At 40.8% G+C, this 119,256-nt stretch overlaps 6 protein-coding genes and 2 long non-coding RNA genes across 14 annotated transcripts; 2 read left to right on the top strand and 6 right to left on the bottom strand.

Moving 5' to 3' along the window:
• Positions 1–1,000: 1,000 nt before the first annotated feature.
• Positions 1,001–16,750, bottom strand: LOC122779745 (von Willebrand factor A domain-containing protein 7-like). 2 transcript variants are annotated; one of them, XM_044042338.1, is made up of 16 exons: positions 16,571–16,750; positions 15,118–15,311; positions 14,392–14,664; positions 14,147–14,240; positions 13,839–13,970; positions 13,261–13,447; positions 12,975–13,144; positions 12,749–12,861; positions 11,908–12,024; positions 6,438–6,656; positions 6,215–6,347; positions 5,974–6,123; positions 4,651–4,743; positions 4,291–4,562; positions 2,780–3,070; positions 1,001–2,505 (listed from the first exon to the last, which is right to left on the bottom strand). In XM_044042338.1, the coding sequence occupies exons 2-16, from the start codon at positions 15,295–15,297 to the stop codon at positions 2,020–2,022; spliced, it is 2,910 nt and encodes a 969-aa protein (XP_043898273.1). In that variant the 5' UTR covers positions 15,298–15,311; positions 16,571–16,750; the 3' UTR covers positions 1,001–2,019. The 2 variants fall into 2 exon arrangements, with proteins under 2 accessions (XP_043898273.1, XP_043898274.1); XM_044042339.1 differs by lacking the exon at positions 14,392–14,664 and having other exon boundaries at positions 16,571–16,749.
• LOC122779746 lies at positions 9,134–9,358 on the bottom strand. Its single transcript, XR_006361601.1, has 2 exons — positions 9,283–9,358; positions 9,134–9,232 (listed from the first exon to the last, which is right to left on the bottom strand). It is a non-coding gene; the product is annotated as an uncharacterized LOC122779746 (long non-coding RNA).
• A 3,621-nt stretch (positions 16,751–20,371) lies between the features above and the next one.
• On the bottom strand, positions 20,372–36,450 carry LOC122779742 (von Willebrand factor A domain-containing protein 7-like). Of its 2 annotated transcripts, none has more exons than XM_044042331.1 (19): positions 36,387–36,450; positions 34,977–35,858; positions 31,602–31,703; positions 29,708–29,901; positions 28,362–28,634; positions 28,118–28,211; positions 27,810–27,941; positions 27,232–27,418; positions 26,946–27,115; positions 26,720–26,832; positions 26,091–26,207; positions 24,663–24,845; positions 24,440–24,572; positions 24,188–24,337; positions 23,459–23,551; positions 23,093–23,370; positions 21,860–22,150; positions 20,841–21,260; positions 20,372–20,740 (listed from the first exon to the last, which is right to left on the bottom strand). In XM_044042331.1, the coding sequence occupies exons 2-19, from the start codon at positions 35,020–35,022 to the stop codon at positions 20,504–20,506; spliced, it is 3,213 nt and encodes a 1,070-aa protein (XP_043898266.1). In that variant the 5' UTR covers positions 35,023–35,858; positions 36,387–36,450; the 3' UTR covers positions 20,372–20,503. The 2 variants fall into 2 exon arrangements, with proteins under 2 accessions (XP_043898266.1, XP_043898267.1); XM_044042332.1 differs by having other exon boundaries at positions 20,372–20,741; positions 20,875–21,260; positions 33,438–35,858.
• On the top strand, positions 35,119–35,862 carry LOC122779724 (protein ABHD15-like; the record flags this gene model as incomplete). The annotated part of the gene is made up of 1 exon (XM_044042311.1): positions 35,119–35,862. A coding segment is annotated over one exon (744 nt), but the record flags the coding sequence as incomplete, so codon positions are not given.
• Positions 36,451–36,452: 2 nt separating the features above from the next.
• Positions 36,453–57,045, bottom strand: LOC122779744 (serine/threonine-protein kinase TAO1-like). 4 transcript variants are annotated; one of them, XM_044042335.1, is made up of 22 exons: positions 55,920–56,206; positions 55,693–55,806; positions 49,680–49,938; positions 48,856–48,927; positions 48,436–48,537; positions 48,290–48,335; positions 48,031–48,127; positions 47,761–47,874; positions 47,269–47,360; positions 46,601–46,694; positions 45,891–45,972; positions 44,397–44,564; positions 43,967–44,173; positions 43,559–43,693; positions 43,084–43,320; positions 42,875–43,003; positions 42,564–42,647; positions 42,347–42,466; positions 42,022–42,261; positions 41,695–41,907; positions 41,254–41,436; positions 36,453–41,010 (listed from the first exon to the last, which is right to left on the bottom strand). In XM_044042335.1, the coding sequence occupies exons 3-22, from the start codon at positions 49,809–49,811 to the stop codon at positions 40,519–40,521; spliced, it is 3,039 nt and encodes a 1,012-aa protein (XP_043898270.1). In that variant the 5' UTR covers positions 49,812–49,938; positions 55,693–55,806; positions 55,920–56,206; the 3' UTR covers positions 36,453–40,518. The 4 variants fall into 4 exon arrangements, with proteins under 4 accessions (XP_043898270.1, XP_043898268.1, XP_043898272.1 ...); XM_044042333.1 differs by lacking the exons at positions 55,693–55,806; positions 55,920–56,206 and adding an exon at positions 56,446–57,045; XM_044042337.1 differs by lacking the exon at positions 55,693–55,806.
• Positions 57,046–58,973: 1,928 nt separating this feature from the next.
• Positions 58,974–73,043, bottom strand: smg6 (SMG6 nonsense mediated mRNA decay factor). 2 transcript variants are annotated; one of them, XM_044042206.1, is made up of 19 exons: positions 72,967–73,043; positions 69,531–71,919; positions 69,211–69,403; positions 67,857–67,967; positions 67,592–67,698; positions 67,260–67,338; positions 66,932–67,042; positions 66,070–66,285; positions 63,971–64,032; positions 63,702–63,847; positions 63,506–63,619; positions 63,195–63,369; positions 62,696–62,915; positions 62,198–62,377; positions 61,833–61,997; positions 61,497–61,641; positions 61,063–61,325; positions 60,862–60,943; positions 58,974–60,761 (listed from the first exon to the last, which is right to left on the bottom strand). In XM_044042206.1, the coding sequence occupies exons 1-19, from the start codon at positions 73,040–73,042 to the stop codon at positions 60,631–60,633; spliced, it is 4,965 nt and encodes a 1,654-aa protein (XP_043898141.1). In that variant the 5' UTR covers position 73,043; the 3' UTR covers positions 58,974–60,630. The 2 variants fall into 2 exon arrangements, with proteins under 2 accessions (XP_043898141.1, XP_043898140.1); XM_044042205.1 differs by having other exon boundaries at positions 72,949–73,043.
• Positions 73,044–80,200: 7,157 nt separating this feature from the next.
• Positions 80,201–84,486, top strand: LOC122779276. Its single transcript, XR_006361548.1, has 2 exons — positions 80,201–80,386; positions 83,118–84,486. It is a non-coding gene; the product is annotated as an uncharacterized LOC122779276 (long non-coding RNA).
• A 4,768-nt stretch (positions 84,487–89,254) lies between these two features.
• ovca2 (OVCA2 serine hydrolase domain containing) lies at positions 89,255–91,011 on the bottom strand. The gene is made up of 2 exons (XM_044042639.1): positions 90,584–91,011; positions 89,255–89,935 (listed from the first exon to the last, which is right to left on the bottom strand). The coding sequence occupies exons 1-2, from the start codon at positions 90,735–90,737 to the stop codon at positions 89,409–89,411; spliced, it is 681 nt and encodes a 226-aa protein (XP_043898574.1). The 5' UTR covers positions 90,738–91,011; the 3' UTR covers positions 89,255–89,408.
• Positions 91,012–119,256: the final 28,245 nt, after the last annotated feature.

A 119,256-nucleotide genomic window follows, 5' to 3' on the forward strand; every position in this document is an offset into this window, starting at 1 on the left:
ATGTGGTCCAAAATCACTCAAAAAAGGTCCTAGTATAGTATGTCTTCCAAAATCACCCAAAAAAGTCATAGTATAGTATGTCGTCCAAAATCACTCAAAAAAGTCATGTGGTCCAAAATCACTCAAAAAAGTCATGTCGTCCGGAATCAGTCAAAAAAGTCATACTATAATATGTCGTCCAAAAACACCCAAAAAAGTCATGTCGTCCGAAAGCACTCAAAAAAGTCCTCGTATAGTATGCCGTTCAAAATCACTCAAAACAGTCATAGTATAGTATGTCGTCCAAAATCACTCAAAAAAAGCCCTAGTTTCGTATGCTGTCCAAAATCACTCAAAAAAGTCATGTCGTCCAAAATCACTCAACAAAGTCGTAGTATAGTATGTTGTCCAAAATTACCAAAAAAAGTCATAGTATAGTATGTCGTCCAAAATCACCCAAAAAACTCATAGTATTGTTATGACCAGGCCTCGGGGAAAACCTGATTACAACATGAATAATGAGACTCCCCCTTCTCAACTCCCAAGAAACCTTCAGCAACGAGTCAAACAAACCATTTTACAGGTTTATCAAAATCACTCACAACACGTCTACTGGCAGTGTGGCTGTGAGTGGTTTGAGGGAGTCCACTGCAGCTGGGATGTTCAGGCCTCTTATCATTTATTATTTTATTCTTTTTTATTTATTTATATTATCTTATTATTCCTTCCAGGCAGGACCAATCAGCTCCCAGGATCCACCCAGACTCACTCACACAGGTCAATCACTCAAAACATGCACACCTGCAACCCATCTCACACTCACATGAAGACACATACACACAGGGAAAAAGCAGTCACGACCCTGGGGTCTTAACAATATAGTATGTCGTCCAAAATCACCCAAAAAAGTCATAGTATAGTATGTCGTCCAAAATCACCCAAAAAAGTCATAGTATAGTATTGTTGCAGAGATTTGATTATCAGGTGAGCTGACCAAGGATGGAATTTCTGGAGTCAGAGATGAGTTGAGTTAAAAAGCTTTATTGGAAGCTCAGATCCGAGGAGAACTGAGACGATACCGAACAGACATCAGAAATCATAACATCACCCCTTTTTAGCCATCTCTTCTCTACCATATTACTCGTGAAATCCGCCTTCCAGGCCAACAAGGACATGTTGTAGACACAGTTTCTGAATGAAGAACACCTATGACACCAGAGCATCACAAGAGCTCACAGCGGAGGTCACAAATCACATGACACAGGAGCCAAAAGCAAACTTCCCTATCTGTCAGATGTTGCACACAGTGGTGGGTGATGTACAATAAAACACAATGATCATCATACATTTTATATTTCAGATAAATGAAGAAGTAATATAAAAATGGAATCCACCAATGTTGTATTTTTCCTAACCTGCACAATTAATTGAATAACCCAGAATACAACCAAACTTAAAATGTTAAAAGCAACAAACAAAACAAAAACAGTAAACAATAACACTTAAATCACATTCTCTTAATTTACATACATACAAAAAATATTTAGCATAAAGGCTCTTCTGTTAAACATAATAGAGAGCTACATAATTTGAACTATTCTCTGAGCTCATGCCATAGTTTGACTCTCAACACAGAAACACATCGATATTTGGCATTTGTTCTCACTTTACAATTTGTACAATCATCATTCACCTGTCGTCATCATTGATTCACCTGTCCTTATCCTTCATTCACATGTCCTCCTGTTTTTGGCGCGTGAATTTATTTTTATTTTTTAAATTCAAGCCAACTTTTTTTTTTACTCAGTAACAGATGTGATTTAAAATTTAGTGAAGTACAGTACTTCCAAAAAAAACATACTTAAGTCAAAGTCAAATGAGTTTAAAGTACACAAAAAACCTATTCAATTACAGTAACGCAAGTAAATGTAATTCATTATTTTCCACCTCTGTGCACAGGTTATAAATGGGCAACTGCAATGATGTTGATTTTCAAAAATGCAATTCTTTATCCACAGTAACATGTTTAGACTGACTGAGTTAACAGAGGCTTAGAATTGTGACACTAAGGAAAAGTACAAAGAGACGAGCTGCACTGGTAGACAATGGCACAGCAGCTGATGTTGTCTTGGACGGAGTAGTAACAATGGTGGTGGTGGTGGTGTTAGAGTTGGTGGTGGTGTTGTTAGCGGCTGTGGTGGTTGTGATGAGTGTAGTGCTCATCGCGGTGGTCGCTCTCCGGACAGAGAAGAAACAAGACTTTACATTACCCACATTATCCACAGCTACTATTTCCACATCAGGTGAGCAACAGGATGCATTGTACAGCAGCGAAGTTATGTTGCCCGGGAGCAGGGTGGTGTTCAAGTTCCCGTCACCTTGTCTGAAGGTGATACTATCAATGCCCGTCCCATTGACCTCATCGCGCACCTGCAGAGAGACCCCCCACGTAGATTCAGTGCAGTTGTCTGAGCAGTCGTCCGTCACGTTGGACAGCTGACACACTGGCGCAGTGACATCAGTCACCTTAGAGAGAGAAGAAGATAATGTCAGTCAGGTTTAATCTCAGAATTCTGACTTTAATCTCAGAATTCTGACTTTTTCTTTAATCTTGGAATTATGACTTTAAACTCAGAATTCTGATTTTTTCTTTAATCTCAGAATTGTGACTTTAATCTCAGAATTGTGACTTTTTCTTTAATCTCAGAATTGTGACTGCCTTTAATAGAGACGAAAGAGGTCGACCAGTAACACACAACCATGAAGGGGATTTAATAAACTAGAATGATTAAAGAGTTACCGGGACAAGGACAGTTAAACGCAGCACGACATAGTTGGTGTCCCCGCCTGGAGAAGTAGCCTCAATGGTCAGGGTGACGTCAGTACCAGATGGTGTGTCAGACGGTGCTGTGATTGTTCCCGTGCTGTTAGCACTGCCTCCAGACGGCAGGGATAAACTGGGCGGGAAAGATGAGCTGTAACCTTGGTCATTAGTATCTGTGATGGTGAAGGTTCCTCCCGTCCCAGTGGTCGACACAGAGAAAGGAACAGAAAAGGATACTCCTGGTTCTGCAACCCTGTTTGGAAGAGTCTAAAAAAGGGAAAGAGAAAATCATCAGGGTTCAAAGTGAAAACACCACCTCTGTTTTAGTCTACCCTAACGCTCCAAATACCAGGAATGATGTACCTACAAGAAAGATTCATAGATTAATGCATGTAATTTCAATAAATAATGTACAGTCTGAAAATAAATAGATATGTAATGTGAATATAAGAGATGAAACAAATGGTGAATTTTAACAAGTGAGAAAATGCATTATTAATTGACCAACAGCAAAAATTGGAGCAGCTGTTGAAATTGCAGAGACAACTTTTTGTCATTTCTATCTCAAAAGAAATTCACTGTTTCTTAAACCTTAAAACATACGTGTTCATTAATTAAGTCAAATATGTATATCAAAGCCTTTAATAAACACTTATGAAGGTTATCTGTACCAGAAGGGTCACGACACATGTAACTTCCACCTTCCACAATGATGCAACATCACTACACACGTGTCTTTTGTTTTATTTTGATATTATTCAATGTTACATCATCAACTAAACATGCTATGATTCAAATAGGCTTTGATTTTGGTGATTACGATAGTTTACTCAAGCTTGTTGTGGGGATTTTCACAGATTTTGAGAGTTAAACCATGAGAGTCCAGTCTGCATGTTTTGACTCATCCTTTGAAATCACTGTACGGGCTGATTATAGATGATCCCACAGACCAGTTACCACTGTACCTGAAGCTGTTACTCCATCAGACTCTAGCTAACATAAATAAAACAACTATCAATTATCCTCAAGGGTTGTGGTCAGTATCAAAAAATAAACACGTTACACCCTCTATGGTAATTAAAGGTAGAACCTTTTTTTGCATTTTGTCATTTTTATAATATAACATTGTTAACCCTTCGAACACAGAGCATTGAGGCTGTTTTTCCCCCCATGTTATGTTAAAACGTATATATAGAGGCGATAAGAATGTGTGTCTATCCTTTTTTTCAGCATAACCTATAGGCAATCTGATAACTTTGATTGTTGTTTCCTTTTTCACCAACAAGTACCTTAACACACCTGAGCAAAACTCCCATTTTGAATTCAAAGTTTGCTTGGCTTGTGTTTATCAACAAAAATAGAAGAAAAATTGTCCATTTTGTGACTTGAAAAAAAAGTGATATAAAATGAATCCTAATTTTGAGGAGCTGTGTATTATTCCCACTGCATATGCATATAGTGTATGCTTTTAGATCGATTTTACTTACAGCGCTAACCGACACAGCAGAAGCCTTGATAGTGGAGGATGACTGCCTTTGGAAGGATTTGGCAGCACTTCTGCGGGAGCTGGTCTGGCCCTTCACCAACACCACAAACTCCCCCGATGGTATCGTGTCAAAGCGAACGTAGAAGACCCCTTTACCTCGATCCTCCACGCTGCCGTTAACCATCACTGATGTGAATAATTCAACCAGAGTTACTTCTGTCACCGTGGCAGAGTCACTCCCGGTTACTGTCACCCTCAAGGTAGTGTTTTCACCTTAAGAAAAAAGAAAAGAAAAATTCAAGTATCAGGTATGAGTTTATTTTTGGAATATCAAATTTTTAAAAAAAAAAAAGTACTTTACCAGATGTGGGGCGATTGGATAAGACCTGTAAACCTCCATATGGGCTCTCTGAATCCTTCATAAAGGTAAACAGGAAGTCAAGGGAACTTTCACCTGTAAAAAGAAGGCACAGGAGACAACATGTAAACATTCATTTCCCACTAATTTATTTGCACTTTTATAGTCTAAGATACATGAATGCACAGGGTGGAGAGTAATTAATTACATTTACTCACATTACTGTAATTGAGTAGGGTTTTTTGTGGACTTAAAATAATGTACTTGAATTTGAAATTTTACTTTTACTTCAGTATGTTTTTTTTGGAAGAACAGTACTTCACTACGTTACTACGGCCTGAATTTAAATAAATAATAAAAAGATTCACACACTGGACACTTGAATGACGAGGACAGACCAATTAGCGCCAATTCGAGAAGGTTAAAGCGTTTGTGACCTTTGGCCCAGTTTGACAGACACATTATGTGTTTTCATATTTTGTTTTGTCACCAATTTCATTTGTAAAGGTTTTCATTAAAACAATTCATTACAATCAATTAATTGTCCTTTTTTTTTTTTTGCACTATACACAAGAACCCTGATCGACAAGTACATTTTAAAACAAGCTACGTTTTCTACTTAGACTTTTACTTGTACTTAGGGATATAACGGTTACTGGTGTCACATAAGTAACACGAGCTCAGTTAACCTTAAGACTGCACTCATGACGTACGTCAAGTTTTCTCTGTCGTAAACTTTCTCTTGTTTTTATTCAAACATTTGTTTATTTTAACCTGTATTTAATGTGTATTTTGCCCAGTTTTTGCACATATTCATTTTAATAGATAATAAATCTATTTAAATGTGAATTGTGGTGAAAGTATTTGAATTTATTAGCGTATCAGTGTTTTACAAACATATTTTTACATATTTTTCTCATACCGCTACATCCTTACTTGTACTTTTATTAAAAAATGTGGTACTTTTATTTGAGTAGAATATTTCAGTACTCTTTCCACCTCTGCATGAATGTCATTGCAATCCAGTAGATGAAGCCTGGACTAAGCAGGTGGACACACAATAGTTAGTGCACGTCTCCAATCTTGATTGGACTGTCAAAACCTGGACAGTCAACTCAAGTGAAACCTGCGCGGAATTTAGTTTTACAGAAACAATAGCAGTACTAAGCTGCTCTTTAAAAGTATTAAAAGTGCATTTAAACAGCACTGAATGTCTCTGGAAACAACACAGACAAGGGCTGCATTCCACTCTCAAGGTGTTTGTGTAAAGTCGTCAGGAATAGGATTAATGTGAGGAATGCATAGTGTGATTCACCGGGGACTCACCCACGACCTTCAGATTGTAGGCACTTGTTGACACCATTTCAACTTTCCACACACCCACTTGTGTGTTTAGCTTCACAGTCTGGAAGTTTCCGACTGTGCTGGATGAAACGACCAGTGGTCCGGTCGTGTCAGTGCTGCTCTGAGTTACACCTGAAAACGAAGCACACGTGTTACGGTACAAGTCGGGGGCAAACTTACAGTGACTGATATTTTGTTTTTACCATAAACAGTGGAACAGCACCTGAAGGACTGGTGATAGTAAAGGCGAGAGAGCGCCCTGTGATGTATATCGTCAGGTTCTTCACTGAATCGTCCACCGAAAATGTGAAATTATCGGGGTTTCCAGCATTCCGGGAAACTTGAAGAAGCTTGACCTGGGTATTAAATGAAACTGGTGACATAACTGAATCGTTGTGAACTCATCAATGTTACTGTTAATGCCAATATGAGGATTTTATTCATACCACAGAGGAACTGGAGGTATCTGTTATAATGCTGGTGACCTCAGCCAGCTCACTTTTGGTGACCTGAATAGCCTGACCTCCTGAAGCCTCCGACAGCTGTGTGTACACGGAGGCTGATTTTGGAAGAATCCGTTGAAACTGCTCTTGCTGTTGTTGATCGTCGTCATCAGTCTCTCTTCGACGACGTAACCCCAGGGAGCCAGTAATCAGGAAACTCACCTGATGAGGAAGAATTTAAAATGAGCTGCCATCAGTACACATATTCATTTACAGAGTTTGAAAGAGTACTGAAATTACATTACATTACATGTCATTTAGCAGACGCTTTTATCCAAAGCAAAGTAAAAGTACCACTATTTTGACCTCGAAACAAGGCAATATTTTATTAATATTGTTATTAAAAAATATACTGTACTACACTGTGAGTGGCTTAAAACAAGTTAATCAAGAAAGTAAAGAAAGAGGGAAAGTTTTTTTCCCATCCAGCAGATGGCAGCATTTCCTACGGTGGTGGGTTTCCCTTTATACCCCCCTTTTTTAACTGACGACAAGTTCGACTGCCATTTTTTATTTGGTCAATATGGACATGCACATGGAATAATTACAGGTGGAGCTGCTCCTGCACAAAGCTACACCGATTTGAAGGCCACGGTATACTATCCATGACTTGGTACATTCCGCTCCTCCCCCTCCCCCTACCTTACAAATAGGTGTCGACCTATTTGTAAGGTTCCCCTTTGTGTTTACCAGTCGGAGCCATGGATGGTAGGAGCATTCAGTCAGAAGCAGGAAGAGGACGAGGAACAGCGAGGACAAACATATGGTAACTGCAGCCTTAATGATCCACACATTTCTTAGATTTTCTGTTGAAACTCTGTTCACACCTGCTGTTAACATCCGACCCGAGTGATCCGATCACAGGTGCTCAGATTACATCTACTGCTGCTGCTAATGTGACGAGACGAGTCCACATCAACGATCATCGTCTAAACATGCATGTGTGTGTTGTCAATGAAACTGTCACAATTCACTGTTTTCAAAAACGAATTTAGTATTTGTAAAAAATGTCTTCATACTGTCATAAATGTCCTAGTGTATTATGTCAACAACTGTCAAAAATGTCTTAGTATAGTATGTCAACAAAAATGTCAAAACATAACTGTCAAAATTGTTCTTAGTTTTGTATATCATCCAAAAATGTCCGAATAGGAACTGTTAAAAATGTATCAGTATATAGTATAAAATCACATTATAAAAGTCATAGTATATTATGTTGTCCAAAATCACCCAAAAAAAGTCATACTATATAGTATTTCTTCCAAAATCACTTTAAAACCCTCCTGCTGCCTTGTGTGGGTCAGTTTGACCCGTTCGGTTCAGAATGACACTGTTCCCCCTGGCTGTGGTATATGGAGGAAGCAGGTGGGGTATAAAGTCATAGTATAGTATGTCGTCTAAAATCACCAAAGAAAAGTTATACTATATAGTATGTTATACAAAATCATCCAAAAAAGTCATCGTATGTGGGACTTCAGGTACGATATAAAAGTGTCTGTGTTGATATGGACTAAAATGAAAAAGGGTTTTACATATTTTTCTCACGTTTCTTCACTCATTTACTGCAATGACCACATTTTAAACTGGCTACTACTTTGTCTCATACATAATAAAAATGTCTTCATACTGCCATAAATGTCCTAGTATATTATGTCAACAACTGTCAAAATGTCTTAGTATAGTATGTCAACAAAAATGTCAAAATATAAACTGTAAAAATGTTTCTTAGTTTTGTATGTCATCCAAAAATGTCCAAATACAAACTGTTAAAAACGTTATAGTATAGTATTTGGTCCAAAATCACTCAAAAAAGTCATAGTATAGTATGTCGTCCAAAATCACTTAAAAAGTCAAGGTTTGTAGGACTTCAGGTACGATATAAAAGTGTCTCTGTTGATATGGACTAATCAAAATAAAAAGGTTTTTACATATTTTTCTCACGTTTCTTCACTCATTTACTGCAATGACCACATTTTAAAGTGGCTACTACTTTGTCTCATCATGTGCCATGACCTACAAATGGCTGCAGTTAAAGGGACAGTCCAGGTGTTTTAGAAGCATGATTGAATGAGGTATTGACACTGTTGTGGAAACAAGATTTTTCAAACAAAATTCAGTATTAAGCTAGGTTATATAATAAATGTAATTATTCAAACTAGGATCAAGTGAAAAAGAATGAAAAACCTTACTGTGAAGAGTAAACATTGGACAGCAAACTATCTGCAACTGAAATAGGAGTAGGAGGTCTTACAACCTGTGCACTTCATGCAGGAGGAGGAGCTAAAAAAATGTTTTATTGCAGAAACAGTGTTACTTTGAACTATACCTTTAACTGAGATGAGTCAAAGCATGAGAACTAGTTTTCATGTGTTAACAATGTAAAAGTGACACTCACACATTCATGTGCTGGTCATTTTTTAAGCAGTAGTTACTCAGAACCTGGACCCAAATCCTCATTTTAGTGAACAGGAATTTTTTCACTGTGTGGCCAAAATTTCAGCCACTTCTAGGGAACCAGGGACTGCCACGCTGTGGACTGAAACAATGCCGTGGTTGTGGAACCAAACATGCTGGACCCGAACGACCCTGCGGTTGTGGAACTGAACCCACCAGATTTGTGGTGCAGGTTTGTGCCAGTCCGGCAAGTTCGGTTCTACAACCGCTGGGTTGTTCTGGTCCAGCATGTTCTATGACCTTGGCGAAAAGAAACCCCCAACCTTGTCATTGTGGAACCCAACCTGGCAACCCTGGCACTGCGCGCAACCCAGCAGCCGCTGTGGGACCCAACCTGGCAACCCTGGCACTGCGCGCAACCCAGCAGCCGCTGTGGGACCCAACCTGGCAACCCTTGCACTGCACGCACCCAGCAGCCGCTGTGGGACCCAACCTGGCAACCCTGGCACTGCACGCAACCCAGCAGCCGCCAGGACCCAACCTGGCAACCCTTGCACTGCACGCAACCCAGCAGCCGCTGTGGGACCCAACCTGGCAACCCCGCACTGCACGCAACCCAGCAGCCGCTGTGGGACCCAACCTGGCAACCCTCGCACTGCACGCAACCCAGCAGCCGCTGTGGGACCCAACCTGGCAACCCTCGCAGTGCTCGCCAAAAAAAAAAAACTTTTTTTTTTTCCCCCCATAACCCAAATTCCCCATGTGAATCTGACCACCACCACAGTGCCAAGTTCCCACATCCCTGCCTGCAACCGACCAACCTCTCGCACAACCCAGCCGTTGTGTAACCAATCAACCTCTCGCACAACCCAGCCGTTGTGTAACCAATCAACCTTTCGCACAACCCAGCCGTTGTGTAACCCAAGCCAGTCACCATTCCCACAACCCAACCGCTGTGGTACTGAACCTACAACCTCATGAACCGAACAACAACCACAATCTTGGTTGAGAGCAAAGCCACTACGCCACAAGTTCCTGACAGATGTGGGTCTTTTGGTCTCCTTTCAATGTTAACTGTGCATGTTGAACTTTAAAATGTGTTGTTCTTCATAAGATTTGAACCCACACAATCAGTATTTGACAGCAGCGTTCTTACCAACTGAGCTACCAGGTCTTACACTTGATCAGGTTTTCGACGAGCTTTGACTGTTTCGATTGAATCTTGACCTTAAAAAAAAAAGAATCTTGTGAGATTTGAACTAACAACCTCAGACATTCAAGTCTGATTCTTACTACATGAGCTATCTGTCATGCGATAGGTTGTCTACACTTCTTGGTATTCTTAACTTATTCATGTAGGTCATATTTTTTAGGATTCTGAACTTTTTTCAAAAATCTCCCCACGATCTCTGGACTTCATAGAATACTGGACTTCTGAAGTTAAAAAAAAACATCCAAGTGTTCTTTCCAGGAATTGAACCCCAGTCTTCAGACTATGAGTCACTGGCAAACACACTGAGCTAAACAGCTTTTGAGATTTTTTGCAGTTTTCTTTTATATATTGTCATGTGTAATGGAAAAATGTGGCTTCAACTGTTGTGTGATGAAGTTTAGAATCCTATTTTCAATGCAAACAGTCCAAACCACTTGTCAATAATAAGATTGAGAGCAATGGCATGGTCGTGGAAGAGAACCTGACAACTGCCCCATAGGGGACAACCCCACACTTGGCGGACTTTAACAACCAAGAGCTTGTCCCCTATGTGGCACTTGGCAGGTTCTGTTCCACGACCGTGCCATTGCTCTCAACCTTATTACTCACATGCTTCACGACAGCCAGGTTGTTCTGGTCCGCCAGGTTGAGCTTCACAACCATGTCCAACATTTAAAACGGAAAGACCTCAGTCCTCTCGTGCATTCATGTGGAACTGAACCGGCAACCCTGTGGACTATACAACCTCATGCCTTATGCTCGTGAAGGAAGGCATCACACCACATATTCCGGAAACAGGTGGGACTTTTGGTCTCCTTTGAATCTTCAATTTTGATGTTGAACTTTAAAATGTGTTGTTCTTTATCAGAATTGAACCTGTGACATATGAACTAGACAGCAGCGTTCCTACCAACCAAGCTACTGACTCCTTACACTTGCTGAGGTTTTCTTTGAGCTTTTAACTGTTTACATTCAATCTGAAACTAAAGAAAGCCATCATGATGATTTGAACTCACAACCTGAACAACACATGTCTTATTTTTTCCAGCATGAGCTATTCATACTAGAGTACTCTATAACACTTTCTTGGTGTTTTTAATTTCTGTTTTTGGTGTGAAGTTTTGCAATAAAGTCAATTCATTGTGAGATTTGAACCCATTATCTCAGACATACAAGTCATCTCCTGACAGACTGAGCTATTTGTCCTGATGTTCTCATGCTGTGTTTCTTGTCGTGCTTAACTTTCTCATCCTGGTCAGCGTTTTAAAAATTCTCTCTTCATTACACCTACATTTTAAGATCAACAACTCAACATACAACAGTGTATTTAATAGGTGTTTTTATCAAATTCTTTGCAATAAAAAAAAAGGACTTGAGGATTTGTTGAAGTTAAGTTTCTCATCCAAGAACTGAAATCACTATCACAGGCCTTTGTAGAATCACTTTAACCAATTGAGCTATCCACTCCAGCGCAGTGTATAAAATACAGAGGAATTCGTCCACACACATCTGTTATAATAATAATTCATTTTAACACACTTGTGTACACTTTAAGTTCTTTAACATTACTTAAAGAGTTTTTATTTTAATTCTAAACACTGTGATGACAAACAAAAAAAGATGACTGATATTTTGACGTCATACTATACCTTTATTATTCCAAGGCATTGAAAATGTCACATACATCACATAGTATAGGTGTATTTCAATTACAAAATATTATTTTGTATTTTGTTGAAGTGATGAAAATATCTTCATATTTTGTAAAATAAAATCAAAAAATACCATGGACACAGGACTACTCACCACTGATTTGGTTCGCTCTATGAGTGCGAGCACTGCGCTTAACAGGTACCCATCTTTAGCAGATGCATCTGTGAAGACGTAAATCTCAGAACCTGGAGGAGAACCAGTTAAAGCCAACTGCATGAAGGAGAAAGACAGAAAGCATATTTAAAATCAAGGTTTGCAGGAGGCATAATTTGTGCTAGCCTCTAATGGCGCTTTTCCACTACATAGTACCACCGTGGCACGGCTCGAATCTACAGTTTGGTTGGTTTTCCATTACAATATAGTACCTCCTCAACGTGGGCGGAGTCATCCCAGCATGGCTGCATGAAACTGCAGTGACTTTGCCACACACACACACAAACGAGTGACTAGTGACTTGTAAAGCAGTTGTTTTCGATGTACTGATTCTACTGATGTACTGATATTCATTAGAATCAGTTTAGTTCAGTACTTCCTGCATGACAGGAACACAGACTCCGTCTGACACGGTCACTGAACTGAAATATAGCGGCAGGGGCTGTAATATGGCTCACCACTCGCAATCGCTGGCTTTTAGACATTTCCTTTGCTAAATATTGGTGATTAACCCACATTTTCAGGATTGTTAAGTCATTTTAAGTCATCTACAGCTCGACATTGTTCGCTTTGATTCTTGTGATTCTTGTGACGGCACTCTGACCAATCAGTGGCCGACAGTCTGACAACTTCATGCTCAGTATCAGCTCAGCTTGCCAGAGCAGGAACTAAAAAAGTACTAGGTACTATTGCTAATGCAAAAGCAAAATAACCGTGCTTTGGCAAGGCGAGTCGAGCTGGGACCATGTAGTAGAAAAGCGTCATAAGATATCAATTGTACCCGAAGTCCTGAAAGACACATCTCTGGGAAATCTCCTCCACCTCTTGCAGTCAATGAATTGATAGCGCGCTTAAAGTCATCTGCATCTGTGGTCCTTGTCAGTGGACCAAAGTCTGAGAATCAAACACCAGTTTATTACTTAACAAGCTCAGTTGTGGTCAACTTCCATTGTGACGAGACGAAAATAATGGAATGTGAAGTTTTGTCTGTGGCATTCACAACTTACCTGGATCATTGAATGGTACAAGAACGTAATCTGAAGGCTCGTCATCTGTTCCCGCTTTACTGTCAATTATAGAAGCGGTGATAGTTCTCACTGTTGAAATGTCATTTCTCATGCTTCCTGTGGTGTCAATCACAAAGCAAAGAGGTTTTCCTTTTTTGATTCCCATCATCCTGAGCAATGAGATTAAAAAAAAAAGGTAGAGGGGAAACATATTTAAATGTTGTAATTCAGATCCTCATTGCATCTACAGTAACAGTGACTCAAACATGCAGAGAGAGTTTCGTACTGTAGGAATTCTTTGTCACCAGCAGCTGCTCGAACGTCCTGCAGTACTTCACTGGTTGCAGCTATGGCCATGTTTGCTGCTTGATTGTGAAGATGTCCATGTTCAGAATCAAGTGTGTCTTTGTTGATCCCACCTTTAGGGTCCATTTTTCTTGTTCTATCAAATTTACCTCCATGGCTGCATTTACCTGTGTAGAAACAGAAAGAGTAAGAACAAAGTGCTCCCACAAGTTAAAATCTGTTTCTAAGATTACATCCCAACAGTGGAGTGTCTGCTCTGTGACATGTGGGTCTCTCGGCCCTGGGGCTCAGACATTAAATGTAGGAGAAACTTCCCACAAAGCCATTGGCAAGTGGTGATGAACTGATTCACAGTACCTTTGCAGAAGAGAACAGTCACGTCCATCAACATTTTACAAAAACATGGTGTAATGGAGAAAATAAACACACTAATCAATAATGAAAATAATCATTAGTTGGACTTCTTGTAATCATTCCACCATAAGATTCTAATCATAATAAAAGGACCAGCCTCCGAGTACAAAGATAACTGTGACAAAATGATATGAAGACATTTACCTGCAGGTTTGCTGGATGGAGGAACAGCATCAAAATATCCTGTGGTAAGAATTTTTTCCTTTAAGATATCCTCCAAAATGTTGTTCTTGCAGTCGTCTCCAACACAGCTCCGACAGGTCGCTCTGTCTTTATCTGTGAATTAGATCAAATTCGACTTAACTGCTGTGTTACAAACTACTGTTGGCACAGCAGCATGCAAAGACAAGTTAAGGTCCATGTGACACCGATACATTATATACGTGTGTATTACATAATATGAATGTGTCTTGTGTTAAAACAGCTAAAGATGCATTGGTTTCTTAGCCGACCTGCTGTTTTTCCAATGTCCTTGTTAACTTTGATCAGATTGGTATTTGGATTCTTGTTTCCCATTTCCACCCAGTTACTGTGACTGTAGAAATCCTTCAGATTAAAAAAGACAAGAAAATAAAGCACGATAAATTCTGAAATCAAATGTACATAAAACATTCATTATGAGACCTAAACACACTTACCAGTTTCTACATAGCTGTAATCAGTGGTGATTGAGATAAAAGCTATTCATAAGAAGTACCTGTAAAGTGTGGAATAACTGTCCCAGTCTCTCTCTTGCTGCTTCATATTTTTGGCGTTTGTTGTTGGCCTTCACAGCGGCGATGCCATCCGTGACCAGTTTTTTTCCCTTTGTAAATTGTTCAGCGTCAAAATGGTGACGGGCGCTCCAGAAAAAACGGTGGTCGACTCCCACGTTCTCTTCTTGGATCACTTCGATAACACTGCTGAAGGATTTGGAAGATTTTTCTGCTTCACATGCGACAGCAACAGATGTAGCAGTCAGAGACCCTGACTACACACACACACACAAACAGATAGAGAGAGAGATTTATTACAGTGTAAAATATTAAGATCTTTTAAAAAAAAATATTTTATGTAGTTTATACCTGAGAAAACCTGCCTGGCATAGGTGCATGGATCTAAAGATGGACAGGACTCCAAAGGTGTACTTCTTAATCTACACATTCATTTAATAGCTTTCGGGGAGGTTTTTCAATATCGCATTTGACGTAGACATTGGATGTGATGCACAAAATATCAAAACACTTTTCTTTACGCTTTTATCTCATGATGCTCTAGAGCCGCAGGCCTCGGTTGTGCTGAAAAAAAGGATATAAGACACTCTATATTGCTCATATTTCTTATAGCCTCTGTTTATACTGTACATTTTAACAAAGTAATGGTAAAAAGCAGCCGTAAAGCTCTGTGTTAGAGTAGATTGAACGTAGCTTGGTGCAATTCTTACAGGCTCTTTGATGTCTTTGCCTGCAGCCTTGGCCACGGCACGGCAAACCTCCAATGTGACCTTTAAGAGTGCAGCTTCAGTGATCTCCTGATGACTCAGAGAGGCGTCTTCTTCATCGATGTCAAATCCATGAGCTCCAGTCTGCAGGAGCAGGAGACACAATGCAGAAAACCACCTCATTTCTGCACAACGACCTGAAAGAGATGAAGGAAAGATTACAAAAGAAAAGAAAAGGGCTTATAATTATTCTAAGGTGGCTTTAAATTAGGCAAACACAGTTGGTTACACGTGCAGCAACTTTATACTATTGAGTCTATAACATTATGAGTGTGTAGAGCAGGAGTCTCCAACCTTTTTTATTCTGAGAATTACTTTGACTAAATGAAAATGGTCCAGAGCTACTCGAGTTTTTTAACATTATTCTCATATTCTCATCAACCCAAAAAAACTGAATGAGGTTGAAGGGGTGATTGGATAAAAATGTAAGTAGGTTTATGTTTGTTTATCGAAACCTTTGGCAAGCTACTTGGAAAGGAACTGGTAGCTACTGGTAGCCCGCGCAAGCTGCTACTGGTATCACACAACCCATCAAAGCATTAAGTTTCAGGAAGTTAATAATAATTATAATTATTATTGAGAGCACTGGTTTGTTTTGTTAAAGCATTCCTGTCCATTGTAGTGGTGGCATTGTTGTATTAGCACCTTCTGTGATCTAATAGCACTCATCATTTCTTTAATTCAATTTCAACAAGTAGCTTATTTAAAAGGGTGAAAGTAATTATGAATTAAATTCAAAAAGTTGTACTGGTACATAATTGTATCTCTGGTCACCTATTTGTGCATCTAATTCAAATTCAATATTTAGTGTAGATTAGATTTGTTGTTTTTCCATCACTTTATTGGAACACATCCAGAAAATACGGGAAAGGTGTGCAGTTTTAAAATAACATCAACAACAACTTCTACATGTTCTACAGGTCTAAAGCATGAAGGGATCAGCGTGACCTTCCCTTACCCTTGAGCAACAACACAACCCTGGTTCAATTAAAACTGCAGTCGAACCCTAGTCAATGTTATTGGTGAAACCTGGGTTGACACCAGAGTTATTCAAGACATAAAATGTGACTGTGCTGTGACAAGACATATGAGTTCAGCTCATTGTCACTTTGTGATCTAAATGCCAGTGATGACAGAATGTGACTGACATAAAGACAACACAGCTGCTGGTGCCCTAAGACTTGTCATATATAAAAAATAATAATGCCACTATATATATATATATATATATATATAAAAGAAAATGAAATGTATCAAATGTACTGAATCACAAATCTGTTAGTACATTTACAAATCCTAAATTCATTCATAAATGAATGCCAGGTGCTGATTTACATAAGACACAATACAAAATACAATAAGAAGATTATGTCAGATTTGTATGTCTTTACGTTACCAGTCAGGTGTGATGTCTGCACCTCAGCTGCGGTTGTAGAAACTCAAGACTTCAGTGGGAGCGCTTCACTTTTTAATGGCCCGTGTCCAGGGAGGAGCCATTTCTCTGCTGGCTGGTTTGACATCATTTATCAGCAAATGAGCAACATTCTATAGTTTACAGTAAGTCAACGTGATGGTGCTTGAGCAGAAATGACTCAGAGTCCTATCAAAAGATATTTTACTTTAATCCAACTCTACCTATACCTCTACCTCTACCTACCTATTTTAAATTTTAAAATTAATTTCCCTTCACCTGGGTCTAGTTGTCCCTCCCTAGTGTGTCCATACACTCACCCTCTTGCCCATGTTCTATGCCAAGTCATCATTCTTTTCCTCAGTGTGTTTTTCTGACGTTTTGACCCAGAGATTTAGTCTCAAGCACTTTGGATCCCTCGTTTATTTCGGGTCCTCGTCACTGTGCCATAGCTGCGATACTGGTATCTGATCTGCACATTTGGAATCATCTCCATGCGAGATTGCCTGTTCTGATTACTTGACCTGACTCTGACAGCACACGGCTAAGCATAAACAATTGGTTTTATTATTTATCACATTTCCTTAGCACTCACACACCCAGGCAGGCAATCTTGATATCAATGTGTAGTTCTTCCTTAAATAAATACAACAAAGCAGTGAATGACGGAGCCTTTGTAACAAAACAGCAGGGCAATTGCAAACATCATATTCCCTGATGTCTGTCACTTAACACTGAGCTTCTTTGTACAACTTTCTTTATGGCTTTAAAAAAAAAAACAGAATCAAATTCTCAAGTGGGACAAAAATGTATGTTCAAATGAGTATTTCTCTTCCTTGTTACTTAATAATAATGATGATTGCGATTGTGACTAAGTATGAACTCATGTATGAAAGGGTTTAAGTATGAAAGGGTTTTTCCACCCTTCAGTTACGGGAAAGGGAGAGGTTTGTTTTAATGGGTGAGAACTTGGCTTGAATGTGACATGAGTGTGTGTATGTATGTATGTGCTCTGAATTAATCTGCTATCATTGCAGTTCAAATAAACCTGTATTTCCAGCTGAACCGTCTCATGGAACGTGACATATAAGTTTGATTAGATGGCAGAGACGGAATGTACTGTGCTGCAAGAGAACACAACTATTACTTCATTTTCGTTTTGGTTGTTCATTAATTGCAGGGTGTGGGAGGAACTGTTTGACTTAGATTAATAATAATAATAATAATAATAATACTTATTATTATTATTATAATAATTGAGTGAGGAAATGTAAACATTTGTAGAATTCATTTCCCAGCAAATGAAACCATTTCCTTGTTTGACTAGGCACAAGATTCTTTACCTTAAAGCTCCAGTGCATGACCTCCGGGGATTGTTGTTGCTGTTGATGTGTCATCATTCCGCCTGTTTGGACTCAATGAACAGGTGAACAAGTGTCATGATTTGTTTGCTGCACGCTTCATCTGATAAGAAACTTTCTTCCCATGAAACTGCTTATGCTTTTTTTCCAAGCAGTAGAATTCTCTCAGTCCTGTTTGCTTCCGTGTCAGACAGACATTTTATGAAACAGGAATGAGACGAGTTCAACATATTACTGCAAAATATAGATCTTGTGTATTTAAAAGTATGCAGGACTCCTGGACTTTAAGGGCTCATCTTCACGCTACATTAAAAGCTGGATAATGGTCAGTAAAATCAGTAAAATAAAGAAATATCACAGGGCAGTTTGTCACACGTGACGTCGTTAAATGTATACTGTATCGTTTATTTTGATGTTGAATCATCGCAACACAAACACACAAATGAAGAGTAGTGACGAGCAAAGCAGTTGTTTTGGGTGTAACTGAATCATTAGAATCAGTTCATTAACAACATTTGTTCAGTACTTCCTGCACCTCCGTATGACACAGTCACTGAACTGAAATACAGCCGAATGGGTTGCGATTCGGTTCACGATCAGTAGTGCTGTCACTAAATATACCAGATTCCTCTGTTAAATATTGAGATTTTAGACATTTCCTTGAAATGCTGTTTCTCCGGATATTGCGGCTCAGTAGGTGAGATGAACAAGAGTGGGGGTAATAACAGAAAGAGTAATAGGAAGGTAATCATAAAACTCCTTCAGAACAGTTGAGGATGTGGATCAGGCCCTCAGCTCTTCCTCCCTCAGAGACTTGGAAGAAACTCTTCAGCCCAGGATCAGCAGCAAACTCCTAAATCTTTAACAAATAATTTAAACTCGAGACTGACTCTTGGGATGTGGCGCCCTCGGCAGCGTGGATGCTGGGCAAAAGGGCTTTACCGGCTAAGGACTGGGACGGCTACTGGGAGAGGAATGAACCACTAAGAGATGCAGATGAGGTGGCCGTGCCGGTGCTCTGTATCTGCAGCAGTGACGACCCTCTCCTTCCGCATGTCAACACTTTACCCATCCCTCTTTTCCAGAGCAACCCTTACTTCTTTCATGCGTTGACGGACAACGGACAACGGAGTGGTGGCTGATTTCCTAGAAGGTGAGGAGAGGATTCGGGTGAGCTGGGGGGATGCACAAGGAGAAGATTCTAGTCAGGCTGGGCAGAGGACAGGACCAGTAGCATGGCCCCTCCTTGCAGAACGAGAGCCTCGATTATGAGGCCAAGACCACAGGAGACTGGATCCAGTAATGCAGAACCTGGAAAAGGTCCTATACATGCTGAGGGGAAGGAGATACTGGAGGATGAGAACAGCAGATACAGCTTTCATCCTTGTGGACAATTCTCCTGTGACTGTGATTTGAACATCAGGAGGAAAGCTTCAAAAATAAGTATTTTACTTCACATAGTTTCTGAAAATTGATCAAGAGAATATATGTTGTCCAAAATCACTTAAAAATGTTGCAGTATGGTATGTCATCAAAAAATGTCCAAATATAAACTGCCAAAAATGCTCTAGTATAGTATGTTGTCAAAAAAATGTTAACATATGACATCCCATCAAAACTGTCAAAATGAGTATCTAGTCTGGCCAGTAGGGGGCAGGTCAAGTGGGAAAAAAACATACATTGGGAAATAGCGACTGTTCAAAAAGTGGTGGTTTAGTGGAATTTTGAAATTAAAGTGTCTGTGTTGATATGGACTGATAAAAATAAAATAAAGGTTTTCGCATAGAAATTAAAACCAAACGACGACTTGCTGTGAAGAGGGAAAAGACACACATTGGACAGCAAACTTTGTCTGCAACTGAAATGTTTGCAGACAAAGGGACAAAGACGAAAGATTAATGGAATATTCTACTCAAGTAAAAGTATCACTATTTTGATAACATTTTACTTCAGTTCAAGTAAAAGTACTGGTCTAAAAATTTACTCAAGTAAAAAAAGTAGCTTGTTTAAAATGTACTCAGAGTAGAAGGACAAGGGGACACAAATCTCACATTAGCTCACAGTAGTTTTTAATTAAAGGCAAACCTTTACAAATGATAAATTCTGAAGAAAATAAAATATGCAAACAAAATCCAGATTGTCCAAATCAGTCCAAATTGGTCAAAGGTGAACAATGTCACTCACTCAGGGACCTTAATTAGTGCCAATTCACCTGTCCTCATCATCCTTCACCTGTCCTCGTCATTCACTGGTCCTCATCAAGTTTCTGGTGAGCGTATTTTTTTTATTCTTATTACATGCCAACGTTTTCTTTTACTCAGTAACGTATGTCATTTAAAATGTAGCAAAGCACAGTAAAAAAAAAACATACTATGCTACTTAAGTAAAAGTAAAATTACAAATTTTAAGAAATGACTTTAAAAAGTACACAAAAAACCTACTCAATTACAGTAACAGGAGTAAATGTAATTAATTACTTTCCAACCCATAGGTTTTAAATGGGCAACTGCAGTGAAGTTAATTCTTTATCCACAGTAACATGTTTAGACTGACTGAGTTAACAGAGGCTTAGAATTATGGCACTGAGGAAAAGTACAAAGAGCTGAGCTGCACCGGTAGACAACGGCACAGCAGCTGATGATGTCTTGGACGGAGTGGTAACAATGGTGGTGGTGGTGGTGTCAGAGTTGGTGCTGTTGTTGTTAGCGTCTGTGGTAGATTTGGTGCTGTTGTTGTTAGCGTCTGTGGTAGATTTGGTGCTGTAGTTGTTAGCGTCTGTGGTAGAGTTGGTGCTGCTGTGGTAGAGTTAAGCGTCTGTAGTAGATTGGTGCTGTAGTTGTTAGGTTTGGTGCTGTAGTTGTTAGCATCTGTGGTAGCTGCTAGCTGTAGCTGTAGCAGTTGTTAGCAGCTGTGGTAGAGTTGGTGCTGTAGTTGTTAGTGGCTGTGGTAGATTTGGTGTAGATGTTGTGAATGGCTGTGGTGGTTGTGATGAGTGTAGTGCTCATCGCGGTGGTCGCTCTCCGGACAGAGAAGAAACAAGACTTTACATTACCCACATTATCCACAGCTATTATTTCCACATCAGGTGAGCAACAGGACGCATTGTAGGTCAGCAGCATTATGCTGTCGGTGCCTGAGAGCAGGGTGGTGTTCAAGTTCCCGTCACCTTGTCTGAAGGTGATACTATGAATGCCTGTCCCATTGACCTCATCGCGCACCTGCATAGAGACCCCCCACGTAGATTCAGTGCAGATGTCTGAGCAGCTGTCAGTCACATTGGACAGCTGACACACTGGTGCAGTGACATCAGTCACCTTAGAGAGAGAAGAAGATAACATCAGTCAGGTTTATATGAAGAGGTCAACCAGCACATTAGATCTATGTAATGTCTCTCAAAAGATAGAAGCCTCATGAAAATTCTGTTGGTGGCATGTTAAAAAAGCAATTATTCAAAAATGGCTGAGGCTGTAATATCAGAATTCTTATTTTGATCTCGAATTCATGCCATGGTTTTTTTGTTGTTGTTGTTGTTTTACATGTGGCCCTAAAACTCTTCCATAGGATGGCCTTGATGTATAATTAATCCTTGAATTATTTGTATTCATTTACAGATTCATTATTTACCATCTATTCTCTTATTTGGATTTTTACTATTTTACTATTAGTATTATTAGTATTGATACTATTATTGCTGTCATTATTATTGATATGGTTGCTATTTTTTTATTATTATAATAATCCTATGAATATGATAACTGGATTTCTGTTTTGAATGATGTTCACCTGGACTAATGAAGAGGATTACTGTTGGTTTTCTTGTACATCTCTGTGCTCCCAATAGAGACGAAAGAGGTCGACCAGTAACACACAACCATGAAGGCGATTTAATAAACTAGAATGATTAAAGAGTTACCGGGACAAGGACGGTTAAACGCAGCACGACATAGTTGGTGTCCCCGCCTGGAGAAGTAGCCTCAATGGTCAGGGTGACGTCAGTACCAGACGGTGTGTCAGGCGGTGCTGTGATTGTTCCCGTGCTGTTAGCACTGCCTCCAGTCGGCAGGGATAAACTGGGCGGGAAAGATGAGCTATAACCTTGGTCATTAGTAGCTGCGATGGTGAAGGTTCCTCCCGTCCCACTGGTCGACACAGAGAAAGGAACAGAAAAGGATACTCCTGGTTCTGCAACCCTGTTTGGAAGAGTCTAAAAAAGGGAAAGAGAAAATCATCAGGGTTCAAAGTGAAAACACCACCTCTGTTTTAGACTACCGTAACACTCCAACTACCGGAAATGATGTACCTACAAGAAAGATTCATCGATTAATGCATGTAATTTCAATAAATAATGTACAATCTGAAAATAAATAGATATGTAATGTGAATGTAGGTGATCGTAAAGTGAGAAAATATATTATTAATTGACCAACAAAAATGGGAGCAGCTTTTGAAATTGCAGATACAACTTCTAAATAAAAAACTTTTGTCATCTATAACTCAAAAGAAATTAATTGTTTCTTAACCCTTAAAACATACTAGTTCATTAATAAATTAAAATATGTATATCAAAGCCTTTTATAAACACTTATGAAGGTTGTCTAACCCTCATAAGGTAAAGTGGTAACTTCCACCTTATCTAATTATGCAATGTCCACACAATACTACTACTATTTTTTGCATGTGTCCTTTGTTTTAGTTTGATGTCATTCAACGTTATATCATCAAATAAACATGTTTAATAGCATTGCTAATGCTTTTCGCACATATTTTGAGAGTTAAAAGCAGAACTATGAGCACCCTGTGTGCGTTTTTTGACTCATCCTTTGAAATCACTGTAGGGGCCGATTAAAGATGATTCCACAGACCAGTTACTACTGTGCCTGAAGCTGCTTCTCCATCAGCTCAGTCTCATGAAGGCAGTCTTTGAAGCACAGCTGAGCATAAATAAATCAACTACCAATTGCCTTCAAGGGTTGGGGTCAGTATCAAAAAATAGACATGTTACACACTCTATAATGCATACAGTCAAATTGACTGCTGTGGTAATTAAAGGTAGACATGAGCAGAACTTTTTTTAAAATATAACATTGTTAATATGATAAATAGCGTTAAAGGTCATATTGTAGGCTTTTAGATCAATTTTACTTACAATGCTAACTGACACAGCAGAAGCCTTGATAGAGGAGGATGACTGCCTTTGGAAGGATGTGGCACTATTTCTGGTGGAGCTGGTGTTGGTCTGTCCCATCACCAACACCACAAAATCATCTGATGGTATTGTGTCAAATCGAACGTGGAAGACCCCTTTACCTTGATCCTCCACGCTGCCGTTCACCATCACTGACTTGAAAAATTCAACCAGAGTTACTTCTGTCACTGTGGCGGAGTCACTCCCGGTTACTGTCACCCTCAAGGTAATATTTTCACCTTAGGAAAAAAGCAAAAAGAAAAAGCCATTCAAGTATGTCTGAATTTGATTAGATTATTTTTGGCATATCACAAAATTGTACTTTACCAGATCTTGGACGATTAGATAAGACCTCTAAACCTCCATATGGGCTCTCTGAATCCTTCAAAAAGGTAAACAGGAAGTCAATGTGATTCTCACCTGCAAAAAGAATCAAAAAAGTTAACCAAAGAGACAACATGTAAATGTAACATGGTTTATGTGCTGTGTTACTAGGAGACTTCTTTTATATTTGAATATATATATATATATTTTATATTTATTTTATATTGGAATCCGTATTCAAACTTTTTTGCACTATTTGTCCATTCCCACAGCTTGTAGAATTGACGCGTGTTACGCCGGAGAAGCCGTGTTGTGTTCAATGTGCGCTCTCTATTCTAAAGGTCGGTCACGGTGAATTTTGCTCCTATAAATCATAATGCAAACATTATGTGGAAAATGCTGCTGAAACTCTCTACTGGAGTCACTGAATGTTGTGTGCCTGCATTAAAATGAGTCAGCGGATTTGGCAACAATGCGCCAACAAACACAGGTATGCAGTGGCTATTCAAAATCATGTAAAACATGATGTGCAATAAACTGACACATCGATTAATTTTATTTTAAAAAAGTGGTAGTTTTACTTGAGTAGAATATATCAGTACTCTTTCCACCTCTGCATGAATGTCATTGCAATACAATAACAGTACTAAAGCTGTTGTTAAACGAATGTCTCTGAAAACAACATGGACAAAGGTGTTTGTGTAAGTACGTGTTCACTGGACGGGGACTCACCCACGACCTTCAGATTGTAGGCACTTGTTGACACCATTTCAACTTTCCACACACCCACTTGTGTGTTTAGCTTCACAGTCTGGAAGTTTCCGACTGTGCTGGATGAAACGACCAGTGGTCCGGTCGTGTCAGTGCTGCTCTGAGTTACACCTGAAAACAAACATGAAACGAAGCACACGTGTTACGGTACAAGTCGGGGGCAAACTTACAGTGACTGATATTTTGTTTTTACCATAAACAGTGGAACAGCACCTGAAGGACTGGTGATAGTAAAGGCGAGAGAGCGCCCTGTGATGTACATCGTCAGGTTCTTCACTGAATCGTCCACCGAAAATGTGAAATTATCGGGGTTTCCAGCATTCCGGGAAGCTTGAAGAAGCTTGACCTGGGTATTAAATGAAACTGGTGACATAACTGAATCTTTGTGAACTCATCAATGTTACTGTTAATGCCAATATGAGGATTTTATTCATACCACAGAGGAACTGGAGGTATCTGTTATAATGCTGGTGACCTCAGCCAGCTCACTTTTGGAGACCTGAATAGCCTGACCTCCTGAAGCTTCGGCCAGCTGTTTGTACACGGAGCCTAGGGGATTGTCCTCAAGAGTTTCTCTTCGACGACGTAAACCCAGGGAGCCAGTAATCAGGACCGTCACCTAATGAGGAAGAATTTAAAATAATGGGGAAATAGAAATAAATTTACAGATTTGGAAATAGAAATGAAATATTCTACTCAAGTAAAAGTACCACTATTTTCATAACATTGACTGATTTGCTCAAAACAAGCAGCTTTTAAAAGATGAAGGGGGAAGTATGTCCAGCAGATGGCAGCATTTCCTACATTGGTGGGTTCTCCTCTGTTTTTAATGTTTTAAACAAATTCAGCTGCCATTTTTTATTTGTTCAATTAGAACATGAAAATGGATCAGTAACAGGTAGAGCTGCTCGTGCACAAAGCAACACCAATTTAAAAGCCATGGTATACTTTCCGTGACTTGGTACATTCCGCTCCTCCCCCTCTTGTGTCGACCTATTCGTAAGGTTCCACTTTGTGTTTACCAGAAGCAGGAAGAGGACAAGGACAGCTGGGACAAACATGTCTTAACTACAGCATAAATGATCCACACATTTCTTGGATTTTCTGTTGACACTCTGTTCCCACCTGCTGTTAACATCCGACCTGAGTGATCTGATCACAGGTGTTCAGATTACACCTGCTGCTGCTAATGTGACAGTGTGTCCACATGTAACAATCACTGTCTAACCATGCATGTGTGTGTCAATGAAAGTGTCACTTTTCACTGTTTTCAAAAACTCACTGAGTATTTGTCAAAATAACAACTGTGGGGTAGACCCGGTCCGACGGGTTCGGTTCCACAACTGTGGCCAAAAAACAAACAAAAAAACAAACCTGTGGAACCCAACCTGGAAAGAACACAGCCACCCCACCACAAACTCCAGGTACTTTTGGTCTCCTTTCAATGTTAACTTTGCATGTTGAATTTTAAGATGTCTTGTCATTTATAAGAATTGAACCTTTGACATCAGAACTCCACAGCAGCGTTCTAACACTTTCTTGGTGTTCAGTTCTGTTTTTAGTCTGAAGTTTTAAAATTGCATGAAATTCAATTTATTGTAAGATTCAAACTTATAACCTCAGAGATACAAATCATCTTCTGACAGACTGAGCTATTTGTCCTGATGCTATTTCTCTGCATTTCTTGGTATTCTTAAATTTCTCATCCTGGTCAGAGTTTTTAAAATTCTCCCTTCATTAAACCTACATTTGAAGATCGACAACTCGAGTATTTCTTAGGTGTATTCTGTAAATTCTGTTTTAAATATGTTTGCTCTTTTGATTTCAGCACCATGTGCTTTTCCATGGACACAGAGCTACTCACCACTGATTTGGTTCGCTCTATGAGTGCGAGCACTCTGCCTAACAGGTACCCATCTTTAGCAGATGCATCTGTGAAGACGTAAATCTCAGAACCTGGAGGAGAACCAGTTAAAGCCAACTGCATGAAGGAGAAAGACAGAAACAGCATTTTTTTCTTACTTCAAACTTGATTTAAGATCATGTTTTGCAGCAGGAGGCATAGTTTGTGCTCGTCTCTAATGGCACTTTTCCACTACATAGTACCGCCTCGGCACAGCATGGCCCAAGCTACACAGTTTGGTTGGTTCTCCATTACAATCCGGCTGCATGAAACTGCAATGACTTTGCGACACACACAAACCAGTGACTAGTGACTTGTAAAGCAGTTATTTTCGATGTACTGAATCATTAGAATCAGTTTAGTTCAGTACTTCCTGCATGACCGGAGCACAGACTCCATCAGAAACGGTCACTGAACTGAAATACAGTTTGACATTGTTCGCTTTGATTCTTGTGCCTCTTCCTGTGACGGCACTCTGACCAATCAGGTGCTATCGCTAATGCAAAAGCAAAATAACCGTGCTGTGCCGAGGTGAGTCGAGTAGTGCTGGGACCATCGAGTGGAAAAGTGCCATAAGATATCAATAGTACCTGAATTCCTGAAAGACTCATCTCTGCGAAATCTCCTCCACCATCTGCTGACAATGAATAGATGGCATTCTTGAAGTCATCTGCATTTGTGGTCCTTGTCAGTGGACCATAGTCTGGGAATGAAACACCAGTTTATTGCTTGACGAGCTCAGTTGTGGTCAACTTCCATTGTGACGAGACGAAAATAATGGAATGTGAAGTTTTGTCTGAGGCATTCACAACTTACCTGGATCATTGAATGGTACAAGAACATAATCTGAAGGCTCGTCATCTGTTCCCGCTTTACTGTCAATTATAGCAGCGGTGATAGTTCTCACTGTGGAAATGTCATTGCCCATGCTTCCTGTGGTGTCAATCACAAAGCAAAGAGGTTTTCCTTTTTTGATTCCCATCATCCTGAGCAATGAGATTAAAAAAAAAAGGTAGAGGGGAATCATATTTAAATGTTGTAATTCAGATCCTCATTGCATCTACAGTAACAGTGACTCAAACATGCAGAGAGGGTTTCGTACTGTAGGAATTCTTTGTCACCAGCAGCTGCTCGAACGTCCTGCAGTACTTCACTGGTTGCAGCTATGGCCATGTTTGCTGCTTGATTGTGAAGATGTCCATGTTCAGAATCAAGTGTGTCTTTGTTGATCCCACCTTTAGGGTCCATTTTTCTTGTTCTATCAAATTTACCTCCATGGCTGCATTTACCTTTGTAGAAACAGAAAGAGTAAGAACAAAGTGCTCCCACAAGTTAAAATCTGTTTCTAAGATTACATCCCAACAGTGGAGTGTCTGCTCTGTGACATGTGGGTCTCTCGGCCCTGGGGCTCAGACATTAAATGTAGGAGAAACTTCCCACAAAGCCATTGGCAAGTGGTGATGAACTGATTCACAGTACCTTTGCAGAAGAGAACAGTCACGTCCATCAACATTTTACAAAAACATGGTGTAATGGAGAAAATAAACACACTAATCAATAATGAAAATAATCATTAGTTGGACTTCTTGTAATCATTCCACCATAAGATTCTAATCATAATAAAAGGACCAGCCTCCGAGTACAAAGATAACTGTGACAAAATGATATGAAGACATTTACCTGCAGGTTTGCTGGATGGAGGAACAGCATCAAAATATCCTGTGGTCAGAATTTTTTCCTTTAAGATATCCTCCAAAATGTTGTTCTTGCAGTCGTCTCCAACACAGCTCCGACAGGTCGCTCTGTCTTTATCTGTGAATTAGATCAAATTCGACTTAACTGCTGTGTTACAAACTACTGTTGGCACAGCAGCATGCAAAGACAAGTTAAGGTCCATGTGACACCGATACATTATATACGTGTGTATTACATAATATGAATGTGTCTTGTGTTAAAACAGCTACAGATGCATTGGTTTCTTAGCCGACCTGCTGTTTTTCCAATGTCCGCGTTAACTTTGATCAGATTGGTATTTGGATTCTTGTTTCCAATTTCCACCCAGTTACTGTGACTGTAGAAATCCTTCAGATTAAAAAAGACAAGAAAATAAAGCACGATAAATTCTGAAATCAAATGTACATAAACATTCATTATGAGACCTAAACAAACTTACCAGTTTCTACATAGCTGTAATCAGTGGTGATTGAGATAAAATCTATTCATAAGAAGTACCTGTAAAGTGTGGAATAACTGTCCCAGTCTCTCTCTTGCTGCTTCATATTTTTGGAGTTTGTTGTTGGCCTTCACAGCGGCGATGCCATCCGTGACCAGTTTCTTTCCCTTTGTAAATTGTTCAGCATCAAAGTGGTGATGGGAGCTCCAGAAAAAAAGCTGGTCGACTCCCACATTCTCGTCTTTGATCACTTCGATAGCATTGCTGAAAGATTTGGAAGATTGTTCTGCTTCACATGCAACGGCAACCTTTGTAGCAGTCAGAGACCCTGACTACAGAGAGAGAGAGAGAGAGAGAGAGAGTAAAATAATGAGATCTTTAGCCCTTAGTGTTCACACGGCACAGATCTGTGCCGCAGGTGCACCCATGGTAAATTGCAGTGTGAATAAGAGGGAAGAAAAAAACTCCTTATGGACATCCTGGGGTGTGTTTATAGGTCACATATTCAGGCTTTAAAAATTTGTTCTTTTGGTCTTCTTATGTGTTATTGAGTCAAAGTTATGATTCATTTTATATCGCATTTTTAGTGGTAATATAAAGTAGCAATAGTGCAGGAAATTAGACCGTTTTTCTTTTCTTTTTGTTCATAAAAACGAGCCAAGTGAACTTTGAACTGTGACGTATGTCCACATTTCACAAATTCAATCCGATTATAAACATTTCCAGTACTTTTTGTTCATTTGTGTTTATATAGTTGGTGAAAATGAAAAAAAGAAGCTCTGGTTGTCCTTGTATCACTACACTGTAGGGCCATGAAGCTAATAAGCTAATAAGTATAACAAATATACCATCAGAAAATATGAATTGCACACACACACAACAGTTATGTTTAGACTACTTGATGCTATTGTATTTGTTATTTTCCCAGTTAGACAGTAAAGGATGTCACCTGATTTAGGTTGTGTGCAGCCTCATTGTTGTGATATGTGACATTAAGTGGTTTTATAGTATAGAAATGTGTAGTGTGTAACAAAACGGCGACCCTCTGCAAAAGTTATGGATTTAAACATGACAGGTTTTAATATATTGTATGAAGGCGCTGAGTCGCTCCACTCTTTGCCAGGATTCAGGGCAGAGCCACCGCAGCAGACTCACTGTGTGTGAACGGCGCACTGCACGTTTGATGCAGGGCCGTAGCTCAGTGGGTGAGGGGCCTAAGATTATATTTACAATCATTCACTTTGGTCAATTTATTGTTTGTTTCAATGCTTTGAAAAGCTTGTGGACATAGTGGCGGATGTTTTTACAAGTAAAGTTTTAAGAACACAAAAGTTAGGCCGAAAAGCTCTGGGTTCTAAGGTGTAAAATAAGGAGTAGATTGAACGTAGCTTGGTGCAATTCTTACAGGCTCTTTGATGTATCTGCCTACGGCCTTGGCCACCGCATGGCAAACCTCCAATGTGACCTTTAAGAGTGCAGCTTCAGTGATCTCCTGATGACTCAGCGATGTGTCTTGTTCATTTAGGTCAAATCCATGAGCCCCAGTCTGCAGGAGCAGGAGACACAGCGCAGAAAACCACCTCATTTCTGCACAACGACCTGAAAGATAAAGAAAAGATTACTAAAGAAAAGAAAAGGGCTTATAATTCTTATAAGGTGGCTTTAAATTAGGCAAACACAGTTGGTTACACGTGCAGCAACATTATACTATTGAGTCTATAAGACTATGAGTGTGTAGAGCAGGAGTCTCCAACCTTTTTTCTTCTGAGAGCTACTTTGACAAAATGAAAATGGTCGAGAGCTACTTGTGTTTTTTAACACTATTCTCATATTCTCATCCACCTAAACAAACTGAATGAGCCAGAAGGGGGGGATTGGTTAAAATGTAAGCAGGTTTATGTTCGTTTATTGAAACCTTTGGCAAGCTACTTGGAAAGAAACTGGTAGCTAGTGGTAGCTCTCAAAAGCGCTACAGGTAGCTCGCAAAAGCGCTACAGGTAGCTCGCAAAAGCGTTACAGGTAGCTCGCAAAAACGTTACAGGTAGCTCGCAAAAGCTACTGCTCGCAAGCTACTTGTTGACCCCTGGTGTAGAGGCTGCCTTAAGACAAAAGAAATCTGTACTGACCCTAATCCGAAGCAAATAATAATAATGATAAATCAAAATAATAATACTCGACAACAAAGGCACTGTTTATCATATATCTTTACAACTCACCCACTATTATTATACAGCTAAATAATACTGAAATTCAAAGATTTGATACAAGTTTTGAACAAAGCACAACTTGTTCCGAGTCTTATATACATGAGCGTATGACTTGCAGTTGGGCAAAATTAATCAAGATCCCCTTACAAGTATATCTGGGTCATCTTTTGTTTTGTTTTTTGTTGTTGAACTAAACTCTGTTGTAGTGTACTGTTCTCTGTGAGCTGTAATCTGACCACTGGGAAAGGGTTCACTGGCATAACTGTACTGTGACACAGACTGGGGGTTTTGTACCCACCTTTCCAAAATCATCCCTGAGGTCCAACACAAAATCCTTAGGACAAAAATCACAGTGTCTATACAATATTTTACTACAGGGACTGCAACCTGTTCCTCTGTAGTTTTTACAGTAATATCACGCTAAACCCAGTGTACATACAGTAGACTCACCCTTTTGTCTTTGTGTTATGCCTGATCGTCTTTCGCACATTATATCTAGTCTTTTGAGATTTGCCAAGCATTTCAGATCCCATACATAACTGTATCTCTGTTACCTAATAATCACCTTTAAAGTTAAAACATATACCTCTTTGTATCCACATGAGGCAAACCAAGACTTGTTTTACCATCACTTTATTGGAACACATCCAGAAAATATGGGAAACGTGCAGTTTTAAAATAACAACAACAACAAAAACAGTTTCTACAGTTTAAAGCATCGAGGGATCAGTGTTACCGTCACTTACCCTTGAGCAACAACATAACCCTGGTTCAATTAAAACTGCAGTGGAACCCTAATCAAAGTTATTGGGGAAACCTGTGTTGTTGTTTTCCATGTCGAAAAAAAAATATCTTCTGTGAAAATAGGACACCAGATTGTATATAACGTACATGTTGCACAAGTTAAGCTCATTGACAAAAATAATAATACAATACAAACAAAAACAAATAATATACAATAAAAATTATCAAATGTATTAAATTAAAAATCTGTTAATACATTTACAAATCTTAAATGAATTCATAAATTAATGCCAGTTGCTGATTAATATAAGAAGATTATCTCAGATTTGTGTGTGTTGTTTACGTTACCATTCAGGTGTACCTCAGCTCTCAATGCGCTTGTGGAAATGAAAAACTTCATTGGGGATGCTTCACTTTTTAACATCCCATGTCCGGGGAGGAGCCATTTCTCTGCTGGCCAATTTGACAACATTTATTATTATCTCTTCTTCTGTTGAGTCCTGTCAAAAGGCAGTGTTATAAAACACATTTTAGTTTAATGCAACTCTTTTCGTATGCAAGACACAAATAGTAAAATACTAATTTGAAATTATATGTTTAAATTCACCTTGCAATAATGAGCTTTACCTGGGTCTAATTGTCCCTCCCTAGTGTGTCCTTACGCTCACCCTTTTGTCCATGTTCTATGCCAAGTCATCTTTGTTTTTCTCAGTGTGTTTTTCTGGCTTTTTGACCCCGAGATTTGGTCTAAGGAATTTTGGATCCTTCATTTATTTCCTCAGAACAAAGCAACACTCACACCCAGGCAGGCAATCTTAATATCGATGTGTAGTTTTTCCTTCAATAAATACAACAAAGCAGAGAGTGACTGAGCCTTTGTAACAAAACAGTAGGACAATTGCAAACATCATATTCCCTGATGGCTGTCATTTAACACCGAGTGTCTTTGTAAAACCTTTTTTTTTTTTAAAAAAAGGAAGAAGCATTTTCTTACGTGGGACAAACGTGTATCTCCTTCTCCTGATACTGAGAGACTTTAACAACGCTGGAGTATTTCACTTCCTTGTTACTTAAGAATAATGGGACTGTGATTATTCTGGGAAGAGCTAGGGTTTTTCCACCCTTCAATAACTGGAAATGGAGAGATTTGGTTTTAATGAGTGAGACCTTGGGTTGAATATGACATGAGTTTTTGTTTGCCACACTCTTCATCTGATAAGAAACTTTCTTCCTATGGAAATGCTTATGCTTTTTCTTTTTTTTTCCTCCCCCCGAGCAGTAGAATTCTCTCAGTCCTGTTTGATGCTGTGTCAGAAAGACATTTTATTAAACAGGAATGAGATGAGTTCAACATAGTTCTGCGAAATATATATCTTGTGTATTTAAAAATATGCGTGACTTTCTTGGACTTTAAGGGCTCATCTTCACGCTACATTAAAAGCAGGATAATGGTCAGTAACAGTGAGTAAAAAAAAAAGAAATATCACAGGGCAGTTTGTCACACGTGACATCCTTAAATATATACTGTATAGTTTATTGTGATGATTCCAAATCTAACAAATCATTAACAATGAAAGGGTTGTAAGTAAGACTCACTTGTTCTTGTTATTTTACTGACATGACAACATTCTTGTTTTTCTGGATTGTTTCACATAGAATCAGAGTGAATGGGCATTTCTTCAAACTTCAGATTAAATGTGGAATTCATTTAATGTGCCTGATTCGTTCTACTAATGTTTTTTATTCTATAATTTGTCCAAGTTCTTTTATAAATGCTTTCTGAATCTATAACTTGAATGGGGGGATAACCAGCAAGAGCCACGATCAGAGGAAAATGTCACCAAAAACAATAAATATGTGACAGTGCTGTTGTGAATGGGACATGTTTATGTGGCCTGCGGTAATTCAGTTTGTATTCGGCCTTGGTAAATGATTTATGGAGGGAGGGGAAACGCGGGGGGGACCATTCAGAACATCACTCAACTCATGAGGCTAAATCTTTGTACTGGTGCATGAAGCAACAAGGTAGGAGTTTATCAAACATGGGGGTCGAATATTAGTGAGGAAATCCCAGCAAAAGATCAAACCCCGCAAAAAACACTGGATTTCATGTTCAACTGAGATCCTTTCTGTTTACCAATGGCACTATTTGTGTGGGATTGTTTGCTCTGTTTGCTCCCATACCTCTTTCTTTTCCTGCTGTGCCTGGTTGTCCACTGGGCCGCCACATGTCACTGGACAGGGTGACCTGTGAGGACTGAAGAAGAACCCAGGCTCATCTGCAAATCCACCGCATTGGCCAAATATTTGACTCAGCACTGTGGCTCTCTGGCCAGGCCGAGACTGGCTCCCTGGCCCAAAGGGGATCCCCAAGTCCAGACTCTGTGCAGCCTGCTGTGTGGTCAACTTGAGGACACGATACAGTTCACAAGAGAGAACCTGCTACTGCGAGATGGGGGGATTGTAGCCTTGGATTGGGCTGTGGGCACAAGATGGGGTGAGAAGGTTTGCGAGGAAAAGGTGGGACGGCAGGAAGGAACATCAGCTGGGGGGAAAGACCCTCGGCTGCTTCACATCGACACCTCCTGTCCTCCTCATCCGTCAGTCATGGGTGGGGATGACCCCCCACTTAAAGGCACTGGCCCATCAGGCAATGCATCAGGGCTTTTATGGTGCAGTGTTTCACCACCTGCGGCACGGCGGGATGCCCGCTGACCACAGCACGACTGACTGAGTTTGGAGACCCAAATGATCTTGAGCAGGTACCAAGAGAAAACTGTGCATAAGTCACGTCGTTTTCCATTACTGTAATACCTCCCTCAACATGGGCGGGGTCATCACAGCACGCACAAATGAAGGATAATAACACCCTTTCTGTTTTGGGATAGACACTGTAGTTCTCCGACGTGCTTTGGAAAGGGAGATAATATCCCTAGACCTGCAATTGATAACCATTGTTCAAACTACTACAATGGTTTCGGTCCTGTGGGCTATCAGGATATCAGATGTCACCGGCGGCTAGACCGGGATGGGGTAGGACGACATAAATGTGATGATACAGTCACTTGGCTCCCAGAAGGTGTAAATCTTTGAGGCTAAAATTCTAAACCTAAACCAGTTTGAGGAGTGCCGACATTCAAATGGCCCCCCCTTCTTCAAGTAATTTCAGATTTTCATGTATTAGACATTGTTGGAAAGCTTAACGTATCAGGAAGTGTGCTGAAACTCTTGGTACATCATAGTTGGGCTGAGATTAGATGCTTTTGTCATGACTCAGTTGGATTGTGATACTTGGGTAAGTATTGTAATTCAATAGAAAAGAGATGATTGATGATGACGACAAAAGAGATGATCGTGACAAAGTCTGTGTGACTCATCATGCATCATGTGGTGCTGATGTGACAGAAGATTCGATTTTTGTGAAGCACACCACAAAATATATCTTTAATAAAATGCTCGGCTGTCCTCATCTTTTGCTTGAATAATAATTATGACTTTATGCTCATAATATTATACTCACTCATAGCACAACTTAATTTTTTAGAAAACTTTGAATATACACATTGATTTCCTACATTTTAAAGGTGGTGAATTATGTCCACAGGTGCCACCCGTCCTCTGTGCTGGTGGCAGTGAGTGAGGGTTCAGGTTAAGGCGTTCTCCTCTCTTACTTGGGTGAATGTGGATCAAGCACATACCTGACAGCAGCTGCAGCCATCTCACCTGTGCTTCTGGGCCAAATGTGGTTTGAGACACCCATGCCTGCCATGTATCGCTGGGGGGCGCTGTTTCTCCGTAAATTGCAGCTCAGTAGGTGAGATGAACAAGAGTAGGGGGAAAAAAATGGAAAGAGTGTTAATGTATAAAAAAATGTTTCAGATACACAAATTCCTTCAGAGCAGTCGTGGACGTGGACCAGGCTCTCCGCTCTTCCTCCCTCAGAGACTTTGAAGAAACTCTGTTCTGCTCTTCAGCCCAGGATCAGCACCAATTAACAAATAATTTAAACTCGAGACTGAACCCACGTCCTCATCACACTTGGGATGTGGCGCCCTCGGCAGCGTGGATGCTGGGCGAAAGGGCTTTCCCGGCTAAGGACTGGGACGGCTACTGGGAGAGGAATGAACCACTAAGGGATGCAGATGAGGTGGACGTGCCGGTGCTCTGTATCTGCAGCAGTGACGACCCTCTTCTCCCGCATGTCAACACTTTACCCATCCCTCATTTCCAGAGCAACCCTTACTTCTTTCTGGCGTTGATGGATAGAGGAGGGCACTGTGGATTCACCATTGAAGACCAAGAAAAGATGAAGGGAGAGAGCAATAATGAGGAGGTGGGTGGAGGTTTCTGGAGTCACACTGCTGTTCTGGAGTATTTCAGAGTAGTGGCTGATTTCCTAAAAGGTGAGGAGAGGATTTGGGTGAGCTGGGGTGATGCACAGGGAGAATATGCTGGTCAGGCTGGGCAGAGGAACAGGACCAGTGGCCCGGCCCCTCCTCGCAGAAGGAGAGCCTCGGTTATGAGGAGACCAAGACCACAGGAGACTGGATCCAGCAACCAAGATGCTGTGGAATGGACCTTCACCTGGAAGAGGTCCTATACATGCTGAGGAGAAAGAGATACTTGAGGATGACAACAGCAGAGAAAGCTTTCATCCTTGTGGACAATTCTCCCGTGACTGTGATTTGAACATCAGGGCTAAAACTTCAAAATAAAAGTGTTTTGCTTCACACAGTTTCTGTAAATTGAGCAAGAGCATAGAGGATGACGTTGATGACCATACTTTGTAGATCAACTTTGGGTATTTATCTAAACATGTTACTCATTAATCAGGGTTCATGCACCTTTTACACTTTTCAAATATTTTCAAAGTAAGTTTTCAAGCTTAATCAGCACCTCACATATTTCAGAAACTTCTTAAAGCAAATTATTTATTCATATAGTTATTTTTGCCAGAAAGACATATTTTCCACTTTGAGCTCTTCATACACAATTCAAACCTTTTAAAATACTTACTACTAAATAATTATGATTCAAAAACTAAGTATTTCACCTATACGAACCCTGACTAATGCAACAGGTACGTTTAATTAGAACTAATTAAATAAACAAAAATAAGTTGTAGTCACTTACGTTATGGTTTCTGTACGCTTCAAATACCTTTTCCTTCCTGGCTCACAAAACACTAGGATACAAAGAAAATATTAAAATTACTTTATTACAGATGATTTTTTTTTTAATCCAGTAGCCCTCTTCCAACAAAAAATAGTAATTACAAACAAAATATTACATTAACCCTCTAAACTTTGTTTTTGAATTTCCTTTATACATTTTTAAATCACTTTGTCATTTTTAAGGAATAGCCTTGCTATGTGACATTCAGCGTTTTGCACAATCTATACAATTTAATACAGGTCTGAGGGACCAGGGATGATAATAAAACAACAAGATTCACCAAATGACAGGAGAGATAAAAGTAATAATCTTAAACAAACTGTACAGAGACATGACCCTGCCCACTCTAAGCCAACGGCAGGCGTCCCTCAGCACACCGGGGGATCACAGTAGACTCTTTAATCTGGTCAATCACTTGTGCAATCAGTGCAACTGATCCAGTTCAGAGTGACCGAAGTCTAAAGCTAGACTCTGCCCAAACTGCCACAAACGAAACAAACAAAAAATCTGCGGTTCGAGTAAACACAAGAGAGACTTAAAAAAAACTGTGCCACTCATTTTTGGCCCTCTGCAGACATCGTTGGGGGAAACAAAATGACACTCTGTGGTAATAGAAGAGATAAAAATGACTACAGAACAAGGTAAAAACATTTTTGGGTGTACGACGACCTGGTTGAAGAGACAATTTAAGCCACAACCACCTGTCACATTCAGAGCCGAGCCCTGAAAAAACAACAGGATCCGGTTGTATATTCTGGGAGTAAAGAAAAAGGCAAATACTTGCAGTGTGAAAATGCTTTGTGTAGACGCAGACCAAAAGACAGTGTGCATATTACATTATTTTAACATAAAACGTCCAAATGATCAGTGGACTGTACGACACCTAGGAGTAACTCTGTGTAAATATCAAAACGGATATATTTTCAGTTCTTCTGCAAGAACTTGAAAACAATTTTCTGGTGTGCACTAAATATTCTTTATGTAGACTTTTATAGATTTCAAAGAACAACTCCATCTTTCCCCCCGATGAGTTGACGACAGGTTGATTCTTCTATATTGGGTATTAGAATATCAATAAAATATGGCCCATGCCAAATCAAAGGCTACACTGACCCAGATTTCATGTCATGTGCAAAATCATCCTAATTCAACGATAGCTGATCGAGAGTTGTGTTGTCATCGTGCAAAACAGAACGTATGTGTAACAAGTCTCTCAGACAGTGAAAACATCACGTCACTGTATCCGCATCACAACAAAATGAGTCCGGCTTTTGTTTCGTCGATTAGATTTCCATATTTTCAAATTCAAAATATACAATATGAACATGTTTCCTGTACATTCCACCTCTGGAAAAAAAAAAATCATACAATGCATAAATCTCTGCATTTCACAATAAGACTTCAGACTTTTATCTCCATTCCTCTATAATTGTTTCATTTTCTCTAGAATTCTTTTTTCTATATAGATTTAATACATATATATATACACTTTATTCCCCCCCACCTCATATGACTTGAAGGGCTTTTCTCAAATAGATCAGGGAGGGGTGGGGTGAAGACCACTCCAGGCTCAGGAGGAGCAGAGGGAGAGGTGGTAAGACACCAGGGGTGAGACAGAGTGGGGTGTCAGTCAGTCCAGGGAAGGTTGCAGGGACATGGCAGCGGAGATCACAGCATCACCAACCCACTGAGTCAATCAGCAGTCACCAAACCAGGCTGTTCATTCATTCAAAGTGCTTCCTTCCTTACAACACATTTTTAGACAGCTGTGATTGACCTTAGTCAAAGAGTTGCCCTAAAAAGCGTTAATCTGAATTTTGAGTGCGTTTACCTAATTTAGCCAAGTCTGCTATTATTTTTTTAACACACCTTAATGACCCAGTGCCACTTTCTTACAAATTGTAACACTGTACATTCATCAGCATCCATAAGTAAAGGCCTGTGCTCAAGAGCAAGTCATTGTCAAGTCACGACTAGGGCTGTCAATTTCTTTGTATAATCTCTTTGAAATTCAATCTATATATCTATATCTAGTAGGGACGCACCAAAATGAAAAATGTTTGCCAACACTTGGCCGAAAACACTGGAATAAATTATTATGCCAATTCTGTACCGTTGTTTCTTTTAATCTAATTTTGTTGTTGCGGCTGGGACTGCGTGTATACTTACCTCACTACAGCCAAGGCATTGCAATTGTATAGATTCACATTCATGCTTAAAAGAATAAATCTAACGCAGCCTGAATCATTTCCCTACGGGCTGCTTTATCCTTACATCAATGATCGGGGAGTTCATAATCTGTTGCACTTAAAGATTTCCGGTGGCCAATTTTCGGTGCATCTCTAATATCTAGTCGTGACACCCTGTGGTTTTGCTGCATATTGTCCCATAAAACACTGCCATAAATGAGTGAAGCGTGAACACTCAGTTCAAAAGCATTCAAGTAGAGGTTAGGTGCTGCTGAAAAACAAGTTTTTCAGTAATCCCCAGAGCAACTGTCCACTGGGCAGGTATGAGTGAAGGGCAGAGGCCGGTGGAAACCCAACAGCTCAACATTCTGCTTCCCTCCTTCCAGTCCAGCTATGGATGCATCTGCTTGACCACACAGTATGAGCTGAACTCGCACAATCTCATAAAAAAAACAAAACACAATATTGTTGGAATTGAATATTTGGAAAGACAACTCTGACCCTGCAATATGGCATCTTTACAGCACCACTTGTAGTTCATAAAATACTCCAACAAAACTGCATGGCACTGATGACTTTTTATAATCTTTTAAGCCGTAGATTTCAGTGAATGATTTCTTTGTTATATGGAGCAAAAAACCCTGAAAATACTCAAAATTAAAAAGCAGAAAAATCAAAAGAGCTTGTTTTAATCGCTAAAAAAAACTGATTTACCAAGCATCTAAATAGCCGATTAATTTAATAATTGACTAATATTAGTTGTAGTTGTATTAGTTCTACAAAGTCAGAGATACCAACAGGCACGGACTTAAAACAACCTTTGCTCTTCACTTCCTTCCTACACATGCTCTAAAACCATCTCTTCCTAACGCTCCCTACTTTGCCTCCTCACTTCTCATTTGTCTGCAACAGCATAAAAACAGTAATCTCATTAAACTTTGTCCAAGTTTAATGCCTGCACTTCACTCCTTAGACTGAGGAAGAATTTTGTAATGGGCAAATATTTAAATGCTTTTAAAAGAATTGCACGCACCAAGCGCATGGGTTTCCCCTAATGCAACCTTCATATGCAACCACGTGACTGCATATATATACAACGCACAACTCCTGATAATAAAACTCCATGGTATTTTAAATGAATACAATCTTTGAATCTATGGCAACAGAGACCGACATAGCAAATAAAAACATAAAATAGCACTCTATATCACGGTGAAACACTATTGCACTGTATATGGCCTTTAGCCATCTTGGATTGGTGTAAAGACTGTAGGGTTTACACACACTGCTGTCAGCAGAACACTGGTGAGAGGAACGGGGCTGAGATGAAACCAGACTCTGAACTGTGCATGCATGGCGCCTCTGTGTACAGTGTTTTTCTATGTGAAGGGCTGGGCGTACTCGCCGAGTTCCGCAAAAGGTACGCATGATATACACTTAGTCATGTGACCATTACTGCGTTGGTCCGCACAGAGCCTACGTGGACGAGTGTTAGCACACCTCCATTTAAGAGTCTGAGCGTGCTCCCTGTGACAAAAGACTTTCCCTGTCCAGTAGGCAGCATGCTCTTATTTAGGTCAGAAGAGACGGTAACATGGAAACTTGCGAGAGGTTGTATGAGGACAGGCTGGTACCCACACGTGTAACTCAGCACTCACAGAACATACAAAAGGAGGGCGAACCCCCACCCCGGTGAGGAAATATTCGCTACTAGAATGGAATGTGAGATCGAGTACGCATGCGCAATACGCTAGACTGATGCGGATCCCCGTTTCAGCATGAATGGAACCCTGGGCATGTACGCACATGCGGAAATGCTGAGTGGCTCTTCCACAGATGCGGGACATGTTAAGTATCTACCCTGCCCTAAGACAACTACTGTGATTTTGTTTGAGATTGTTCTAGGTGTAGGACAGATGGGATCCATTGGAGATCTGAGAGGTGATGCTGGCGCTCCTGCTCATGCCCTGTTCATTCCTTCCCCCCGATGACGTCCTCCTCATAGCCTGTGGGCTGTTTCTCACCCCTCCCACGCTGCCCCCACTCCCCCTCTGACTTCCTCCTCCAGGGTGGTGGAGGCTCCATGGCGGAGGACCCCCAGCCAGCATTGGGTGACCCCAAGGCTGCTGTGAGCTGGAGCCACCCTGGTGGTGATGACTATGGTGGCCCCCTCCTCCAGGCCAGTGCCCTCCCCCCTGAGCCCCCTGGCCCCCACCACCTCCACCCCCCCAGCCTCCCTGGGAATCGGGGGCCAGGTTAGTGAGCACCATGTTGCTGAAGCCCAGACGCATGGACTCTGAGTCAAAAGCCTCGATCTCTCGGGCCTGACGCTCCAGCAGCGAGTGGATTCGCTCTGAACGTTCGTTCTGTAGGGAAAGCATTTCCTCCTCAATCTGGGGGAATAAACAGAGTGAGCAAATTAGTTATAAATAAGTAAAAAAAAAAAAAGGTTCAAGAGTTAGATAGTTGGTTCTTAAATTGGTCAAAAGAGCAAAGCTGATCCAGTCAATCACAAACTAAATTCCAATAATTGATTTTAAAACAAAGAAGGCATGTGACTGCAATAAACTCGAAACACTAAATCTTCTCGCATAATTTATTGACACAATAAACAAGTAGTCCAGGGCCTTTCTTACTTTCTGCTCCAGCAGAGCTCTCCGCAGAGACACCCTCTGCTCCAGCTCCCTTCTCTCCTTTTCGTGCTGAGCATCGGTTTGCATCTTGATCTTGCTCTGGTACGCGTTGAGCAGCTCCAGCTCCTGCTGCAGCTGCATCCTCAGCACCTGACACTCGCCCTCTTGAGCTTCGTCTAACCGCAGCTAAGGGCAGGCAAACGGAAGAGAAACAGAGGAGCAAAGGGATCAAAGAGAGAGAGAATAAAATAAGAACCACAATTTAACTCAATTATACTCATTTATTGGTATTTATGTGTTAAATTAACTCACTTAACTTACAAGGAAATGTGCTGGGACATCACATGACTAAATACACATACTGACCAACATGAAGCATTACAGGGCAATTAGACAACTCTTCATATTAATAACAATAATGTTTTTTGGGTTTTTTGGACTTACAGCCTGTGTGGAGAGCATTTCGTTGATGGAATGGTCATACTGCTCGGCCAGGATGGCCAGCTTCCTTGTCTGTTCCTCTTTCAGCCTCTTCAGCACCGCCTTGTGGTCAGACTTGGGTGTGGTCTCTAGCAGATGGTTCCTGAGGGCCTTGTACTGCCTGGTCTGAGTCTTACACGTCTCCTGGAACTGCTTCTTAATTTGAAGTTCCTTAGACTGGGAAAGCAAAAGAAAATTAAAATGTTGACTGAATAAATAGGTGGCGTATCACTGGGTCAGTTGATGAACACTATCAAAAAGAAAAAACTGAAAAAGTCCATCACTTTATACCTTGAGGCTCTTGGGCTGTTGTCGGACCTCCATGACATGCTTGCGCCTCAGTTCCCTCTCCCTTCTCTTATTGTACTCCAGCTGGTTGGTGAGTTCTGTCTGGTGCTGGGTGCGGATCAGCTCTGCCCGCGCCTTCTGGATCGTCCCCAGGTGCCTGAACTCAAGCTCCTGCATCGACTCGTGGTGCCTGAGTAACATGGCATGCTCCAGGTCTTTCTGTGTCTGCCGTTTGTTGAGCTCCTGAAAAAAGAGGGGAAAATGCAAGGTGAAACAAAATCAAGTAAATAGAAGGAGTGTGTGGTTCTCTGTGTGAGTGTTTGAGTACCTCTCTGGCCAGATCCTGCTCCACATTGTGCCTGGCAATGAGGATCCTGCGTTTGAACCGGCGACACTCTAGCTCCAGATACTGCCTTTGTCTCCTCAGCAAGTTGGCCTCCTCCTCTGCCTGGGAACGGAATCAGGGAGGACGGGAGGCAAGTTTTGTGTATGTTCTCTGTGAAAAAAAATCACTCTGGGAAAATTTATGTCACAGAATTCCTCACCTGAAAGTGCTGGATGTTCTCTTTCTGCTTGGACAGCCATTCCTGCTTCTCTTTCTTTGGAGTGGACTGGTTCTCACTAAGTTCCTGCCACAAAGACGTTCCAGTATCATTAGTGGACAACGTCATCATGTGGCAATACAAGAATAGGAGCTGGTGTCCATGGTTAGGGCTGACTGCAGCTAGTTTGACAGCTTATAATTAGATTAAATCATTTTAAAGCCAAAACCACAAAACTCTTCTGGCTAAAGTCCTGCGTTAAATAATAAAGTTTATTCATGAAGTTATGAAGCCATGAAGTCGTTCACGGTTACCTCTTTGAGCTGCTCTTTGCGTAGTTTATATTCCCTCTTCTGCGACTCCAGGAAGCTGCTGAGCTCTTTCTTCTGCTGCACCTGAATGTGCTGCTGGAACTTCTTCTCATCATTGGTAAATGTCTTCAGCTAAACCAAACAAATGATGCGTAAGTAAGAAACACAAAGCCAATTGCTTTGACATCAGTGTAAAATATGTGTCCTCATACATCTTTCTCAAGAGCTGCCTGGTGTTTTTTGAGCAGCTTCTCCATCTCCTGGGTAAAGTTGCTCCTCTGACTCTCCAGCTCTTTGTCCAGTCTCAGGCGGTGCTCATCCATCTCCCCTTTCAGTTTGTTTTCCAGGGCCATCAGGTGCTTCTGGTGTTGCCGCCTCATGCGTTTGTATCCTGACATTTGCTCCCGCAGCTCAGAGTCCTGCTCGTGTTCCTGCATCTCTCGGGTGACCTGCGAGATGCACATGCCATTCAATCAACAATCAACACAGTTCACGCACATTTAGATTTAATATGCTGAAAAACTAGATACATTTGAGTTTTGAAGCAGTAGAGACATATTTTTAAAGACAATTCTACACATTTCACAGAGTTTCTATGAAACAAGGCACAAAGTGTCTTTTTTCCCTCTTACACAGACAGTAATAAACACCATTATCAGGTACGCACAGAAATAATCATGTTCTTACAAGTGATGCTGTGCGTATGGTGGCAAAATGCTCTCTGTTGCGGCAGTGCTTCCTCGGGACCTGAGCTGGTGTTGCCTGGGGCTCAGAGGGTTGACTTGTGGCTTCCTGCTCTCCAGTGAAACTTTCTTCTTCATCCTGAATCCAAAAAGCAGAACTTGTATTATTCAGTTCCAGTAATTAATGGTACACATCCAACCAGTATGAGAGAATGAAAGTAAGACAGATGGGAAGAAAATCCCACTAAAAAAAAAGGATTCTAATTGGGAAATTGCACTTGTATTATGTTAACGAATGTTCAAAAGACAGTATAATATACTTTCCCACAGTAACACCCCTTACCTAAATGGATGGTGAAGTGACCCTTTAATCTACAAATAAACAGGTGCATGCCTGAGACACTTTACCCACCGGTTTGAGGTGTATGACCGAGCTGTTGGACATGACTGTGTGGTCTCCCTCCATCAGGTCCAGCTCACTGCGGCTGTCCTGAGCCGCTTCATTCAGACTGTTGACGGAGCTGCTCTGAGAACTGGCACTAATGGACATGCTGGGGATGGACTGATTACTGCCAACGCTATTGACTGTTCCTGTCCGTCCTCCACCCGGCTCCACCTCCTGGAGACAGAGTGAAAAGGGTACACAGAGAGAGACAGCGAGGGAGGGAGGGAGAGAGAGAGAGAAAAAGCCAGAAAGAGAATGCGAGAAAGACACAGAGACACACGCATGCACACCAATGCATGCTTAATTATTTTCTCTACATGGTTGAAGAATGAATTTAGCAAAGGTATTTCTATTCTATTTCACTTCACTTTACTTTAACATAAAAACCTCAACACACCTCATCTCCGTCCTGAGCCTCTGCTGTTGGTCCATTGTGAGCCTCCTGGAGGAGGATCTTCTTCATCTTGCGGTACTGCAGGTTATCCAGCTCTCGCACTGCATCCTTGGTTCTCTGAATAAGATCCATTAGCACAGAGTCTGGACGTTCACGCTGCAGAAATGCATGCTGGAGAAAGAAAGGAGAGGAGAGAACAGGAACAGAATGTCATTTATTTTCTTTGTTTTATTAGGGCATCGCTTTACAAACGATCTGAGCAGTACCTATTAAAGAAACATACCAATAAATGACAAAGAAATTAGAAAAAGAAAATCCAAACTTGCTGCCTGCAATTAAATTGAAGGAGGTCAATTTGAGAAGGAGTTCAGAGGTCTAGTGAAATGAGTTTCAACTGTGTTTAAGTCAGCAGTTAAAAACTTAAAAAACATAAAAAAAAAAAAGATACTGTAGAACCAAGGGGATTACACTTCCAAGATTACCATGAATCAATTAGTGGGTATTACATGTGGCCCCCTGCTGGTGGAGATGCAAACTGATTTCATGGAGTTTAATTTTGTCCCTCAGATGAAGTAGGAGCAGCACAACCAGCAGCAGTATTATTATTTGGTTCATTGTGATTTAGAGTTCTGTTCTGCTATTTGATTTCTCTTCATGGGTCCTAGCGTTATATTTTTGTTTGGATTTGGTTTGGATTAGGTTTGGATTAGACGGAAGACAACAGATCCGATGGCCCTTTGGGGCTTTGTCTGTTTGGCCTCGCTGCTTTTGTTAATTTTTGTTGGCACATCAGCCTGAGCTAATTAGACATTATCACACTCAAAAGAATATAAATTGTTGTTTTTTTTCTGTCTAACCAGACTCTATGGTTTTGTTGAGCCTCTGTGCTTAAGTGTGTTTGGAGTTTTGGGACATAATTTGGGGGCTTGTTCAACCTGACGTCTTGTGGTGTGATTATCTTGATGGTTTACTCAGTAGGCCTCTGTTAGTCTGTGTGTGTTTTGGTGATTAGCATTTGTAGCCAGTTTTATTGTAATTTGCCTTTTGGTTGCACTTTGTACTTAGCTTTGAGGATAAAGTCTTCTGGGCCTTTGGGCAGTTGTGTTTTGCTGTAACTAGAGTTGCAGTGACTTCTGAGTCAGGAGGTCACAGTAGTGTGTGCTTGATGCTTCATGTTCTTGTGCTGTGGTGGTATGTTATAGGACACTGTGGAGGGTTTCATCCATGCTCTAAGGAGAATCTTCTGTTGATTGTAGATATCTATGAGGTCATAACTTCAAAAAACAAATCAGAAACTGACAGTGTGTGTGTACATGTAGTGTGTGAGTCAGGAAACAGAGGATTATTTTATTGAAATGGAAGCTTTATGAGGAAAGAACATATCACAAACATTATAAAAAAGAGATTTATAACAGGAGGGCCTGTCAATCTCTCGTCTTAAACTGACAGCCCTGTGTTTGTGTGTGATAGTAGTGTAAAGTATATGCAAATGCTTACACCCAGCATGTCATCTGAGTGTGGCCTGTCCTGGGGGATTTTCTGAAGGCAAGAATCCACAAAGTTTCTAAAGTAATCCGTCCTGAAACAAAGATGACAAGATAGAGGGTCAAATCAGAACAACACACCAACATGGAAAGCTTTAACAAAGGCCAGTGACATTATTTTAACTGTAAAACATACACAATAGTCACAGAACTGTGTGCACCGGCCCTACGTGTCGTAAATTGCCCCTTGGGGATGAATAAAGTTCTTCGATTTTGAAAACTGTCAATTAAAATAAGGAAGGCAAATGCAGTTATCAATCTGTATCTGTTGGAGCCTTTTCATACAATTCAGAGCAACACACTCTCTTTTTAAACCATCAAATACATTTTGATGGTTCACAGATTTGTACTAGGGAAAAAGTGACTTTTTCAATAGCACGTTATATACAAAAATATGCAACAGCCACATGTTGTCAATAGTTACACTGTGTTGCTTCTGGCTTAAAACAACTGTCTTAAAAAATCAGAATGACAAAAAAAATAATCTGAACTCTAGACTTGTCATAACTCAGTTAAGCTATAACCAAATATTGTGGGATTCAATGCAATTCCTTCTGTAAAATTAGTAAAAGAAACCAAACATGACCACACTAAAATAACAAAGTGTGCACATATAAAAACAATGTAAAAAAAATACTTATTACTGTGTGTGTGTAACCTTACCATTCACTAGATTGCAGTGAGGGACTCTCATTCTGTGCTATGTGGTATAAGGCACTCATTGCATTCATGTTAAACAAGGGAGGTTTCCTCTCCGCTGCAACAGAAATAACCAGTCAGTACTTGGCCTTGTGATATGGCCCAACATTCATATAATGGTAATTTGAGACTGAGTGGAGAAAAAATTATATCCCTTCCATTTTTTATGGAAAATGTGCTAAGTCATCAGTTCTAAGACGAAGCCATGGTTGAGATGTCACAGGATTAAAAATACAAGGCAAGAATCCTTGCCATCAATGTCAAAATCTGTGTCCCTGAGTTTTTAAATGCAGGGATGAAAAAAAAAAAACATATACGAAGGCTAATGAGATGTTTTTAAAAGGAGAGAAGTTCTCTCTTTGGCCACAGACTTTTAAAACTTGGAGACAACTTTTAAATATACAAAGAACATGTTGTAATGGGCAAACAGAACCCTAATACCAGCACATAAAAATCAAACTTTATAACTATCACGCAAAGAACTGTCAATTAGTAAGACCATAATGTAAACCTGGTCAGGTCATATGTTGGGTGACATGTAAACACTTTTCATATTCTAAAATATTCTACTGCAGTTACATCTTAATAAATATAATAATACGTATGGAGTAAACACACACATGGTTACCTACCTAATTCTATACAGGTTATCCCTAAGGACCAGACATCCACCTTCCCATCATACTGGCCCTCGTCCATAGCAAGAATCACCTCTGGGGCCATCCTGGAAGAAGTGGAGGAGGAAGATAAAGTGGGAGAAATTAATAATTTAATAGATTTTCAGTAACACTCACCTTCTTAAATGTAAAAAAAAAAAGAGGACTGTTAGTTATACTGCGATTCCTCTAACTAACAGACATTGCCATTATAATTTTAAGTTAAGAAATAAAGGCGGTTTTAATGACTTATCTCAGTGATTTATCAGCAGCATAAATAGCATCAAACAGCAACTGATGTTGAGTCTGGCAAAAGTGTGAGTACGCATATAGAGGCAAATGCCTTTTAAAGATACATCTATTTCATGAATAAGTGCTTTTTTTGTTTAAACGCATAGTCCATTAGAGACAAAAGACAACATTTATCACACGCACACATCACATTCAATCTCTTCAGTTTTCACTAACCAATATGGTGTTCCCACGAAGGAGTTGGCAGGTGAGGCAATGGAGGCAGAGCCAAAGTCTGCCAGTTTGACCTGCCCTGGCTCAGTTAGTAAGACGTTGCCTGCCTTCACATCCCTGAGAGAGAGAGAGAGAGAGAGAGAGAGAGAGAGAGAGAGAGAGAGAGAGGGTGAAGAAGTATGTGTCAGAGTAAGGGGCTGTAATGTCTACGGGCAACAAAAACAAGAATGTCAAAAACAAAAATCAAAAACAAAAAAAAGAAGCAAAAATCACCTGTGAATCATATTGTGGGAATGAAGGTAGGCCAGCCCCTGCAGAGCACCATGTGTAATGGCAGCAATCTCTACTTCTTGTAAAGGCTTTTTATGAACTGAAGGAGAGATAATCATTAGCCGACGTCTACAAATAAAATTAGTTTAGATTTGTAAAAAGACTGTATTGGTACAGGGACACGAAAGGGCTGTGTTATAGTCACTGGCATGAAAGAGTGGGATCCAGCCATAAATATTAAAAATAGGGAATATTTGCTCACCTTCTAAGAGATCAGAGGCTGAGCCAAGACAGTACTCCATGGCCAGCTAAAAAGAACAGACGCAATCAAGAAAAAAGAAATCAATGTAAAAGGACCTTACACAGTGAAATAACCCTTAAATTATGACGACGTACGAGGTGACATACCCATGCCGTGTGCTCACGTAGGTAACAGCCTTTGTATTCTATACTGTTAGGATGCCGGATCCTCTGCAGAAACTTCACCTCCTTTATTATGTCCTGCCATTTCTGTGGAAGAAAGAGGGGACTTAATCTGTGAAGATAAGCCATGCATTGCCTGTTGATTATGTGTAATCTGGTTATAGCTCATTTGAAATCATGAGTTCTTTCCAGGACAATAAGAGTGCAAGTGGGTACAAGGGAATGATCTAGTTGAAACGGTTAAATTACTTTGAACTAGAACTGCGATGATACCCAACATCGATACTGTGATCCAGCAGCTCTAGATCTTGACTTGGACAATACTGGATGAAAACGTATCTCACGGGCAGAGGATTTATTTCAATTAAATCCTCTTATTAAGTGGAAGTATTAAGTTGGTCTCACCTCATTTGACTGTTTACCACTGTAGGACATCTTCTTAATTGCCACCACTTCATTTGTGCGTATATTCCGTGCCTGGCAAACAGAAAGTTCACTGTCAGTACATTTACATACCATACAGGACATACAACTCATAACATATAAAGATTGTGGTTTATCAAGAGCTCCTGTCCTTTTTATCACACTCTTCAATGAGGCAACACTGATGCACACAGTTCAACGTAGCTATTTCAACCTATTTGGTCAATGGTTACTGAAAATAACTCAACAAATAGTCTCTTGTTCTTTATTGAATAGATACCGTCAATGAGATAAGATGATGTGATTCGACTGCCGACTTGAGCAGCCTTGAGTTACTGAACAAAACAGAACTAATAATTCCTTTATTTCTAGAGTATGCAACAAAATGACTAGCACAATTTCAGGATCTGTACTTTGCTAATCTGTCATTTGAAGAAATTAAGTATGACATGGATTAAAACTGACATAAGGATGAGCCCATAATAATCATGTAACTAGACCCCCTAATATCAGACTAAAAACAGATAAAGTTTAAGTGTAATTTCAGAGTTACGTAATTTGGTGTTAATGAAAAGGAAAGCAGAATATGTGTGAAAAGATATGGGGGATCGTTTGATGTGTAAAAAGAGTAGATCTAACCAATTATGAGGAGGAGGAATGAGTATTTATCGACTACTCATGTATGAGTGAGAAAACCGTTCCTTCATTTTAATAGTCACATCCCTGTCTCCAATTTCTATAAACAGGATAATTCAAAGTGCATTTCTTTTTTACAATGAGTCAGTGACAAGATGTAATTGCCGTACAAAGTAGACGGCGCCAAAGCTTCCATGGCCGATCTCCCGGAGGTCTGAGAAAAGCTTTTCTGGATCTTCTTTGAAGAAAAGCTCAGCCACCTCCGGATCCTTCAGGCTCCCTGCCCTTACAGAGGAAGGCATCCTGGATGATATAGTCCCCTCTCACCCACTCAGAGGGGATGGGACTATCTGGGTGCTGAGCTACACCGAGGCAGCTGAAGATTCATCTGCAGTGATGGTTGGCCCTGTTGAATCAGCACATGGGCACCTGGATGGAAGATAGAAGGAAAATGTAAGAGATGTTACAGAGATGTTAGAGAGTCCAGACTAAAACAACAGTTGTGTACATTATAAAGAAGAGACCGGTTGTTTTTGCTGATGCAAGTCTCGGGATAGAAGTGAGAAAAATGACCGCACCGTAAAAGAAATCTTCATCAAGAGCTGACTCAAACATAATCTACTAATTACAGAGTCATCACAAAGTGCATCAGTCCAGATTGCTTCAGCAATATTTACAGCTGTAAGCTGCTGAAATAAACGGGCAACACAAATATCCACAATTAATGCATTATTTAGTGTCCGCTGCTACAGTATGAGGTGGCCAACAGTTATGGGGGGGGTTAGCGGAATCAATTAGAGGACCTAAGGTCGAATTTGTACTCTAAATGGGTCATGCATCAACTGGGTTGTTGTTAACTCATGCGACATTCGCGAAACAACGATATTAGGTGCTTTTATAAAGATGAATGCATGTGTACGAATAACGCATACTATTTTAGTTTAGTTTTACTTCATGAGCAGTGCGGTGCTAATGGTATTTCTTGAGAATATACTTTAGAGGGAAAAAAAAAGATAGTTACAATAGGGGTTTATTGTATACACTATACACTCTGATATACAACCTCTCTTGGTACTTTCTAAAAACACAACTAGTGCTGGGTGTCCGAGCCAACTAAAATATTTATCATGATGAAAGATGTGTCAAATTATTCATCATGGATAATTATCAAGATAAATATCAGATAGTTGCAGATGTTTTCTTGATGGTGGGTGAAATTTGTTGGGAGAAAATGGGCAATTGTGGTTTTGGCCTAGCCACATTTGAAACAGCTTTTCCTGCCAGACATTTAAAGGGGCAAAATTTTTGATTTTGTTGTACATTAAATAAATTAACCCCTGCAGAATGCAGACAGTGAAAAACGAGCATTACGTCCTATGTTATACCACTTTACTTATATTCAACAACTTCATATACAGCAACTCTTGCAAGTCTAAACTCTGGTAAGCACACTAAAACAGCATTGCTTACTGTTTAGTGTGGGAGTGGGCATATTGTGATAGTGTGGCAGGCAGTAACACAGGAAACACTGCACAGATACTGGGAAGAATAGATTACATTATCAGCTAATCCTAGCATGAAAATGGCCTGGAGTAAATCAAGAAATTGAAAGTAAGATAGTGTAACAGGACAGTGAGCCAAAGCAGATGCAAAAACATTTTTCAAGAAACTCAAGCTCAAGAACAGTCCTCATTGTACACTTGATCTTAATATGATTGAAAAAAAAAAACTTTATCAAAAGAACATCTCCTCTACACTGTGGGTATATGCCAAAGAGGGCTGCAGCTAACGATTATTTTCCATTATCGATTCATCCGTCAAATATTTTCTCAATTAATCGAGTACTTAATGTTTTATATGCACATTCAAGCTACACAGTAAGTTACTCAGGCAGCTCTGCTAGTTACGTCAAATCTGTGTATTACAGAAATATCAAAGAGAGCGGAATGAAAACACAAAACACCCTAATCTAGTAAGAAAGACTGGAGATTGCCAGCATCATGCAGCCTTAAAGAATAACTCCACCCTATTTAACCTCATTTACAAGTTTTGTCCTCAGCCAGCATGTAACCTTGGGGAAGGCAAGATCCCTTTAGTTCCAAACAGCACACAAAGTTTACATTACAGACATCTCTGCATTGGCGGCAGCACCACTAAAAGCTAACCTACAGTTATCAGTACAGCCTGCTCTTCTAAAGCTGACTGGATGTCACAAGGTTTATCCAGCAGAAAAAGTGATCCAGCTGACTGAGAAAGGAAAAAACTAGTGTGAAACTCAACAAATGTTGAAGACTAGTACCAGAGTACTAGTAGACAGAGTACCATTCACATCTCATCTAATTTTTCTAGAAATTCTTACAGCTGTTTAAAAATCATAATGCCCTAAAACATTTACAAACTTGTTTCCAATACATTTAGTTATATTGCAATTGATTTGAAAACAATTATCTGCTCAGGCCTATACTAAAATGCACAGAATTTTGTTGTAATTGTTGGTGACAGGCTAAACATGACATTACTCTGTAAAGAGCAATTTCTTAATAAAAGACTGTACATTCAAATTGAACAATACTCTCAAATCTGCAAGGAAAAGCAGAGAAAGCCGGCTTGCCTGGATTTCCTCCACATTTGACAAAATGTGGAAAAAGAAAAGGTGCAAAAACGGTCGATTCTTTATTTCAAAAACTATAGCAATTTGATTTCTTCAACACAAGACAAGCACAGGTGGAACCGATAACATAAATAATGGCTCAGTTGCAGCATTTATGCAACATACAATGGATATTGCATATCTCTCACTCTCTCTCTGTCAAACAGCAACAAACACTTAAACAGCAACAGACACTTAGTCACAAGACTAAATCTGGAGGAGATGGACACGACCGCAAGACATTATTACAAGGGGACAGTGTGCTCGAGAAATGCAACAAAAGTTGTTTTGCTTTGCTGCTTGAGAAAATGGATTCGCTCTTGATGTATTATGTGCATCGATTTCCTCTGCACGGTAAAAGTGAACAAGAAGCCTAATAAAGAACAAGCCAAAACGAAAAGGATTTCTCGGAGAGGAAGAAATAGAAATTGAGGTAAATGATAAATAATCAAATACTGTATTGATGCCCCATAGTGAAACTCTAAGCTGCACAGCTCAGGGTCAGCTACAGAGAAGCAACCGTAGAGCAATCCTGCCGTCTGCTGCTATATGAAAATGCCGACATAAGATGGGAAGCGTATTAAAACCAATCCCAAGAGCATATTGACTGAACCCAACAAAGCTCAGCTCGACCAACAACCTCAAAATAACAGCTTGGGTGATAGTCTGATGAAATTACTTAGACTACAACACACCTGGGTCACCTACAAAGTTATCATTTTAGGTATTTTGTACTGGAATGACATCTCCTTGCACCCATTAGACAAGAGTTGTGTTAGGGACACGAAGTTCACCCCTAAAACTTCATCTTTAAAATGCTTGTAAAGTAATCAAAACACCTCTTATGACTCTGTAACCCCACAGGAAACTAACCACCTTTCCCAATTTGAATGATGCAAAGTGTTTAAATATTAGGTTTCAAATGTAAAAAACACTCATTCTCATTCATTCTGGTCTACTCACATTCACGGGGAGCTAAGTCCGCGAAAGTCACTCTTCTCCTTATCCTGGTCCACATATTTTAGATGTTTCCCTGCTCCAAAAAACCTAATTCAAATGGTCAGCTCGTTATCAAGCTATTCAAGCTCTGATAACGACTCATTAATTAGAGTCAGGTGTGTCAAACCAGAGTCAGGTGTGTCAAACCAGGGAAATTATTTTCATACAGACTCAAGATACATACACACACACGTGTAAATACACACACACACATATATATATATATATATATATATATATATATACATACACACATATATATATATATATATACACATACATACACACACACACACACACACACACACCATCATATTGTACATCTTATCTCAGCCTTCACCAAAATGCATATCGCTGTGTTGCTAAATAATTAAATAGAAATGCATTTAGCTGACACACCTTATTAAATGACCATGTATGAGCCACATGAAATCCTTCAATGCAACATTATAACAATATCATTAAGTCCTCACAAGCCACAAAGGACATAAAGGAAGTGAATATAAGCTTGTGCTAACTTAGACTTGAACAACCCCAATCAAGTCCTGTAATGCATAGAGATTTGTAAGTGAAAAAAGCAAGGAGCACAATGATCTATGAGAGAAAAGGTGGGTTGTGTATGTCTATTTTTAAACAACATGAGTCAAAGGCCCAATAAAAACAACACCATAGCTGTTTGCACAGAGACACTGTTTATTATATTGGTAACATGTGCTCAAATGGCTTACACACCACGTTTCTATCCCCAAGATGGAGGGTGGAGTGTCCATACTCCTACTTCCTAGACTGATAACAGATTGTGGCTTACACTGAGTGGAGGAAATGAAAGCTCTCAAGTTACCCAATGTCAACAGCAACACAACCCCATTTGTAGTAATTCATAGATGATGTGGACACCTGGCCTTGTGTTTTGTGGCTCCAGTGACCCACGACCCTCATTTGGAGGATAAAGTGGTTGGATGGATGTGGACAAAGGAGACATCTAACTTTTGTAACAGAAAGGTAGGTTGGTACAGTTGGTAAACGGCATTGTTCTTTACAAATGCCCTAAAATATATGTCGCAGTAACACGTGCATTACTTGACAAGCTAATACCGGCAAACTCTGAATCAGTACTTTTCATGTACAGACAACCATGTCTTCAGACCAAGGTACAGTAGCCTATGTTATAGCATTATATTCAAATACAATAACAGAGTTTTTATCATTCAAGATATTAGAAATGAAAACTAACCCCCCCCCAAACAAAATAACAGTTTAGCTTCTTGCGTTTTCAACCCGGTTTATAAATCTATTGCTCCTGGACACATACTGGATACAGGACAAACTTGAACTAACTACTGACAGATCAATTTTTATGGGGTGTGTATTTCCTTCATTTTTTCTTCTTATACTTTATCTCATTCATCAAATATGCTTTTTGTTTCTAAACTGTTCCGCAGCCACCCAAACACCCTGACCACTAATTTTTTTGAACTACCACATCACTGAATGTTATAGTCATCATGTAGGTCACCACATAGTAGTTAAACCCCAAAGATCACTGACATCTGACAGGCCATTACTTTAATCAGCTAAAATGAGTTGAAATGTAAGCATTAGCTAAGAATCAGTGAAATAAATGAGCATCAAACTAGCTAATCCATAAGTACAATACATATTTCAATACTTAAATGTAAAACTGTGATGCAACGATGGATCGGACTGTGGAACTAGCCCTTGTTCTGCAGTGGCTCACTGTCAATGGCCAACTTGGATCTAGACTTTAGCAAACATGGCAGGCTTTACTCGAGTGTCTAATCCATTTTTCCAAGGAGACATTTAAATCCATTAAGCAGCGTGTCCATATTCAGCTCCCCAGATATAACACTGATACACAAAGACAACACAACTTTGCAGAGGCTTGTCCTGCATAGGGCTGCTTGCCTCACACTCACCAACAGCTGCATACTACTCATCTCCCAACAAGCCCTTTTAAGTAAACAAGGGAAGCTGTTCATGCTGTAAATAAGCATTAAGACACACAGATAAGCAAATGACAGGTGAGATGATCAGCACAGGTCATGGGAAACACAAGAAAGCAGGGACAGGCAGCTTAGCAGGAATATGTTGAAGTAAGAGGACAACTTGTACCTGCCTGTCAGCTGTAGACCATAGGCTGCATTCAAAACATGGACATTCACGGTCAACAAAGACAGGTGGATTGCTCACACTGCAGTGCTTCGCAGGCAAGGGAGAGCTACTATATATAAATAATAAACAGATGTTGTGTCTATCAGCAATCAAGCTCTGGGCAGCAGATAACCCCAACATCATTTAAACTTCTTTATAAGACACCAGACTTTGAACAATACCCACGGTGTACATTACTCGTTCTTATTGAGGTGCTTTATTAAATCCCGGTGTAGATGATCTACTGTCACGCAAAAATTGAACGGCGAAGGCATACATAATCCCGACAGGAGAGAAGCTCGCTGTGTGATAGCCACTGTTACGCAATATCAACACAGTAAAAACGGAGGAATGCGACTCACGTCATTGTGAACAAAAACAGCCATCTGCGGCCGATGGATGTGACCTCTGCTTGTCGCTTTCAAACGGCAGGCACAGTCGACAACGATGTATCACACTCTTGTAGCTAATGCTGCCTGTAAACACAATGTCACAATGCGTGTACGCTCCACGGGCACACAGATGGATTTTAGACCAATGCCACCAACCGCCACATAGGCAGCTAACAGTATGTGACAGATGAGAATACCTGCAGATGAGCAAAGTTCCAAAGCACAACTCCCATATAGCCGAGTTCCACTTCACGCACAACCACAGTGGACAAAAACAAAAACGAGGGAGTGGCACTGGTTTCAACCATAGTTGCATGAAGCGGATTAGCAAGCTAACACAGCTAGCTAACGCATCCTACGAAAACAATCTGTTCCCATTATTTACAACAAACACATCCCCCCAATATTTAGCTAGCCAACTCTGCTCTTAAAATATTGATATAATACCATGGCGTGTTACAGTGGCATTCAAAATGAGCACAAGTATTCTTACAATGTATGATTGAAGAAGCACAATAAGGCACATTTAAATGTGACGATGCGACAGACCGTACAAGTTGTGACAGCAACTTTTGGTTCGCAAGCGATTAGCAACCTAGCAGGCTAGCTAGCTAGTGGGCTAATCCCTTTGGAAATCCAGCTCATCTGCAATGTGTAGTGAGTAACGTAGAACCAAACCAAAACAATTAGAAAGCGCAACGCTAGGTTTATTGGTCAACTCACCTCGTCAAAACGAATCCACATAGGGTTTAGGGGTGAGGCGTTATAGCGGCAGACAAATCCAGTCGACCGTGGCACGGCGGAGCTTTCAAAGCGGCTCCGCTAAATCACAGACGATGCTATGCAGAGTTAAAGTACTGCGTTTTCGCTGGCTAACAAGTAGCAGTGCTAATTCGCTAATCTCAAAGCACAACTGCCGTATTCTGTACAGCCGGCCACTGACTCCAAGTATGACTGAATTGTCCAGTTTAGCAATAACCGTTTATGTTGCCAATACTGCCCCAGTGGCCACAGATAATTATCGTGCGACCAGATACCCGGGCTAATGGCTGTCAAGCCTGAACTGTCACAACGGACTATCAAGGGAGCAGACGGGCTACTGGCCACCTGGCTAGCAGCTAGCGTTCAGCACTTGCTAGCAAAAGTTTCTGTATTCGATAGGCAGTTCCTTAAAAATGGCGGCGTGGAGAATCTGCCCCCATTCCACTGTGAAATAGTCGAGGAGTCGGAGCGGTTCAGTCAGTTTGAACTGAGATGAGAGCACACGTGTGTGACAGTTTTAGGCGAGTCTCGTTGATGCTGTGCAGCTGCAGGGTAACTGTGCCCCCACCATCCCTCTGCTGTCTCTGTTCGGTTCTGATGTACAACTCAGTAACTGCATGTGTAGTGTGCATGGGACTGGGCTTGCATTAAGAGGGTTGCCGGTTGAAATCCCTGTCAGGTCAAACGGCTGGGGTACCCCTGACAATCCTCTACTAGGAAGTTTCCTAGTAGAGGATAGGGTAAATACAGAGATATTATATTAATAAAGAAACAAACAAACACAACACCTATGGATGTTATTGTGTTAAAGCTTATGGTATGGAATAAAAAGACATGGTGTTACATTGTGCTTTAACAGGAAAGTGTAGTGCAGATGCCATATGATCATTTAAACTACAGTCCACAAGGGGCTTGAAGCTTCTGTTTTCACAAATCCAGTGGTGTACGACAGATGTTAACTTCTGACACACTCACTTTTTTAAATAACAATGATATGTTTAGATCAAATACACTGGTGGTGACAGTGTGCTTAAAGCTGAAGCCTTTTATTACTACATAATCACATATATGTACATATATATATACATATATATATATACATATATAATGCTGATACTCCACATGCAAAACAACCTCAAAACACGTCAGTGCAAGCATGACATCACATCTCAGAGGATTACACACACAGCGCTATAATCTGCATTGAGGAAAATGTGGACTGTATGTAACGTGCATGGCAGCAGAGAGGTTAAAGATGAGCATTCCACAACAGGCTGCAAGCGGGGAGACCAATCAGCTCGCAGAATAGGGCTCAGAGGGCTTTGATTGGTTGCTTGGTAGCACTGTTGTCATGATGATGAGAATCAGGTCCTGTCTGTGTGGTCTGTATCCAGGCACAGAAGTACACTGAAGCAAATGGATGGATGAGCTGCAGAACTTTCTGTACCTCTCTCTCACACACACACAGTCTTGTGCATGTATCGTTCTAAGAACACTGCATGGACACTTTTATTTTGATAGCCCAATTAAACCCTTATACCTAACCTAATCACAGTTAAAAATCTTGGCACTAAATTAACAGATTCAGCTTCATTAGTACCAGGGAGTCTCAATGAGGACTACTGGTCCTGACAAGGTCAGTGTTCATGCAAGTACACACACACATCTATTCTTCTAATTGATACTGCATCCACTTCCATTCATTTGGACTGCCTAAACAAAGCGTTATCCCTTACCTTAACCTCATCACAGTTCAAATGTTAGTCCCAAACATAACCAGCTCCTTAAAAATGAGGTTCTGCCTCATTAGGACCAGGTTTTGATCCCAAAATACACACACAGACACACACCCACAACTCAGAAACATTTTAGACTATAACTATAGTTAGTGGGGCTGATGATTGTACAGATCTGTCTCACTCATGTGCAGACATGAACCACAACAATTCAGTTTGTGTAGGCTTTTCTTTGTTTAAAAAAATTCAATTCAGTATGGTTTTACTGTATAAATGTGTTCAATAACTTCCATTTTGATTATTACGTTAAGTGCTTTAGTTTTAATTGCATGGAGAACCTAAAACTTGGGGTTCAGCAATTGTCTCAATTACTTCAACTGTCTTATTTACCTAAATGTGCACAGAAACAAGCTCCTGGGCTGAGATGTTTACTGCCAAGGTTTGAGATAAAGTGAACATAAATACAAGAAAACCTTTCATTCCAACACCAAGTCAAGTGTGTTTTTTTCCCCACAGTACATGTTGACATTTCAGAGGGGAGCACAGGTGTGAATAATGGCTAAACTCCATTTAGGTGCCTCAGTCTAAGAGTCATGTAATTGTGTATGCTGACTCACTGTCACAGTCCAATCTTACTGTGACACTTGTGTATAATAGAGGCATTGTGAATGTTATCGCGACACCAGTGTCTTTCCGCATGATGACAGGTCTGCCTGTTGGGGGCACATTTGCACATTAATGAGCTAAAAACAATAACTTCAACACAATTTTAATGTTGGAAGATGAACACCATTTCTGTCACAAAGATTATGTACCACATTTGCACTGACACTAAAACGACAAAGCAGCGCAAATTCACAGAAATTACAGAGGTGCTAAAAATAATGAAACCTGCCTGAATCTTCTCACACATACGGAAACATCGACTGCTGATGGAAGCTGTACAAGCAGAGCTGAAAATGTGCAGCACAAATAAAAAGTACGAGTTGCTACTACTGTACATTCAGTTGATGAAAATTTCTCTTCCACATAACCAAACTGTGGTGACTAAGGTATTGATTTTGCACGATGTTGCCAAATAGATTAGTCATGTGAATATTCAGACACCATCTCAAAAACACAGGAATATAAAGACATCACTCAAAAAAAGCAAAGAAGTGCAAGCAAATTCTTGCCGTTAGACTCCACATGTTTAAACTGTAAATAAGGCAACTGGAGCAAAGGAGAGGAACATTAGCACTGATGATTAAAACATTGCATGAAACGGTTCACAGCTGTGGCAGCAGGAACTGCACAAATGTCACCTCAATAACAAAGGATCTGCAAAGTCACAGGAAATAACCAAACCACCAACACTGACAAATTACAGATAGATGGAAATTTGCTCCAAGGATGAAATTCCATAACATTTAGCCAATGTCAATGTAGCATAAAATCAATCATTATTTACATATACATTGGTCCCTGATCCAAATCAGTAAATTATGGTTCACACTGAACATCTTTGCAGATGTGGGCCTTCATGAAACAAACACAACTTTACAAATAAGCTCAAAAACAAGACAATCAAAAATAAAATGAAGGGAAAACAAAATAAAAAACAAAATGTAATTTTTATTTAATCGAAAATACCCAAATTGAATGTGACTTTAAGGTCGATGAACAACCTAAATTTCCAAACAGTCATACAGCACTTCCTGGTTAGCAGGAAATACCATACACATGCTTGTGATTCATTGGCGGTGCTGAGGTTGGATGACGGCTCCTAGTTGAGCCTCATCACTATGGTCAGCCACTGTTTACTGTACTGACACAGACCATCGTGACTACGCTTCTCTCCCTCTCTCTCTGCCTTCCTTTCTATCAGCTCCACCTTCAAGGACACAGCAGTCTGTCAGACTGGGCCCTCAGAGGTACGAGAAAGTACCGGTTATGGCCTTCAGTGCTGATGTATGTAATCAATTAAATGGCCATAAGACTTCCTCTCTCTGGCTCATTCTATCACCAGCTTTAAATGTAATTCTGCTCGAAGGGTACACACTCGCTAACTAGGTGCAGAGGTTCGAGGCTGGTCCAGACATCTGGCAAATCACATCACTCCATTTCTATTTCCTTCCTCCCTTCTAGTCCAGCCTTCCTGAGACGAATCAAGTCTCTGCCTCTTTCTGGGGAAGCTCACTGATCTTAACACATAACACACACACACACTACATCACAAGAGGAAAGCTCACTGAAACCACCTTACTGTCACTACATGAACTTGTATTCCAAGTAGTGCTTTTTTTGCCCTCTTTTTCGTTTGCTCCTCCCCCTGTTACTCTTCCTCCTCTACTTTAGTGTGTCTTTCCCTCTGACTGAGTGGCAAGCAGGCTTCAGCTGTTGGGTTCCTTTAATTGCAGCTTAGCTTGGTTCACCCCACTTTGGCCCAGCTGAGGAAAGCAGAGATGTCTCGGACCGGGACGTTGCGAGTCAAAGCTTTGACGCGCAGGTTGCGGTCATCTGTAAGGAGCACAACCTCTCTTTGGAGCCTCACCGTCCCATCTGTGTGCAGAAAGAGAGGGCAAAGCGTTGTTTGAGATATGCTCAAAAGAGTGCATGTGCGTGTGTGTGTGTGTGTGAACATGTGGCTGATGGTACATACTTCTCTGTTCAGGCATGAAGTCCTTTGCCTTGTCTTTACAGTAGTGGAGACAGCAGGACAGAATCACATCGTCGTTGTTACCCTGCAGATAAACAGAAAACTAAATCACAGCTTCCTGTCCTTTTCCTTCTTTCACGATCTAAAAAAAATATAATAAACTCGGATACAATTATTTCGGGCAACATTTATTTGGACTCTCACCTGTTGTCCAGAGGTGTCTTCACTGCGGAAGGCTATAGACTCGAGCTGATTACCCCGGCTGGTCAGGGCTCTGAGGCACGGCTCCCTGGCTTCAAACGCTTTCTCTAAGAAATCCACTGCCAATCGGGCCTTCTCCTGCACAGACCGCACGTGGGCCACGCTAACATTGTAGTTGCCACGGCTGTACGAGTTGCGACCTCCTGAACCCACTTCACCACCAAAGTTGTCCTGGCCTTTAGCCAAGCCATCTAACTCTGTAATTACTGAGAGAGAGTGAGAGGGTGTGTGAGAGAGAGAGAGAGAGAGAGAGAGAGAGAGAGAGAGAGAGAGCACATCTTTACACCATTAACCAGCAATTCATGTTCCTACAGTAAACGACACGAAGGAAGCAGCTGATACCTTAACTGTTCTTTGTTTTTGTATCATAGTCTTACCAATAAGCGGCACAACTATTATGTATGTTCCGCACTGAAGAAGTTTCCTCAGCCCGTCCAAATGATCAATGAATCCATTGGTATCAGGAACCAAGAACAGTGGGCGCACTTCCAGCTCCAACTGCCCACTCATTTGCAGCATTGCCTGAGACACATGGTCACAAAAACACAAAACAAATTAAATACAGAAAGAAAAACAATAAATGAGAACAAAAATGTGTAAAAATTTGTTTTTCCTGCACATATTTTACATTTGTTTTTACTCGTTTAACCGATAAATTGTCATACATACAAATGAAAAAAAGTATTGTTGAGTATGGCATCTACCAGTTTTACCTGTATTTTATCCCTGCGCTTCTGTTGCTGTGCGAGTTTGTTGGCAAGGGCATGGCGTCGTGCCTTCAGCTGCTTGATGTCATTCTCGCTACCTCCCGCCTCGTCTGCGTCCTCATCTCCCGATGCAGATGGAGACGACTCCGCCTCGACTATAACATCATCAGCCTTGTAAACAGACGAGGACAATAAGCAATTCGGTAATTCAACAGCCTCGGCTGAACTGCAATAAAAATTTAATTTCAACATTTACATAGTTATGAGTTGGGGTCAAATTTTGAAAAGGAGCACAATCAGAAGGAACAAAACAGGGTCACTGTGTGGAGAGAATATGTTATTAGAGGGGAAAGCATAAGAAAAAGATTCACCTCTTTTTCCGTTATAGAATCCTGTCTGCCTCGATCCACAGAGTGATGGTTAGGTGGTAAAGAGGCCGCCACAGAGATGTATTTTCCTCCTTTGAAGGCCAACAAAGGCTCTTCCTGTCCACACAATGCCTCCAGAAAGTACTTCAGCACGGTCACTCTCTTACAATCTGCTGCTATTGTCTGAGGGAAGAGGAACGGGAAATATGGGCATGACAACAGGAGGGTGATGAATCGTGGTACATGTGTTCATGTCACCTACCCATGTCATGTTAATCAAATTGTAAATACAATCAAATTTTATCCACAGCTTGGAACTTCAAACGTATATGATTTTATATTCCTGTGTGATTAATTTTATACTTTATACTAACTTTGCACTGGAGTTTTACTCTTTATTCTGTTTGCTTTCATTCTCTTGCTTTTACACCACAGGAACACAAAGGAATCCTTTTTGTCAAAAGGATGAGCATTATGGGAAATGTAAAAATCTTCACTCACCATTTCAGTGTGTCTGTCAGTGTAACAGGGCTCCTGCGGTGCAGCCAGCAGAGGTATGAAACCAGCAAGCAGCCTGTCCTCCTTCAACTGCAGCACCGTCAACTCCTCGTCGCCCTCGACCTCGTCAGTGTCGACTTTGTACAGGGGAAGTTCGCCGTGGTGCACGCGCGCCAGCGCGTTACACAGGTCTGCCAGACACTGCCAAACATCGGGGCTACAACTTGATAGAGAGGACAGGTCATAAGTGGTGACGAGTAACTAGTACATACATTTTAAAAAACACCATCTGACGAGAGCTGCCAGGTGTGATTTGTGTAAAAATACTGACACAGAACTAACAGAGGAGGTAAAATGAAGCAGATCTCATAAATATTACAATAAATCAAATGACAGTGCAAGGTCATTATGTCAAACCTAGAGTATTTTCAGCCAAATCGGCAGCCTCTTTAGCTGTTTGACACACAGCTTTATGGTTTCGGTTCATTCTCTGAGTACTCACTCTATACTGCATGGTGGTGGGTTCCACAGGTCCGAGTGTCCCAACATCCAGTCAGACCACACCTTCATGCTCGGCAGTAGTTCTCTAAGATTCAGTGGGAAGGCAGAGACTCTCACCATACCATTTGGCCTCGCCCCTGTACTGTCCTCTTCCCCATCTGTCGCGGGGACCGATTCTGAAAGCAAGTAGCATGTTAAGATGAATGATGCATCACAAAGCCAAAATATCCCAGATACAGGTATTTGCAATCTTGTGATGGTGCCATAAACGCATCGTATTTCAAACATTTGTGGGTCTTCCCGGGTTTATACCTGCAGGAGTATCACTGAGCAGCTCCGTGCAGTGTTGGACCAAAACGGCAAACATCCCGAGACCCAGGGCCGTGCTTTGCTCTTGTAGAACAGACCGCACTTCTCCTTCTTCACCTGACAGAGAGACGAGAATTTGAGAGCGCACTTTTGACATTTTTGCTTCAGTATTATCAATGGCTGGTACGGTCAGAATTACCTCTATTGTGGGCATTGTGTATAGTGAACATGTTGATGGTGATGATCTGCAGCATTTGTGTGCTGCCCAGCAGGGAAGGTCCATGCTGGAGCAGCAACCTGAACTCCTGCAGAACACGACTCGCCACTGCAGGGAACGATTCCATGCTGCATACAAGATGCAGCGAAATACACAATGAACACAGGCAAAAAGGCGCACACATGTGCATCATTAAATTATATTCTTGAACTTTCAAACTCCTATCTCTAAATTCAAGAGACAACACTCACCCCACTTTGGTGAAGAGCTTTCCATGAGCATGCAAGAAACTCAGAATGAACCTTTTATTCAACTGTAGGGGAAAAAAAACAACAAGAAGAAAAGCATTTTACTAATATTTTACCAACCATTGAATTTAGCAACAAACCCCAACAAGAAAAAAAATGTATTCATCCTTTGAATAGGCATGTGAAAAGATTCAAAGCTCGCATTGCCATTCACAAATGACCCTGGAATTTTAAACAATACGGAAGGAAATGAACTGTGAAGCTATATCTTGCATATTGGGTTTTTTATGGCATAAGGGATACAAATACAGATGTAACTCATAACAGATAGTGGACTGAGCACATGGCACGAGAAATAAAGAGAAACTTAATCTGATCTGTGCCTTTTCCCCCCACCCAAATGTGGTGGACAAAACTTTATTTGTAATGAGCATCGACAGCATCAACTCTGGTGAGTAAAACCACACTCCATTAGTCCATAATTGTCACAGAGAGAGAACTGCTCCCACATTTCAAGCAAAAAAGCAAAAAAAATGCACCACAGACGAAGGCCTTAGACATGAACAGAGATGGTGAGATACAGTTTGCCTCGTAACGTTTACATAGCAATAAAATACAGGAAATAGATTAAGATTTTCCTCAGTAGTGACCAGTGAGAACTGAATCAATAATGCTGTAAATTGCTGATTCTGTGGTTTTAAATAATTAAGTGGCTGACCTTGAATGATACAGTTTCAGCTTCCTTCCCTAAAAATCAGTGGAAGAAAAATCCAGTAGAAAATCATAGCCCTAAAAGCAATAAAGAATTCACTGTGTAATGATCACCAATGAAATGTGTCACGCCACTGGTGCGATGGTAGCACAGAAGTGGTAGAGTGAGTCATCTTTCAAATGGAAGGCTGCGAGTTCGATGTGAATGGGTAGGAAATAGATACATAGATGTGCTGTATGAATGTGTGAGCATCTGAGTATGCTGATAAAGTTGATCTGAGCCCTCATCCCACAACCCAAAAAGATGTAGACACACCCTTGCTATTTAAATTTAGCATGACGCAAGTGAGTGAATAAATTATAAAGGACAAAAAGGAAAATTGCTTTACGGGAATGAACAGCTAGGAGTCCACTAGTAGCAATGATGAGTTGGATGCTCAGTTGTTTTATTTAATAAGAAAAAGAAACGCAATAATGAAGAGCAGAGGAGAGCTTGCTTGGTTCAGATTGTTACACAGAGTTAGCTCACACTGACTTAATACAGGCTCACAAAATACTAATATACTAAACTAAAAATAACACAAAAGAAATAAAGCGTAAGATTAAATTGCTACTTTTTCCATTACTCTAAAATATCAGTGTAAAGAAGTACAGTTTTTAGAAAATTACACTGGGAAATGATAGGTTCTTGATCAAGACCTTTCTAATCTAAGCAGAAATTCTATTTCTATTTTGGCTAATTTCTTAAAGCCAAAATGTGTGAAAAATTACCCTTTTAGATTAAATATCACGCTGGCCTTTTCACATTATATTCTACAGACTGAAGAAAACATATTTGTTTCTCACTTATCTGCACAAATATCTCACCGTAATCATTTAAAATGTGTCATTCAAATGAAAATGAGTAAAATCACGTAAAAAGTACCATTCCCTCTCATATCGAAAAATCACATGGCAATCTCAATACATCATTCAAAATCTTACTTATTAAAAGCATTGTATCACACAGTTATCTGCTTTGTCTGCCTCAATATCACCCAGAGGGCACAGAAAAATGTTTACAGGAATACAATCATGGTGCACTGTTGCAAGCAGAAAGGAAACTAACCATAAGGGCCATGTAACAAAAGATAGAACACCGGGTTAAGAGTTTAAAAACAGCGAAAACAAGAACATTGATTATTTTGTATGAGTACACTGAACTGAATAAAAGGGACTAAGAGAGAGGACATAATAAATGACGAGGGAAATAATTATGACAAAAATAACGTGGTTTTCTAAATGATAAACATGGAAAATACAATATTATTTGTGTAGATCAAAATTAGATAAGATAAGGCTCAACGTGCCCATCTGTACAAGAGAGAGCAAAAGGATCAAAGGGTTCTTACGTCACTGGCACTGAGATTGCCCAGCTCTCCATCCTGTTCAGAGTCTCTGCTGGACTCACTGCCTCCTCTCTGCGAGGACGGGGTTGCAGCTTGTCCAGTGGGGCGAACCCAGATCTCCACGCGCGCTCCCTCGTCCCCCCTTCCTCTCCCTCTAACTGCTGGACCCTTAGAGCCTCCGTCATGCTCCTGCTTCCTCCTTCGCTCAAGTTGCTCTGCCTGGAAGAAATAGATATATAATTCATACAAACAAGAAGCACATAATTACACCAGATTATATTAAATTGAATCATCTGTGCCAATGCAGTGATTTAATAAGCATGTTAATTGTCTTAGCAAATTAACGTGTCTATGTCATCGTGGCTAATGAGCAACAATGGTTCAAGTTTAAGACTCCGACTTCAATTATTTTCTACATCTATGTCGAGGCTTTGTAGATTTCTCTTTTAGCAGGGCTGCACAAGGATCGTGATTTTATTGCTTAAGATTTCAATGCCTTTTTTTGAAATGGCAACATATCATCAAATATCATAGTTAACTAATTAGGGATGTACATTTTATTCAAAACACACCTCCCTGTCTACCAACCTGCAGCGGAGAATGCCTTCCCGCATAGTCAATAATGACCATTCCTACCACTAACAAAAAACATCTCACCACCCGCTATCTGCTGCTCTACATCATGAGGGGGTAATACTGCAATGTCATTGGTTGAGGGAGAAAGTAGGTGCGCTTGTTTTGATGCCGCTAATTAAAATTAGTCAAGAGTCATGATTGTGATTTCTCTTTCATCAATCATGTAGCTCGAATAAAAATTTAGAAGTCCAGACATCTGATTTAAGTCAGTGGCCAAAGCGCATCTTACCTTTCGTTTGGCTTCTTCAAACAGACTCATCAGGCTTTCCTTGGCAGTCAGGATAGGGTTGGAAGCAGCCAAACTGCGCATGTAATAATACACGGCATCCAACTTCCTTTTCTGCAAGTGAGAAGTGGGATTAGAGTTCAGAGGAAGGAAGTGTTCTAAGCAGTTGGGTGCCAACACAATATTACACCAAACATGGTATGAAAAAAACAATTCATGATTAAAATTGTCAGTCATAAAGACATAAACACATTCTATGACCTAATAATGTTTGCAGGGAATATTATCTTGTAAATATCCAACTTTACATTGCTTACTACATACTACTTACTGTGTAGACTGCCAGTAGGGCCAGCTGGTTATATGGTCGTCCATTTTTGGGGGCAATTTGCTGGGCTTTCAGGTACCAGCTGAAAAAGAAAAGCAATAGCAAAAGCAATAAGATGAGGTTTCTCATCTAATGGGAAAGAACGGTGTCTCATACGGTTCTGAAACTTTGTAGCAAACAGCAGCTCACCAGCATCTCAGAAAAAGAAAGGTTCCACAGTATTTGAGATAAATAAAATACAGCTTTCTTTGAAAAATTAAGCAAGTCTACATCTCATGCTCTTCCGTGTGTAAGAAATTTCACACTGCCTGGAAAATGTTCGAATCAAAGCCTACCTGCGAGCCTTGCCATAGTTGGCCGAGTCACTGGCTTGTTCCCGGTAACGTGCAATATCTCCCTGGCAAATCATACAGCGCTGAGCACTGATAAGTGCATACTTTACCTGAAAAACATACAGAAATAAAAGGGAAACCTTTAACCTTTTCAAAAGAACATAAGTATATGTGCATATTTCTATGAAAAATGCTGAATCTTTAAACACATGGAACATATGTAACAACTTCACATACACACAGAATAAAATAAGGACTATCCCAGTACCGTTTTGCGTAATGGCCTAGTCCTGATGGCCATGCCATCCATGTAATCCTCCAATTTAAATTGGTACACTGTCTGTAGCTTCTGGACCAGTGTATCAAAGAAAAGTGATCCCTGTTAAAACACAAACAGCAGACAAGTTAAATCACATTGAGGGGGAAAAACAGCAAAAATAACAGCAACATGTACATCAGATGAAAAAAAAGAATACAGAATACAGAACATGTCTCTTTCTAACATTTGGACCTGAGCTCACTTACTGCTGAGCACAATAAACATTTCACTTTGAGGGACTAAATTAACTGACTTATGCAGTAGCATTGGGTCTCTATGAGAGGAGCAACCACATGACCAGTCTGCGGTGGACAAAAAGCAGCACATTAATAAAAAGGACGATGGTAAGAAAGTACACAGGATCACTTTGTGTGCTTAGAATCAGTCGAATGCCTCAAAAGGCATTGCACGATATTTCAGCATTCAGCATATCGTCAATCAACCTCAAACTCGGCAGCATTGCAATTGTTGAAGGCCAGACAAGAAAGAGCTGAAGGGGTCTGCAGTGCAGGCCTGGTTGTGTGTCATCAAGGAATGGTAGAAGACTTAAAGCAGTCATTGACTGTTACGAAATTCTCACAATATATTAAAGGCGACATCGAATGCTTGTATCACACATTTATGTTAGTTATGGAGGTCTACTTACATATAATAACTTGTTTTCATGGTTATAAACCTACTAGTCGCTGCAAACGAGCCGATCAAAATATCTCCTCACTGACGCTCTTGTCAGCCGTGCTGTTTCAGACCAAAATCACACCCCCAGAACGTGGACTGTGTTTTGATTGGCTAGCCAACGAGAGCTTTCCCACTGTCCTGTGATTGGCCAGGTACCTGGAAGTGTCGTAATAGATAGGCCAGCTCTTCTTCTTCTGCGGTTGAATGAATGCAACCGGATGTGCCCGGACTAGTGCTGCAACAGGAGGCGCTACGGTGGTGAGAGGAGTGGTGAGGATTTCTGATGACGACGTCAAATTAAGTTAGTGCCGATCCGCTTCGCAGAGCCCAGGAAAACAATAAAACCCTATTTTCTCAGCAGTGGCTGAACCGTTCTGAAACTTTAAGGTTTCATAAACGAGGTAATGACGCAGATACACACACACAACCGCAGCGTTAATTGGAGCTTCCGGTCTATGTCGCCTTTAAATATGGTGAGTTCAAACTAAGGAAATGTACTAATTTTGGACAGCGTGACTCTAGTTACAGATAACATCATTAATGAGAATGAATTATTTCAATATTTTTCTATAGATGAATAAAACAGAGTGGTACATTTGTTCTTCTTATAACTTTTCCCACTTACCTCGTCAAGTAGAGTGAGCAACATGTTCCTGACATAAGAGGTGCTCTCGTGTGCAGGGTCTTTGAGTAACTGCCTGAAGTGCTCTATGACCTGATAAAACACGTTCTTCCATAAAGCCTGGTCCACATTCTGAGAATCTGAGAACTCAATGTCCGTGAGGATGACTTGTTCATAGAGCCCCAAAAGGTCCGCTCTAAACAACAGAGGAGGTGGCGGGAAAAAAATCAGACAAGTTTTTTTTTTTTTCAGTTTTAGTCCAAATAGCCAAATATGTGGCATACAACAAAACAATAAACACAACTTGTCACCATAAACCTCACCTGAGCTGGGCCATGCGATCCAGACCGTCAGCACTCACTCTGTCCCTGGACAGCAGATTACTGAGTTGAAGCTCATGTGCATCTGCCGCCCTTAACAGCCTCCCCAGTTCCCCTCTGGCTTGTTGCTCCACTTCTTCAAGTGACAAACCACCTCCTGAACGAGGCTGAGAATAACCTCCTAACTTGTAACTACCACTGAACTGTCCCACACCAGGGCTCTGGTACACACCATTAGTGGGAACCATTTGGTAGGGCCCCATATATGGATATGGATAGCGCTGGTTTGAGGAGGTGCCAGGATTTTGTGGATTGCTGGTGGACATAGGGTAGCAGTAGGGATTGTCAGAGTTTTGGAATTTGTAGAACGCCATGGCAGCAGCCTGCTGTGATCGAAAGTGTTCGCCCTGCTGGACCGGAGGACTGCCTGCAACCTCATCATCCGTGTCTAGAAAATGAAGTTGTCCATATCCAGTACCTGTTTGAAGATATACAGGCGGTTGGAGGGATTTGTGCTGTGAGGACTGACTGCTGGTAAGAGCAGGTTTCTGATCTGGGTTATTTGGATCCCACAGTCGTCTCACTCCTCCTCCTCTACCCCCTCTACTACTGTGTGCTGCTGCTCCTCCCCTGATTCCACCGAAAAGTCTTTGGCCAACCTCAGGTGAATTAGAGATATCTGTGTGGGCTGGAAGCACCAGAATACCTCCACCTCTGCCACGAGGAACCAAGCCTTGCTTGCGATGTTGTGTTTCTCCACTTTGTGATGAGGCACCAGAAGGTTTTTCAGGTGAATCTCTTTGAATTGCTCTACCTTCACCTCGGCCTCCCTTTGGTCGGTTCCTTTCTTCTCTCCTCCTTGTTGCACTTAGCTCTTCCTCCCCTCCTCTTCTTCTTCTTCTTCTGTTTTCTGCAATGTCGTTGATCTCAAACCCTTCTAGTGATTCTGTAGAAGATTCCCCATTAGTTGGCCAGCTTTGTAGGCGACCTCTTTGTCCCTCTCTGCTACTAACCATCTCGTCTTTGTTACTGGGCTTAGGCTGCAAGCGTGGCCACTTAGAGCTTTCCACATCCTTCCCGAATCCTGGACCATCCAAGCTGGTCACACTGCTGGCTGAGCTACTGCTGTAAGTTCGATTGCGTGAGCGTCGTATATCTGATTTGGAATATCGTTTTGAGGATGGTGCTATGATGTTGGCATTGGATTTGTTTCTATTTACTCTTTCTACAGTTTTGTCTAAATTTCTCTCTGCCCTTGCATTTTTCTCAGCTTCTCTGGACCGATTGTTGTTGTCATTTCCTCTTGTGCTTTCTCCACAGTTCTCTCTGCGTTTGCCTTGGTGCGTCTCTCCAGTCTTACAGGGTTTGTTATTCCTATCTGCTTCTGCTGCTCTACCGTCTCTCTCTTTTTCATCTTTCCCCTGGACGCTTTTTCCTCCAACACTCATGCCATCCCCACCTCCTCTGGAATCCAAATTTCTTTCTTTTTCTTTCTCCCCTCCTCTTCTACTGCGGTTTCCTTTTTCCCTCTTCCTGTCTATCTTTTCTTCCTCTTCTTTTATGACGCCCCCTTGGCTTTGTCTTCCCTTATCAGTTGTTTTCCCTCTCCTACAGGTTACCTCATCAACATTTTGGACTTCACGTCCACCTTTCCCTTTCACAGAGAGTTCTTCTACCTTGCTGGTTACTTTTTCCACAGAAACATCAGAGGGTAAGGGAGGCTTGTGAACATCTCTGCTTCCTTGCTTTCTGTTTATATCAGTGGATTTAACAGTTTTTACATTTTCGTGCGCACCTTTGACTTCTTTAGCCTTCCCTCTTTGCTTTTGAGGAGATGCTGTTTTATTACCCTCTGTTTCTTCAGTACTCTGCTGGAATTCTGGCTCATTTTTATGCTCAAGTTTCTTAGGTGGAGGTTTATCTTGCTCTTTTCCAACTCCACAGTCCTTTCCAGAGATGTTCCTTCGGCTCCCTGGTTGATAAAATTCACGGTCAGGTTTGCGGGCTTTCTTTGCCAGTTTTGCAGCTCCAGCAGGTTCCAAATGTTCCACGTCATGATCAACGAGGCCTTTTTCTTGATTTGCCTCTGTTTTAACAGGTGAGCAGATGCCCTTTCTTCCATTATGAGTGTTACTACCATCACCTCCAACCCGTTGGTCAGTGCCTGTCTCATTTGTGCCCCCTGAAACTTTTTCAGAGACACACTTTTTCTCACTCTGCAGTGGCTTTTCTTGCTCATGTAAATAAGTAGGCATTGGATCACTTTGACCAGAATCCCCCTCCTCGCTGTCACGATGACGTCGTCCAGGTCCAGCTAAAGGCTGGTAGCGCTGCAGATCAGGTCGCTTTTCGTCACGTTTCCTATGTTGCTTAGGTACATGCTGCTGCTCCTCTAAAAAATAAAAACACAACAAAAAAAGAATATGGCAAATGTCAAAGCCTGACATTTACACAACAAGGAGATGGAGTATAGATATTAAAGAATACATAGTCTGTTTAAAGTTATCTAATGCAAAGACCAAATGAAACAATACCTCTGAATGCCACTACATACTTTTCAATTCCACAACTGTGACAGTGGTGCTCAGCCTATTTGATACATGCAAAAGTAGTAAATCTTTATAAGTAATTCACTTCAACAACTGAACATTGTACTTTTTATGAATTATCATTTAAAGAGAAATTAACAGTGTCGTTTTTAAGGACTATATCTAGCTGTGCATGACCATAGTTCAAATTTTGAACAGGCTAAGTCAAAGGACGTGTCACAAGTTCAAGGTCTAATTTATGAGTTTTTTTAATGGAAGTTACATCAGATTCTAAACCTAGTTTTATGAAAATAACAAAGGACACTAGAATTATGTTCTTAAGCTACAACATTTTATTTTAAACCTATTTTGTCAACATTTTACGTAAGGTAATACTATTTCCTTCATATGAACACACTACGGTTTAAGGTTTCCGACCAACAACACTGTCAAACTGCCCTACAACAAAAACTGAACATATGTGACAACATAAAAACATAGACGAATGTTAAGACGACTCTACATGTGAAGTTTTACATTTATATTAAGTTGAACTAACACGCGCTTAACAATCACAACAGTCGCGCTCGTCAGTCCTAACCCGATTAAGTATTTCGCACAAATTCCCTAACAGTATTCCCTAAGTATAACGAGTCGAAATAAGGAAACGAGTTAGAAGTAGTTAAATTTGGCCTAAATAGCAACAACAGTAGTAAAAAACAAACACGCTGGACCAAAGAACGAACACATAGCTAAGTTAGCTAGCTAACAGCTTGTACAAACTTGGCAACTCCGTAGCCTACTTTAATCCGAATCGCGATGTTTCTATGATCTAATTTATCGACATTCCTGGGAACAACGCACTCCCATATAACTGCGTTCTATATTTTCACCTTTCTGGCCGCCAGTACCGTAATTAACTGCATTCGACGCCTCAGCACGGAGTTCCGCCGCTGAGATTCGCACTCTTTCCAGTTCGTTCGCCATCTTTGCTCTGACTGAAAACAAACACATCAAGTACGGTGGCCGAGTGGGATCAAGAACCGTACTGGGCGACAGTTGGCGTTTTCAAATCACGGTTTCAATCTTTATTCCGCGTCTGACACTTTTTGACAGGTTTAACAACATTTTATGTTACTTTTTCCCATAGGAAATGAACGGGGGGATCAAAGGCAGGCGAGCTTTCACACACACACACACACACACACACGCACGCGCACACACACACACACACAAGACCAAAGGCAACAACATAAGAACTTAGAGAAAACATTCAAAGCATTTTTGTGTTGTGTCTCAAAATGAGGGACAGTATAACCTTCTTTGGAACTATTTGGATTTATTAGGATATAAATCCACTGCAAGCAATCCATGCATACATTTGTACACGGAGAGACTGACACAGACCCCAACGTCTACTTAAATATGGGATTTTTTGGCCTACTAGGAAGTTACGTAAAGAGAGAATAATCATATACACTCTTTTGTGTATTCTGTTATGTGCTCTCTTTGAAATTACAGAGAGCAAATTACCTCTTCATCGAAGCAGATAGATAAGATAGATAGATAGATAGATAGATAGATAGATAGATAGATAGATAGATGTTGTGCAGATGTTATGTAATTGCTACATATGCCTTGACCTATATATTAGGCTTGGTGGGGGAAGGGTGTTTACAGGAACAGATTACATACAGTCGTATATACTGTATACTAGACATATCATACACACTGTGCACTCAGTTTCATGCAATATCCACTAGATGTCAGGACTGAATACTTATTATTATATTCTGATTTTTATGTTAAAGGTCCGAGTGTCTAATATTTTTGACTGGCCCAACGATGAACTTTATTTCTAGTTTTGTTTACCAGTATGTAAAGTATGCGGACGGCACATCATCTCCTGATTATTTGTCTGAACTGTCTTCCACTTGTGACTTAGTGACCTTACCTGGCACATAACATGAGTGTGTGTGGGGGGGACAGATATACAGTACATAGGACTATGTGTATTCTCTCTCTCTGTGTGACACAGGAAGCGTGTGTGTGTGTGTGTGTGTGTATGTATATATATATATATATATATATATATATATATATATATATATATATATATATATATATATATATATATAAAAGGAGGTATTAGAGAGTTCATGCAAACATCATCTATGTGGTTGAAGCTTGAGTAAACAGCTTCATTTCCCTAGCAACACCAAATTAAAGGGCCAGAGCCTCTCTTGTCTTTCCTATGAATCTCTCACACACAAATCTCTCCTCACACATAAGACACCCCCTTCGTTATGTCACATACTCACTCACTCATTCATTCATGTACAGTGCTCGGCTCACTTGGTGGCGTATCAGGGGTGTCACTCGTCACACGCTTTTTGATTGCTTCTTCGGTAATTGAAGATTTTTTTTTTGTCTAATTCAGTGACGACTGCCTTAATCAGAGTCAGTGTCAGAAACAGCGAGTACAACAGAGGAAACTGGGCTAATTAGACAACTGTATAGACAGTCTTTGGTTTGACTTTCATGCGTTGCGTTGTTTCCTCTTTTTCCACTGACAAGAAACACAGAGTATGAACAAAGATTGATGAACACCACACCACATGCTGATGATGGTTACTAACAATTGCACATATCGTGCGTGGCATAAACAAAAAAGGACACAGAATACTGCTGATGTAGTACGAGCAGTGTCTCTCGTTGAAGCACACCAGGGGTTGTAGAATATTTTTCGTGTCTGCAGTGGAGAGAGGTGTGAGAGAGAGAGTGAGGGAGGGAGGGAGGGGGCTGCCGGAAGTGGTGGGTGTGTGTCTCCCTGTGTGTGTGTGCATGTGTATAAGTTACTTGTGTGCTTCTGCGCGCATGTGTATGTGTGCAGAGTTCTGATTGTCAGTCCTGCACCACAGTGCAGGTGGAGCAATGCAGGGTGATAAGTGACACGGAAGGACAGAGAAGGGGGGAGGAAGCAAGGTAGAGAGAGAGGGAGAGAGGTGAGGAGCCGAGTGAGAGGGGTGAGAAGGCATGATGCAGGAGGAGAGGAGAGGAGGAGAGACTGTGCATACAGATGAGGAAAAGCAGGGGAGTTTTTGCAGGTGAATTTCTGACACCAGGGGGGTTTCACCAGCTCAATCATATCTAGATCTCTCTGCCTCCATCTCATTTTCTCCATTTCTCTCTCTCTCTCTCTCTCTCTCTCTCTCCCTCTCTCCTCTGTGTCTGTCCCCACTGGGGCACTGGGAGGTGGGAGGAGATGACTTTTAGAGATGACTGGAGTAAAGGAGGAGGAGGACAGATGGGAGAACACAGTCAGGGGAGAATGGTGGAGACAGGAGCGGGACATTGTGGCTGAGGATGAAGCAGATTGAAAATGCTGAAAAAAATCAAATTAACAGAGACTGAAACAAATTAAAGAGAATAAAGAAGAAAGTGAGTCGATTGAAATGGGATCCTCATCTTGAGAGGTGTGTGTGTGTGTGAGAGAAATAAAAGGTGTGTGGGTAGGACAGACAGACAGACAGACAGACAGACAGAGCCAGAAGCTTGTGTGACGCATCTTTGCTGGTATTAGATGTTTGGAGAATATCCATTGCAACAGTTTTAATGTATAATTCACACACACAAAAAAAAATTGAGGGAGGAATGAACAAAAAAAAAGAAGACACTGTGGGTTAAAGTACACAGAGTGACGTGTGAAAGCACAGAAGCCATGACAATATACAGAGAATTTTAAATGAGTGCAACATGCAATGCAGATTGTAGCCAGGCAACATTTCATGACCTTATTCAATGAAAGTTTTATTAGAAACATTAATCAAAGAACTGTATATCATCACTGCACAAGCAGCACTGTCTGTTTAACCAGCGCATACAACTATCTTTTCTGGATTCAATTCTTGATTACAGCTGTTAAAACATTCAATCCTCATAATTTAAGATGAAATTTGACATAAGAAACTATGGTTGGAGTCTACACTACTTGAATTTTGATATAAACTCAAAAGTAACTGGGAATTTCTGGTAATAAACGAAATCTAGCTTTGCTTCTACTCGGTTAGGTGCAGCATTGTACTGTTGTTTGAGTCAAAGGCAAATAAAGAGCCATATGTCATTTGAAAACATTCTTAATAGTCATCTGCTCTGACTATTTCACCGATCACGCTGAACTCAAGCAAACAGATGCACTCATTCCAACACAGACAAAAACCCTCAAACACACGCACATGCAACTACCCACACTTTGACACACACACACACACACACTGTACAGTTGGCAATGCTCGTTAATTACATCGAGCATATGACTGTGGCATAATGTGAAGTTGTGTGTGTGTGTGTGTGTGTGTGTGTGAGTCACTGTTTGGAGTTAGAGTGGATGAGAAGAGACAGCATATGACTTTGCACAGTGACAGATGACCTTGGCATCCCGCGGCGCCGTGTAATGAACGAACGGGGGCCGCGTTGTTGTCCCAATCTCAGGTGAAGTCATTTTTTTTTTGCAGAAACACACACACACACGCACGCGTCGTCCTCCTCTGACTCAGTCACACACGGCAAGAAGATAAACATACACAAACATGTTCAAAGTCCATAGGTGAGTTGTCATATGTGGGTGTGTGTGTGTGGGGGGGCTGCTGCATGCGGAGGTTCGAGTGTGGGTTTGTGAAGAGGTGCACATGAGACAGTGAAGGGAACGATGTGGGGGTGGGGGGACGGGGGGGTTTCACTAATAAACACCCACTCTTTCCGAACCTCCATCTTTCTCTAACACCCACCCCACACACACACACACACACTCTCCTCCTCCCCAGCTCTCCTTTGACAGAATCCTCATTATGGGCACGTTTGGCAGCAGAGTCCTCCTCCTCCACCTCCTCCTCCCCTCTCTCTCTCTTGCTCTTTCTCTCTTGCCCTGCTCGCTGTGTTGGAGCCAGCTTGGCAATCAAAGGGAGAGAAAACACAAATGAGAGTGGAGGGTGGGGTGGTGGGTGCAGGGGCTCACTGGGACTTCAGTATGAGTCAGAATGGGAGAAGGGGAGGTGGGTAGGAAAGGTAGGCGGTTGTGAGGAGGGAGAGGAGTATGGGAGGGATACATTTTTTTTTCTTCTTCTTCTTCTTCTTTCTTATCTGACTGCATTCTCTGTTTGGAATACAGATGAGGAGGTAGAGAGAGAGAGAGCCAACAACTAGCCGTGACAGACAGATATGAGATTTAAACAGGAAATAATCTGCATCCTGATTCATGATGATTAAAGATCTGAGATACAGTATATGCTGGATTTGGAGTGTGAGTTGAGGGCAGAGTGTCTGTGGACCGATCACATGTCAAAACAAGAAGCACAAGGTTGAATCATTTGGAACATAATCCTGTTAATTTTAATTAAAACAATAGCTGTAGCTGTGTACTAACAACACAAAGAGACTTGTAGTAAGTGGGAGTGTCATGTCAGTGAGGGTCTGAGTGAAGAACAATTTCATTCACACTTTTTCAAACACCCCCGCCCCATATCCACATTGTATACACTTGTGTACACACACACACACACACTTGCTCACCAAATACTCGTCCTCCACCACACGTCAGCACATTCAAATTGCTGTTTGATTGCAGTCAGTGGAGATTCTACAGTTCTGAAGTAAGACACAGACTGTGTCCCTCCTCTGCTGCAATCACTTCTGAGGCAGGGGGATTAAAACACAGCGAACTAAAAATTTGGCGGAGAACCGACTTGAATTTAATGTCTTGACTTTCCACTGTGTTCCACTTCTTGTCCGGAATTCGAGCCGCGCTGCGAAGACGTTCTTTCTTCGGCGAGGCAAACATCTCTGTGGGCAGCCTCTAGAGGGGGGTGTGAATGTAGATTTAGAAGTCATGGGTGGAATGGTCAATGCATCTGTTCACATTGCGTCACCCTTAAACAGTCAGTACTGTGAAATATTCATAGAGCTCAACGGTTAGCGCCAACGTGGATACTCTTTATATATAAATAAGATTATTTAAGGCAAAATAAAGTCATTTCACAGATTACAGATTACAAAACAAGAATGTTTTAAATGTTAGACAGGAATGACCTGTCCACCCATTTACTGAAGAGAGTAAAAAAATAAAGTGTGGCGTTGTCAAAACCTGAAGTAAACCCAGATGAAGCCTATGTGTTGAATATTTGAACAAATATAAGCATTTTACTGTCCTTGCTAGAGAAAATCTGGGCTCTGGGTTTATACTTCTTTAATTTTGTGGTCCTCTCAACAGGTCAAGGATCATAATGACCTAGAGGAAAAGTGATACTTCAGTGTCGTCCTCTTTAAATGCCCAACGTATAAGATTTGAAATTGGATATACTATGTTTGAATAAGCATATAATCACTTATAAAAAAAATAGTTTGGTTTTTGTAGCCTTAGAATGGAGCCTTTTACACGCACAAGCCCCCTAACAGTCTCACCATTGGATGTCACTATTTTTTTTACACACTGGACCTTTAAGTGCACTCAAACTCTCAAACTGAGCATTGATTCTGGTCAGGAGGGGACCAGTCAAGTGAAAAAAGTCAACATTTTTTTAAGGAAAAAGCAACTCTTTTGTAAGGGTGGACGTTATAAAAATGATATCACCATCATCTGATATTGCAATAACAATATGTCTGATGATATTTCATAGAATTTCACAAAATACAGTGTTAACATAGAACAATAACTCAAAATAAAAATGTATTCATGATGTAAAATTAGTCTTTACATTAAAAAACAACAACAAACACCTCCGTGCTAAGGGGTTTTTGTCATTGGAAAGTCCAAAAATCACCTCACTCTCCCCTTCCAAGTGTGTTGAAGAACCTGTCGCCTTCATTTAGCATCAAGACTTGATTAAAATCATTTCACCCACATTTGACTATGTTACCTTTAAGATAAGTCAAATTCTACTGTGTTCAAGTTTGGTAAAGAAGCTTTGTTTGCAACATTACTTTAAATTGACAGGTGATTAGAAGAAGAGAACTAGTTTATAACGTTTTGCAGTAGTTTGTGGATAAAGGCGTGCCATCCTACCGTGTTTTTCTAGGCGCGGGAGGACATTTAATGTCTCTCAGCGTCAATTGTCGTGCGAACACCTGTAGAAGGGCGAGCTTCCGTGTCCAGAGGGCGTCTACATTTTACAAGTCTCGCTGCACAACCGCCTACGCATGTCTGACACGCTTCTTTACGCACGAGGGTCTCCCCCAAATCTCCCCGAATGCACTGCGAGAGTGCAACACATGGATTTACGCACGACTCCTGTCTCATTTAATTTCCCCTGAGGTATCCACACACATTTGGAATATATAAATTGAGCACGTGGACCATTTTTTTTCTTGAAAGTCAACTTCCAAAAAGAAAGAAAGAAGAACTCGCTGCAGCAATCATTCAAAGTGGACAGCTGCAGTGATTCATCTGCCTGTCGTAACATCACGATGTTCTGTTAAACACGCCTGATCGCAAGTGTCAGCCCCAGGTGTTAACTTTCAATCATGGCTTTTTCTTCTTCTTCTTCCAAACAATTAGTCTCTCTTGATCTTCTTCAGTGGCTGCACCGAGACTGTGAGATTGATGAACTCATTAACTTGGCACAAACAAGTAAATGTTTGATACCTCCGAGTGTCATCCACGAGAAGTGGATATAATATCGGACGATAGACAGGCAGACAGACAGAAGCAGTTTCATGCCACAAAAACACACAGTGATCCTCGTCGACGTCACTGAAATCTATCGCCTGTGAAATATAACAAGTACTAATTATGTCAAATCGCTATCATAGTGATGGAGGCGTATTAATGGATGGATCTGAGAGCCTCAATGTGTTTTTTATGCGAGATGATTTGTGTGTCGGTGGTTTTCTTGTGGCGCGCAAACAACATACGTGCTATTTTCATCCTTGCTTTTTCCAAAAAAGACCTGCACTGTGATTCAGGCTATACTTTTTCCCCTCCCCTTTATAAATAGCTGCACACCGTTCAGTGACGTGGGCAACGCACGTACATGTGTAGGTGAATCTTTGAATGAGCTCTCCCTCTTCTCCTCCTCCCCCTCTCTCCCCCTCCACCCCTCCCTGTTGCCTCCACGAGTTACTACGGGATCTCTATAAAAAGCCTACGGTTGATGGGAGAGCCCGGTCTGTATGGGAAGAGACTTTGAAGGAGAGGGACGACGGCGTCTGTGCGCGCGGGCACAGCGTGGCACAGCTTTTGCGCACACAGTTTCGTGCCGATGAAGACTGCGATAGAGTTGAGACGTGTTTCTACAGCAACGAGCCACCTCCTTGTTCATATTGGGAACTTTGACTAAGGTAAGTTTAATTTGTGTTTCTGTATGACTTTATCTGTATCCTGGTATACATTGGGGACCCTTAACAGAGACAATATACTGCATTTTTTTAGAAGCTTCGCAGTCTGCTTAGATAGACCCTGTTCTCATCTCCACTCTCTGGTTGGAAGTTGCTGCAGTGTGACTCATTTTCTCTCCCATGTGGGCAGCCGTCAGCTGCATTAACCAGCAAAAAATAAAAAATAAAAAATAAAATAAAAAATACAGCTGCGGCTAAAAATCGCCAGATCAGAATGTCACACTGTTTTCTCCCCCTGCCAATTACGCACAGCACCATCAGGTAATGTGAATCATCACCCTGTATGTTGATGCTCATTCACATTCACCTGCCACAGGGCTGGAGGTGGTTGTTGTTGTTGCACCTGATTCGGAATCTCACCCAGTTTTTTGTTGCGCCAGTGTCTCTGTGGATTTGTCCAGGTGAGAAAATGCCACCGTGCAATTTACACGCAGACAAGAGGGGACACGCACACACTCTCACTGTTTGTGTGCGTGTATGTGCAGGAGGAGTGTGCGCGTGTTAATGAGGGAGAGAGGGGGGAGGAGGGTGTATGTGTGTGTGCTCCTCACCAACTCCAGCATACTCGGGAGCGCGTGGCACTGGGAGGTTTCCGGTGATAGTGATGACATTATAGCCATCACTTTCTTCCGGTGTGGCGCACCCCCTCCTCCCCCGTCTCTACCCTTCATGCACTTCCGGTCGGCGCTTTCTTTACTTCTCCCCCCCACCCCCTTCAGTGTCAATCCTGTGACGTCGCCAGGCAGTGAAGTCAGCTCTGCGTCATTCTTGCGCACTTTGCAGATGATACGCAGTCACTTACTACAAATCCTTTTAAAGGCATCATGGGCACGCTCGCTCGCTCGCACGTACGTACGCACGCGCACACCGCAGTGTGATCCTCTCCGGTGTGCGGGGGCGCGAACGACGCGCACAGCGTGACGGGTTCGTGCACGCGGACAGCGCGAGGGAGGAGTGGGTTTAAGCGAGTCAATGAAACCTCTTGTTCATTCACAATTTGTTGTTGCGGATGCTGTTGCGCTGACTTTGATCAGAGCGTGTGAATGATGTGTTTGCAAAGCCACCGAGACACTGTAATGTTTTATTGTTGATATTAATAAGTAAGTATAATAAACAGCACCACCGTTATGCCGATTTATGTCACCTAGTTTGGTGAAATCCAATAAATCAAATACATCTTTTTTTTCTCGCGGGTTAAAGTACAGACACAGACTGTTCAGAGTGGTCAGATTCAGAGCTCACGCTTTTATGATTCCTGCATGTATTGCGTGCACTGGAGGATCCGCATGCTCGTGAACACAGCCCACACAGTCATAGCGGTTTCTCCCCGGTGCCACGGAAACCGAGCCAGACCAAGCCACTGCCCACGCGCTCTGATAAGCTGGGCGGCAGAATGGGACGAGAGGTGATTGGTGTGCTCGCGGCGTGACGTCACATACCTTTACCCTCGGGCATGTGACTTCACTGACGAGCACTGAGACGCGTGATTTTAATCATTTATTCACTTATGGTACAGCAGAGACCGCAGAGGCTGCAGCCTGGTTCACTTCGAACAGCTTCTGTGAAAGATGGACGTGAAGTAACAACCAATAAGTCATTAGATGCGTTTCATTCTCTACGGTCTGCTGTTAAAAAATGAGACTTTCTCAGTCGCCTCTCTGTTTCTCGGCCATCGTCCATTTCAGCACCACGGACAGCGCCGGGGCTCGGGGCGTCTGTGTCGCTGTCCCACGCAGCGTGGTGCTGAACCGAGATGAAAGGAAAATCCTGTTGGAGAGAAGGCGTTTTAGTTGCCCAGAGAAATAGATATATTTAGTTCCTGTCACTAAACAGTGCTGTGAACTGACACGGAACGGGATTCACAACATTCACGTGTGAAATGTCCATCAAAAGAAAAAATAAATGGGTTTTTATTGTGATTGTTTGACTGGTGTTAGGAGTTTTTGAGTTGTAATGTACCTGCCTCCAGTGTAAGTCAGTGAACCCCCAAAGTAAACCTCACCTCATAATTCAGGCATGAGGGTGAGAAGATAGATAGATAGATAGATAGATAGATAGATAGATAGATAGATAGATAGATAGATAGATAGATAGATAGATAGATAGATCATTCTATATAAAAATCTATTCCATATTTAGTGCAGCTAACATACTGTTTAAATAAAAAAAGTTAAACCCAGTTAACGAGATCTCTCCTTCTCCTCTTTTGTTGTCAGTCTGCCTCAGTCACTTTCTCCCTCTGCCATTCTCTCTCACACACGTTTGCATACACATGAACGCTAAGTAGGTCAGAGGCAGGAAAACAATGTCTCCAAAAGTTTGAAAGTAAATTCTTATGTTTTTTTGCTCTTAATTAAAATGGCTCCCCACAATAACTTTACCTTTATGTAACACCTCAATATTTTGACTATGACTTGACCGAGTGATGGTATAGATGGTGGTGTAGCTGACTGAATTGTAAATAAATGAACAAATAATGTTTATAATTGCATAAACGTTATTAATCTGCATTTTACTCCAGCTTACTGTACAGCAGTAATTATACAACAATGCATAATACACTTCAAGCTCTATGGGGAGAAGGTCTCAGGGATTTCCCCCGATCATCAATAACTGTATTGATCATCATCTCCCTCTTGGTACCCCTATCCTCCCCTCTTTTCTTCTGTTGCAGGATCCCACAAGTGGAGCATGCATCACTTTTCACACATCTTTCCCACTTGGCCAGAGCATCAGCACCTTGGCTTTAGACTGCTTACTGCTTATACAGTGTCATGGTACAGTAACAGTCTACAGTCATGGCTACTGAAGCCTGGCAATGCACCAAAACACCGTGCCGGGAGAGCAACATGCACAAGACGAGGCCACGTCGCCATGAAATAATAGTTACTGGAAAATACTGCTTGGTACTAAAATGGTTGACGGCTGAAGTTCACTGCGTGGGCTGAAGGTTTCTCTTTCTGTGTGCGTCTCTTCTCTCTGGCTCTGTAAGGAAACCTGTGTGGGCTTGCATTGGGGGAGTCCTGCACGATCTCGGTGCGTAATGTTCACACGCAAACCAATGAGACCTCGCGGTTCCCAGTCTCCAGTTGCCATGCCAACGCCGGCTCCTCCTCACTTCCTGCTGTCTCCATGGCGACCGTGGCTTTAGATTGTTACTCTAGCATCAGCACCATGGTAACAGTCTACAGCCATGGTCGTTAGGGACAGTTAACATCGGGGAGGGGGAAAAAAAAGAGACCCGAGTTTGTATGCGAGTGATCTCCTCTCATTCAGAAAGTAGTTCTGAGGGCATTAACTCATCTGTGTGCACTAATGTCAAGTTTGACCTCTTGTTTGAATATGTAAACATGTTATCTGATTCAAAGTTAGTTCAAAGACTGGCACATGACACATTGTTTTTTTAATTTTTGTTTTTTTAATTGGATAAAATGAGTTTATTTCAGGTTTGGTCTTCAAATGCAGTAATGAATGCAACAAGCACATGCTGAACGGATGAGTCACCCAGCTCTATCACCACCTGCTCCGCTCTCTGTTGATCAGACAAGAGCAGTCACACTTCAAAGCAGCAAGGGGGGAAAAAAAAATATTCCCAGTGGGCAGCAGTGTAACCTGCAGGCGGGACCTGAACCACACAGTGCATCTACACGGGTGGGCTAACCCACATGTTTACATATCTCTCTCTCTCACACACACACACGTTTGCACAACATTCATAGTGAGGACACTCATAGACATAATGCATTCCCTAGCTCTTTACCCTTACCTTACCCTAAAACCAAATCTAAACCCTCAAAAAAGGTTGGTTTAAGTTTTTTGGTCCTCACAAAGATACCCATACAAGAACACACACACACTCACAGAAAACATATGTCCTTGATCCACTCTCTTCCTCAAGTACCACTCATATGTAGAGATACTCTGCCCTCTGCAGGTCAGGATTTGTCTGTTCAAAACAAACTTTTTCCAGGGTTGAAATTGTGTATTTTGTAGCAGAATATGTTCCTGATTTTAATAAAGACCAAATAAACAATTCAAAAACATTTGCCTCATTGTGCCGTTTTGTGGACACCGTTGCAGATGATTTCAGCTGTGTGTTTAACGAGGGTGAAAATTGTGCCAAAAAAGACCAGTTCTTTTTGATTGACCGCAGATTCCTCAAGTCTGACAGGGAGTAAGAGCAGCAGCGTCACTCAAATGATGTGTGGCAGCCGTCTCAAGAGTCGACAGTTGCAATCAAAAAATACCCCACTTTCTTTTGACACGGTTCAGTCAGTGTGATGCCAACATTAGCAGAGCCTTGCTGCAGTTTCATTTTGAACATAAAAACAAACTAAAGCCGACAAACAATATAAATCATTCTCAAAGCGGTTTATTGTGACACACTGAGAAAATCTATGGTACGTACTATTTCATGTAAAGCAATATCTGCTGTGAAAAAGACCTATTACACCAGGTTTATCCAAGACATGCCTGAGACAGCTTGCTTCCCAAATGCCAATGATGCGTGAATTTGACACACATAAAAACAACAAAGCTGCTGGCGCCCGGAGACTTAGCAATTACGATACCTTATCACCCTCTGTCTTTATCACAAGTTATTCTGAAGACTTACAGAGGTAACTATTAAACTGTTTTTTGAGAGCAGGCTAAAAGAAAAAAAAGAAGAGTTGTTTATCCTCTGCGTCCCTGCACCGTAAAAGCTTATGTGCTGACTGTGAATCAACAGCACATAAACTCTTACTGTTCAGGGCTGAGAGGGAGAGTTCTCACTGCAGGTCAAATCACATTTAAAGGAGCACTTCACATGGAGAGAATTAACATTACTGCAAGTATGGATGAATACGGCTGAGAGAGTGAATATCCATCAAGGTTCTATGACTTTTAATATCATAATTACCATTGTCTATATATATATATATATTTATATATTTTTTTATGATAGTGATCAAGTTTTGCAGGCTTCGTAAAATTATTGTTAGTATTCCTCCACAAATATCACTCAGCCAAACGTGCGTAGACTGATATGAACTGATCTTTCCTCTCTAAAATGCATAATAATAATAATAATAATAAGCAGAAACAAACACAAGATTGAGCAACAGGGTTAATTCTTTTGACATGTGAGCATAGACATGACTCTCTCTCTCTCTCTCTCTCCCTCTTCTCCTCCACAGTCACGATGACTAATATCTGCCCCTGTAGTGTCAGTTAGGCACCTTCAAGAACAGCCAAACCACAACTCTCCTCGCCAGGGCCGAGGCACGGCCTCTAAAAGGGTCCAGCAAAGCACACGGGCAGACAAATGACTGCAGATGACTTCATCCATCAGTCAGCTGCTTCCAGAGCGCCATAGCTGTGTCCCCAGCTCACCTTAATACGTCCATCACAAATCCACAGTTTACATCTGGTTGTGGATTGTCACATTTTACCCAGACACTCCCAAAGTGAGCAGACTGACCTCAGGACATTGCAAGACATCACATCTGCTTTTCCTTTCTTTCTTTTTTTATAAAAACAGGACACAAATAAATTGACATGTCACGTGTTCTGAATCAGCGAGAGCGGGCAGACAGACGGGATGGAGAGAGAACCCAGCAGCTGCTGGACGGACTGGACGGGGACAACGGGCGCACAAGTTTTTGGCTTCAGTCAAAGTACACTTTGTCCACATAAACAGGAAAACCGCGAAGCAGAAGAAGAGAAACCAGAAGCGTGCGGGAATGCAGGCATGGAATAACAAATGACCAAATCACACCCATATGAAGGGGGGAAGAAAAAAAAGGAAGAGATCCACACCCACACATGCTCACACGTGAACAGCCACTGTGCAGAGTGTTGTTAGAGCCTGGATATCACTAATACACTTCCTCACTGTGTTATTTCTTCTACTTCACTGACATCAAGTGACCGAGCTTGACCTCTCTGTCCTTAAAAAAAAACGCCACACGTGTCACACAGTGCAAGTGTTTGAGTGTTCGCTCTCATATCCAGGTTTTCGACGTTTTGATGATGTTGATGTAAACCAATAACTTAAAGACAAACATAGACACCAGTGTTGTCCTACTGGTGTCTGTGGACATGGACAAGATTAGTTTGCTTGTCTCTATCTCTAACCACCATCATCTGACTCGTGAATTCCCACGTCCAATTTATAACTTTCACTGCAACTGAAACGCACCATAAAACCCACAATGCTTTAATGCCTCTGCAGCGGGGATTCTGACCAACAACGCCATGGTCTGACACTCATTAAAGTGCACTTATACTTAAATTTGAAAGTTTTTAAAGCTTAATTTGTAGCAGCTTTAACATTGGTTTGGGTTTTCAATTCAATACTAACAACAACAGATGGCTCTCCAGCAAACAAATTTGGAAGTGGGGGGTCCATTTGTTTTGATGAAGGCCCCATGTCCTTTTGCCTGGGGCCTCTAAAGTCACTTGAAACATCACTGACACGCACACACACACACAGAGGAAGCAGAGGCATGGCTAAATCCCATGTGACGCTGGACACAAGCCATCCCTCTGGAAAACATCCACTATGATGTTACATCATATCTGCACCAACTTTACAATCCAAGCGCAACACACAAACACATGCAGACAATTACACTCATAAAAGTTCAATGTCTCTTCGCAGAGATATGAAAATGCAGGAGAGGGAAAAAAAAAAAAATCCAAACGGTTCCTCTGTCTTCGGCTCCTTCTCTTGCAGATAGACAAAAATATTGAGTGTAAATCCATGAGTAACAGGCCTGGTGATGAAATCTCAAGTCATCTGCTGAATATTATTGTATTCACAGATTATTCCACAGCAGGAGTGGCTGTCAATAGTGGGAGCTGTAGTGACGGGGCAGATTCAGTCAGTGTCAGATGAGCCTGGTCCATGGGATGACCAGGCTCTTTGGAGTTTATGTGCAAGTCTTATATAGACACACATGTTGCCCCTCCCCTCCTTCCGTCTCCCATAACAACAAACACTCCATAATCAAAATAGAGCCCATCTGTGCATTGACGCACCCTCCAGCCCCCGGCTCCATCCCCGGCACTCCGCTGAGGGAAAAAGTGACCATTGAGCTGCAGTGAAAACTTGACTTTGCCCTCACGCTCCCCTTTTTAACTGCAACAGCCAGAGAGAGTCAGAGAGGGAGCGGCAACGGGAGAGTGGGAGGCAGACAAGGAGGATAACTCCACCCTCATCTGTCTCTGTCTCTCATTCCATTATTTCCCGGTTGTTGTGCAACAGGGGGAACAGATTCCTGAGAGGAGAGTCATGGCTCTGTTGTAAAACTTACTGGCACGAGTAACCTTACGTGTTTTTCTTTTACTGTTTCCCTCGCTCGCTCACTCTCTCCACTCGTCTCTTCCTTGTTATCAAAACCATGTGTGTGAGTGTGTGTCTGTGTGCGCCGTGAGGTCTTGGAGGGACACAAGGACCACAGGGGAGCACGGGAGAGAGCAAAGTACGAGGGGTGCGATGGAGAAACGAGACCAGGCAGCCACTTGAAAGTGGCAACACTAGGCTCAGTAGATGTTGAAACAGGTGACGCATTATTTACATACGACAGACGACAGGAATGTGTTTACAATAAAGGAAATTGATGGTGTTTTACAACAGATTCAGCTCAGCAGTGCAATTAACCACCTACAAGTGCATATGGTCTGGATGGGGAGTTCATTTGGAGAGACACGTGCGCAAATAGACTTGTTGCCCCATGTTACATGGATGGTAAACATGAGATATGGTATGCTGTGCCCAGAGCTGTGGAGTGTATAGAGAGGATGAGGATGATGAAACGAGTTCGAAGAGAGGTAGAGATGAAAGCAAAAGGGAAGTGGGAGAGAGAGAGAGAGAGAGAAAGAAAGGGAGAGAAAGTGCACATCTGGAAGTAATTCCACCACAGCACAGTCTGACATGCACATGCTTCTGCTGTAATAGAACAACATGTCCTTGAACTCTGCACGGTTGCCCATAAACCTGTCTATATAACCCCCATATGAGGAAGCACCTTCGTGTGTCCCGGGAAGTGTAACACCGACAGCAGCAGTCACGTAAACACTCACATGCCGCTTATTTAACTTCAATACGAGTAAAAATGGCCCAGAATTGAGGTGAAAAGGTGACTCCAGAGACTGTTAATCAGTTGTATAAATGACTTTCAGTTACATATTGAGTAGTACAGCTGTTTGCGGGGCTGTTTTTCAGAGTAATACTGCTCCTTTCTTACACAATAAAGTTTTCCACTGTGGCTCTGAATCTTAAAATTCTTGACATAACTTTGCAGTCATGGAGAGTTCTCCTCATCTGAAAAATGACAGCCTTCTCCTTCTAGTGTTGTTTTATAGAGGGAAGAACAAGGTTTAGCTTCTGTTAGGGAGATTACCATAAAACCACTCATGTGTAACATCCATTGATACTTATATTTAGCTAATTCCCCAAATAAATTCTCAAGCAATCTGCTGGTTTACGACCCATCAGCCTCAGGAGACGTCAGACAGATCAGTGGATCCTCTTACAGAATCAAAAATGTCTATTCCTATGCCAAACAATCTACAATTACATGGCAACTAGTTGAGGTTGTGAAGGTGTGAAATGATGGCAAGGTGTAAATTTCTCTAAAAGCTTTTCAAAAATTATCATTCTTTCAACAGTTCCACATTATTTCAGTGCAATATATACTCCTTTACAGGGACAACGCCTAAGAGGAGTTAAAAACTGAAGTACTTTATCCCACTTTAGGAAAGAAGGAGTCCATAAATACTAAATAAAAAAAGTAAAGGTAACAAAAAGAGACAGAGCAGAGGAGATAAAATATATAACTGTCATTTAATTTATTGCCAACTACATGACATATTCCCTGAAAAAACAATCATTGACCTTTTCTGGAGAAGAGGAAAAGGGCCTCCTTTTAAAGTCACGACTTTACATTAAATAACGCACATTCACAGTTTGTAGCTCTTCTCATTGGAAACTCTTGAGAAAGTCCTGGTAGGTTTGTCTGTGAGCAGAAGCAGCAGGAACAAAATGGCCACCAGGATGCTCCAAGATCTTAGGCTCGAGGAAGAAGGGGAGGAGCTCTTTGCTCATGCTGCCAGGAATGACTCGGTCCTCCAGTCCGAACACGTGCAGGGAGGGGATCTGGATGGGAGCGTCGTAGAAAGTCTTGTGTTCTGTACACGCGCTCCGGAAACCGGCGACAAGGATGGCAAAGCGAAAGCTGAACTCGGGCTCCAGCCGTCGCTCCTGGAGAGAGCACAGCATGGCTACAAAAGCCGCTCCCTGACTAAAGCCCAGGATGCCGTCAAACGGACCCTGGTCCTTCACAGCTTCTCTTACAACTGCCACACTCTCGTCGATGCCCAGGCTTTCCTCGCACTGCTGCTGAGCACTGAAGCTCCGAGCCTGGACATCAGAAAACCACCAACCCCTGGAGTGTTCACAACCACCGGGAGCTGGAGCATCCGAACCACTCTCCTTCTCTGAAGTCTCTGAAAGAACAGAGGAAGAAAAAGATTATTATGATGCTCAACACACAACAGACAGAGTGTGTGACCAGCAATGATTCCAATATTGCTGTGTCCTAATTTTAATAAAAGTTGGTTACTACTTTCATTATGGACTTTACAGACCTGTTTCATAATAAAACTGATTAATAATGACAATCATGATCTGGCAAATTTCAAGTCTTTGATGGAATTCTTCAAATGTCTTCTTTCTTTCTGAAAAATGGCTCAAAGCCCAAAAAAAATTCAGTTTACAAAGAAGGTGCAACCATAAAAATATGGCGTTTTTTTTTTTTTTTTAATTCAGTAACTTAAGCTCTAAACTAGCAGAATTAGTTTTTGTAACCATGGCTACGTTCACATACATAGTAGAAGCCATTCAATATTCATTTGTGTTTTCTTTTTGGTATTGCGTATCATTTTTGTAGTTTATCGTTTGGCCACTAGAGGGCACAATGCACCAGTTTAAGCAGATTTAGTGTGTTTGTGTGCGTGTACATACTGGACCTTCAAAAACAAGTACCATTTAAAAACATTACATAGTTTATGTATAAATAAATGTCATATTCTTTCATAAATACACTAACAGTGACTGTGTAGTCAGGAGGCAGGAACAGAGGATGAAAGGCCCACCTTCACTGTCGATTTGCAGCACAGAGTGCGGTGCATTCACGTACACCAACTCCACTTGTTTCTTCAGCAGCTTCCGCAGAGCTCCGGTCTTCTCCCGGAAAGAGCTGCCGTTCTGTCGGTAACCGTGTATGCACAGAACCCGCAGAGGAGCCATGGAGAGGTTAGCCTAGCTGTAGCCGAACTAGCTTAAGAAGTTCACAACGTATTAATATTTTAAATGTATATAATAAGCGAGTCGTTGTCAAAGAGCAGAGTGCTTTATCTGGTCTTCGATTTCACGGCGGGATTTGTCAAGGATGACATACGAGTTACTAAAGTGTTAGTTTAACTAAAATTCGGTGAGTTCGTACTTTACTCGGCGTGGATCAGTTTCGACTGCACTTTCCTTTTCTTCTTCCTTAGCGTGTAAAGGCAGTTTTCTTTCATGTAGTTACAGTACTGCCATCTTCTGGTGCCAGGTAGTAAATATAGATTCTTCTGTTTTTATTCGACACTGCATTTTTTGGGGGTGAAATGCACAAATGTTCCCCATGTCTTCTGCCCAAGGTTATAATACTTATATATATAGTTTTATATTAGTTTTAGTTTTGACTTTTGATTTTTAAAATGAGTTCGTTTTAATTAGTTTTAAGAGTGTGTCTGCTAGTTTTTTTATTAGCTTTTATATTTTGTAAATGCTTAGTTTTATTTTAGTTTTTTTGTAATATGGAGTATTTACCAGGTGCAACATATTACAGTCTACAAGAAAGTAACCTGCAGTGCAAAATGTGCACAATACAGTTAGCGTGTAAGTTAAAAAACAAAAACAAATAGCGAACAGACTAAAGACACACATGAACATAACAACATAAATAATAATAAATAACCCTCATGAGACACACATAAACATGTAGTGGTTGCCATGGCTGTCTAGTACAACACCAAATTCAAAACAGCCACCTTCCTGTTGAGTTGAGGCCATGGGTGCAAGAGAGTTTTTTTGTTCAACTTGGGCTGAGACATGTTTCCACCACGTTTCGTGAAATTTGGTGCAGCTTAGTCTCTGCTTTGTCCTGACAGGTTTCACCTGTGCTTGGGCCCCAATTAAATTTTGTGTCAAAAAAAGAGTTTACTATGAATTCCTTTTTAGTTTCAAGTAAAAGAAGTAGACACTGAAGCATATCAGCTTGTTTAACTGCAGTCCATAGGGGGGCAGTGGTGCACCATATACATTTAGGATGTAGCATTTGTACAAGACCTCCACCTCACTGCTTGTAAAACACCGCCAGCAAACCGAACCTGTGTGTAAAACTAATGCACAGTATCGCAAACTTTAATGATAAAGATTTGATTCATGCACAGCACTGTACTATAGTGATCCGCATAACCACTCACATTTAAAACCAATTTGAAACACGGCTCACGAGGACGTCTCACTTCACACTTCAGAGCCAAGAACCTAAGCAAGAGCAGGCAGTCGTGTTAAGAGACACCGGGACTCTGAGGTGTGTCCTCCAGTGAAAGGTCACTCCCTCTGTCCACTGCAGTGACAATATTAAATCAATAAAAAGGTGAATTTCTCGGTGTGTTCTGTCCAGAGTGTGCGCACATAAAGGAGGACAGAGAAGAGTATGACAAATGTCCTGTCTGGTCCACATCCTTGCCGGTGCCGGCAATGTAGGCCATGCACAAACGTGAATATCCTTGTGGAGAATCAGACGGATGATCCAAAAGAGCATCTTTATGATTACTCTGAGAGTTTATCTCCGAGTGTTGCACAAAAATACAAAAGCTTCTTATCAAGAACAGTGCAGAGCAAAAATAATAAAATAAAAGAGTCAGTGTGTGCGATAAAAGGCTGTTTTGTTGTTGTACTGTTGACAGCGGACACATGCTATCAAGCAGGGACACAGATGATGGGTGAGGCAGGAAAAAAGCTGGAGACATTACTGAAAATCATCATTATTATTATAATAATCTTTGTTAAATAATGCAAATAAATAGGAATCTCAATTCAATTTGAATTAAAATACCCTAGCTCAGGCATAAAGGGCATTTAACCCTTAGAACACAGAGCATTTTGGCTGCTTTTTTCCCCATTACTGTTAAATGTTAAATGTATATTATATACAGAGGCTATAAGAATGTGCAATATAGAGTGTCTTATATCCTTTTTTATTTAGCACATCCTAGGCAATCTAATGAAAAAAAATGATCAAGAAGTACTCAAAATATTTAAAAGTCAGATTGCATTTGTGAAATTTGAAATCAGTCATAATTCAAAGTTCACTTGGAAAAAAAACGATCAAATTTTGTGACTTCTGCACAATAATTGCTACTTTATATCACTACCAAAAATGCAATATAAAATGAATCATAACTTTGACTCAATAACACATTTTTTTAAAGCCTGAATATGTGACCTATAATAAACACACACATCCCCAGGATGTCCATATAAGGAGTTGTGGGCAAATTAAGAAAAACAAGTTAAGAAAGTTAAGAAAAAAAACCAAAAACACAATGCAAAGAAGCAATGAATTAATATTAAAATGCAAATTGGAAGTGTGAGGTATGAATGCATGTAAAAACGTCATTATGTTAATGTTTAAGATGATTTTTCGTCAAAATGCCTGGTGTCTGGGGGCTATAATAGCGCCCAACCAGCATGTAAACAGTTGTGGCCGTGCCCCACTTTAGTCTAATCAGTGCAGAAAGGTCCATCACATGAAATTAGGGCAGCGGGATCAGTCACATATTATAGGATGTGTGTGTTCAGAACTTGATTGCTGCACTTTGAGCTTGCCTGGCAACCTCCTTCGCTATTGTGGCACAGTCCTTTGTCACCTGCAACCAGTAGTGACGTGTGATTATTATTATTCCAAGCTGACTGTGACTAACTTCCTCCCCCTTGCATTGTTCTACAAGTTCTGTGAACATCTGGGGAACATGTGGACGAACCAGCTGAAGGCAGAAAGGACGTGTGAGGATGAGAAGAAGTGAGAGAAAGAAGAAGATGAAGGACGGACGTTATAGGCCGTGTCTCCAAACATGTGCTCCAGTAGCAGTGTCAGTTCCAGTATCAGTCACAAGTGATGAGAATAATCTGATCGACATAGACATGTACATCCAAACATGAAGCAGGTGAGATATTTGTTGCATTTGAAGTTGATCTCAGCTGCACTGAGTCACAGTGCAATCCGTTACAAAGCCTCTTATCCCTTCCTTCAGATGATGCTCTCAGTGCTCTGAATGAGCAGGGCTCACACCTCGCCGAGACTAGATTATGCCGGAGTTAACTTATTTTCTCGCAGACTCTTTCTTTTTTTAGCAGCCTTGAAATTGAGGAGTATTTATTTTAAGAGCAGCGTGTGATTTCGGGATGACTCACACACACACACAGGATGCAGTGCTTGTAATCTTCTATGTTAATTTGGGCAAAACAAACTGTACGACGTGACGCGCAAAAGCAGTGACTCGTTGGAATGACTGGGAAAAAAAAGAAAGTATTCTTTGCACTCCGCATCTAAATAACAATTTCAATTTGCGAATATTTGCTGATTTGTGTGCATGTGCAGTATAAAGCTACACTGAATTTACTCAATACACATTCCTGGACTGTGACACCTCCACTCTTCATCCTTTTTGTTCTGATTTGGTTGAACAGAAGTACATTTTCTTAACAATTTGGCATCTTTGTAAACCTTTCTGTAGTTTTTGCGACTGTAAACTTCTATTTCACTACTGGTTTTTATTAATAAAACTGTAAATGTCTCAGATAAAAATCAAGATAATAAAAGAAAAACAAACAAAAAATTAAAAACAACTTTTTATGATTTTAGCTTTATAGCCATGTTTTCTCTCTTACACGGACTCCAAAAGCAAATAAAAATTCCGATTAAAGATGATGCATTCGTTAGTAAAAGGTAGTGCTATACCCAACACAACACATAAACAATGGAAATGTAATGTTCTGTTTGTGAAGAAACCAAATAAACTGTAAAAATGCTTCTCACAAACAATGCAACACAATAACCTTAGCATCGTTTAAGTGTAAATATTACTTGTGCTACATCTTTCTCATGATAATTTTACTCGTTTTGCTCATCACATATTTGAAAATCTTTTATTTGTTTTTTGTATAGTAGTAGCACTGTGGCTGGGAGAGTTCGGTAAAGCATCTGAGGTGCTTACACTGTTGTTGTTGTTATTTGGTCTTTATTCGTCTTCTATTCTGCAGTAATAGTAGAAAATGTTATTTTCACAAAAAAAACGGGAGAACAGAGAACGGTTTCAGTGTGAACCTGTAAGTGTTAGAGCGAACTTTGCACTCTCTCACAATAATTTTTGTGTTTCTTTCCTCCCCGGTGCTCCCAGCTCCCTGTGCGACCTCCCTTGACTCCGCCACCCCCTGCCCCAGACCAGCACTCAAACTCCAGCCCGAGCTCCGCGGCCACCAGCCTGGCTCCACGCTCCTACCCTGCCTTCTGCAGCGCCAATAAATGTATTATAATAAATACAATGCATCAGTTTATATGTAGTGTGGAGCCAGGCAGGAGCTCCGGGGAGGTCTCGCAGGGAGCAAGTTACCATGCACGGCTGCACAAAAGTTACTGCGAGGGGAACACAAAAGTTTGCTCCAAAACATTTTCCCACCCCGACCCAAGAGGTATGCAAGCTCCGTATGTATAGAGACAAACCTGGGAAAAACAAGGGAGCTAACTCAACCTTGAGGCAAACAGAAAAGCCAAATCACCCTCTAGCCTTATGATTTCTCACACATGGAGAAGAAAGAGGAAAAATCTCAGCACCAGCAGTCAAGGTCTTTTTTTTTTGTCAGAAACTGTCCAACACTATACTCTCTGAAAAATGATGCTTCATCACTGTCCACAAATGTATTGTCTGTTGGCTGCTGTGGAGTTAGCGGAACTTGATGCTTTTGACGGCATTCACGTGTATGTGTGTGTGTATATATATATATATATATATATATATATATATATATACACACACACAGTATATAGATCAAATTGATCAAACTATATCAATGAGGAGAAATTATGTTTTACTATCAGACATGTGGGAATCAAACATGGAAAACTCCAACTCTTTACCAACACACCATCATCGACTAATATTATAAACATTAAGTTAGTGACACGACTCAAAAAAAACAACAATTGTCCTGACCCCTCTGGACATTTGTCCAACTGCATTCTCCTCTGAGCGAGCAGTGTTGACAAAATGAACACTGAAGATGAAGAGATGGAGGGAGAGCTACCGTATCACTGGGAGACGACAGGAAAAAAGACATCCAGGTTTAATGTCAAGGGCCGTCATCATTTGCCTTACACAAATGAGAAACGTCAGGGGCTCAGAAGAGGCTCACAAAACTATACCTTCTCACATTTTCTTTGAATCCCAAACCTCCTTAACTTTCCACCGAGTTTTTACCCTCAGCAAAAAAACTTTGCATGGTATAAGGGAAAAAATATAGTAGGTTATATTTCTCCCTATATTTTAAAATCTTATTATCTTCTTGAAACGTTGGAAATGTAATGTATCCCCTTTACAGCAGCAGTGCTTTACAAAATAAAAGCCTTACAGACACACAGCATTAAAAACAGACAGTAACAAACAAATTCATAAAAACATAAATCAAAGCATGAAAATACCAATTAAAAACACACAAGAACAAAAAGTTAAATAAAAGAATAAAAACGGTCACTGTGGGTATTAAAAGACAAATAAATATGTTTTAAGTTGGGATTTTAAAAGGCCCAGGTCAGTGATAATGCGAAATAATAACCTCAAAATAATTTTGATGGCTCACTGACTGGTGATGAGAAGTGTGTAACTTTACACAAGGAAAGGAAAAGGAGGCAACTTTAGTTTAGGGAACATGTGTTGGTTAATAAATGTTCAACTACTAGTGAATTAGTCGTGATCACGATGTCCCTTTAGTATGGGGAACACATTCTAAGTAACAAAGACTTCATTTAGAGTTATTTGGACACTATTAACACTTGTAGTTTTGTTATGTAAGAACAGACCATATTCATTAGGTGTTATTGAGGGAGAATAACTATTGTGATGGTGATGCTACCACCTTATAAAGTCCATACTTTAGCCCCAGTAATTGTGTGATGTGGGTTCTTCCAGTTGTTGGAAACATTCCTCTGGGCTTCTGCTCCATGTCGACAAGCTTGCATTACGTCATTTGAGCAGATGGGTCAGTTGTGCGTTCGTGCTGCCAGTTTGAGAAAAGTTTTTTCTTCGTGACATGGAGCATTATCAAGTTGGAAGTTTAGATAATTGTAAAATGTGGCCGTATGGGGATGCACATAGTCGGCAGCAATACTCTGTTACATTCAAATGATGATTGATTGGTATTTAGGGGGCTCAAAGTATCCTAAAATAAATAATTTCCTCACATAATTTCACCACCATCACCATCTGGGGAGTCTGTATCCACTCCGTGTTTGGTGCATGTGTTACACGTTTCAACTTAGTGAAACTAATGCAACAAAAGATATTTATTCATGGAGTTTTGCTCTCTCTCCAACCTGGTAAAACACAATTACGGAGTGGTTAAATGAGAGCGCGAACAACCATCTTTTCCTCTGAATCTCGGTCTCTTTATTACAAACTAAAAAAATTAAACATTTCATAGACAATAAACATTCCCTTGTGCAATTCGGTTTCAGTTTCAATGTCCATTTGTTGGTTCAAATCTAAATAAATCATTACAGTAATATCTGCATTTCCCACATCAGTGGTTTAAGCAGCTTCCACATACACATACACCGAAATAAACCATCTATTAATGAAAATATACATTACTCTTTTTCTCTTAAGTGCAGCAATACTCGACAAATATATAATTTGCATTAACTAAAGAAATCTGCCTTTCTATTCACTTACTGTAAATAAACCATCTTTGGTTTCAACTAAATATTTACATTACATTTGTATCAGTAACATGAAACACAATACACATAGGGAGAACTGTTCAATTTTAAATGCACTTTCAAACACATACCAAACATAAAACTATGACTGACTATGTCAGGTTTAACTCTCTTCCTTTAACATTAACGTTTGCATAACATGTCAGAATACCTTGACAAAATAAGATTAACAATTAAATAAATCATACCAGGGAATAGGGACACCAGCACAGCAGTCACACACACACACACACTACAATTACACTACACATTTTCGCTCACTCGCGATTATAAACTTTGCTCTATAACCCGGTTTTTCACCACAAAACTCCAACAACAGACTTCTCACAGTTATCTCCAACAACTATAAATTATAGGAGGACACAATTTTAATACTTTTAACGGGTACCAACCTGGTAAAACACAATTACGGAGTGTTTTTTATGAGAGCGCGAACAACCATCTGAGGAGAGGAGGGAAATGCGCCTCACCTTGAGTTCCGTGCTAAACCGATACCCACACTTTGGTTCCCCTTTATTTTCTTTCCTCCTACAGCCTTATTCTTGCACAATTAATTAATAAAATAATAGTCATGTTAAGTTAGACATTTAGCTGATTATTGTCGGCACTAATAAGATCATGTATAAAACAAAACATGCAAATACATTCAAAGTAAATAACAAGTGACTTAGTGTACTCAGATTAAGGTGTACCACACGTGCATAAACAGACGACTTCTGCTGATTCTGCCTTGTGGACAGTTTCTGGTTTTTCTTTTATTCTGCCAGATGGTAATCAACTTGAAAAGACTCGCTTCGTCTAGATTTTTTTTCTCTAGTTTATAGCATCCATTACCTTGAAGAGAAATGGGTTTATGGGGTTTAAAGAGTGCTGAAAAGTATGTGGCTAATGTACAGTAAGTACACTACTCAATAAAAAAATCTAACATTAGTCTTTTGTCATTTTTAGATATTTTAAAGCAGAGATGTTACATATATCTTAACCCTTAATGCTCATGAGCACCCATGGTAGATTGCCATGGGAATAACACACAATAACTCCTTATATGGACATCCCGTCTTCTTACGTGTTGTTGAGACAGTTAGAGTAATAATTGTGCAGAAGTCACAAAACTAGACCGTTTTTTTCTTTTTTTCTTGATCATAAAAAGGAGCCAAGTGAACTTTGAACTGTGACATATTTCCAAATTTCACAAATTCAATCTGATTTTAAACATTTTGAGTACTTTAGTTGTTCAGGTGTGTTTATATAGTGTCTTCACTTTCATCAGATTGCCTATAGGTAGACACTTTATATTGCACAATTTTATAGCCTCTTTATATACTGTACATTTTAACATAGTAATAGGGAAAAGCAGCTGTTCTAAGGGTTAAAATTGGCTTTAAATTGTAGGGATTATTTCTTTGTTTGCAGAGAGACACAGGAGAGAGCTGTATCCTGAAGGTAGAAAGAGTCCTGAGAGCATCTACTGTACATGCTACCAAAGAGCCCAGCTGGGACCTGGTAGTTAGGCAGGGATAACACCAGCTGTTTAATAGGTGTGGTCTCTCGACCCACTTCGTGTTAGTGCAGATCCCAAATGACAGTGTTTTTTTTTTCCAGTCGCTTGTCTCATCGCTTGCTTTTCTCTGTTTTCAAGGACATGCCTCGTTTTAAGAGAGGTGTCACACTCAGGCTGTGCTTGTTAGAGGTTTACTAAATGTCTGTCTTTTATTGCTGTGGAAGCACACACACACACACACACACACACACACACACACACACACACACACACACCCCGCTGTTTGTGTCATGATACACATGCCAAGCAGCAAAAAAAAAAACACCCAAGAGACTAGGCTGCTGTTGACGTTTTTCCCCGCAATCAACACTGATGAGAAAGCACGTGTCGATCCCAGAGGAGACCCCACAGTGAGAGAGAGCGCACATACGAGAGGATGGGATGAAAAAGGTAAGGATGACGAAAGAAAGTCGGGAGTTCCAATACTCGGGTGTAATGTGGCCCTTTCCTTGTCACAGTGATTTATGAGGAACAGAAATATTACAATATTCCTTCTGCAAATGAAAGAAGGTGAGTGAGAGCCTCTTTCAGACGTTTCTGTGGCATAAACACTGACCTCGTCAGGACCAGTAGTCCTCATGGAGACTGAAAACCTGATCCTAATGAGGCAGAACCTTAATTTTGAAGAACTGGTGAAGTGTAGGGCTCAGTTGTGGTTGGGTTAAGGTTAGGGCGGGGGTCAAACATAAAGCCCACAGGCCAGAACCGGCCCGCAGGATGAATTTGTAAAAAAATCCACATTGTAATTAGAATCTAGGACTATTTTTTTCAGTTCCAGATACCTGTGACTACATGTTTTGTGCCTTTTGTAGATTCACTGTGATCTGTAGGTTGTGTAAATGGCAAACTTAGGCATAATATTATTGAAATTGCACTTATTTTTCCTCAACAAATGTCAGGTTGTTCATGATATGTTAGTTCATTAAATCTAAAGCAAAGGGAAAAATGTGGAGTTCTTGTTGTTCATAGGTTATGACGCCATTATACTTATTTACTGGTCCGGCCCACTTGAGAACAAATTTCAATTTAATTTAAGCCATTCTTAACCCTTTACCTGGCAAATAACTATATTTGGTAACTTCCCGGCACCACCCACATCTGCGCTACAGTGAAATTTGACCAATCATTGGTGGCCTGCGACGCTCAAAACTTCAGTCTCCTCCTGCATCTACAGTAATATCTCAAAAACTTATGATTAACAGTTGATGAAATCAGTCAGGTGTGTTGAAGCAGGAAAACATGTAAAACATGCAGGTCAGCAGTCCCCAAGGACCAGGATTGGGAAACTGTCCTAGAAGGTTCTAAAATAACGTTCCTTTCATTTTATTTGTGTTTTTCTTGTATATTATTATGGACAAGGAACCATACATGGTACATCTAAGGACATGAAACATTTGGAAAGTCAGTGCAGGGTCCTTGGAAGAATAGTTGTGCAAACCTGTGTGTGTGTCAGACAGGGGGGCGGGGGTAACGTATTTATCTGTCCAGACAGGAAACTACATCAAAACAATAAGTGCCACTTAGTGAAACATATGAGGTCCCTGTTCTACAAGGTGCACCCACACACCACTTTCGTATGCATTTTCAATTTGTTTATGTCCCTATATGTATATACTGTACACCTGTGACGATTAAATATGAGAATCTTCTTAATGAATTTTTGCAGCATTACTCTTGCATTCGTGGATTTTTATAGGTCAGATGGAGAAAAGAAAACCGTTAACTATATTTACATGTCTCTGAGAGTTGTGATTTTAAGATTGAGCTGCAACTGTGCTCCGTGTTATTTCTCTTTATTGCATATGTGCGTTTACGCTGAGCCGAGGCCCTTTTCTTCTTTTCGCAGTGAGATTACACACAAAGTCATTTCAAATAGGCGAGTAGATGTATCAACCTCAGGGGACGACGACGACGCAGATCCTGAATCCTGAATCCTGAATCCTTCGCCGCTTCAGCTGCTCGTGTTGAAACATTTGAACTTGAGCGAAGAACTTTGCGCGACACGTTGTCACGTGTCACGAGAGACTGTTGGATCAGACGTAAAGAACAGTTGCTGCATTGTGTGCAACCCACGTGAGACTGGGTGAGGAGGAAAGGGGAGTTATCTTATTATTCTCATTATTATATAGGACTTATATAGCATTTTTCAATAAATAAACTACTACGTAAAACATCTCAAAAAACACCAGATTTTATAAAATTATTGTGACTCAGGGCACGCCGGCGAGAACAAGCTGAGCAGTGAATCAAAGACACTAAAGGTATTTTCCTGACAGTTCCTCGGCGGTTACTGTCTGAGGCTCAAAAACAAGCTGATTGAAATAAAAAACAGACGCGAACTGAGCTTCTGCAGTGAGTGACAGAGACGCTGCCGCGAGGATGACACTTCTGCTGCTGCTGCTGCTGCTGCTGCTTTGTGACTAACACAGACTCACAGTCTACAGGAGTCAGGACGATGACAAGGGGCTGTCCACACCAAAAGGAGTCCAGTCTTATTTTTATTTTTTAAAGAATAAAAGGGTTCACACAGCGTACATAAATGCTCAATGTCTTATTGTGGTTCATGGCATGGCTGATCCTCACAGACTCCTCCCACGCTCCTTTTCCTACGTTTGAGAGGTTGCCTTGTGGTCCCAGGCTACGGTGTCCGGCCTGCAGGACCCAGAGGAGGAGTAGAGTGACCTTTGTTCCCCAGGTTGTTCTGTTTTTGAACTGCCTGAACTCTCTCAACGCTGCACTTTAATACACAAATATCAGTATATAAATGCTGTATATTCTGCTATACATGTAAATTGTTCTACTGCACTTCTCAATCTGAATTCTCTGTTTTCGGTGTAGCATCTTTACAGCGCCACATACACGGCACGGCATACCATTCATCAGCTTTTTCAAAACGTTAAAGAAGAAGAAGATTGTTTACATTTGGTGCAGTCTCTGTGTGGTTCTGTAGGACCATAGGAGCAAACTTTCTGTGGGTGCTTGTGGGCATTTTCAGCCATGGGGGCGTGCAGTAACCTGGTGGAAAGAGCCTACAGGCAAAGAACTACTCTAGGTTCATATTCCAACTGTTCCCCGCTGTCTCCCTATACTAGCTTGACAGCGGTTTGATGGTAAGTGACACATGTTTTTATTTAAAAAGTTACACCGTGTAGCTGTTTTTATTTAGATATTTTTATTTTGCTAATTGTGATATTACTAACGCAAGTAAACGCCAAACCAAATTGCTTTGGTTTGGCGTAATAACCCTTTTATCACTACTGTTCTCTTCTGGCAGTTTGAGCGCCTCAAAAAGCTGCAGATTCACTCTGTGCTTTGCAGTCATCATAACAGTTGCCTCTTCGCGCATCCACGCTTTATTATGTGGCTTTAGTTGCACTTATCGCCGCTCAACATGCACAGAGAGAAAGGGAAAGACATCGCGGGAGGGAGCGATAACCTTGAGAAACGGCTTTCTCCACGTGACTTCATGAAGTATTGCCCTGGATCCCTCTCCTCTCATGTCTCCTTATCACGAGACATTCTTGCACCCAACAAATATCTCACCTATAACAGCATCGCCGCCCACACACACACACACACACACACATTTGTTGAAGTGTATATCAAACCGCTTGCTATATCGTTTCATACATTACAGCACATTAAAATACTCTTATACCCGTTCAGCTCCCGAGCTGTAAATATGTTTTGCAGCGTGAGTGCCCGTGGCATTTTGAAGACTTTAATTAACACTAAATAATATTGATTATATTTCCAAGAGAAATATTAGTCCTGGTGTGCACAGATGGGCCTCACGTATTGATCTCACTTAAGGAGAAGACCAAGAAGTATGAGCTCAATCTTTCACAAGCAGCAGCATTTTAATTTTCATTTATATATATGTATATAATTAATTTTAACTGACCTCCCTAGCGACCTCTGGAGTCCTTTTTTGTGTGTGTCTTGCATCAGGTTTTGCATATTCCTGTTTTGATGTCTCATGTTGTTCTCCCTGTGCATTCTGTTTTATTCCACTCGAGCCCCTTTTCCACCTATGGTCCCAGCTCGCCTCGCCTCGACATGGTTCAAGTTGGTTTTCCACTACAAAAATAGTGCCTGCTCAACATGGGCGGAGTCATGTAAAACTATTTGTTCAGTACTTCCTCCATGACCGGAGCACAGACTCCAACCGGCACAGTCACTGGACTGAAACACAGCGGCAGGGATAGTGTTCCCGCTAAATACGCCAGACTCCTCTGTTAAATATTGAGATTTTAGAGAGATTTCCCTGGTAGTTGTAGAAGATGAACCCACGTTTTTAGGATTGTTAAGTCTTTTTAACTGGTCTGCAGTTCGGAATTGCTCAGCTTGATTCTTGTGTTGGACGTCTCTTCCTGTGACGGCACTCTGACCAATCAGTGGCCGGCAGTGTGGTGATGTCACGCTAAAAAAAGTACCAGGTACCAGTGCAAACGCAACTTAACTGTCTTACTTGGTATCTCCCGTTTTTACCATGACCTGTGTAATAGTAATTTAATTTCCAGCTCCATGTCCACATCACCAATTCCACCTCCACACTGCTCCCCAATTCTTTCCCTCCCATTAGTCCCTCAGCTCATAATATAGTCTCTACTCACTGCCAGATCGTCTTGTCAGCAACCTGCACGCTCCTGCAGACTTCGCCTTCGTGTTTCTCCCATTTTTTTTCTCTACCATCGAGCATCTCCTCGCCTGTAAACACAGATTTATTCTTTTTCTTGTGCTGTTGCTTGCATTTTGGGTCCCGTCACTTTGCGACGTGATAAAATGTTGATATAGTGATCTCCACTCTGTGTTGCACTCCGTGAAGCCTATTTGCTTGTGGGCATCAAAGAGAGAGATGAAGCAAATGTCAGTCAAACCCAGAAAGTCTCTTTGAAAACAACAGCAGAGTCAGATTCGAGCACAATGAACGCCAACACGGCCACAACTTCTTCTTCTCCGAGTAGAACATTTTGAAACATTGCTCACAGTCATTAGTGGTGGAAAATAGGTGATGGGGAGTGTGTGTGTACTCAGGGGCCAAACGTTTATTCATAATGTGTAGAGTGATGCAGGAGGAGCAGGGTGAGATGAAATGAAAGGGGGCAGACAGGGGATTAGCTACAGCTATTAGCAGCTTCCAAAGTAATCACACTCATTAGTTGCTATCAGATTGAGTTAGATGGTTATAAAATGGAAGAGAGTGTGGGTGAGAGAGAGAGAGGGGCATGGAGCAAATTGTCTACCCACCTTTTCTCCCAATTACCTGTTTTGTAACAAGAGTGAATGGATTTATTATGGCCTTTAAATGTGATCAGGTGAATGTGTTGCTTGTGTATAAACCAAATGCACAGTGAGCCACATTATCATTTATTTGAAAACTAGCTGTTTATTGCCAGCTGGTGTAAGTCCAGTATTTAAGGTTCTTCTCTAATAAAAACCCAAGGAAAATATGTGTCTCTTAAACGGCCAAATGCTCGGCTGTGATCGCGGGACAACCGCCGACTCTGCTTCGTGAGCTGCAGAGGTAGACGTATTGCACGTAGCGCACGGCTGCTTTATCACAACACGGAAACCAACACGTTCATGCTGCTGCTGCAGCTGCTGCAGAAAACACACAGTTGTGATCTGTATACGGCAGAAAGAAAGCGCCGTCTCGTGATGTTTGTCATGATATAACTATCGATTACAACAGTGTCACTGTTTATTGGCAAGAATCTGCCAATATGATACATACACAGACACAGAGGTGACAATATTGTGATATATTAGGATACTATGAACACGATGATAAATTGCGATTCACCCTCCCAAATGTATCCGATTTCTTTCTTCTATGTTTTGCATAGATGTAAATAGCATTTTGATATTTGAATATTTTTGCATTTTTTTCTAAAACAGTAGAGAATAATATGAGTGAATCTACTGGAGAAACTCTAAAATGTGTTATTAGAAGTTTGTGGCACATTCTTGGGTTGTCCTTTCTTTGCTTTAAGGAGTTGCAGAGAGCTGTTCCTGTCTGGGCTGTGCAATAAAAGGCAAACATCAAGTTGATTTGGCAGTAAAATCTAAAGTAATCACACCTGAAATAAATAAAACAGGACTACCAACATTTTTAAGAGATGTTTCCATGTTCTGAGATTGTATCTTATTTGTTTTGATGAGCAGAAAATGAATAAGTAATAAACAACTAACATAAGCTCCAATATTGTATTGGTACAATACACCTCCAGAGCTGCAGTTACAAAGTATTAACACTTGAAGGAAGTGACTGAATTATACATGACTCTAAAAACTTGTAAAATGCTGTCAATATTGAATAATTAATACGGATGTTCTGAGACCAACTGAGATGTTCAGTCAGTTACCAGAGCATGATCTCATAACAAGATCTGGAGTCTCATTCCTTTCATTTCTGCTTTTCAATCATCTCTCTCTCTCAAAAAAAAAAGAAAAAAAGACCAGCCATGGAGGCTGAATGTCCTCACAGACTGATTGACTCCTAAACGCTGGAACAGGCATGTACAATATGAAACTTACTCCCATTCCGTCAGATGCCGTGCTGAATACTGAGCAAGGCTGCAGAGCTATATTTTATTCATTTGACGAGGTTGATCTTCACAGGCATCGTTTTGTATATTATTTCTGGTTCCTGTGGTGACAGGAATTTGTCTCGTTTCTGTAGATAAGAAGAACGTACGCTGCACCGGTCACTGTATTCTCATATGCTGCGTGCGTTCTGCCTCTGCGTAGGGAGGAGTGAGAGTCCAGAGACGCCGCTGCTGCTGCTGCTGCTGCTGCTGCTGCTGCAGGAAAGTTAGGAGGAGCCATGTATTACACTGTACGGCTGCTTACAAAAGAGATGTTGCTGACTTGGTTTTCATGAATAATTTTCACATTACCCAGCAGTGCAGAAAACATATTGAGACAAGGTCGAGACAGACACGGAGGGAGAAAAGAAGGCAGAGAGGGGAGTATATTATGGAGGAAATATGAGCTATATGGCGCAACAAAAAATTGATGTTGAGGTTATTTTTTTGTACTTTTTTCATATTTCAAGTGTTTCTATTGACGAGCTGCCGGAATTCTAATGCTGTGTTCACACTGAATGTGCCTCTATTGTGCCACTGGATGTACCTGCTGTACGTGTTAGTCATTATACAAATTAGATGGTGCATGGAAACCTAGAAACGTTGGTTTATGTGCAGAAGTCCAACTCCAGTCCGACTAAGTGTGTACACGCAGGAGTAATCAGACTATTAATCACATTATCCAGGTACGTTAATCCGACTAAGACAAGCTTGATTTTATACTTTTAACTAGTCCAACTTAACCAGTCCGATCACATAGTCTGACTAAGACTAGCTCGATTTAGACTTTTAACCAGTCCGACTAGTAATCAGTCAGTAGTAATCAGACTATTAATCACATAGTCTGACTAAGACTAGGTCGATTTTAGACTTTTAAGATGCATGTGAAAGCACTGACTGATGATCACTGACAGTCAATAGCAGTTTGGATGTTATGTACTTCAAGGATTAGATTTATCATCCTCATTATATATTTATCAAATTATAGGATGATGAATTATCATCTTATCAGATGATAATGACTTTGGTGATAGAACAGGTCATCCACTAATCACAATGTTGCTGGTTGAATCCCTGGGCTCCTCCTCCTCCTCTCTGCACACTGACATGCCCTTGGGCAAAACACAGAAATGACTGCTGTGCGAATGATGTGTGATGGAACAAACCATGACTGGATATGTGCCGTGAAATAATAATCATTTACCAAATATACATTCAGAGTGCTCCATTACATACCATTTTATTCCTGTATAGGAGTAGTAGTAGGACTATCCCCCACAGATTTAAGTCAGACTTGAGACTCATTTTGTATTTTGAGCTGCACAACGTATCAATAATCGATGTGTAATTTGAAACGTTTTGTTGTAATGAACCCGCAGACTCTGCAGCCTCACCTCAGCTCTATATGAACAATGCTCATTGTTTTGGTTTCACGGTGCAACTTTTTGCAGATTTAATGTTTCCAGCTAAAGGAAGTGGCTATTTTTAGTAAGAGAAGCACTGCACAACAGCAAATCATAAACAAAACAACTAAGTGACAATAGATGGTGGTGTTAAGCTGCCAAGGAGGCCGATATTACCCACAGAGGCCGCGCTGGTGAATATTGGATGGATGGATGTGTAAACAAGAAACTAGATGCTGACACATTTTGCCTTTAACACCATTGTGATGAAATTATGCCAGTGCTGTATTTAACGCCTGCTGTTGTGAACCCAAGTGACTGAGAACAATACTTATTCTTATCCGTCTATAAAAAGCAAAAAGAGCTCTAATTTGGACTCAAAATCAAACCCCCACGATTTTATTCTTCCATGAGAGGAAAAGAAAAGTCACTTTTAGACAAATGAAGACACACAGGGATGATGAGGTGGAGACGGAACGGTGAGGACTCACTTCTCGTCCAGTTGTGGGTTGCTCGAAGTTTTAGCCTGAACTCTTAGCCCTTTAAAACCGAGCGTATCGCTGACGACACGTTTGCACAAGCAACAACTTTTCATTATCGAAAACGGTTTCTGAGTCAGAGCCAACATGTGGTTATTACGATAAAGTCACTCGCACTGTTTTAAGGAAGCCCGAGAATTAGGCTCTATGTCGCCAAAGAGGAGAAAGTGGGAAAACCTGTACATAGCTTCCATTTTTGGGCATCGAGACACTGATTAAAATGATATTGTAAATATGTTTTATACTGTTGAAAGTTCAAATTTAACACACAAAGTCTGTTGTTCGTGTGCAGCTGCGGTGTTTCTCTGTTAAAACAGTATTTTAACATGCAGTAAATTGAAAATAACTGCCAGATATTGGAAGTTATTCCGGAAAAATGGCCAAAAGCACATTGTCTGGTCCTTTTATGGTTAAAATAAGCAAAAGATTTTGAGGCTTAGGTGTTACAAGGTTCATTTGGTGGGTGAATTCTAAAGCTCTTATATGGAAAAAGTGTGGGTTCTTCTCTCTGGGTTCATCTCTCTCAAATAGTTGCAGAAACACCTCGGTTTAAACGGTCGTCTCACTTGATTTACAATGTCCGTACACATTTTCTTGCGCCCTCCCCCCTCCGTGACCCTCATGTAGAGGATAAAGTGGTGGACAATGAATGAATGAATGTTCCCTTTCAGAGAGGAAAGCAGTTCAATTAAGCGAGGCCCATATCAACGGACAACAGTCTGATTAACAGCTGGTCGCAGGTGACGCCTGTGAATTTCCATTTGCAAAAAATACACTCCAGCAAGGCGACGGTCAAATTGTGAATGTCGAGGCTTCAAAGTGACGTCACGTGAGCGTGGTGAATACTTGCACTTATTTGCAGTCGCTGCACACACTGGACAGAGAGTGTGGCCTTGATGATCATATCTGTCTGTTTTATTTGAAGCTACAGCCGGCAGATTTGATCCCAAGTCTGTCCAGAACAAAAGACCTACATCATTTTTATACTTCTGTGTCACATTAAACAAAAGAGAAGTACATTTTATTTGTGATATTTGTGAGGTGCTGCTATAGGGAGAGTTTTTACATCTTTCAAACAACAACAACAACAAAAAAAACCCCCTGGATGTTTTCAGTTATAATTGTTTTGAAAATAACCATCTAGTTATCTGATGTTTACAGTCAGACTACGTTGATATTCACATCCACACACCCATGTTGCTTACACTAATCATGCAAATTAGTCACTTCTTTCAATGACTGGAGAGAAGAGCTCTTGCATTCATAGCGCCATAACTGTTGTATCACTGTGAGATTTCTAATGATTTTGCTTACACTTATCCTAGAAAATGCCTAGAAAACGATCAAAAACAAAGAAAAAACACAAGGATCAAAGCTGGTATTAAACACCAAAAAGGGCAAGGGAGAGTTTAAACTGCTTATGGCAATTTCAAATTCACAATGTTATATGCAAAACTGGTGAACAACACAATGTCTTTGTTTCATTATTATTCATGAAACAGGTTAGTTACCCTTATAATGGTTCTGTAAATTAACGGCTGCTTTTTTTCCATTACTATATTAAAACGATACAGAGGCTATAAGAATGTGAATCAGAATGTTTATATCTTATATTCTTCTTTTCAGCGCAATTTTCATTTTCACCAACTATATAAACACACCTGAGACGCACGTACTCAGAATGTTGATGAAATGAAATGTGTACATACATCATGGTCTATGAACAAAAAGACAAGGAAAACGGTCTAATTTTGTGACTTCTGCACAGTTACCGTGACTAAAAATGCGATTTAAATTGAATCATAACTTGGACTCAACAACACACAAGAAGACGGAAAAAAAACAAGATTTTTAAAGCCTGAATATGTGACCTATAAACACACGCCCAGGATGTCCATATAAGGAGTTGTGTATTATTCCCACGACATTTTTATCATGGGTGCACCGCGAGAACTAAGGGTTAAACACAGCAGTTGTTTGGGTTCTGCAGCTGAAACCAAACATGTCAAATGTTAAACAGAGAAATTATCATGGAGGTGACTGTTACTGTTGCTTTATAATTTCCCTCTGGTATTCAATTAAACATTACTTACATATTTGTCCACTCATGAATTATGTATGAAACTTATTATTGCTAAAATGTTTGACCAAAGACGATTATCACATTGTGTGGGAGATTTTTTTTACGTGGGGAAAAAAATGAAATGTCGGGGCTGTTTGAAACAATTTGTGAGATAGCACTATGTTCTGGAAATATTAAAGACTTGCAGAGGAGGAAATGGTGGAGGAGGCTAATTAGTGGAGGGAAATGGGAGTTCTGTGAATTATAGATATTTGCTCTGGTCTGTCATATTTAGCTATTTATGAACGGAATAAATGTGTGGAGCGGTGAGGGGCCAAATCTCTTGGCAAAGAGAGCAATACACTCCGCTTTCCTTTTAATGGTGACACTGTTGCCTTGCAAGCGGGTGTGTTCACCAAGTGCTGGAGAACAGCTAGAACAATATGCCCACATACGAGGGGGAAAGGTGATGATATTGCAAACATAAACTCGAAATGAGCCTCTGTGAGCTTATGCCTCTTTATCTGTCACAATACGGCCAGCAACAAATGGCAAACACTGGCCTGCGATGGATACTATCGCTGCAGTGAAGAAGCTTTTAATATTCTTAATCAACACTGATTAAAAAGATATTTTCAGCGAATCCCACGGAACGATCAGAGGCAATAATTGAGCTATAAAACCTTTTCCTTTGTTTCACATGTGCACACAGTTGAATCAAAAACACATCAGCTCCAGTATTATTCTTCATTAACGTGGACACTCGTGATCTATGTGTAGTTGAAAAACAGTCTCCAAATAATTCAGCGTTTGCACTCGTTTTAACGGGCGAAAACTACGCTTGTGATCAATTTTTGAAAGAATAATATCTTCAATATGTGAGCACAATGTACATGCACTCACAGGAAAGTACCAGGAAAACTTTAAATAATAATGTCAACCAAAGGGAAGTAGAGAAGGCGAAAAAAGTTTTGTTTTGGCCACCAGGGGCAGCATAACTATTCATCATGCTCTCTGTTTTTTGGTCTAACTCAGGACTGACTTTGTCTCTGTGCTGTTTTGTTCTGTGGAGGTTGTGTTGAGTGTTGTTTTTAAAGTTTTTTCCGTGGACTGTACGTATCCGAATGTGAAGCCAATAAGGAAGTGACTGAAACCTGTGCTCTCTTGAACGGCCATCAGGGGGCAACTCCGCTGGCTGCATGATTAATAATGAGCTTAATTATATGCAAATCTGTGAGACATTATTATATTATATATTATATATATTATTTATTATATAAACATTATGTTGAGGAGTTTATTGTCTCAGCTGCAAGTTTCAGGTCGTTTTTAGAACAAAATAGACAAGAAAACACGGTACACGTGTGTGTTTGTGTGGTATGGCCAACAGCAGGTGCTACATAGGTGCCAGGTTGCAGGTGAATATTTACGTGCAATGATTGTGCAAAAATCCGGAATTTGAGGCTTCACTGCATTTCACAAACCACCTTCTTCAGCACATGGGTTTCCGCTTGCCTGAGCAGTTCTGCATCACTTCACTTGGGACTATGTAACTTCTGGTTTGGGGTCCATGCAAGGCCCGGCCCAAGCCTTTATGGGGCACTAAGCTGAATTTGATTTGGGACCCCCCTTCCAATCACCTAGGAGTCGCCTGTGCTTGACTATTATTGATAGAAATATAACATTATAAATTGCATTCGTTACATTATAGCTGTATTACCTTCTCCAAACCAGATGTGCACATTTGCACTAAATGTGCAATCTTCAACAGCCCCAAGCAGCATTGCACGTGTCACAAACAATACCGTTTACCAACTGTAGGAGGACCCAGAGAGCAAATCATCTACATTGTGTCACCTTGTGTAAACTGCATTTCACTGTACTGGAAAAATGACCAGAAACTGAGTTTGCAGTGGACAAGAGGAGAAACATGAAGCCGAATAAAGAAAACCACAATATTCTTCCACTTGGTGCAAAGATCAAATATTACTGCTATAATAACTTGAAGCAGCAACCTTGTGTTATCCTTCTGTGGTGCCACAGACTTTTGCACAACTGCTTATCTCTGTAAACTAACTCCTCATATTTGTTGTGCAGCAGTCGATGGCAAACACAGATAAATGGAAAATTCGGGTGAAAAAAAATCTGTGATACATTTTTGAGGCAATCTCACTGAGCCATAACCGTATATATGGGACTGGACAGCTAAACAACGAGCCGCAATGCATGACCGTGTATTTTGGCGATTTTTACGAGGCTGCTCTTCCTGAACGACCCACCCGTCCACATTATCAACCAGTTGTTTCCCATTGCCCTTTGATGCACGGTTATTATGTTAGAATTATTGACCAAATCCTCTTCAACAAGCTCAATGATAATTAAACTAATAATAATTGACTTTTATAGCCCTTTAGATTTAATGCTTACAATGTGTATTGCCCCCCCCCGTTTTGTCATCTACATCCACTCGTGCATTTTTCCAGTGTGTGAGCAGGAGCATGTTTATCTGTGTGTGCACACACCTCAAGGTGAAGGCCACCGGGCTCTCCCACAGGGACCAACAGACGCTGCGAAGCCTCACAGTAAACACGCCACCTTGTCTTCCTCTCTCGCTCTCTTTCTCTCTGTATCTCATTTCCCCAAACCCTGTAAAACAAGACAGACGGCGATAAAAATACAACAGGGAGAGAAAGATAAATGAAATACAACAGAGAGACCAAGATAAATGATAGAAAAAGTGAAAAATATGGATCGGGGAGATAAAATAACTCCTTCATTTTGGTTGCATCTCAGGAGGAACAAATGCAGAGTGTGTGTGTGTGTGTGTGTGTGTGTAGGTGCTGCCGCATGTTTACAGTCTCGCCTATATAGTAACCGCTTTATATCCTATATTGAACATTTCCATTGGCAGTTTGTGGGGCCGGTCCCACCTGCAGTTGATCAAGGCCGTTGACTGACCACAGGGGAGAAATGTGCAGTGTGAGCTGTTTGTGGTCTTATTCTCTGACCCCCATCTTATGCTGTATATACAGTATATGTGTATAATAAAAAAAATTGTCTGTTTTCATTTCCCCCTTGTTGCCTCACAAAGGTACTCGTATGGATTTCCCAGCAGGAACTGTGGAAGCGGTAACCCTTCATGTTACAGTACAGCGATAACAAGGGAACTTTATGCTAATAAAGGGTTAGTTTTTGTTGCCTTTATTAGATAAGACAGTGACGTGCGACGGGGGGGCACAATGAGCCCTTTGTGTACTCTCAGTTTTGCTTCCATGTCTTGTCACTAATTCTCCTGTCATTTCAGATCCCGCCTTTCCTCCATGCCATGTAATCAACTCATTTCCCTCACCTGCAGTCCATTTGCTCATTAGTCCCTCTGTGTATAAAAACTAGTCTATTTTCATTCGACCCCTGCCAGATTGTCTTGTGTTAGTTTCTCTGCCAGTTTTGTAGTTTGACTTTCTCAGATTTCGGATTCCCGCCTTGCCCCTGATTTGTTTGCCTGACTTCCTGGTTTTGACCCTGCCTGCCTTTGTCTCGCATACTTTACTTGTCGGAGAGGCGGAAGCGGTATTTTTGGAAAATCTCAAATCGTGACATAAAGAGAGGGGAAAACAAAATGCTAATTTCACTTGAATAAACAAAACAGATCAATGATTGTTGCATCCACAGCTCATCTGTGACTCTGTGTGTTTATTATATACAGTACAGTTTGATGGATTTCACTTGTGTGGCAGAAATGTGCATTTCCTTCTCGCAAAGTTTTTAGGTTTCAGGACATAAAATCATTCACCTGTCACTTTTCTAGTCACCGGGAGTCTGTAAAGTCACTAAATATTCACACGGAAACGGCTTCCTGAAATGATGGCGTCTTTGCGGGGGAACTTTTTGAAAACGGTAAAGGAAGAGATTGTTTATATTTTGTGCCGTTTCCATCTGGACGTGGCCTAAAATACCCTAGTATCTTCTTTATAAGATAATTTCCTGGTAACCACTTGGTAATAACAGTCTAAAACTATACAGAAAGAGGTGGAGAAGCAATTTTCCCAACCACAATTCATATTTATTACATAGAAACTCACTCGGATTAAATATCATGTTAAGAGTGGGACGTATACAAAGTAAGGCTGTATTTTATCCCTATTATTACCAAGATGTTACCTGGAAATGACTGATAAATAATTATTAATAAGATTGCTGTACCATATTCTTGCCATACGCTATCACTGAACTGCGATGTGAGGTTTTTTCCCTGAAAGGAGAGCAGCTACAGTAGCTGAAGAGTAACAGAGGAGCGTGGAGTCCATCGCGAGGACACAGTGAAATGCAGGGGAACGCAACTACAAATTTGCTGTGGTTAACAACACTGTGGTCGATAAGCCTCATCATTTTACCCCTCAGAAGCAAAAAGAGGAGATGGGAGATGGGATTCCTGAGGTGGAGCTCTGGGCTGTGTGTGTGTGTGTGTGTGTGTGTGTTCGAGCACTGCTGCAATGGAAGGCAGCAGAAAAGACGTACGAGCGTCTGAAAAGAAAGAGAAAGCAGAACAGGGAGTGGACCTTTTGGATGAAAAGGTTGTCCAAATAGCCTCAGTTTTGAGACTAATCAGAGGAGGACAGGGTGGACACTAATCAGCTATAGTCAGAAGGTTGCGAAAGGTCACTGAAAGGTTGTAGAGGTCACCACAGCCTGGCACAGATCACCTGTCCATCATCTCTACAAATGACCTATCCTCGCAGAGCGGGCAGGAGAGCGAGAGACGGAGAGGAGTTATTAACGTCTCAGTGTTGCATGCATTCTGCTTAGGTAGGTCTGATACAGCGTTTACTGAACAGAGAGGCGCGGTCAAGACAGAAATTAGCCTCACAAGAGCAGATAACAAGGGGCGAAGCGAGTCATTTAGAGCGGAGATGCAGGGGATGCTGGAAAGATGGATGTGAGGGCAAAGGGAAAAATGTGTCTGCAATTAAGAGAAAGTGGTAAAAAAGAAAGTCTGGACACATAATAATCTCACTGGGAACACATATGAAGTGACTGTTTTTAGTAGAATCAGAAAAATACTGATGGAAATCTGATCATATGGTGCTACATCAATACAAGGAACTCCTGAGTGACAGGTCACATCTCTCAAACGGACACTCTATGACAACAAGGACATTTCAGTGACTCGTATCCTTCTATTTACTTTTTGATTTGGATCATTTTAACCAAAATCTGTCTTAATCATGAAAAAACTCCCCCCCACACACACAATGGCTGGTTACCTGCCCACATCCTTAGATAATAATAAACAGCATTTGGCAGGTGAGCGTTTGGATGGACAGATGGTGGGTGCCTGGTGTTGACATCAAAACATAGGAACATTTCACGGCTTGGAGACTTTATTTGCCGCAAAAAGTGCAGGTCTCACTTTAATAATAGCAGTCGACAGAAGGTGTGGATGGGATGAATAAATGGATGAGATGATGTGTTTGTTTTCATGTGAGAGGCAGTCACTTTTTTTTCGGCTGGCTGATGCTCAGTTGTCAGATTCCAAGATGTTGAAGCTATTAGATCCCCTCCAGGCATGTTTTAAGACATTTAGACTCACTCTCTCTCCATTGAATAACTAATTCATTTCTGATGTGTGGCCAAACTGAAGAAATCCAGTCCACTTAATACATAGCAAAATGATCTCCAAACTAGAATGGCACTAATTGGGGAGCATTGGGGTTGTTCTTCGTATCATCCCTTCCTCATATTTTTGTGAAAATGTTTTGAGAAAACACTGACGAACGAAAAAAAAGTGTCCAAAAAGCAGTCTTGTATAAAGTACCTAACCTATTATATTACCAGAACTTTGGTAGAAGTTGAGGTAAAAGTATGACATTTACTGTACTTAACCCTTTAACACCTAAGCCTAAGCCTCAAAATGTCCATCTGGACTTTTTTTTTTTGGTTTATTTTAAATTTTAATCATAAAAGGACCAGAAAATGTCCTGTGAGTTAAGTGCTTTTGTTTTGCTCATTTTTCCAGAATAACTTTCAATATCTGGCAGTTGTTGACAATTTACTGCATGTAATAATACAGTTTTAACCACTGTAGTTGTACATGAACACCAGATTTTGAGTTTTAAATTTGAATTACGAACGGTATAAAAACACATTTGAAGTAACATTTGTTTCAGTCTTTGTATCAATGTCCAAAAAATGGACACTTTTGTAACTCTCTCTTCTCCGGTGACAAAGATGCTGATTCGTCGGCTTCCTGAAACAGCGCGAGTGAAATTACCGCAATAACCACATGTTGCTCTTTGACGTGCAACTTCTCAGCTTCCAGAAACTGTTGGAATTTTTCCGACAACACAAAATGTTGCGTAGTTACGGTAACGCAAAGTGCGCTTGTGCAAACGTGTCGTCTGCGATGCGCCCTGATATAAAATGTAGAGTTAGGATGGAGCCATGGTGGCTCAGTGGTTAAATTCAATATGGACTTAACCCCATGTAGAAGCGTGCGAATGGGTGAATGCATGAAAATCGTAGTGTAAAGCAGCTCATCAAGACTCCATATAAAAGCTCCATATAAATACTAACCATTACCAACTCTTCTTCTTCTGATTTTATTTGGTAGTAACGAGTAACAAAGATAGTTGGAGGAAATGTAGTCACAAAGTACTTGTACTTTCTTACATTACAACACTGCCAAAAAGTTACGTCTTCATCCTCAGAGTTGGCCAACCCCCCCACACATCTGAGAAGTCTTACAATATACCATCATTTAATAGCGAGCATCAGTACTGGACTGCGGCAGATAACGTAATGAGCAAGGACTGAATATGAGGCATTAGATGTTACATTATGCGAGTAAATCTTCACTTCTGTCAAAGTCTTAATTACCGAAACGTATGCAGATTTATTCTAATTGGGCCCATAACATTCAAGTATAAATCTGATTTATTTATCCAGCGCCCATACAAATCACTCGCTCCCCATTTAGCTATGATGAGCAGCTGAACTTGTACAACATTATAACCTGGACACACACAACCAGTTAGAACTTACACAGTCAGATGTTTTATGGCCTGATAATGCAGAGGATTATTCTGCAGATCTATTATAATTATGGAACAACGCAGTGCGTTTTTTCCTGTTAGACCACTTATATAATCAACAGACATTTATCTCACTGTAGAGAGGGGGCAACAGGAGATGCATCATGTGGATCTTTTGCTTTACATGTTTTTATACGAGCGTCTGCAACACATTCATCAGACGCTTTGACCTGTCTGCGTGTGATTCAGAACGTTCAAAGAAATAACAAATCATGCGGCTGCGAAACAAAGCAGAGCCCTGGGTTTTAATGAGATTTGAGAATTGACCATTGCACTGGAGAACTGAAGGCAACACTAGATAAAAATGAGATGGCGTGTGATACATCCAGCTCAAATATGAAAAACACGACGGTGCTGATGAATCTTCATCAGGTGGAAGGATTTCATGTCATTTTTCTTTTGTTATATTGACAGTTTTTCTGGATTATATCATTTAATTTTACCTCTTAGAACATGATGTGCTTGCCTGACAGCATGCGCATTTAAACAACTCACACTCCGTGTTTACATAACACAGCGACTCCAGTGCATATAATCCCCGTGCCAGCTCATATAGAGTTCATAAACCATGTCCCTTAAGGTTAAATATGCAGGAGGTTAAAATGTAAAGTGTTCTCCAAACAGAAATCGACCTTTATAAGGATAATAATAACAAATGTTTCCAATCTCTCATCTGTTGCACATAATGAAACTATAGCACAGCATATACAGTATATGTATGAATGTTCTATTGTAGGCATTACTCTGTTCGTATTCACTCCTTCTTGACTAGAAACAACTTGGGTAACTAAATAACCATGTTGCACAGTACAGTACATTTTGACAGATTAAATCTGCTGCCTCGTGTTATCTCTGGAGCCTGTTACTGTAGCCTTGGTTGCTATGGTTACTGCTGATAGGGACTCAGCCAATACATTGTCAAAAGCCATGCTGAAGGTAAGTCATGGACCGCGTAATGAGCGACACGTCGGTGTCGGAGACCTATGGCCGAAAGGAAAAGGGACGCGACATCAACAAAAGTTATTGTGAGAAAATCCCTTCACAGTGAGCGTGGCGTCAGAGCGCAAAGACATTTTATCAAATGAAAACAAGTTAGATTTAGCTTAGACCTGTGACAAGATAATACTTTAAAGCGACTTTACTTGTGCTTCCAGTCACAGTGAGCAGATCTGCACAATGCTAAAAAAAACAAACATCTGGAATAAAAAGCCAGATGGATGAAGATAGAGCTGAAACAATTACTTGATCAATTGGTTTGAAGCTTTTTCCACGATTAAAATAAGATTTCGTTTTGTTTGAGCTTCTTCATTGTGAATATTTTCTTCCATTTCTTTGCTCCATATCACAGAGAAATCATCAAAACTGAATCAAAACGAGACATTTGAGAACGTCGTCATTTCCAGGTTTGACAGACACTGATTCACTTGATTAATCAAGAAAATGATTGAAAGATTAATCGATTGTGAAAATAATTGTTAGCTGCAGCTCTGGACGGAGACCAACATGGTCCGCAAGCAAGAGTGAAGGGTTATGGAATTAGATTTATGTCAGTATTTTCAACAACACTTTTAACGCATCAAACAACACACAGCAAAAAAAAAGTTCTTTGTCGACGGGGAAAACTTGGGGAACGTGTTCCAGACGGACAGCGACCCCAAACCCTTGACGACTTCTCTTGCGCCAAAACTCAGTAGCCAATGAGGAGGCTGCTTCCTAAGGCCGGCCCACAAACAAAAAAACCATGGTGCAAAGAACAAATACGATATTTTTTGAATGACTAAATAATTTTTTTTTTGCCTCTGAAAAAGTGAAAATATTGACATAAATCTAATTCTCTACATGTGAAGGGACCTGAAGAGCAGCCAATAGCAGCGATCTAAACCGAGCCCATAAGGTGCACAAGTAAAGTCCTCTCAGATCACCTGATTTGCATTATGCTGTGGGGTTACTATGGATTTAATGATCAATAACAAATGCATACTGTAAGCTGTTCTATAACTGCTAGGTGTGTAAAAAAAAAAAAAAATAGAAACAAAATTCACCTTCAAGTAAGTATTGTGTTTTCCACTTCCACTTTGTCCTGCTGCAAATAAAAAACTGTGTCCTTGTCTCAGCAATTCAGTGTCACCTCTGTCTCGATGTACAGTCGCCTCTCTTTCTTAACATCGTCATTAAGTATGATGAATCTCACACTGCTTTCAATGAAGTCATACACTCCGCAAAAGCCTGTGTGTGTGTGTGTGTGTGTGTGTGTGTGTGTGCTTGGCAAATAGTGAGCAACTGGGAGATTACATTTTGGCATTAAAGTTACAGATTCTGTCAGGGGGACAATTTATACATATTTACAGAACAACAAGCGGCACTCACTCGCCAACAGACATTCATTCATTCATTCATTCATTCATCTTCTACCGCCAATCCCAGCTGACATAGGGCGAAAGGTGGGGCACAGGTCGCCAGTCCCAGCTCGCCACGCC

The sequence above is a fragment of the Solea senegalensis genome, linkage group LG13 (assembly GCF_019176455.1).
Source record: "Solea senegalensis isolate Sse05_10M linkage group LG13, IFAPA_SoseM_1, whole genome shotgun sequence".
Classification (NCBI taxonomy): Eukaryota; Metazoa; Chordata; class Actinopteri; order Pleuronectiformes; family Soleidae; genus Solea; species Solea senegalensis.

Bases quoted from the DNA above. Each gene is read 5' to 3' on its own strand.
- LOC122779745 (XM_044042338.1), bottom strand. From the start codon at position 15,297: ATGAGGTGGTTTTCTGCATTGTGTCTCCTGCTCCTGCAGACTGGAGCT. The intron at 12,862-12,974 runs GTAAGTTGTGAA...TTTGATTCTCAG, and splicing joins TGTACCATTCAATGATCCAG to ACTTTGGTCCACTGACAAGG. The intron at 2,506-2,779 runs GTAACTCTTTAA...TCTCTCTCTAAG, and splicing joins GTTTAACTGTCCTTGTCCCG to GTGACTGATGTCACTGCGCC.
- ovca2 (XM_044042639.1), bottom strand. From the start codon at position 90,737: ATGGCTCCTCTGCGGGTTCTGTGCATACACGGTTACCGACAGAACGGC. The intron at 89,936-90,583 runs GTGGGCCTTTCA...CTGTTCTTTCAG, and splicing joins GCTGCAAATCGACAGTGAAG to AGACTTCAGAGAAGGAGAGT.
- LOC122779744 (XM_044042333.1), bottom strand. From the start codon at position 49,811: ATGCCTTCCTCTGTAAGGGCAGGGAGCCTGAAGGATCCGGAGGTGGCT. The intron at 44,565-45,890 runs GTAAGCATTTGC...TTCTTTCTCCAG, and splicing joins ACTCAGATGACATGCTGGGT to CATGCATTTCTGCAGCGTGA. The intron at 43,694-43,966 runs GTGGGTAAAGTG...TTTTGGATTCAG, and splicing joins CGGTCATACACCTCAAACCG to GATGAAGAAGAAAGTTTCAC.
- smg6 (XM_044042205.1), bottom strand. From the start codon at position 73,042: ATGGCGAACGAACTGGAAAGAGTGCGAATCTCAGCGGCGGAACTCCGT. The intron at 63,848-63,970 runs GTGAGTGTTGTC...TCTTGTATGCAG, and splicing joins AAGCTCTTCACCAAAGTGGG to CATGGAATCGTTCCCTGCAG. The intron at 60,944-61,062 runs GTGAGAGTCCAA...GTTTATCTGCAG, and splicing joins AAGACACCTCTGGACAACAG to GGTAACAACGACGATGTGAT.
- LOC122779742 (XM_044042331.1), bottom strand. From the start codon at position 35,022: ATGGCAGGCATGGGTGTCTCAAACCACATTTGGCCCAGAAGCACAG. The intron at 26,208-26,719 runs GTACTATTGATA...TCCTTCATGCAG, and splicing joins TGAGTCTTTCAGGAATTCAG to TTGGCTTTAACTGGTTCTCC. The intron at 23,371-23,458 runs GTAAAGTACAAT...TTTTTTCCTAAG, and splicing joins ATCTAATCGTCCAAGATCTG to GTGAAAATATTACCTTGAGG.